This window comes from Salminus brasiliensis, chromosome 1, assembly GCF_030463535.1.
Source record: "Salminus brasiliensis chromosome 1, fSalBra1.hap2, whole genome shotgun sequence".
Lineage (NCBI taxonomy): Eukaryota > Metazoa > Chordata > Actinopteri > Characiformes > Bryconidae > Salminus > Salminus brasiliensis.
The window spans coordinates 1,299,297-1,442,907 of NC_132878.1; the positions used below are offsets into that span (position 1 = coordinate 1,299,297).

The following is a 143,611-nucleotide window of genomic DNA, read 5'->3' on the forward strand; positions in this document are numbered from 1 at the left end:
TCATTAGGGTGAATATTAATAACATGTCTCTCTATCTCTCTCTCTCTCTCTCTCTCTCTCTCTGGTGAAGCGGTACTGAGCTGTAAGTCTGGATGGATGATGTTTGGTTTCAGATGTTACTTGTTTTCCAACGACAAACTAAGCTGGCACCAGGCTCGGGATTACTGCAGGTCCCACAATTCCTTTCTGCTCACACTGGAATCTGATGCTGAATGGGTGAGGACCACACTGTTGGGCCCTTGTTTAAGGGGTGCTGTAGGATATTGGGATACCGGAAGTATTGGGACACAGTATTAAAAGAGTCGATCCTGCTTTAGTTGGAGTAACTTTCTCTGCTGTCCAGAGAAGAAGACTTTCTACTAGATTCTGAAGAAGCATTGCTGTGAGGATTTGTAAGATCAGTTTGTTGGATGATCACCACCCCACCCCACCTCCTCCACAACTCCACAACTTTTCCAAAAGTATTGGATAAAGCACCATCCACAGCTCAATGCTGGGGGGCTTTATTCCCCTCTAGCCCATGTCTGGCATTATTAGGCAGCATGGTGCCAATAGGGTCATGATGCTGATGTTGAGTCCTATTCTATAGGCCGTACTTTCTTCTCTATAGAGACTGGACTAGCTGTGTGTCAGCAATGGGTGCAATAGGAGGGGTGTCCACAAACTTTGGACATATATTGCATTTGAATTGTCTTCCGCTCTTTCTCTGCAGGCGTTTGTCACTTCTAAGACCACAAAGTTTCACTTCTGGGTGGGTCTCACAGATGAACTCACAGGACAGTGGAGATGGGATGATGGAACCCCTTACGTCATGAATAAAGAGTAAGATTTAAAGAAACCTCTGCCCAGTTTTACAGTTTTACAGCTCAGAGACCTGACCCACTCTTCTACACCCAGCGTTTTTTGACCGTTCGTATTGGGGGTTGAACCAAGCAGGTGAAGAGAGAGCGAGAAAGTGCTGAGAATTTTAAAACTACATGCAATTAAGATGCTAATTTCCCAAGATTTTGGTGAGAGATGTAGGTGGGCAGTGGTGGCTAAGTGGTCAAAACACTGGAATATTGATCAAAGCCTTGTGGGTTCAATGCCCAGGTTAGCTAACCTGACACTATTGGGCCACTGGACAAGGTTCTTAACCATCCCTGGCCAGAGGCCACTGTAGCATGGCTGGCCCAGCTTTATAAGCTTAGATAGGCCAACAGAGGAATGTGAGGCTAGTAGTTAGAGAACTAGCCTCAAACTCTGCAGTCGCTTTGACTCTGAACAGAGCTATCCACCCTTGTTTTCTCTCCCTGGTCTGTGTCTGTGTTCCTTGGCTCCGCCCTAACCCCGCCCAGTCATTAGTGTTCCCACATGTGTCTCCTTTGTGGCCCCTGTAGTCTTGTACCCCCCTCATACTGCTGTGTTTGCCCTGGTTCTGGTCTACATTGTTGATGGATGTTGACTATGACCTCAGTATGGGATGATATTAAAAGGATTACTAAATACTAAGTAACTCAAGCTTGAGGCCTCAACCCCCCCCCTCCCGCCCCCGCCCTTTCGTTACAGCATGTAGCTCTTTGCTGTGGTGCGAATACAGTGTTACTCCACAACAGTGGTGAACTGTTCGGGCCATAAATGTCAGAGAACGCTGGATTTTTGAATCCAGTAGTGAGTTAGCCCTAAGATAACACTGGATATTCTCCATAAAACAGTGACTTTACTCAAACGGCTAATATTGAAGCATATCTGCTTACAGTACGGCCTGCAATAGACATATATCTAAAACCTCCAGAAGACCTAAAGACCAATCTGCCACTATGATTATCACCACCACTACCCATCATTATGCTAAATATTATTAATATCACTGCTTATACAGGTTAGTTATACTGTATTATGATGATATCAGCACACCTGAGCAGTACAACAGTCTTGGCGGTTCAGTGACTTTTATCAATCATTTATAAATAGTTCTGATCAGAAGAGGATAGATAGGTCCCGCCCTGTGACCCTTGGGTGCTCCCAAAATTTGACATGTCCACTGTGGGCGTTGTAAGCCCTGTTTGCTCACTGGGGGCCTTGATGTCTATATTTTATGACCTGTTGACCTCCTGACTGATTTATATCTGTGTTGGTGGATAATCTGATGGTCTTCAGTTCTACCAGTGAGGTCCTGGCCAATGGGAGAGCTGGTTTAGCTAAATCTGCCCAGATACCACTGAGAGAACCCTCCTGATTGGATAGGTTTCTATTTAGTGTACAGATTTAACCCTTTAGTTTCCAGCAGAACTGAATAGTGTACTTAGACTATAGACTAGTACTGAACTGCTGCAGAGTCTAAACCTTACCTGTTAATTATTCTCACCTGAATTGCATTTCCCCCAGCAGTGACTGAATCCTGAATTCTAAAGTTAAACTATTTAGTGTCGTTTTGTTTAAATATTATTTTAACCTAATTATTATTATTATTATTATTATTATTATTATTATTATTTTTTTTTATCTGAAAAGAAAGAAAGAATATTTTTAGTTATTTGGAGCAGTCATCAGTTCTGCAAATAAATGCTGTAAATAGTTGAAACTCTCACAAACTTCCTTAACTTTCAACAGTGTAAGGTGAGGTATTTTGTGTGTGTGTGTGTGTGTGTGTGTGTATCATACGTAATCAATAAGTGTTCAGTAATCTGAGTGTTGTGTCCCTGTTGCAGTCAGTGGGAACCCGGACAGCCGGATGACTGGAGGAACCACGGTCTGGGAGAGGAAGGAGAGGACTGTGCACATCTAAAAAAGGAAGGGAAGCTGAACGATGCTCACTGCTCCTACAAGATAAACTACATCTGCAGGACAAACGCTCGCATGACTGACCATGACTGAGCCAAACGCATCTGTTCAGCACATCTGGGACCAGATCTCTGTAAACAGACCCTGACCACTTGTATTAAACTACTTTTAAAGCAGAAAGTATTTATTTATTTTTTTTATTGCCTTTCTGACTCTGCTGAACAAAATATAGGGATAATTTAAACTACATTTAAACTACATTTCAAATACATTTCACACGCTAAATGTATTTTAGAATATTTTCCTTATATACCAAAAAAAATGACAATACATGTATTTTGAAATCTGTGGTAAAATATTAAACACAGATGTGTAGCATCTCATTATTAAAATACATGTAACATAAATAAACATAAAAAAAAAACAGTTTCACAGCTAAAGATACAGTAAAGATGCAGTCAGATCATTTAATAAATATCCAAACAAGAACTAAAACAAAATAAATAACATATAGTTATTGGCCATCTTCATATCAGCCAAATATATGTTTAAATATGTTTGAAAATAAAACATATAAAAAATAAAACTTTTAAATATATATAACAGATAAACTTTATTTTTAATACTATATTTTATTATTTATTTAATAAATACATCATGACTAGAGAGACTAGAAATAAGTTAGGATAAGACTACATTTGTACTGAATAAAAAACAATTCCATATGCAAAGTTGTGGCACATCTTCCATAGTTTTCTATTTTACTCTAATCCATGAAGTTAGGGAAATAAACAAACAAAGTATCTAAAATGTACAGACATGTGTTTATATTTAAGGATTTAAAAATAGCAGCTATAAGGATACAAGCAGATTTTTTCTTGTTATAATGCTGAGCTATGGTAGGCTAGACTAGGCTAACCTATGCTATGTGGCTGTTTTTTCATCAGTCCGCCATAAAAGAAAAGTCTCCCTCTGTGTTTCCTTCTGAGGTAAAACAGAATAACAGGGTGGTAAACAGGCTTGTTAAACCAAATCTGAGCATTTTTCACCCCAACCAACCTCACACAGCTACCACTTATACATGAAACAACAGCTTAAACACTGGTATAGGGTGCGTCCCAATAGAGCACTAACTAATTAGTAATACTAACTAGTTGAGTATTTAGTATGTCATAGATAAAATACAAACAAAAATCCATGTATGATTTTGACGGACACTATTATCCCATAATGCAATGCTACACTGTAAAAGGAGGAGCTATTCATGTCTGGAAAAAATTAGAAAAAAATAGGTAACGAAGCAAGAACAGCAACAACGGCATTAAGATTAGTATATAGTAGCTATATACCTTTATATTTACCGTTTTAGTGTGTAGTACTAGTGTAGTATGTGATTGGGACGCAGCCCTTCTGAACTAATCTACCAAATCCGCACTATTACGGTTAGTGTATAGTCTATAGCTTATAGTATTAGTGTGTAGGATGCATTTGGGATGCAGCCCTGACCCTCATGTCCATGGTGAGTGTATAGAAACCCACCACAACTGTACTGTTAGTGCTCTCAGTATACTCTAAGTACACTGTCAATGGAATTAAGGGCCTCTTTTTAATACGGGACGTTGATGGAAAGCTCAGCTTCTCCCTGAGTTCCAGTTTGCTGATGACAGAGCAGGGTGCTTACTGAAATCACTACAGCCGAGGAGGTTCTGCTGACCAAGGGGGTCACTAGTCTCACTTCCTCTGGTCAACATCGAGCAAGGGGTTCAAATCCCTTGATCAGAACAAACTGTGACATAAACAAAGAGCAGCTATTTGCATAAATGCATAAACATGAGAAGAGTCAAAAAACACACATAAGGTCAGTCGGCCTCTCGTCACCCGGTGAGAGAACGAGTGCACACTAGATACATCCAGAGAGCTCAAGGCCATGGACGAGGCCGGCCGCTGACGTTATCACAGAACCACAAAGGGTTCTCAGAGAGAGTCTGCCCTCCCTCAGAGAGAGAGACACACAGTAACCGACCGTCTGACCCGGCTCACACAAACCAGAGGAGGAGAGGTCCAGTAACCTGCAGCAGATCCTCAGAAGACCTCAGGAAGAGTGCTCTACTGGGTTCTACAGGTGGAACCCATTTACACCAGCAGTACCTGATCACTAACCATCAGATCAATCAATAAGACGTGAAGGTCTAACTTTTACCACCTCACTCCTCAGTCTTACCTAACACTGCACTCCCAACCTCAACCAGGTTAGGGGCGCCCCCTGGTGACTGCTCGGGCGCCTAGCACTGAAAAAGAGCCTCAATAAAGGAACGTCACAGAATCATATTTTTAAAAGTGACTCAGTTGAGATTCTCTGTTTGAAGCTGCAGGAATTCGACACTCTTCAAAAGAAATCAACGGTTCTGTGAGAGACGCCGTAGAAGAACCGACTTTGGATCCATAAAGAACCATATCTGTAATAGAGAAGTGTGAAGAACCTCTTAGAGGTCTAAAGAACCAGGACTTGATGTCCTGAATTGAAAGATTCGTCACCCTCAACCATCTCTAATACACGGTTCCTTATGGATCCGAAAGAGGTTCTTCCACTGGGTCGTTTAAAGAACCCTCTGAAGCACCGTTATCTTTAAGACTGTAGCAGGTGGGAGATTAGGGGGCATAAACTGATGGACTGGAGGGTGAAGCTAATTCTATATTTAATAAACGTAAACCTGGAGGAACTGAAGCACATTACAGTTTTTACAGGCTGGTGTTGTTCAGGTCATTGAGGTCAGTTTATTCAGATTTCTATCAGTTTCCAGACGGATTTAATGTAGATTATTAACGGTCAGTATTTCAGCTGGAGTGGAGCTCATTAATGGTCATTAGGCTGAATGTGATGTGTGGTGGATTTATAAAGTACTCCATCTTTAATAACTGCACTGAATTTAAAGCTGATCCAGAAGAAGCTTCAGTCGGGATGAAAGTGTGGAGAAAGGGTCAACATCAAAAGTCTGGATTTTTCAGATTCAGGGCTCAGATTTCACAGTTCTTCTTTCACAAGGGTTGCCATGGTTTCCAAGGTCGAAAACTGTACCTGCTGACGGCATCACGGAGGGCGGTCTGCTGGTGGGGTGACTGCTTGGCCCCGCCCCTGTGTGCACCTGGGGGTGCTGACGTAGTCAACGCAGTGTTCTGCTATATAAGAACGTCCCGCGAGAACAACCGGCACTTCTGAACTTCCAATCACTCCTTATCTACAGCAGCTACAGTGTACAGCAGCCATGGCAACCACCGTACTGGGAATGCTGGGAGTTCTCCTGTATGCTGTGGCCGTGAGCGGCACGGCTAGCTCCGACTTCGACGTTCAGCTGGTAAGAAAGAACAATATTTATTCATAACTTCTTTAATGGGGTCCCTGAGGACCGGTTTGAGAACCACTGCCCTGAAGAACCTTTCAGTGGCTGGTTCCCCGCCTCAATTTAAAGTTACTTTCACAAAGGAATCAGGTCTGAAGTTTATGAGCGTGAGAAACATTTTACAGGTGTAGAGAACCTTCATTCTCTTGTACACAGGTCTACTCAGATCTTCTCAAAACCGTGTCTCAGGCATCAGCTCCATTCACCTCCACTGTGAACAGATTGTACTCACTGTAGATCCTTCAGATCAGCTGAGACGAGGTTTGGAGATGAACGGACTGAAGCTGATGGAGGTGTGTGTGTGTGTGTGTGTGTGTGTGTGTGTGTGTGTGTGTGTTTGCAGATCACTGGAAAGTGGTACGCGGTCCACGCTGCATCAAACGCCCCCTGGTTCGTCGCCCGTTTGAATGAGCTGCCAATGGAGTCGATCACCCTGACTCCACAAGCCAACGGAGACCTTCTGATGGAGAGCTCCTTCCAGGGGTAGAGTGAGAGAGAGAGAGAGAGAGAGAGAGAGAGAGAGAGAGACATTTGTTTGATGTGAAAGTGTTTGATGATTGTAAATGTGACTCAGTGCTCTCTCTCTCTCTCTCTCTCTCTCTCTCTCTAACAGTCCTGATGGTACCTGTAAGCAACTGAAAGATGTCGCTAAAAAGACTACAATTCCCGGACGGTTCACCTTCTACTTTGAGAGTGAGTCTGTAAACACTGTTCTCCTACAGTCAGAGTGAGTCTGTAAACACTGTTCCTCTACAGTCAGAGTGAGTCTGTAAACACTGTTCTCTTACAGTTAGAGTGAATCTGTAAACACTGTTCCTCTACAGTCAGAGTGAGTCTGTAAACACTGTTCCTCTACAGTCAGAGTGAGTCTGTAAACACTGTTCTCCTACAGTCAGAGTGAGTCTGTAAACACTGTCCTCCTACAGTCAGAGTGAGTCTGTAAACACTGTTCCTCTACAGTCAGAGTGAGTCTGTAACGCTGTTCTTTGACAGTCAGAGTGAGTCTGTAAACACTGTTCATCTACAGTCAGAGTGAGTCTGTAAACACTGTTTCTCTACAGTCAGAGTGAGTCTGTAAACACTGTTCTCCTACAGTCAGAGTGAGTCTGTAAACACTGTTCATCTGCAGTCAGAGTGAGTCTGTAAACACTGTTCTCCTACAGTCAGAGTGAGTCTGTAAACACTGTTCATCTACAGTCAGAGTGAGTCTGTAAACACTGTTTCTCTACAGTCAGAGTGAGTCTGTAAACACTGTTCCTCTACAGTCAAAGTGAGTCTGTAAACACTGTTTCTCTACAGTCAGAGTGAGTCTGTAAACACTGTTCATCTACAGTCAGAGTGAGTCTGTAAACACTGTTTCTCTACCGTCAGAGTGAGTCTGTAAACACTGTTCTCCTACAGTCAGAGTGAGTCTGTAAACACTGTCCTCCTACAGTCAGAGTGAGTCTGTAAACACTGTTCCTCTACAGTCAGAGTGAGTCTGTAAACACTGTCCTCCTACAGTCAGAGTGAGTCTGTAAACACTGTTCCTCTACAGTCAGAGTGAGTCTGTAAACACTGTTCCTCTACAGTCAGAGTAAGTCTGTAAACACTGTTCTCCTACAGTCAGAGTGAGTCTGTAAACACTGTTTCTCTACAGTCAGAGTGAGTCTGTAAACACTGTTCTCCTACAGTCAGAGTGAGTCTGTAAACACTGTTCATCTACAGTCAGAGTGAGTCTGTAAACACTGTTCATCTACAGTCAGAGTGAGTCTGTAAACACTGTCCTCCTACAGTCAGAGTGAGTCTGTAAACACTGTTCCTCTACAGTCAGAGTGAGTCTGTAAACACTGTCCTCCTATAGTCAGAGTGAGTCTGTAAACACTGTTCCTCTACAGTCAGAGTGAGTCTGTAAACACTGTTCTCCTACAGTCAGAGTGAGTCTGTAAACACTGTTCTCCTACAGTCAGAGTGAGTCTGTAAACACTGTTTCTCTACAGTCAGAGTGAGTCTGTAAACACTGTTCCTCTACAGTCAGAGTGAGTCTGTAAACACTGTTCTCCTACAGTCAGAGTGAGTCTGTAAACACTGTTCATCTACAGTCAGAGTGAGTCTGTAAACACTGTTCTCCTACAGTCAGAGTGAGTCTGTAAACACTGTTCATCTACAGTCAGAGTAAGTCTGTAAACACTGTTCATCTACAGTCAGAGTGAGTCTGTAAACATCCTCTCTCTCTCTCTCTCTCTCTCTCTCTCTCTCTCTCTCTCTCTCAGAATTCGACGCTCACAATGTGTTCCAGGTACTCGATGTGAAGTATGATGAATACATCATCGCCTACTTCATCATATCCGACGAAAATGAGAGGAACTACACCCTCAACAGGCTGCTGAGTAAGTGGTCCGATGTTTGAAACTTGCCATGCCTCTAATATAAGCCACACCCACCGCCTCATATTTGTATCTGCTTAAAGCCACGCCCTTTTATGATCTCACATATTCATGTTTTATGTCACACCTACTTCTCGCACTTCACTCACTTTAGCATTAAGCCACACCTACTCTCAACACCTTATTATTGTTTCTGCTTCAAGCCACACCCACTTTCAGTTAAAATAGGAATAAGTGTAAGGTGCTGGAAGTGGGTGTGTCTTAAAACAGAAATGAGTGTGTGTGTGTGTGTGTTTGTGCTGTTTCACAGGTCGTAAGAAAGAAGTGAGTGAGGAAGCGCAGAAGAAGTTCACCAGGGTCTCACTGGAACAGGGCATTAAACTCGGGAACTTCGCCACCCTGGTCAAAAGCGGTACGCCTGCAATGTACATTAATCTGTGTGAGATATGCTCATTATGCCCATCCTGAAATATCGTAATAATAATAATATTATTATAATATAATAGTAAATATAATAACAATCTTATTATTTTCTTAAAACATTCACTGAACAGGTAAAGTGAGCCTCCAATCTCTGAGCGATGCTGAGTCAGCGTTAACGGGGTCAGAGGTGGACCGATGAGCTCGGTCAGAGTCGGGTTTGGGGTGAAACTCTGCTTCACTCAGAGAAACGTACCTTTTATTTACCGTCCAAACCCAGCAGTGAACCTCCACGTATCTCCTGAGCTTCATATGGATCGATGTCCTTCATATCAGTTTACTCTACAGTCTTCTCAGTGTTAGCAAGGCCGCTAGCGGAGCTAACGCTCGCTAATCTAGCTGAACTGAGCAGGGTCTCTATCAGCCTTCAACCCAGTGTTCCCAAACCTGTGACTGTGACTGTTTTAAAGACCCACCTCGTACCCTCAGCTCAGCCAACGGCCATTAAACAGGTCCTCCGGCTAGCATCGCTAATATCCACAGCCAGAAGCAGGCATTTTCCCACAGTGATGTAGCGAACGCTAAAATAGCTCAAATCGAGTCCAGAAATCATCTTATCTGGTTATCAATCACTCAAAGATCAAAGCTTACTCATCTAAATCTGTTTTTAAACCTGAGAGTTTCTGAGAGACGTTTTAAAGAGGCTGTCGCTAATGTTAGCAGCTAACGACCTTCACTGATAATTCACTGCTGAACAGAGCTAGAGTTTCAGTCCTGAAGTAATTATTCAGTAATTAAGGTAGAAAAAGGCGACTGTGACGTCTACCACAGCTTTAGCATTAATGCTTTAGCTTCAGAAAGGGTTCGAATTCTTTAAAGCAGTGGCTACGTTAGCACAGCTAGCTAAAACAACCTAAGCACGTTACAGCTTGTGTAGATGTTTGGCTCTGTATTTAATAAACGTCTACTGTGATCACATGTTCTACTGTTATAGAATTCATACCTTCATTATATTATATACATTATAGACTGATATTATTACTGTTAATACTGTTGAGAAGTAATAGAGAACTCAACCGCTGCTAAAACTCTCACATATATATATACACATCTCTTAAATATGCTTTATTAATGCCTTAATATTAATATCCCTTCTATTACCAGAGAATAGCCCCACCCACCCCTGTGTACAGAAGCCCTGTACTGAGCACTACACCTCAGTGTGTGGGAAGCCTGGTCTAGGGGTGAAGGCGGTATTTCCACTCCTGCCCTTTTCCTTGTTGTCTAATCTGGGATTGTTCAGGGGCAATTCTACCGATCTCTACTGTAGCACTGCAGCTTCCTTCAGGATCAATAAAGTTCTTCTACTTTTCTAATCGACTTTCTTTCTCCTCTTCTCTAGAGACGTGCCTCTGAGCCGCCCGCCCTCACCTCCAGCTCCTGACACCACTGGACCTTCACTGGACCTTCGACTGGACCTTCGACTGGACAGACCCAGATCAGCTCCCACTAATCTAATGGCTAACCCGTTCTATCCTAAATCAGGAACCCAGCTCAGCTGATGTGTTTTAGTCTCCACACCTGAAGCCTTTACCAATAAATCATGATTTCTACCAGCAAAAGATGTGAAGTGGGATTTCTTTTAAATATAACTGTATGCAAAAGTTCGGACACCCATTTTAAATGAAGAAGTAATAAACGCTTCTGTAGCTCATCAAACACTAAACAGGATTTTCAGCAAATTCTAAACCACGAGTTCAGAGAAAATTAGAATGAAGTAAAATCTGCTGATCTGCTCAGTAAAACTCTGATATTAGAATAAACAGAAGGTGGAGGTGGTTCTCCATCATTGTGTTCATCATTAGAACATCTCCAAAGTTCTCCTTAATGGAGTCTAGTGTTATTTAGAGTTCTCCTCAGATCAACACCTGGTTTGGTGGTAAATCAGGGCTTAATGATGGTAAATCAGGTGAGCTGCTGCTGCTGCTGCTGCTGCTGCTGATGGAGTTGAACACATCCTCCACGCTGTGCTGGCTGGACTGGGGGGCGTCCAGGAGAAACCTGGAGGAACCGAGCTCTGTTCTTCAGACTAGCTCACCGACGAGCTCTCACTACTTTCTTCAGAATAAGAAGCTCTTGTTTCTCCTTTTTACTGGATTCATGTTCAGCTGCTTTATCTGATCTGATGAGATCTGGAGCTTCTACTGTAGAACACTCTCACTGCTGAGAGACACAGTTTAGTTGAGGTCTAATCCTAATCCGAGTCCAGCAGACTGACCCGAGCTGATGAGAACAGGCCGAGACTCAGCCAGACTGAGGGTCCTCCGAGAAAAGAGACGCCAGTGCAGGAAAATACTTTGCCTTTTATTTCCTTTTTAGCTCTTTTTTTAAACAAATGTAAAGTTACACCCATGACAACACAAAGTTCTGATCCGCTTTTAAGAAGTGTTTACATCTTCGCTCTCTCTTTACAGATGTGTGTACAAAACAATAAGTTACAGTCCCATAGAATCCAAGTTACACTGAACTATACAACAAAGTTTAAACGCTGACCAAATAAATAATCTTACTAGAAAAGGACCACAGGGGCGGGGTTTGGGGGCGGGTTTAAGCAGGGGGTGGGGAGGAATGGCGTTGATCAATTCGAGACGGACACCTTGGCTTCTACCATTTTTTTATTGAGAAATACGTCCAGTTTTAAGACGTTATATTTACAGTGTTGACCCCTTTACTTTTAAGACTTCTGCATTTTGCCTTGGTACGCCGGATATCAGCTGATCAGTGCTTGGAGTTGATCCCAGGTTCTGTGTTTTTGTTTGTCCACCCTGTTTATTGAGGATGGGGTGGGTGGTGGGGGGGGGGGGGGTGGGGGTGAGATCTGGGGAGTTTCCTGACCATGGACCCAAAATTTCCATTTTGTTTGATCACGTTTGCCTTATGACACGATGCTCCTTCATGCTGGAGAAAGGATGGTTCATCACCACATTGCTCCAGGATCACTGGGAGAAGTTGGAGCCTACTCCCTTGGATGAGAAGCAACCCCACACATGAACATAAGTCTCAGGATGCTTTACTGTTGGCATGACATGTCAGAGAAAATAAACTCCACAGTCCGATCCCTATACCTCCTTCAGAAGGCCAGTCTGATCTTCATGCTTTTCTTTGCTGCCCTTCTTGACACCAAGCCATCCTCCAAAAGCCTTCACCTCACTGTGCGGTCAGATGCACTCCCACCAGTCTTCTGCCATCCCTGAGCAAGCTCTGCACTGGAGGTGACCCGATCACATAGCTGCATCCTCTGTAGGAGATGGTCCTGGTGCTTGCTTGACTTTCTTGAGCACCCTGAAGCCGTCTTGACTGCGCTTGAACCTCTCTCCGTAAAGAGGTTCTGCTCTTCTACTCAGCGTGACAGAGCAGTCATCCTGGTCAACACGTTCTCCTGAGCTAACGAGAAGGAGACGAAGGCTGTGGGTGGTGGTGGTGGTGGAAGTAGTGGTGGAAGGCTGTGGGTGGTGGTGGTGGTTGGTGGCTGTAGGTGGTGGTGGTGATAATGATGGAATAATATAATAATCATAATATAGTATAACTAATATAATATCACAGTAGAGATGGTGAGAGTAATGTGAGTAATGGTGGTTTATGGTGGTATAATAATAATAATAATAATAATAATAATAATAGTAGCTAATAGTTTAAGTCTTGTAAACTTCAACACAGTCACTAGGCAGGTAGCAGTAGGGTGAGCAGCTGGTCTGACGCGGGTAACAGGGTCAGGAAAGGTCATTTACTGGGAGAAGGTAAAGAGACAGAGTTAGTTCTGAGAGGATTTTATAGAGATCAGAGAATGTTGGGCAGTATCAGAGTTTGTCTGACGACTCCGGCAGGTCTGACTATAACAGCCTCATTAAAAGGAGAAAGCCAGAAGGCAACACAGACATGGGAGCTCCCTGAAACACTAGTGAACCGTGAACCCCTGGATCTGCAACTGTTCTCTAAAGGGAAACATTATAGTAAATAGTAGTAATGAGAAATACTACCTAATGTAAACAATGCTAATGATCAGACTGGTTCCAGTGACTGGATCCCCATTTAGGTGCAGAAAGTTCCTGCTGGGAGAAACTGACTGCAACTGCAGGAAATTGCTGGAATTCTGGAACTGAATACAGAATGTTATTGGGCTGATTCAATAAACACTCTGTAATCAGTTACCTTTTAATTAGACTTTATTCCAACTGATATATGTATTATATTTGATCTCTCCAACTTAATTAAGATTTACTGTAATTTAATTTGATCATGTTGTGTTTTTTACTTTATTTGATTTACTCATTTTTATTGATTGTATAATTTATGCAATTGAATTTGATTTTTGTTTTGCAATTAATTATAATTATGCATAAATAATTTCCACAGTTTAATCACATTCAGGCAAAGATTGCTTTGGTTTTACAGCATTATGTTTAGAGTAATTAGCACACTGGAGCACATACTGCTGTACATACTGGGTAGTTACTATGTACTTATAAATTACAAAAATTAGACGGTTGTTTTAATTACAACTTGAAAAATTGCTGATAGAACTTTTGAAACTCTAGATAGCATCTATTCTTCCTTAGGAAGTTCAGAATTGTGTAACACGACTACCACATCCTGAAGAACTGCTCTTCTGCATAAAATTATCTAAACCAACAAATCACATCTTCAGAAGGTCCTCAGTACATATTAAACCACTGACCCTTATCTGAAAACTGTACTGTCTGTAGAAGGATAGAAGACGACTGAACTCAGAGTGACAGCTGTGAGTGGTAGGTGATCACAGTTATACACCCATCTCTTGCTCGACTGAAGTACATACACCTTTTATGCAAAGTATTTAATGCTGAAACATCAGATAAATAAGATGAATGAAATTAGACAGTGTTTGTTCTTTGTCATGTTTTTACTGTAATCATAAATAAATATATTAAATCATTTAAAAAACCTTAGGTTGTCTTAATTAAAAAAATGAACTGAAGACACTTTTAGAGGATAATGGTAAACTGAGACCTCCATACGGTCAAAATTGGATCCTCAACTTTTCAGTTAAACAAACAGATTGAGGGAGAAGCAATAATTACCTACTGTAAATAATTTCTCCTTCTTCAAACACTTCACAGATTCAAACACTAAAATATACAATAAGATCCAGTTTTATTTATCATGACACGTTTAACCTCAAATCAAATCAAACTTGAAAAGTCATTTCATTAAAAATGGCAAACATTTATAAGCAAATCAATTACAAATCAAAATGTATTGATCACATATATAGTCAATCAGGGTACAACTAGTAGTGAAATGCTTGCTTTTGGTAAAGTTTTTACCTGATTTACTGAACTTTTACTTTTTGTCAGAATTTATAGCATAATAGCATTAAATGAATGAATTGCATTGTGTTGAAGTAACTGTTTTCTGTAAGATGAACAAAAACTTTGAATTAAATAAATGAAATCTATTGGTTTAGATCTACAGAAGATTCCACTCTACTGAAAACTAACTCACCTGCTCTGAGATGTTTCAGTGATGTTCCTTCAACCAGTGAATGTTGTGTTGAGTCTGTTTATGCTGCTCTCTGTTCCTTCAGACTGGATGAAGCTCGGCTACCCTTCAGTTCATGTGTCAGAAAGTATCTCCTCTACCTGTTAAATACGAGGTTCTGTAAAGTAAAGGTGTGGTGGATCTGACACATGGAGCTCACTCTGCTGATTGAATCTGATTGGAGAGTCCTGTGTGTGAAGCTCTGAAAAGTGGGGGTCAGGAGTGAGTTCAGAGCTCCTGCTGTTTTTCTCTTTTAGAAGAAAGCTGAAGAAACTTCTCTAGTGTGAGGAAGATCTACAGGAGCAGGATGGAGAAGACAGAGGACGTGTACCAGACTCTCCACCAGCCTCCAGCCGTGAAGAACACACACCCACCACACGGTGAGACCCGGCCTTACCCAGCACCACCATGACCGCTTCATTAAAGTGATCAGAATTCTTCATTTAGACCTTAATTACACAAATTAATTTCTGCGTTCTGTCTCTTCCACCTCCGATCATCTCTTATACAGAGTCAGCGAGGGGCAGCAAGTGGATGATGATGCTGTTGGTCTTCAACTCTTTGTCACTGATCGCAATATTGATCCTGATCGGACTCTTTAGTAAGTCTTTTACAGATTAAACACTTGAACAGTGCAGCTGTGTGTGTGTGTGTGTGTGTTATCAGTTTGAGTTTCTGATCATTTTCCAAGTCACACTCTAACTAATGTATTAGTAATCAATGCAGAAATACATACCAATTCCGAAGGGTTCCCTTCGTTTTTCTTGCAGCTGTGATTAGAATGAGGCCCAAAATAAGATTTTACCTGGGATGCTCCTCTCAGATGAACCAACTCATCTTAGTATTTGCGCACCCGCATCATTTGTAGACACTGTGTAGGCCAAATATAAAGGCAGATCAAGTCAGGTGTATTTACACACATGGACAAAATTGTTGGTACCCCTCGGCTAAAAAAAGAAAAACCCACAAAGGTCACAGAAATAACTTGAATCTGACAAAAGTAATGATAAATAAAAATTCTAGGAAGATTAATCAATGAAAATATGACATTGATTTTGAACCATTGCTTCAACAGAATTATTTTAAAAAGTAAACTCATTAAACTGGCCTGGACAGAAATGATGGCACCCCTGAAAATAATGTGACCAAAGGGACATGTTAAATCAAGGTGTGTTCACTAATTAGCATCACAGGTGTCTACAATCTTGTAATCAGTCAGTGGGTCTATATATAGGGACACAGGTAGTCACTGTGCTGTTTGGTGACATGGTGTGGTCCGACGGTCCGGCATTGGTCTGGCGGATACGAGCTGTGCAGAGCTAGCATAGTACCACTAGCTGAGGTAACCTGGCCGTAACATTTGTTTGTTTACCAAAAGACCGTCTGCCTTTCTTTGTGTCAGTTTCATATGATGTCACATGTGGCTTTCTGTGTCTCTATATGGCTTTAAAGGTAAAGGTGCACGTATTTGTCACTGTACACTGTACAGCGAAATGTGTCCTCCGCATTTAACCCATCTGGTAGTGAACACACACTCACACACACACACACACACACACACACATGTGTTAGGGGCAGTGAGTACACACACACACCCAGAGCGGTGGGCAGCCAACTCCAGCGCCCGGGGAGCAGAGAGGGTAAAGGGCCTTGCTCAAGGGCCCAACAGTGGCAGCTTGCCGAGCCCGGGAATCGAACCCACAACCCTGTTATCGATAACCCGGCGCTCTAACCGCTAAGCCACCACTGCGTTTCACGCAACTTTATCTTTCCAACCATCAAACCGATCTAACTCAACTCGCAAATTAAAATGAGAGCAGAAGGGTTCTCTACTAAGTATGTGGTGAAGGGGTTGATCTGTGCTGAATCTGGAGAAAGTCCTTGTTGTATTATCTGTGTTGAGATATTTAAATTGATCTTGTTTGATTGGTTTATTTACAAACAGCTGAAAGTTTGTACATTTATTGAATAATTTTGATGCCATGATGCATTTCCATTGGTAAAGAACACTGACAGTGACGTAATCTTTAAAGATTTATACTCACATTTCCTTTCCAGAAAAGATTTAAGATTTAAGTAAACTAAACTTTAAGTTAACTGAAAGTGGTTATTTAATGGCATCATTTAAAGATCCGTTTGTAGCACCTTTATTTTTAGGATTGTGTATTAGACCGAAGACTATTTGGTGTGAAGATTAGCTTGATGTGTATGTTTATAAGTGTTTCATGGGAATTTGCTTATACATCTTTAAAAAAGGCAAGTAATCCAAAACTGATGGAATATAATCAGAAATCCTTTGGATTACATTACTGTTAAATCTAAGACTGTTAGACACAAGAACAGTTTTTACACTCAGGCCATCACCTTCATCAACAGCTGATCACCATCATCAGCTACAGGCCACAGATATTACTGATAAACTCTTATCACTCTTATCCTGCAGTTACTTTACCATTACTGCACCGTTACTCATCTCATGTTTACACTGCTGTGTTTACACAATATTCAATCTGTATAGAGCTGCATACTGCTGTAAAGCACACTGTATAGAAATGTGCTGGTATAGTCTGTGTATACTGTGTACTCTATGTACTGTCTGTAAATGATATGTAGAGTAGCTGTATATTGTTAACACTAGAGAGACGCTAACAGCCGGAAACTAATTCCTTGTGTGTGTGAACATACTTGGCCAATAAATCTGATTCTGAATTACATTTTTTAATGTACGATTAACTTTTACGATTGTAAAGTAACCCTCCCAACGCTGCCAACTGCAGAAGTGCTGTCAATCAAATATTTTTACATGGCACAGATAAAATACCAGCTGTAGTCCATCATGATCACTAGCAGGAAGTTAGGAGGTCTAGGTCTTGGCAGGTTCTGCAGCACTGAATTAACCATTACTGTGGATATGTTTTGACCTTGTGTTGATGTTCCTCCTACAGCTGGTGTCAGACTGTTCCTCAATCTTCTCCATCTGTACCTCATTTGTTGTTCAGTTCTGATGAGGGTTGATCACTGGGTTTGCTGTGTTTGTTGTTTTTCAGGGCCAGGATTGGAGGAGGATAAAGGGGTGTGGCTTCTTCATGATAATTCTTTCTACTTCATCTGGGAGGCAGAAGGGAACTGTTCTAAAGCAGGGAACTACTGTAGCGCTAAAGCAGACAACATCAGACTGGCTGTTTTAACACCGAAACTGAGGGTAATTTACCATCTGTGTAACGATGATAGTAACTATATTCAGGGACCCTACAAACCACCCTACCCTACCCTACCAACCACACAGAAACACCCTAAAACACTTTAAATATGACTTGAAAGGTCCAGTAACTTTCAGGAATACTCTCAAAACACCTAACAGATACATATATGGGCCTCATGGTCGGGACCTACATAATTGGCGTAGTTGGCAGGGTGCATAAAGGTGAATTGGGATCTTGAAAGCTTTGAGGGTTTTTTTGTAAAGCCCAAGTATTTTGTGAGTTTGCACTATTTTAAGGCGAAGGAAAGAACAGTTTCTTTGTGGTTTTGTAATTGTATTTGTTTATTTAGCTAAATATGTCTACTATAGAAGGCAATACGGCAGGTAAGACAGTCAACTGTCAATGATCAAAAGCCAATCTGCACCAAGAGCCCTTCCAGCTTCAAGTACGGCTCGGCTCGACTCGCCATCCCTCAAAGACGAGTGTCCAGGCTTTTTTCTGTCCTGCATCGAAGTGGTGGAACGAGCTTCCCCTGGGTATCCGAACAGCCCAACGCTCACTGTCTCCAAACCCAGACTGAGGACCCTCCTCTTCTGAGAGTACTTGGGTGAAGAGTAGAGTATTAAACTTATTTAAACTAGCTGAGGTTCTTCTTCAGTAAATAGTGGAGCACTTTTGTAAGTCACTCTGGAGAAGAGATAAATGCCATAAATGTAAATGTTACCTGAGAAAATTCAATAGCACAGGCTGAAAATTATAGACTTGGACAATGCAATACATACTTGGACAATAAATATGATTCTGATTCTCATTCTGATATAGGCGCCTCCACCCTTCCCATTATGAGCTGGTAAAAGGTCACATTTCAGAGCTTTAAGACCATAGACTTACAAATCAAGTCCCTATGGCTGAAAGTGATAAAGTTAAGACTGCTTTCTGAACACCATTTGGACTTTTTGAATTTAATCGTATAATTTTTGGATTTTGTAATGCTCCAAGCATGTTCCAGCAACTAATGCATATTCTGCATATTAATTTACATTTATATTTATGGCATTTAGCGGACGCTCTTATCCAAAGCGACTTACAAGGTCACTCGTATTACAGAGGAGGGCCAATGCAGTGTTAGGAGTCTTGCCCAAGGACTCTTATTGGTGTAGCACAGCATGATCACCCAGACCGGGAATCGAAGCCCAGTCTCCCACATGGTCAGCGATGAACGGTTAAGCAATGAACAGTTCTAATCTTTGCTTCTGTATTTGGATGACATCGTAATTTTTTCTTCCACTTTTGACTTACAGTCAAAACAGTGCAGTGCCTGGAATTGGGCTCAAGTGGTTACAGCAATATAACCTAAAGCTTAAGTTGACCAATTGCCATTTTTTCGAATATTAGGACAAATATTTGGGGCCTTTGGTATCATCAGGTGGTGTGGCAACTGATCCAGAGAAATGAAGGCAGTGCCTGAGTGGAAGCGTCCCCAGACAGTAACAGAACTTAGATCTTTCCTTAACCCTAACCCTAACACTTTCATGTCCTACTATCGTAGGATTGAGGAAGGCTTTGCCAAACATGCCACATCACTTGTTGCCACGTGTCTACACTGCAAGGGGGGAAAAAAAGGGCCAAGACAAAGTCTGTAGATGGACAGTGGAGTGACTTTTGCGAAGAAGCTTTCAAAGCACTGAAATCAAAGCTCGTGAGTGCATCTGTGCTGGGTTATGTTGATTGCTCAAAATGTTGTACTGGAGATCTACACTAGCCATGTGGGACTTGGGGCTGTCTTATCTCAATATCAAGAAGGTGGTCGCAGGCCAATAGCTTATGCCAGTCGTAGACTGCTGGTGAGTAAGAGAAACCTGTCCAATTACAGTTCCATGAAGTTAGAATAGCTTGACCTGAAGTGGGCTGTCACTGATAAGTTAAGAATACTTCTTATTACAATACAAAGTTCACAGTCTTCACACATAATAACCCCCTAAGCTACCTGCAAACAGCCAAATTTGGGGCAGTGGAACAGCATTGGGCATCCCAATTAGCTTTGTTTAACTTTGATATTAAGTATCGGCCTGGATTGTCTAATCAGAATGTCCACATGTACAGCACCACAGTCCCTTCAAGAAACTGCTTCTGGCTTTTCTATTCCCGTGCAGGCGTGGGCTGTCAAAGTTACAGTATCCACTATAGATGCTGCTCCTCTTCGACCCAAGGTGGACTTACAAAGGTTATGACCCTGCGATTGGGCCATTCTTGCAATATTGGTATAGACATGAACCTCCAAATGCTGTGGAACTGCATGCTCTTGGAAGAGGTTGTCATGGCATGTTAGGGCAGACCAAGATGGATGAACACTCGCAGAGATGGATACAAAGAAAGACAAAACAAAACTAGCTTAAACACAAGGGGCGCAAAACTGTGAACACAACCAGAACATGACAACAAAAAAGGCAAACAACAAACCTGGGACTGGGAGAAGCCGGGAGCTGAGCAGACGTTAATGGACTACACAGGTGAAAACCAAAGAGGGAACCTGAACCTAAACCAACAGGCAGAGCCTGGGCATGGGGACACTAAAGCTAAACAAGGGGTGAGCCATGCTCTAAAAACTAGAGAGGGGTAGCCGGGTAACCAACCGTAAACCAAACGGCAAGGCCGACCTAACCTAAAAATGCAGTGTGCTGCTGCAAGCGTGCAGGGAGACCTACTCCTGAACATGGGTAAAGCACCGGAGCTGACCTGAACACACCAGAACGTGCGAGGAACCTCGAGGCGTACTAGATGTTCCAGACGATTCAATTCTCGGCAGAGAACTACGGTATTGAGGCTCCTTAAGTACCCCCAGTCCCAGGTGTTACACATGAACCAAACTCACATGAACACAAATGAACATGAATCGACTCAAATGAACATGAATCTAAAGAAACAAACAGGAAGTCCTTATTTGGGTCTGTGGGCGGCGGATCAAAATCGCCCCAGGGGAGGGCGCGATACAGAGTGCCTGACAGAGATGTTTCTGGTCTTACATGTGGAAGATGATTGAGCAATGGTGCAGTTCACTTTAGAAGTTCAGATGGTGTAAAGCCAACTAGTATGTGGAAAATAGTAGCTTCCTTTTTATTATAGCAATTTAAATCAAAGTGAGGAACAAGCTTTGAGGGTTTTTTTGGAGTGTACTGTTCATGTGTATTTGTATAATTTATTTGATCATTTTGTAGTGTTCACTTATTTTATTAATTTATTTTTGATATATTTTTGTTTGTGTTGTATTTTTGTTGTATTGTTTGTGTGTGACATGGTTTCTTTCCTTTATATTGGCCAATCTTTTACTAGTGAAATGTTATTATTTTATTATTTATTTATTATTAACGCTATATATGAAATAATATTGTGTAAAATAATAATTATCATACCAAACCTGAGTGGGAACTAATGGGATTGCTTGACCTCCTATAGCCACAAGGTGGTGTTGTGTATATAACTATTTTAGGATCAGCTAAAGGGAGGTGTAGTAGTAGCACCTTAGCAGTACCCTAAAAACAGCCAAATACAAATACATAGCAACACCATAGCAACCACCTAACAATACCATAGAAACCACCTAACAATTGCCTAACAACATCATAGCAACCACCTAGTAATGTCCTATGCTTACATTTGTGCCATTTTGCAGACGCTCTTATGCAGGGTCTGCCGTTCGGACAGAGCTGAAAATCTACTGTTTCTGCCTCTGGTGTAAATGCACTGTGTGTGTTTGTGTGTGTGTGTGTGTGTGTGTGTGTGTGTGTGTGCAGGACTGGCTGATTACTCAGGCTAAAGGAAGAAGGCTGCTGGTTGCAGAGGTGAGCTTCAACCCCAGTGTAGGGTACGACTGATGACATCACTGATGAGCTCAGTGGTGTAAAACACACTAATGGTGTTGAACAGTAAAGGTGTGTGTGTGTGTGTGTGTGTGTGTGTGTGAGTGTGTGTGTGTGTGTGTGTGTAGTGGAGAGCTCTGGGTGTGATGATGAACTGACTGCAGCTGTAACTCTACAGGATGAGAGTCTGAGTGGGTGTAAACTGGTGGGTGATCCGGTACACTTGGAGACGCCTTTCACCCCTGGAGAAGAGCAAGGCTGGGTGTGTGAGCACCAGCACGAGGTAAAGGGGCATGGCTTACAGCAGAGGTCACTAATAGGCAGAATCAGACGCCGTCCTCTCTGGGCCAGGACCTAAAACCGAAAAACTGTAAAACCAGGCCACTTACAGACCAATCACATGCGGTGTATATGTATCACACTTGATGCTACTCAGCCAATCAGATCTGTGTGTTATGATGATGGATGAGGTTCCTTCTCATGGCGGCTCCAAAAGGAGAGCAGTAGAGGGAAAACCGAGGCTCTTCTGAACCCGTAGGGCTCATGTGCTCAGAGACCGTGGCCATCATTAAAAGCAGTGGTGTGGGGCGGGACTACGAGATTGGTTGGTGGTTGATGTGGCGCAACAGATAACACCACTACCTGCTGGTGAGCTACCTCACCACGTGGGAGACTGGGGTTCAATTCCTGGGCTGGGTGACTGTGCTGCGCTACACCAATTAGAGTCCCTGGGCAAGACTCCTAACACTACACTGACCCTCCTCTGTAATACGAGTTACCTTGTAAGTCGCTCTGGATAAGAGCGTCAGCTAAATGCCATAAATGCCATAAAATGCGACGAGTTATTAAAGATGGACAGAAGTGAGGAGCTCCACAGTTGGGGGAAATGCTTGTAGACCTGAAGTCTAGGGTTTGTAGCCTCCGTCAGAATGAGTGAGCTTCAGCATGGGTCTGCTCTTCATTAGCCTAGGAGATGGATTATTAGAATATTAATGGCCTCTGTTGGTGGATAAGGTATATATATATAATAACTCACACCACTGAGTGTGAGTGTCAGAGTTGACGTACTAGTAGAAGCATGAGAGATAATAATGTGGTTGGTGTGGTGCCACAGATAACACCACCATCTACCATTGCGTTACAACAACACCATGTGGGAGACCAGGGTTCGATTCCTGGTCTGGGTGACTATGCTGCGCTACACCAATAAGAGTCCTTGGGCAAGACTCCTAACACTGCACTGGCTCTCCTCTGTAATACGAGTAACCTTGTAAGTCGCTCTGGATAAGAGCGTCTGCTAAATTCCATAAATGTAAATGTAATAAAGTGGCCAGTGACTGAAAGCACAGGATAGGGGTTTCTAATATAGTGGCCAATTGGTCAGGTTTAGAGTGAGAAACTGACCATAAATACTGCAGAAATAAACAGAATTGTAATTGAACTGTATTTGTATTTGATTGGATATTTAGCTGTTGACTTCATTAAAAGTTCATTAACAGGAAATGAACAGGCCCTGAATCATAACACAGTTTAGATATATTGATGTTCTGAACATCGGCTTGAGGAACTTTTCTCTAGCTTATTCAATTTTTGATGAAATACCCCAGTTCATCCTGTTTTACAGATATTATTTGGACCACCTGGACCACCTGGACCACCTGGACCAGCAGGACCCACAGGACCAGTAGGACCACGTGGATTTTCTGGAACACCTGGACCTTCTGGACCTCCTGGACCACCTGGACCTCCTGGACCAAAGTAATGTTGCAAGTTCCATTTGAAAACACCTTCATTCCCAAAGCAGTAGACTGTAATCTGAGTAGACTTCGGTACATCTCACAGTCTGCTTTTACACCCTTAATAACCAAGCCTCTGCTTTTTCTAATGATCCAGTGATGATCATGACCATGATCTCAGTTTCTTTTCAGGTTTATAAAATAAGGAGAAAGCAGCGTGGTGTGTGAAGGGTGTGTGGACGATTAGACTCCCCTGTTGTTGATTTAGGAAATTCAGTGACTGTAAATGTACTGTAAACTACAGTGACCCCTGATTACCATCAGAGGGCAGCATAGACTTTCAGGTTACAGCTCCTCCAAAACCTGAAGCTGGAGTAAGCCAAAACTAAATGATCAGACTAAATGATCAGACTAAATGATCAGACTAAGTGATCAGAGTAAATGATCAGACTAAGTGATTAGAGTAAATGATCAGACTAAATGATCAGACTAAATGATCAGACTAAGTGATCAAAGTTAATGATCAGACTAAATTATCAGACTAAGTGATCAAAGTAAATGATCAGACTAAGCGATCAGACTAAGTAATAGCCAAGCAAGGAGGTTTAAAGTTGGGGGAGATATTTGTAGACCAGCATGGGTCTGCTCTTAGCTCCTTCTTAATTAGCCATAGTAGATGAATTATTAGAATATTAATTGGACCCTCTGGTGGTGGATAAGGGTCACTGCAGTTTTCACACCACTGATCAGAGTTGATATATAAGTAGAAGAACGAGGTGTTTCTAATAAAGTGGCCAGTGTTAGCTACAGACCTCCAGACCTCGTATGTGCTTCATTAGTGATGAGATAATGAGGGAACAGGCCACACCTGACCATTAAACTGCTTATCAGGTAATAGTCTGATTCTGAGTCTGTGTGAATGGAGGAACTGTGTAAAAATGGCTGGAATTCTGAAAATACTCGAATTAAAGCTGAAAGTCTGAACTTCAGTCACATCTTAAGTTCTTCATTTCAAATCCACTGGGATTGTCTACAGAGATAAAGATACAACAGTACAGAACAGTTGTGTCACTGTCCAAATACTTACGGACCTGACTGTGTGTATGCTATGTATTGTCGCTGTGTCACTTTTCACTTTTCTCCATAATGTGAATCTGCAGTTGTTCTTTATACTGTCTCCGAATTTCATGATGAACGGACCAATAGAAACGCTCCAACATGACTCTAAGTAATAATGTCTACCTTGACTTCCATTGAGAGCTAATAAGGATTTTTCCTTCTTATGTAAAGCTTATATTTTGGAGATTCAAGGCTTTTGAATGACTGCAACTATTGTCTATATATTGATAAATACATGTATTTGATGTACGGTCATGTGGGAAAAAGAGGACACCCCTAAGAAGCTGTGTCTTTTTGAACAGATTTTAACATCTGGACATTTGATCAATAAGACAAGACCTCCATATTCACCATTAGTATCAATTACTGTGTTGGACACAGATGGATTTTGGCCTCCACCTTTAACCCAGCCATGCAGTAAACACACACACTAGCAATAGGCACCAGGGGATTAGGGCCTAGCTCAAGGGCCCAACAGTGGCAACTTTCCAAACCCAGATATCTCACCCCAACCCTGCCATCAATACCTCCTGCTCAAACCACTGAGCCACCACTGACCCACAATCCTGAGGGATGGAGGTAACCTACCAATTTATAGCAGGACTGAACGCTGTCTGTATTTTAACGTCTGCAATCTTTCCTACGTCGTCATCATCGGCCTAAACCGACTCCACCGTCCTCCTGAAGATGGGGTGAGTGCTTGAGGTAAACAGTGCTGACCTTAGTCAGTTGTTTTTATTAGATGGATGGATACTTTATTGATCCCAAAGGAACTTTAGCAGCCAGTAGCAGTTACACAATACAGCACAGTAATACAGTACAATAATTACAATAATAACAGTAAAAAACAGGTCCTCCCCTGCCACCACCCCCCATGTCAGAGCAGCTGCACACCCTCCTACCACTGCTACCTGTCTAATGATCATGTTAAACCTAAATGGACTCTTAACTATCTGCCACTATTATTATCACCACTATTACCCATCATTCCTCTCATTACTCTGACCATCACCGCCATGACTACAGTATATTAAGTTATTCTACACCATGATTATTATATTATGATTATGAATATGCTGCACACCTTTATTCAGATGACAATACTGAATAAATATGTGCATGTATTGTTATTAAAGTAAAGTAAAGTGTCAATTATTGTCTGTTTAAGTGTATGAACAGGTATTTTGTCAGTTTTAGTCATGCAAAAACCTCCATATCTCCAGAACATCAGCTTCACAGAAGGAGGAACAAACCTTCTGAACTGTTAATGTAGAAAGACTGTATTTCAGGTCATTTTGGAGCATTTCTATTGCTTCAATCATCCAGAAATTCAGTACAAAGAACACCTGCCGGATTCACATTGTGGAGAAAAGGTGAGAATCAGCAGATAATGGGGATACAATGAGGTGTAGGTCAGATCAGGAAGACTCTAGAGAAGGAGACTAGAGATTCAGACTGATCGAGATTCAAAAAGAGGACAGAACTTCTGCTTTTGAACCACAGCATAGCATCATTTCGTCATGGGAAGTTCTGGATTTTGCAACACATCTGTCATATCCTTTAGAACCACTCTCCTGAACTCATCCTGTCATGCTTTAGCAAACGCAACCAACGTACCACATCTGTAAGAAAGATTTACAGGAGGACATTTTTACCTGTAGCTGAAAGGTTTACTGTTTTTAGAAGGCCTGAAGACGACTCCGCTCAGAGCGCCGGCAGTGAACGGTAGGTGAACACAGTGATACACTCACATTCGGTTAGATTAGAGGTAGCAGCCACTTCGAAAAAATGGGGTCGGCAGGATGAAGTCGGTAACGTCCCATACAACTGGTCAGGGCATTTGCGTTCACACATACAGCTCCTCCGGGTAATGTCCAGAAAGGTTACAGTGCACATCTAAAAAGGGTTAAGCTTAGTAAAATGGGACAGTTTGGGATTTTTTACTTCTTAGTATAATAATACATATATAACAATAATAATTTTAAAACAGTTAACTGAGAATATACCCCCAAAACCTTTTTGTGAGGATATTAAAATAAGAATAAATACAAATCTATAGATTTATAATCTTTCAAACATGAAATACTTTTACTATTTCTCACTATTAGAAGTAAAAAAAATAAAATAAAGCAAACAGGAAACCGAAGTATCAGGAACAAACACTGAGGGAACAACAAACCTAACAAACAGCCACACTAACACCATGAATCACCACAAAACACGGCAACAACTGCAGTTTCCTTTCTAGGATCAATAAAGTATTTCTGATTCTGATCTAAAAACATCTAATGACCAATAGAAAAGAATTAAAAACGAAGTCAAATCAAATAAAGAGACCTTTAACCCAGCAAAGAATCATTTAATTAATTAGAGTCATTTAACCAAGCAAAGAACCTTTTACCCAAGCAAAGAATCTTTTAACCAAACAAAGAATCTTTTAACCAAGCAAAGAATCTTTTAACCAAACAAAGAATCTTTTACCCAAGCAAAGAATCTTTTAACCAAGCAAATAATCTTTTTCCCAAGCAAAAAATCTTTTAACCAAACAAAGAATCTTTTACCCAAGCAAAGAATCTTTTAACCAAACAAAGAATCTTTTACCCAAACAAAGAATCTTTTACCCAAGCAAAGAATCTTTTAACCAAGCAAAGAATCTTTTAACCAAGCAAAAAATCTTTTTCCCAAGCAAAGAATCTTTTAACCAAGCGAAGAATCTTTTACCCAAGCAAATAATCTTTTTTTACCAAGTAAGGAATCATTTAAGAAGTTGATTATCTGGGTTGTCAGTGCTCGTGCAGTGTGCTGACTCACTACCCTTAAACCTCGTTAAACCTTAAACCAAGTTCTTCTACACGCGATGCAAATCAGAAAAAAAAAGATCTTACTTCCAAACTTTTTTGGGGGGTTTATATCTTTAGTATGACCTTAAAATCATACAAAACAAAAGAGGAATTACTGACTTCTACATTGAGCAACACGGTGGTGAAAAGACTGTGATGCTCCTAGGCTTCGAGGTTTCCAACCCTGCCATCAATACCTCGTGCTCTAACCACTGAGACACCACTGACCCACAATCCTGAGGGATGGGGTAATCTAACTAAACTCACACCTAGAGAAACACCTTTAATCATGTCATTTTAGAGCAGAACTGAACACTGTCTGTATTTTAACGTCTGCAATCTTTCCTATGTCGTCATCATCAGCCTAAAACGACTCGATTGCTCCTGTGATGCTCCTAGACTTCCATGTCTTCCATGCTTTAACCAAGCAAAGAACCATTTAACCAAGCAAAGAACCATTTAATCAAGCAAAGAATATTTTAACCAAGCGAAGAACCATTTAACCAAGCAAAGAACCATTTAATCAAGCAAAGAATATTTTAACCAAGCGAAGAACCATTTAATCAAGCAGAGAACCTTTTAACCAAGCAAAGAATCTTTTAACCAAGCAAAGAACCATTTAACCAAGCAAAGAACATTTTAACCAAGCGAAGAACCATTTAATCAAGCAGAGAACCTTTTAACCAAGCAAAGAATCTTTTAACCAAGCAAAGAATCTTTTAACCAAGCGAAGATTCTTTTAACCAAGCAAAGATTCTTTTAACCAAGCAAAGAATCTTTTAATCAAGCAGAGAACCTTTTAACCAAGCAAAGAATCTTTTAACCAAGCAAAGAACCATTTAACCAAGCAAAGAATCTTTTAACCAAGCAAAGAATCTTTTAACCAAGGAAAGAATCTTTTAATCAAGCAGAGAACCTTTTAACCAAGCAAAGAATCTTTTAACCAAGCGAAGAATCTTTTAACCAAGCAAAGAATCTTTTAACCAAGCGAAGATTCTTTTAACCAAGCAAAGATTCTTTTAACCAAGCAAAGAATCTTTTAATCAAGCAGAGAACCTTTTAACCAAGCAAAGAATCTTTTAACCAAGCAAAGAACCATTTAACCAAGCGAAGAACCATTTAATCAAGCAGAGAACCTTTTAACCAAGCAAAGAATCTTTTAACCAAGCGAAGAATCTTTTAACCAAGCGAAGAATCTTTTAACCAAGCAAAGATTCTTTTAACCAAGCAAAGAATCTTTTAACCAAGGAAAGAATCTTTTAACCAAGCGAAGAACCTTTTAATTAACTAGAGTCATTTAACCAAGCAAATAATTTTTTAACCAAGTAAAGGTTTCCCCTCCACTGAAAACTAACTCACCTGCTCTGAGATGTTTCAGTGATGTTCCTTCAACCAGTGAATGTTGTGTTGAGTCTGTTTATGCTGCTCTCTGTTCCTTCAGACTGGATGAAGCTCGGCTACCCTTCAGTTCATGTGTCAGAAAGTATCTCCTCTACCTGTTAAATACGAGGTTCTGTAAAGTAAAGGTGTGGTGGATCTGACACATGGAGCTCACTCTGCTGATTGGATCTGATTGGAGATTCCTGTGTGTGAAGCTCTGAAAGGTGGAGGTCAGGAGTGAGTTTAGAGCTCCTGCTGTTTTTCTCTTTTAGAAGAAAGCTGAAGAAACTTCTCTAGTGTGAGGAAGATCTACAGGAGCAGGATGGAGATGTCAGCGAGGACTGAGGACGTGTACCAGACTCTCTACCATCCTCCAGTAGTGAAGAACACACACCCACCAAACGGTGAGACGCAGCCTTACCCAGCACCATGTAGAAACTGTTGCATTCTGTCCACTCACTGTCCACTCTTTTTATTAGACACTCCTACCTAGCTGGCCCATCTTGTAGATGAAGATAAAGGCAGAGACAGAAGCTCTGTATTTGCTGCTGCACAGTGTGTGTTGGTCATCCTCTAGTCCTTCATCAGTGCCCACAGGACGCTGCCCACAGGACACTGTAGGCTGGATATTTCTGGTTGGTGGACTATTTTCTGTCCAGCAGTGACACTGATGGGTTTAAACACTCCAGCAGCACTGCTGCGTCTGATCCACTTGTACCACCAGCAGTGCAACACACACTACTAACACACTCACCACCACCAGGTCAGTCAGTGTCTCTGCACTGCTGAGAATGACCATCCACCCAAATACTACAGTCTGCTCTGTAGTGGTCAGTCCTGTGAGGTCCTGACCACTGAAGAATAAACAGGCTGAAGGGGGGCTGATAATAGAGTCTGCAGAGAGACAGATGGAGACACACTGCTGCTGTACGGTCAGTGGAGCTGGTAGGATGGACAGTGAGTGTAGAAACAATAACATATTGATATAGTTAGAGATGGTTGGTGCACAGGACTCTTATCTGCTCAGAGGTCCGAGACCTCTATCATGGTAGTCAGGAAGCTACTAATTAAGCAGTGGAAATCATCCAAAGCCTCCATCTTCTGTCAATGGCATCAGTAACTACATCTAGTGGCCTCTTATGAGAGACTGTCTTCTAGTTTCTTAAGAAGTGGCAGAAACTCCTGGATCACACTGGGAGAAAATGAACGTGGCTGGCTCAGAACCACTGACCCCTTCTTGTAGTATTGTCAAACAGTTATCCAAATGAACACATACACAATCATGTGATCTGTCAAAGCAGTAGCAGTATTTTCACCTTTTCTTTTTAATGATAATTACTGGTCAAATTAACGTTAATTGTTTATTTCAATTAATTAAAATAATGCAAGAAAAAAATTACGCTAATGAATTGCTTCCTTGGTGACCTGGTGCATCATCAGCTGTTTTGATCACTACAACACAATGGAGGCAAACAGAACCGCTCTACCTGACCCCCTTAATGGCGCACTTACCTTTAAAAAATACCCAGACAGAGCTTTATATAGAAGCACTGTGCTCTGCAGTTTCTGCAGCAAGGAATTTTCGTACAACCGGAGAACTTCCAGCCTGAAATATCACCTCAGCCTAAAGCACTTATCCATGAAACCGGAGGTCCAATCCAGCACAGTGCATGATGCTACAGCTAGCAGCCAACCTCGTCAAGCCACACTGGACCAGGCCTTCACACGCAGACTAAGTAAGACTACCAGAGACCAACTAACAAACTCTATTGCAAAATGGATTGCGAATATGGATTGTAGACCAGTTTTGAGGGTAGAGGACCGAGGGCTAGTCCAGGTCCAAGGATCCAATTCATCAAAATTAGGCGTAGCAGCGGGAACCCAATCCCAACAAGCCTATACTTTCATAACTAAAAGTGATGAATGTGATTAATTTAGATTAGTTAATCAAAAAGCTTGTAGTTAATTAGATTATTTTTTTTAATGGCTTGACAGCACTGATAATTGTGGCTAATTTTGATGCCTACTGACTTCCACCTCTATCCATCTCTCCAACAGAGTCAGCAAGGGGCACCAAGTTGATGGTGATGCTGTTGGTCTTCAACTCTCTGTTCCTGATCGTTATATTGATCCTGATTGGACATTTCAGTAAGTCTTTTAGTCTTTTAGATAATATTGTACCTTGGAGGCTCCTCTCAGATGAACCAGCTCGTCTAAGTATTTGCATAACTTCCTAGTTTGAAGCTTCTGTGCAGGCCTGTCATAAAGTCAGGTCAGTTCAGGTCAGAGTCAGACTGATCCTCAACCTTCTCCATCTGTACCTCGTTTGTTGTTCAGTTCTGATGAGGGTTGATCACTGGGTTTGCTATGTGTGTGTTGTTTTTCAGGGCTGGGATTGGAGGAGAATAAAGGGGTGTGGCTTCTTCATGATAATTCTTTCTACTTCATCTGGGAGGCAGAAGGGAACTGTTCTAAAGCAGGGAACTACTGTAGCGCCAAAGCAGACAACATCAGACTGGCTGTTTTAACACCGAAACTGAGGGTAATTTACCATCTGTGTAACGATGATAGTAACTATATTTAGTCACCAGATTCATATTATGAGAGCACGTATGTGAGTCACTAACAAATACCTAGCAACACCCCTCAAACCACCAGCGATACCCTAGAAACCACTTAACAAATACGTAGTGACACCCTTCCAACCACATAGGAATACCCTGCACTAAATACAGTACTGTCCATATACTACTATACTACAGTAATGATGACTAGTTGAGCCTCATTCGTACATTAAATTTGCTTCACAAACCAAACTTACTGTTCATCCTCTTATTATTCTTTAATATAAACTAGCAACCACCAATACCATAGAAACCCAATAACAAAAAGCTGGCAACACCATACCCCAGAAACCTAGCAACACCTAAAAACCACCTAGAAATACCATAGAAACCACCTAACAAATACCTAGCAGCACCATGTCAACCACCTGGCAATAGCTAGAAACTACCTAACAAACACATAGCAAACATCTAGTAATGCCACCTAACACATACCTGTGAACACCCTAGAAAGCACATTTCTTATACCTAGCAACACCCAAATGACCACCTAGCAATACCCTAGAAACGTCCTATAAACATTACCTAGCAACTTCATTTTTACATGATTAAACTGGCTTCATAAAGCCAACTGACAGTTCATCTTATTATTATTATTGCTCATAGTATTCCATAAATATAAACTAGCAACGCCCTAGCAACCACACAGCAATACCCTAGAAATGACCTAACACATACATATCAACACCATAGCAACCACCCTGTAATGCCTACTTTAAATGCACTGTGTGTGTGTGTGTGTGTGTGTGTGTGTGTGCAGGACTGGCTGATTACTCAGGCTAAAGGAAGAAGGCTGCTGGTTGCAGAGGTGAGCTTCAACCCCAGTGTAGGGTACGACTGATGACATCACTGATGAGCTCAGTGGTGTAAAACACAATAATGGTGTTGAACAGTAAAGGTGTGTGTGTGAGTGTGTTTGTGTGAGTGTGTGTGTGTGTGTGTGTGTGTGTGTGTGTGTAGCAGAGAGCTCTGGGTGAGATGATGAACTGACTGCAGCTGTAACTCTACAGGATGAGAGTCTGAGTGGGTGTAAACTGGTGGGTGATCCGGTACGCTTGGAGACGCCTTTCACCCCTGGAGAAGAGCAAGGCTGGGTGTGTGAGCACCAGCACGAGGTAAAGGGGCGTGGCTTACAGCAGAGGTCACTAATAGGCAGAATCAGACGCTGTCCTCTCTGGACCAGGACCTAAAATCGACTAACTGTAAAACCAGGCCACTTACACTTACCAATCACATGCGGTGTATATGTATCACACTTGATGCTACTCAGCCAATCAGATCTGTGTGTTATGATGATGGATGAGGTTCCTTCTCATGGCGGCTCCAAAAGGAGAGCAGTAGAGGGAAAACCGAGGCTCTTCTGAACCCGTAGGGCTCATGTGCTCAGAGACCGTGGCCATCATTAAAAGCAGTGATGTGGGGCGGGACTACGAGATTGGTTGGTGGTTGGTGGTTGGTGTGGCGCAACAGATAACACCACTACCTGCTGGTGAGCTACCTCACCACGTGGGAGACTGGGGTTCAATTCCCGGGCTGGGTGACTGTGCTGCGCTACACCAATAAGAGTCCTTGGGCAAGACTCCTAACACTGCATTGGCTCTCCTCTGTAATACGAGTAACCTTGTAAGTCGCTCTGGATAAGAACGTCAGCTAAATGCCATAAATGCCATAAAATGCGACGAGTTATTAAAGATGGACAGAAGTGAGGAGCTCCACAGGTGGGGGAAATGCTTGTAGACCTGAAGTCTAGGGTTTGTAGCCTCCGTCAGAATGAGTGAGCTTCAGCATGGGTCTGCTCTTCATTAGCCTAGGAGATGGATTATTAGAATATTAATGGCCTTTGTTGGTGGACCAGGGTTCGATTCCCGGTCTGGGTGACTATGCTGCGCTACACCAATAAGAGTCCTTGGGCAAGACTCCTAACACTACATTAGCCCACCTCTGTAATACGAGTTACCTTGTAAGTCGCTCTGGATAAGATTTAGCGTCTGCTAAATGTAATAAATGTAAATGTAAAAAAGTGGCCAGTGACTGAAAGCACAGGGTAGGGGTTTCTAATATAGTGGCCAATTGGTCAGGTTTAGAGTGAGATACTGACCATAAATACTGCAGAAATAAACAGAATTGTAATTGAACTGTATTTGTATTTGATTGGATATTCAGCTGTTGACTTCATTAACAGGAAATGAACAGGCCCTGAATCATAACACAGTTTAGATATATTAATGTTCTGAACATCGGCTTGAGGAACTTTTCTCTAGCTTATTCAATTTTTGATGAAATACCCCAGTTCATCCTGTTTTACAGATATTATTTGGACCACCTGGACCACCTGGACCACCTGGACCAGCAGGACCCACAGGACCAGCAGGACCACGTGGATTTTCTGGACCACCTGGACTACCTGGACCTCCTGGACCTCCTGGACCAAAGTAATGTTGCAAGTTCCATGTGAAAACACCTTCATTCCCTGAGCAGTAGACTGTAATCTGAGTAGACTACGGTACATCTCACAGTCTGCTTTTACACCCTTAATAACCAAGCCTCTGCTTTTTCTAATGATCCAGTGATGATCATGACCATGATCTCAGTTTCTTTTCAGGTTTATAAAATAAGGAGAAAGCAGCGTGGTGTGTGAAGGGTGTGTGGACGATTAGACTCCCCTGTTGTTGATTTAGGAAATTCAGTGACTGTAAATGTACTGTAAACTACAGTGACCCCTGATTACCACCAGAGGGCAGCATAGACTTTCAGGCTACAGCTTCAGTTATTATCTCCTCCAAAACCTGAAGCTGGAGTAAGCCAAGACTAAATGATCAGACTAAGTGATCAAAGTAAATGATCAGACTAAATTATCAGACTAAGTGATCAAAGTAAATGATCAGACTAAGCGATCAGACTAAGTAATAGCCAAGCAAGGAGGTTTAAAGTTGGGGGAGATATTTGTAGACCAGCATGGGTCTGCTCTTAGCTCCTTCTTAATTAGCCATAGTAGATGAATTATTAGAATATTAATTGGACCCTCTGGTGGTGGATAAGGGTCACTGCAGTTTTCACACCACTGATCAGAGTTGATATATAAGTAGAAGAACGAGGTGTTTCTAATAAAGTGGCCAGTGTTAGCTACAGACCTCCAGACCTCGTATGTGCTTCATTAGTGATGAGATAATGAGGGAACAGGCCACACCTGACCATTAAACTGCTTATCAGGTAATAGTCTGATTCTGAGTCTGTGTGAATGGAGGAACTGTGTAAAAATGGCTGGAATTCTGAAAATACTCGAATTAAAGCTGAAAGTCTGAACTTCAGTCACATCTTAAGTTCTTCATTTCAAATCCACTGGGATTGTCTACAGAGATAAAGATACAACAGTACAGAACAGTTGTGTCACTGTCCAAATACTTACGGACCTGACTGTGTGTATGCTATGTATTGTCGCTGTGTCACTTTTCACTTTTCTCCATAATGTGAATCTGCAGTTGTTCTTTATACTGTCTCCGAATTTCATGATGAACGGACCAATAGAAACGCTCCAACATGACTCTAAGTAATAATGTCTACCTTGACTTCCATTGAGAGCTAATAAGGATTTTTCCTTCTTATGTAAAGCTTATATTTTGGAGATTCAAGGCTTTTGAATGACTGCAACTATTGTCTATATATTGATAAATACATGTATTTGATGTACGGTCATGTGGGAAAAAGAGGACACCCCTAAGAAGCTGTGTCTTTTTGAACAGATTTTAACATCTGGACATTTGATCAATAAGACAAGACCTCCATATTCACCATTAGTATCAATTACTGTGTTGGACACAGATGGATTTTGGCCTCCACCTTTAACCCAGCCATGCAGTAAACACACACACTAGCAATAGGCACCAGGGGATTAGGGCCTAGCTCAAGGGCCCAACAGTGGCAACTTTCCAAACCCAGATATCTCACCCCAACCCTGCCATCAATACCTCCTGCTCAAACCACTGAGCCACCACTGACCCACAATCCTGAGGGATGGAGGTAACCTACCAATTTATAGCAGGACTGAACGCTGTCTGTATTTTAACGTCTGCAATCTTTCCTACGTCGTCATCATCGGCCTAAACCGACTCCACCGTCCTCCTGAAGATGGGGTGAGTGCTTGAGGTAAACAGTGCTGACCTTAGTCAGTTGTTTTTATTAGATGGATGGATACTTTATTGATCCCAAAGGAACTTTAGCAGCCAGTAGCAGTTACACAATACAGCACAGTAATACAGTACAATAATTACAATAATAACAGTAAAAAACAGGTCCTCCCCTGCCACCACCCCCCATGTCAGAGCAGCTGCACACCCTCCTACCACTGCTACCTGTCTAATGATCATGTTAAACCTAAATGGACTCTTAACTATCTGCCACTATTATTATCACCACTATTACCCATCATTCCTCTCATTACTCTGACCATCACCGCCATGACTACAGTATATTAAGTTATTCTACACCATGATTATTATATTATGATTATGAATATGCTGCACACCTTTATTCAGATGACAATACTGAATAAATATGTGCATGTATTGTTATTAAAGTAAAGTAAAGTGTCAATTATTGTCTGTTTAAGTGTATGAACAGGTATTTTGTCAGTTTTAGTCATGCAAAAACCTCCATATCTCCAGAACATCAGCTTCACAGAAGGAGGAACAAACCTTCTGAACTGTTAATGTAGAAAGACTGTATTTCAGGTCATTTTGGAGCATTTCTATTGCTTCAATCATCCAGAAATTCAGTACAAAGAACACCTGCCGGATTCACATTGTGGAGAAAAGGTGAGAATCAGCAGATAATGGGGATACAATGAGGTGTAGGTCAGATCAGGAAGACTCTAGAGAAGGAGACTAGAGATTCAGACTGATCGAGATTCAAAAAGAGGACAGAACTTCTGCTTTTGAACCACAGCATAGCATCATTTCGTCATGGGAAGTTCTGGATTTTGCAACACATCTGTCATATCCTTTAGAACCACTCTCCTGAACTCATCCTGTCATGCTTTAGCAAACGCAACCAACGTACCACATCTGTAAGAAAGATTTACAGGAGGACATTTTTACCTGTAGCTGAAAGGTTTACTGTTTTTAGAAGGCCTGAAGACGACTCCGCTCAGAGCGCCGGCAGTGAACGGTAGGTGAACACAGTGATACACTCACATTCGGTTAGATTAGAGGTAGCAGCCACTTCGAAAAAATGGGGTCGGCAAGATGAAGTCGGTAACGTCCCATACAACTGGTCAGGGCATTTGCGTTCACACATACAGCTCCTCCGGGTAATGTCCAGAAAGGTTACAGTGCACATCTAAAAAGGGTTAAGCTTAGTAAAATGGGACAGTTTGGGATTTTTTACTTCTTAGTATAATAATACATATATAACAATAATAATTTTAAAACAGTTAACTGAGAATATACCCCCAAAACCTTTTTGTGAGGATATTAAAATAAGAATAAATACAAATCTATAGATTTATAATCTTTCAAACATGAAATACTTTTACTATTTCTCACTATTAGAAGTAAAAAAAATAAAATAAAGCAAACAGGAAACCGAAGTATCAGGAACAAACACTGAGGGAACAACAAACCTAACAAACAGCCACACTAACACCATGAATCACCACAAAACACGGCAACAACTGCAGTTTCCTTTCTAGGATCAATAAAGTATTTCTGATTCTGATCTAAAAACATCTAATGACCAATAGAAAAGAATTAAAAACGAAGTCAAATCAAATAAAGAGACCTTTAACCCAGCAAAGAATCATTTAATTAATTAGAGTCATTTAACCAAGCAAAGAACCTTTTACCCAAGCAAAGAATCTTTTAACCAAACAAAGAATCTTTTAACCAAGCAAAGAATCTTTTAACCAAACAAAGAATCTTTTACCCAAGCAAAGAATCTTTTAACCAAGCAAATAATCTTTTTCCCAAGCAAAAAATCTTTTAACCAAACAAAGAATCTTTTACCCAAGCAAAGAATCTTTTAACCAAACAAAGAATCTTTTACCCAAACAAAGAATCTTTTACCCAAGCAAAGAATCTTTTAACCAAGCAAAGAATCTTTTAACCAAGCAAAAAATCTTTTTCCCAAGCAAAGAATCTTTTAACCAAGCGAAGAATCTTTTACCCAAGCAAATAATCTTTTTTTACCAAGTAAGGAATCATTTAAGAAGTTGATTATCTGGGTTGTCAGTGCTCGTGCAGTGTGCTGACTCACTACCCTTAAACCTCGTTAAACCTTAAACCAAGTTCTTCTACACGCGATGCAAATCAGAAAAAAAAAGATCTTACTTCCAAACTTTTTTGGGGGGTTTATATCTTTAGTATGACCTTAAAATCATACAAAACAAAAGAGGAATTACTGACTTCTACATTGAGCAACACGGTGGTGAAAAGACTGTGATGCTCCTAGGCTTCGAGGTTTCCAACCCTGCCATCAATACCTCGTGCTCTAACCACTGAGACACCACTGACCCACAATCCTGAGGGATGGGGTAATCTAACTAAACTCACACCTAGAGAAACACCTTTAATCATGTCATTTTAGAGCAGAACTGAACACTGTCTGTATTTTAACGTCTGCAATCTTTCCTATGTCGTCATCATCAGCCTAAAACGACTCGATTGCTCCTGTGATGCTCCTAGACTTCCATGTCTTCCATGCTTTAACCAAGCAAAGAACCATTTAACCAAGCAAAGAACCATTTAATCAAGCAAAGAATATTTTAACCAAGCGAAGAACCATTTAACCAAGCAAAGAACCATTTAATCAAGCAAAGAATATTTTAACCAAGCGAAGAACCATTTAATCAAGCAGAGAACCTTTTAACCAAGCAAAGAATCTTTTAACCAAGCAAAGAACCATTTAACCAAGCAAAGAACATTTTAACCAAGCGAAGAACCATTTAATCAAGCAGAGAACCTTTTAACCAAGCAAAGAATCTTTTAACCAAGCAAAGAATCTTTTAACCAAGCGAAGATTCTTTTAACCAAGCAAAGATTCTTTTAACCAAGCAAAGAATCTTTTAATCAAGCAGAGAACCTTTTAACCAAGCAAAGAATCTTTTAACCAAGCAAAGAACCATTTAACCAAGCAAAGAATCTTTTAACCAAGCAAAGAATCTTTTAACCAAGGAAAGAATCTTTTAATCAAGCAGAGAACCTTTTAACCAAGCAAAGAATCTTTTAACCAAGCGAAGAATCTTTTAACCAAGCAAAGAATCTTTTAACCAAGCGAAGATTCTTTTAACCAAGCAAAGATTCTTTTAACCAAGCAAAGAATCTTTTAATCAAGCAGAGAACCTTTTAACCAAGCAAAGAATCTTTTAACCAAGCAAAGAACCATTTAACCAAGCGAAGAACCATTTAATCAAGCAGAGAACCTTTTAACCAAGCAAAGAATCTTTTAACCAAGCGAAGAATCTTTTAACCAAGCGAAGAATCTTTTAACCAAGCAAAGATTCTTTTAACCAAGCAAAGAATCTTTTAACCAAGGAAAGAATCTTTTAACCAAGCGAAGAACCTTTTAATTAACTAGAGTCATTTAACCAAGCAAATAATTTTTTAACCAAGTAAAGGTTTCCCCTCCACTGAAAACTAACTCACCTGCTCTGAGATGTTTCAGTGATGTTCCTTCAACCAGTGAATGTTGTGTTGAGTCTGTTTATGCTGCTCTCTGTTCCTTCAGACTGGATGAAGCTCGGCTACCCTTCAGTTCATGTGTCAGAAAGTATCTCCTCTACCTGTTAAATACGAGGTTCTGTAAAGTAAAGGTGTGGTGGATCTGACACATGGAGCTCACTCTGCTGATTGGATCTGATTGGAGATTCCTGTGTGTGAAGCTCTGAAAGGTGGAGGTCAGGAGTGAGTTTAGAGCTCCTGCTGTTTTTCTCTTTTAGAAGAAAGCTGAAGAAACTTCTCTAGTGTGAGGAAGATCTACAGGAGCAGGATGGAGATGTCAGCGAGGACTGAGGACGTGTACCAGACTCTCTACCATCCTCCAGTAGTGAAGAACACACACCCACCAAACGGTGAGACGCAGCCTTACCCAGCACCATGTAGAAACTGTTGCATTCTGTCCACTCACTGTCCACTCTTTATTATTAGACACTCCTACCTAGCTGGCCCATCTTGTAGATGAAGATAAAGGCAGAGACAGAAGCTCTGTATTTGCTGCTGCACAGTGTGTGTTGGTCATCCTCTAGTCCTTCATCAGTGCCCACAGGACGCTGCCCACAGGACACTGTAGGCTGGATATTTCTGGTTGGTGGACTATTCTCTGTCCAGCAGTGACACTGATGGGTTTAAACACTCCAGCAGCACTGCTGCGTCTGATCCACTTGTACCACCAGCAGTGCAACACACACTACTAACACACTCACCACCACCAGGTCAGTCAGTGTCTCTGCACTGCTGAGAATGACCATCCACCCAAATACTACAGTCTGCTCTGTAGTGGTCAGTCCTGTGAGGTCCTGACCACTGAAGAATAAACAGGCTGAAGGGGGGCTGATAATAGAGTCTGCAGAGAGACAGATGGAGACACACTGCTGCTGTACGGTCAGTGGAGCTGGTAGGATGGACAGTGAGTGTAGAAACAATAACATATTGATATAGTTAGAGATGGTTGGTGCACAGGACTCTTATCTGCTCAGAGGTCCGAGACCTCTATCATGGTAGTCAGGAAGCTACTAATTAAGCAGTGGAAATCATCCAAAGCCTCCATCTTCTGTCAATGGCATCAGTAACTACATCTAGTGGCCTCTTATGAGAGACTGTCTTCTAGTTTCTTAAGAAGTGGCAGAAACTCCTGGATCACACAGGGAGAAAATGAACGTGGCTGGCTCAGAACCACTGACCCCTTCTTGTAGTATTGTCAAACAGTTATCCAAATGAACACATACACAATCATGTGATCTGTCAAAGCAGTAGCAGTATTTTCACCTTTTCTTTTTAATGATAATTACTGGTCAAATTAACGTTAATTGTTTATTTCAATTAATTAAAATAATGCAAGAAAAAAATTACGCTAATGAATTGCTTCCTTGGTGACCTGGTGCATCATCAGCTGTTTTGATCACTACAACACAATGGAGGCAAACAGAACCGCTCTACCTGACCCCCTTAATGGCGCACTTACCTTTAAAAAATACCCAGACAGAGCTTTATATAGAAGCACTGTGCTCTGCAGTTTCTGCAGCAAGGAATTTTCGTACAACCGGAGAACTTCCAGCCTGAAATATCACCTCAGCCTAAAGCACTTATCCATGAAACCGGAGGTCCAATCCAGCACAGTGCATGATGCTACAGCTAGCAGCCAACCTCGTCAAGCCACACTGGACCAGGCCTTCACACGCAGACAAGTAAGACTACCAGAGACCAACTAACAAACTCTATTGCAAAATGGATTGCGAATATGGATTGTAGACCAGTTTTGAGGGTAGAGGACCGAGGGCTAGTCCAGGTCCAAGGATCCAATTCATCAAAATTAGGCGTAGCAGCGGGAACCCAATCCCAACAAGCCTATACTTTCATAACTAAAAGTGATGAATGTGATTAATTTAGATTAGTTAATCAAAAAGCTTGTAGTTAATTAGATTATTTTTTTAATGGCTTGACAGCACTGATAATTGTGGCTAATTTTGATGCCTACTGACTTCCACCTCTATCCATCTCTCCAACAGAGTCAGCAAGGGGCACCAAGTTGATGGTGATGCTGTTGGTCTTCAACTCTCTGTTCCTGATCGTTATATTGATCCTGATTGGACTTTTCAGTAAGTCTTTTAGTCTTTTAGATAATATTGTACCTTGGAGGCTCCTCTCAGATGAACCAGCTCGTCTAAGTATTTGCATAACTTCCTAGTTTGAAGCTTCTGTGCAGGCCTGTCATAAAGTCAGGTCAGTTCAGGTCAGAGTCAGACTGATCCTCAACCTTCTCCATCTGTACCTCGTTTGTTGTTCAGTTCTGATGAGGGTTGATCACTGGGTTTGCTATGTGTGTGTTGTTTTTCAGGGCTGGGATTGGAGGAGAATAAAGGGGTGTGGCTTCTTCATGATAATTCTTTCTACTTCATCTGGGAGGCAGAAGGGAACTGTTCTAAAGCAGGGAACTACTGTAGCGCCAAAGCAGACAACATCAGACTGGCTGTTTTAACACCGAAACTGAGGGTAATTTACCATCTGTGTAACGATGATAGTAACTATATTTAGTCACCAGATTCATATTATGAGAGCACGTATGTGAGTCACTAACAAATACCTAGCAACACCCCTCAAACCACCAGCGATACCCTAGAAACCACTTAACAAATACGTAGTGACACCCTTCCAACCACATAGGAATACCCTGCACTAAATACAGTACTGTCCATATACTACTATACTACAGTAATGATGACTAGTTGAGCCTCATTCGTACATTAAATTTGCTTCACAAACCAAACTTACTGTTCATCCTCTTATTATTCTTTAATATAAACTAGCAACCACCAATACCATAGAAACCCAATAACAAAAAGCTGGCAACACCATACCCCAGAAACCTAGCAACACCTAAAAACCACCTAGAAATACCATAGAAACCACCTAACAAATACCTAGCAGCACCATGTCAACCACCTGGCAATAGCTAGAAACTACCTAACAAACACATAGCAAACATCTAGTAATGCCACCTAACACATACCTGTGAACACCCTAGAAAGCACATTTCTTATACCTAGCAACACCCAAATGACCACCTAGCAATACCCTAGAAACGTCCTATAAACATTACCTAGCAACTTCATTTTTACATGATTAAACTGGCTTCATAAAGCCAACTGACAGTTCATCTTATTATTATTATTGCTCATAGTATTCCATAAATATAAACTAGCAACGCCCTAGCAACCACACAGCAATACCCTAGAAATGACCTAACACATACATATCAACACCATAGCAACCACCCTGTAATGCCTACTTTAAATGCACTGTGTGTGTGTGTGTGTGTGTGTGTGTGTGCAGGACTGGCTGATTACTCAGGCTAAAGGAAGAAGGCTGCTGGTTGCAGAGGTGAGCTTCAACCCCAGTGTAGGGTACGACTGATGACATCACTGATGAGCTCAGTGGTGTAAAACACAATAATGGTGTTGAACAGTAAAGGTGTGTGTGTGAGTGTGTTTGTGTGAGTGTGTGTGTGTGTGTGTGTGTGTGTGTGTGTGTGTGTAGCAGAGAGCTCTGGGTGAGATGATGAACTGACTGCAGCTGTAACTCTACAGGATGAGAGTCTGAGTGGGTGTAAACTGGTGGGTGATCCGGTACGCTTGGAGACGCCTTTCACCCCTGGAGAAGAGCAAGGCTGGGTGTGTGAGCACCAGCACGAGGTAAAGGGGCGTGGCTTACAGCAGAGGTCACTAATAGGCAGAATCAGACGCTGTCCTCTCTGGACCAGGACCTAAAACCGACTAACTGTAAAACCAGGCCACTTACAGACCAATCACATGCGGTGTATATGTATCACACTTGATGCTACTCAGCCAATCAGATCTGTGTGTTATGATGATGGATGAGGTTCCTTCTCATGGCGGCTCCAAAAGGAGAGCAGTAGAGGGAAAACCGAGGCTCTTCTGAACCCGTAGGGCTCATGTGCTCAGAGACCGTGGCCATCATTAAAAGCAGTGATGTGGGGCGGGACTACGAGATTGGTTGGTGGTTGGTGGTTGGTGTGGCGCAACAGATAACACCACTACCTGCTGGTGAGCTACCTCACCACGTGGGAGACTGGGGTTCAATTCCCGGGCTGGGTGACTGTGCTGCGCTACACCAATAAGAGTCCTTGGGCAAGACTCCTAACACTGCATTGGCTCTCCTCTGTAATACGAGTAACCTTGTAAGTCGCTCTGGATAAGAACGTCAGCTAAATGCCATAAATGCCATAAAATGCGACGAGTTATTAAAGATGGACAGAAGTGAGGAGCTCCACAGGTGGGGGAAATGCTTGTAGATCTGAAGTCTAGGGTTTGTAGCCTCCGTCAGAATGAGTGAGCTTCAGCATGGGTCTGCTCTTCATTAGCCTAGGAGATGGATTATTAGAATATTAATGGCCTTTGTTGGTGGACCAGGGTTCGATTCCCGGTCTGGGTGACTATGCTGCGCTACACCAATAAGAGTCCTTGGGCAAGACTCCTAACACTACATTAGCCCACCTCTGTAATACGAGTTACCTTGTAAGTCGCTCTGGATAAGATTTAGCGTCTGCTAAATGTAATAAATGTAAATGTAAAAAAGTGGCCAGTGACTGAAAGCACAGGGTAGGGGTTTCTAATATAGTGGCCAATTGGTCAGGTTTAGAGTGAGATACTGACCATAAATACTGCAGAAATAAACAGAATTGTAATTGAACTGTATTTGTATTTGATTGGATATTCAGCTGTTGACTTCATTAAAAGTTCATTAACAGGAAATGAACAGGCCCTGAATCATAACACAGTTTAGATATATTAATGTTCTGAACATCGGCTTGAGGAACTTTTCTCTAGCTTATTCAATTTTTGATGAAATACCCCAGTTCATCCTGTTTTACAGATATTATTTGGACCACCTGGACCACCTGGACCACCTGGACCACCTGGACCAGCAGGACCCACAGGACCAGCAGGACCACGTGGATTTTCTGGACCACCTGGACTACCTGGACCACCTGGACCTCCTGGACCTCCTGGACCAAAGTAATGTTGCAAGTTCCATGTGAAAACACCTTCATTCCCTGAGCAGTAGACTGTAATCTGAGTAGACTACGGTACATCTCACAGTCTGCTTTTACACCCTTAATAACCAAGCCTCTGCTTTTTCTAATGATCCAGTGATGATCATGACCATGATCTCAGTTTCTTTTCAGGTTTATAAAATAAGGAGAAAGCAGCGTGGTGTGTGAAGGGTGTGTGGACGATTAGACTCCCCTGTTGTTGATTTAGGAAATTCAGTGACTGTAAATGTACTGTAAACTACAGTGACCCCTGATTACCACCAGAGGGCAGCATAGACTTTCAGGTTACAGCTTCAGTTATTATCTCCTCCAAAACCTGAAGCTGGAGTAAGCCAAGACTAAATGATCAGACTAAATGATCAGACTAAGTGATCAAAGTAAATGATCAGACTAAATTATCAGACTAAGTGATCAAAGTAAATGATCAGACTAAGCGATCAGACTAAGTAATAGCCAAGCAAGGAGGTTTAAAGTTGGGGGAGATATTTGTAGACCAGCATGGGTCTGCTCTTAGCTCCTTCTTAATTAGCCATAGTAGATGAATTATTAGAATATTAATTGGACCCTCTGGTGGTGGATAAGGGTCACTGCAGTTTTCACACCACTGATCAGAGTTGATATATAAGTAGAAGAACGAGGTGTTTCTAATAAAGTGGCCAGTGTTAGCTACAGACCTCCAGACCTCGTATGTGCTTCATTAGTGATGAGATAATGAGAGAACAGGCCACACCTGACCATTAAACTGCTTATCAGGTAATAGTCTGATTCTGAGTCTGTGTGAATGGAGGAACTGTGTAAAAATGGCTGGAATTCTGAAAATACTCGAATTAAAGCTGAAAGTCTGAACTTCAGTCACATCTTAAGTTCTTCATTTCAAATCCACTGGGATTGTCTACAGAGATAAAGATACAACAGTACAGAACAGTTGTGTCACTGTCCAAATACTTACGGACCTGACTGTGTGTATGCTATGTATTGTCGCTGTGTCACTTTTCACTTTTCTCCATAATGTGAATCTGCAGTTGTTCTTTATACTGTCTCCGAATTTCATGATGAACGGACCAATAGAAACGCTCCAACATGACTCTAAGTAATAATGTCTACCTTGACTTCCATTGAGAGCTAATAAGGATTTTTCCTTCTTATGTAAAGCTTATATTTTGGAGATTCAAGGCTTTTGAATGACTGCAACTATTGTCTATATATTGATAAATACATGTATTTGATGTACGGTCATGTGGGAAAAAGAGGACACCCCTAAGAAGCTGTGTCTTTTTGAACAGATTTTAACATCTGGACATTTGATCAATAAGACAAGACCTCCATATTCACCATTAGTATCAATTACTGTGTTGGACACAGATGGATTTTGGCCTCCACCTTTAACCCAGCCATGCAGTAAACACACACACTAGCAATAGGCACCAGGGGATTAGGGCCTAGCTCAAGGGCCCAACAGTGGCAACTTTCCAAACCCAGATATCTCACCCCAACCCTGCCATCAATACCTCCTGCTCAAACCACTGAGCCACCACTGACCCACAATCCTGAGGGATGGAGGTAACCTACCAATTTATAGCAGGACTGAACGCTGTCTGTATTTTAACGTCTGCAATCTTTCCTACGTCGTCATCATCGGCCTAAACCGACTCCACCGTCCTCCTGAAGATGGGGTGAGTGCTTGAGGTAAACAGTGCTGACCTTAGTCAGTTGTTTTTATTAGATGGATGGATACTTTATTGATCCCAAAGGAACTTTAGCAGCCAGTAGCAGTTACACAATACAGCACAGTAATACAGTACAATAATTACAATAATAACAGTAAAAAACAGGTCCTCCCCTGCCACCACCCCCCATGTCAGAGCAGCTGCACACCCTCCTACCACTGCTACCTGTCTAATGATCATGTTAAACCTAAATGGACTCTTAACTATCTGCCACTATTATTATCACCACTATTACCCATCATTCCTCTCATTACTCTGACCATCACCGCCATGACTACAGTATATTAAGTTATTCTACACCATGATTATTATATTATGATTATGAATATGCTGCACACCTTTATTCAGATGACAATACTGAATAAATATGTGCATGTATTGTTATTAAAGTAAAGTAAAGTGTCAATTATTGTCTGTTTAAGTGTATGAACAGGTATTTTGTCAGTTTTAGTCATGCAAAAACCTCCATATCTCCAGAACATCAGCTTCACAGAAGGAGGAACAAACCTTCTGAACTGTTAATGTAGAAAGACTGTATTTCAGGTCATTTTGGAGCATTTCTATTGCTTCAATCATCCAGAAATTCAGTACAAAGAACACCTGCCGGATTCACATTGTGGAGAAAAGGTGAGAATCAGCAGATAATGGGGATACAATGAGGTGTAGGTCAGATCAGGAAGACTCTAGAGAAGGAGACTAGAGATTCAGACTGATCGAGATTCAAAAAGAGGACAGAACTTCTGCTTTTGAACCACAGCATAGCATCATTTCGTCATTAGGAAGTTCTGGATTTTGCAACACATCTGTCATATCCTTTAGAACCACTCTCCTGAACTCATCCTGTCATGCTTTAGCAAACGCAACCAACGTACCACATCTGTAAGAAAGATTTACAGGAGGACATTTTTACCTGTAGCTGGGTTTACTGTTTTTAGAAGGCCTGAAGACGACTCCGCTCAGAGCGCCGGCAGTGAACGGTAGGTGAACACAGTGATACACTCACATTCGGTTAGATTAGAGGTAGCAGCCACTTCGAAAAAATGGGGTCGGCAGGATGAAGTCGGTAACGTCCCATACAACTGGTCAGGGCATTTGCGTTCACACATACAGCTCCTCCGGGTAATGTCCAGAAAGGTTACAGTGCACATCTAAAAAGGGTTAAGCTTAGTAAAATGGGACAGTTTGGGATTTTTTACTTCTTAGTATAATAATACATATATAACAATAATAATTTTAAAACAGTTAACTGAGAATATACCCCCAAAACCTTTTTGTGAGGATATTAAAATAAGAATAAATACAAATCTATAGATTTATAATCTTTCAAACATGAAATACTTTTACTATTTCTCACTATTAGAAGTAAAAAAAATAAAATAAAGCAAACAGGAAACCGAAGTATCAGGAACAAATACTGAGGGAACAACAAACCTAACAAACAGCCACACTAACACCATGAATCACCACAAAACACGGCAACAACTGCAGTTTCCTTTCTAGGATCAATAAAGTATTTCTGATTCTGATCTAAAAACATCTAATGACCAATAGAAAAGAATTAAAAACGAAGTCAAATCAAATAAAGAGACCTTTAACCCAGCAAAGAATCATTTAATTAATTAGAGTCATTTAACCAAGCAAAGAACCTTTTACCCAAGCAAAGAATCTTTTAACCAAACAAAGAATCTTTTACCCAAGCAAAGAATCTTTTAACCAAGCAAATAATATTTTTCCCAAGCAAAAAATCTTTTAACCAAACAAAGAATCTTTTACCCAAGCAAAGAATCTTTTAACCAAACAAAGAATCTTTTACCCAAACAAAGAATCTTTTACCCAAGCAAAGAATCTTTTAACCAAGCAAAGAATCTTTTAACCAAGCAAAAAATCTTTTTCCCAAGCAAAGAATCTTTTAACCAAGCGAAGAATCTTTTACCCAAGCAAATAATCTTTTTTTACCAAGTAAGGAATCATTTAAGAAGTTGATTATCTGGGTTGTCAGTGCTCGTGCAGTGTGCTGACTCACTACCCTTAAACCTCGTTAAACCTTAAACCAAGTTCTTCTACACGCGATGCAAATCAGAAAAAAAAAGATCTTACTTCCAAACTTTTTTGGGGGGTTTATATCTTTAGTATGACCTTAAAATCATACAAAACAAAAGAGGAATTACTGACTTCTACATTGAGCAACACGGTGGTGAAAAGACTGTGATGCTCCTAGGCTTCGAGGTTTCCAACCCTGCCATCAATACCTCGTGCTCTAACCCCTGAGACACCACTGACCCACAATCCTGAGGGATGGGGTAATCTAACTAAACTCACACCTAGAGAAACACCTTTAATCATGTCATTTTAGAGCAGAACTGAACACTGTCTGTATTTTAACGTCTGCAATCTTTCCTATGTCGTCATCATCAGCCTAAAACGACTCGATTGCTCCTGTGATGCTCCTAGACTTCCATGTCTTCCATGCTTTAACCAAGCAAAGAACCATTTAACCAAGCAAAGAACCATTTAATCAAGCAAAGAATATTTTAACCAAGCGAAGAACCATTTAATCAAGCAAAGAACATTTTAACCAAGCGAAGAACCATTTAATCAAGCAGAGAACCTTTTAACCAAGCAAAGAATCTTTTAACCAAGCAAAGAATCTTTTAACCAAACGAAGATTCTTTTAACCAAGCAAAGATTCTTTTAACCAAGCAAAGAATCTTTTAATCAAGCAGAGAACCTTTTAACCAAGCAAAGAATCTTTTAACCAAGCAAAGAACCATTTAACCAAGCAAAGAATCTTTTAACCAAGCGAAGAACCATTTAATCAAGCAGAGAACCTTTTAACCAAGCAAAGAATCTTTTAACCAAGCGAAGAATCTTTTAACCAAGCGAAGAATCTTTTAACCAAGCAAAGATTCTTTTAACCAAGCAAAGAATCTTTTAACCAAGGAAAGAATCTTTTAACCAAGCGAAGAACCTTTTAATTAACTAGAGTCATTTAACCAAGCAAATAATTTTTTAACCAAGTAAAGGTTTCCCCTCCACTGAAAACTAACTCACCTGCTCTGAGATGTTTCAGTGATGTTCCTTCAACCAGTGAATGTTGTGTTGAGTCTGTTTATGCTGCTCTCTGTTCCTTCAGACTGGATGAAGCTCGGCTACCCTTCAGTTCATGTGTCAGAAAGTATCTCCTCTACCTGTTAAATACGAGGTTCTGTAAAGTAAAGGTGTGGTGGATCTGACACATGGAGCTCACTCTGCTGATTGGATCTGATTGGAGATTCCTGTGTGTGAAGCTCTGAAAGGTGGAGGTCAGGAGTGAGTTTAGAGCTCCTGCTGTTTTTCTCTTTTAGAAGAAAGCTGAAGAAACTTCTCTAGTGTGAGGAAGATCTACAGGAGCAGGATGGAGATGTCAGCGAGGACTGAGGACGTGTACCAGACTCTCTACCATCCTCCAGTAGTGAAGAACACACACCCACCAAACGGTGAGACGCAGCCTTACCCAGCACCATGTAGAAACTGTTGCATTCTGTCCACTCACTGTCCACTCTTTATTATTAGACACTCCTACCTAGCTGGCCCATCTTGTAGATGAAGATAAAGGCAGAGACAGAAGCTCTGTATTTGCTGCTGCACAGTGTGTGTTGGTCATCCTCTAGTCCTTCATCAGTGCCCACAGGACGCTGCCCACAGGACACTGTAGGCTGGATATTTCTGGTTGGTGGACTATTCTCTGTCCAGCAGTGACACTGATGGGTTTAAACACTCCAGCAGCACTGCTGCGTCTGATCCACTTGTACCACCAGCAGTGCAACACACACTACTAACACACTCACCACCACCAGGTCAGTCAGTGTCTCTGCACTGCTGAGAATGACCATCCACCCAAATACTACAGTCTGCTCTGTAGTGGTCAGTCCTGTGAGGTCCTGACCACTGAAGAATAAACAGGCTGAAGGGGGGCTGATAATAGAGTCTGCAGAGAGACAGATGGAGACACACTGCTGCTGTACGGTCAGTGGAGCTGGTAGGATGGACAGTGAGTGTAGAAACAATAACATATTGATATAGTTAGAGATGGTTGGTGCACAGGACTCTTATCTGCTCAGAGGTCCGAGACCTCTATCATGGTAGTCAGGAAGCTACTAATTAAGCAGTGGAAATCATCCAAAGCCTCCATCTTCTGTCAATGGCATCAGTAACTACATCTAGTGGCCTCTTATGAGAGACTGTCTTCTAGTTTCTTAAGAAGTGGCAGAAACTCCTGGATCACACTGGGAGAAAATGAACGTGGCTGGCTCAGAACCACTGACCCCTTCTTGTAGTATTGTCAAACAGTTATCCAAATGAACACATACACAATCATGTGATCTGTCAAAGCAGTAGCAGTATTTTCACCTTTTCTTTTTAATGATAATTACTGGTCAAATTAACGTTAATTGTTTATTTCAATTAATTAAAATAATGCAAGAAAAAAATTACGCTAATGAATTGCTTCCTTGGTGACCTGGTGCATCATCAGCTGTTTTGATCACTACAACACAATGGAGGCAAACAGAACCGCTCTACCTGACCCCCTTAATGGCGCACTTACCTTTAAAAAATACCCAGACAGAGCTTTATATAGAAGCACTGTGCTCTGCAGTTTCTGCAGCAAGGAATTTTCGTACAACCGGAGAACTTCCAGCCTGAAATATCACCTCAGCCTAAAGCACTTATCCATGAAACCGGAGGTCCAATCCAGCACAGTGCATGATGCTACAGCTAGCAGCCAACCTCGTCAAGCCACACTGGACCAGGCCTTCACACGCAGACTAAGTAAGACTACCAGAGACCAACTAACAAACTCTATTGCAAAATGGATTGCGAATATGGATTGTAGACCAGTTTTGAGGGTAGAGGACCGAGGGCTAGTCCAGGTCCAAGGATCCAATTCATCAAAATTAGGCGTAGCAGCGGGAACCCAATCCCAACAAGCCTATACTTTCATAACTAAAAGTGATGAATGTGATTAATTTAGATTAGTTAATCAAAAAGCTTGTAGTTAATTAGATTATTTTTTTTAATGGCTTGACAGCACTGATAATTGTGGCTAATTTTGATGCCTACTGACTTCCACCTCTATCCATCTCTCCAACAGAGTCAGCAAGGGGCACCAAGTTGATGGTGATGCTGTTGGTCTTCAACTCTCTGTTCCTGATCGTTATATTGATCCTGATTGGACTTTTCAGTAAGTCTTTTAGTCTTTTAGATAATATTGTACCTTGGAGGCTCCTCTCAGATGAACCAGCTCGTCTAAGTATTTGCATAACTTCCTAGTTTGAAGCTTCTGTGCAGGCCTGTCATAAAGTCAGGTCAGTTCAGGTCAGAGTCAGACTGATCCTCAACCTTCTCCATCTGTACCTCGTTTTTTGTTCAGTTCTGATGAGGGTTGATCACTGGGTTTGCTATGTGTGTGTTGTTTTTCAGGGCTGGGATTGGAGGAGAATAAAGGGGTGTGGCTTCTTCATGATAATTCTTTCTACTTCATCTGGGAGGCAGAAGGGAACTGTTCTAAAGCAGGGAACTACTGTAGCGCCAAAGCAGACAACATCAGACTGGCTGTTTTAACACCGAAACTGAGGGTAATTTACCTGTGTAATTTATCTGTGTAACGATGATAGTAACTATATTTAGTCACCAGATTCATATTATGAGAGCACGTATGTGAGTCACTAACAAATACCTAGCAACACCCCTCAAACCACCAGCGATACCCTAGAAACCACTTAACAAATACGTAGTGACACCCTTCCAACCACATAGGAATACCCTGCACTAAATACAGTACTGTCCATATACTACTATACTACAGTAATGATGACTAGTTGAGCCTCATTCGTACATTAAATTTGCTTCACAAACCAAACTTACTGTTCATCCTCTTATTATTCTTTAATATAAACTAGCAACCACCAATACCATAGAAACCCAATAACAAAAAGCTGGCAACACCATACCCCAGAAACCTAGCAACACCTAAAAACCACCTAGAAATACCATAGAAACCACCTAACAAATACCTAGCAGCACCATGTCAACCACCTGGCAATAGCTAGAAACTACCTAACAAACACATAGCAAACATCTAGTAATGCCACCTAACACATACCTGTGAACACCCTAGAAAGCACATTTCTTATACCTAGCAACACCCAAATGACCACCTAGCAATACCCTAGAAACGTCCTATAAACATTACCTAGCAACTTCATTTTTACATGATTAAACTGGCTTCATAAAGCCAACTGACAGTTCATCTTATTATTATTATTGCTCATAGTATTCCATAAATATAAACTAGCAACGCCCTAGCAACCACACAGCAATACCCTAGAAATGACCTAACACATACATATCAACACCATAGCAACCACCCTGTAATGCCTACTTTAAATGCACTGTGTGTGTGTGTGTGTGTGTGTGTGTGTGTGTGTGCAGGACTGGCTGATTACTCAGGCTAAAGGAAGAAGGCTGCTGGTTGCAGAGGTGAGCTTCAACCCCAGTGTAGGGTACGACTGATGACATCACTGATGAGCTCAGTGGTGTAAAACACAATAATGATGTTGAACAGTGAAGGTGTGTGTGTGTGTGAGTGTGTGTGTGTGTGTGTGTGTGTGTGTGTAGCAGAGAGCTCTGGGTGTGATGATGAACTGACTGCAGCTGTAACTCTACAGGATGAGAGTCTGAGTGGGTGTAAACTGGTGGGTGATCCGGTACACTTGGAGACGCCTTTCACCCCTGGAGAAGAGCAAGGCTGGGTGTGTGAGCTCCATCAAACAGTGGGGCGTGGTTTAGTGGGATTGCCTGGACCACGTGGACCAGCTGGACCAGCTGGACCAACTGGACCACGTGGCCCAGCTGGACCAGCTGGATCTCCTGGACTAGCCGGATTTCCTGGAGCAAATGGATTTCCTGGACAACCTGGACCAATTGGACCACCCGGACCACCCGGACCACCCGGACCATCTGAACCATTCGGATTACCTAGACCAGCTGGATAACATGTATATAACATGCCTTTTCTGATGAGCAATGTGGAGTTATAGAGAATGGAGAAATAACTAAATTATAGGAATATTCCTGAAGCCCCTCCTCCATATCTAACATCCAATAAATAACATCTCTACCTTGTTCACATGTCTATGAATTATTATGCATTTAATTATGTTTTTTATGTTTAATTTAAATAAAGATTTTAGCACAGACCCTTAAAATGGGATGGAATTTCTGCTCATCCTTTGAGAATACAATCAATACTTATTTGAAATGATTCTGAGTAGATATATTTGTAAAGGTGCTACTGACATGAATGGTCTGTGTAATAATGAGAAATGGCACAGGGAAAAGGATTGAACACAGGAAAAAAGAGAGGCAAACTCACACCTGAGCAATGCACGAGACTAGTTTCTCCAGACAGGAGTCGGCTTGAAGCGCCATCACCAACAAAGGCTTTTGTAGGAAGTATTAAATAAATGTCATTAAGCATGATAAATATCTTTCCCTGTGTCATTTCTCATTATTACACAGAACTTCATATCTATGGTTTGATTTTGCATGTGTGGTTTGAATGGGTTGTTACCGTCATCCGGTGAGAATTTCATGTCAATCACCTTTAAAAAAAAAAAAAAAAAAAAATGAGGTGTTTGGAATGAGAAGGGATGAGGATGCTCCTCTATCCCTGCTGGATAGGTGGGTAACACCATTTTTGCTGTTTTGTTTGTGAATGTTTGTGATAGACAATCACAACTGGTTAGCTTAGCAGCAGCCATTGAAACAACAGTTTCCTAACCTCCACCCTAGCTAAAATAAGCGAATTACCAGCCACAACGCTGTTCTCGCCAACATTATATTGTGGTATTTGATCTTACAGTATATGCATAGGGTTTTATGGCCACAAAGATCTAAAAAATATGCTAGTAAAGCTAAGCTAACTAGCAAATTACTTGGATTCGTGCATAATCTGAAAGTGTTATGCTAGGTAACACACCTATCATTACCTTCCTCGCTTGCTCAGCTGATACAAACCTACGGTGAAACCTACGGTCCTCTCGTCAGTCACTGTCGTTTTGTAAAAACGATGTAAACAGATAAGTCTTGCTAGTTTTACTCTGTTGGGTTTTGGATGCTGTGTGTTGCTGTGTGTCTTTTTGGTCCACAAGCCCAGTGCCGTTACTGTGGCAATGGAAGTGGGTGAATTTGTGGGGCGGGGCTTCTGACAGAGCACTGAAGGCCCAAACCGTACTTGATGGCGATGGTCAAAAGCCGATCTGCACCAAGAGCCCTTCCAGCTTCAAGTACGGCTCGGCTCGACCCGCCATCCTTTAAGATCCACGGAAGACGAGCGTCCAGACTTTTTACTGTCCTGCACCGAAGTGGTGGAACGAGCTTCCCCTGGGTGTCTGAACAGCAGAGTCCAACACTCGCTGTCCTCAAACCCAGACTGAAGACCCTCCTCTTCTGAGAGGACTTGGGTGAAGAGTAGAGAATTATGGTCTCCTTATTGACTTGTGTTTAGTAGAGTCTAAGATTAGAGGATAGTCTGTTTAAACTAGCTGAGGTTCTTCTTCAGTGAACAGTGAAGCTCTTTTGTAAGTCGCTCTTGAGAAGAGTGTCTGCTAAATGCAGTAAATGTAAATGTAAACCGAGGTGCAAAACAAACCCAGACTTCTACTATCTCTATAGTTTTACTGTAGGAGCTCCAGATCTAATCAGAACAGATAAATCAGCTGAACATAAATCCAGTAAAAAGGAGAAACAAGAGCTTCTCATTCTGAAGAAAGAAAGTAGTGAGATCTTGTCGGTGAGCTAGTCTAAAGAACCGAGCTCGGTTCCTCCAGGGTTCTCCTGGACGCCCCCCAGTCCAGCCAGCACAGCGTGGAGGATGTGTTCACCTCCATCATCATCATCATCAGCAGCAGCAGCAGCAGCTCACCTGATTTACCATCATTAAGCCCTGATTTACCACCAAACCAGGTGTTGATTTGAGGAGAACTCTAAATAACACTAGACTCCATGAGGAGAACTTTGGAGATGTTCTAATGAAGAACACAGTGGACACTTATAAGGTTCTTTGCCTGGTTCAGGAGTGGCTTGCATTGTTGGAAAACCTTTTGTAGCTGGATCTTGAAAGAAGTTTTAATAATGGTTCTAAATAGCACATAAAAGAGTTCCGCTATTGCTGTGAGTCTAAGATAGTTAAAGTTCAAGAGATTTTACTTTTGATTTTAACGGCATACAAAAACACAGTTGTGAATCAAAGGGAGGATCGTCAAATAACTCAGGTTCCACACCAGCAGTTCCATATAAAAAGGTCCCTTTATTTCACAATCAACTTAAACAAACCGAAAGCAAACTTGGCAGAATGCTTTTAGCTTCACAATGAGACTTGCTGTTACTCACCAAAACAAGAAAGAAGAGCCCGTCGATCCTGGTAAGAGACAGCCGTCTCGGTAAACCTGCTGGACCTACAGTTCCACCCAGCCGACTCTCACCAGAGAAAGGAGAAACCCGTCCTTTATATCTTTAACAGAACGAAGAACTGTGCGTGGACCAGGGCGGGGGCCAACCGCTCCCACCAGGCACAGTCTTCCACTATCACTCATTCATTCCAGTGGTTTCGCAACAGCATCCTCATAAAAAACAAGTTACATAATCGATTATACAGACATGAGTATATAACATAACCCATGACTTAAAACAGTTATAATAGACCTATTTCAACATATTGCCAATACATTATGACAAGCATACCTTTACTATAAGGTGAACATTAATGCATTATATCCATATATTCAGATATGTAGACCAAATTAGCGTGGCTCCGCATTGCACCTGCACTACTTCATAATGCCTTTCATAGTACAAACACCCTTGCAGCCTGTCCAGAGGAGTAGGCCTCTTCCTAGTGGTTACATCCCATAACCGAACAGTGAGTTGCTCATGTGATACAGTGTGTACTAATTGAACGGAGTGTTCCCGGAGCCTGGGCTTCCACAGGGCAGAATTCATTCTTATTGCAACAGTGAAGTGAAATAATGGTCCTCCAGAACCATGTTGTATCCTAGTGTAACACAACAGTATTTGAGACTACATAGAGAGTAAATGTGCAAGAAAGCAAAACAGTAATATGATTAGCAGTTAAATTAGCAGCATAAATATGTAGCACCATGAAATAGAGGTAATTCTACAATAAGCTTATAGAAGACGGACACTGAACGTAGCAGCAAACACCACCTGTGCACAGGGAGGTCCAGTGAGAAGTCTTTATGCAGACTGTCGGCCAATTCTGATCCAGTCCAGTTTCTTTATAAGACAGTTAGTTCAGGCTATGCCAGCTGTATCATCTTTTGTAATCATACAGTCCAGTCTGACTGACCTACCTGACCATTCAGCTCCCAGTTCTGCAGTCCCATCACTTAATGCGTTCATTAGCATTAGCATTAACCTTCTCCTCGGTTCTGAATGCACCATTCAGAGCTGGTTTAGAACCAAAGAAAGAAGCGTGGTTCTCTCGCTGGTAGAACAAAGCATTTCTACCGTAGCTAAACTTTCCGTTCCACCTTAAATAATGCAGCAGTTCCGCTCTGCGGTTGGAATGAAGACGCTGTAACTGCGGCACTGGTTACATCACCGACATTACTGGCAACTCCTCACTGAAATAATGTCACAGATGAACTCTGTCTAGGGTAGCTTTACAAAAACTGAGCGGTTCATCTGCAGCAGCTAAGGACCAGGTCTGCTAATGGCACTTAGAGGACACCAGATTGCACATTGCTACAGCAAACCTAAGGATCAGGAGTGGATCAGAACCTTAAAAGCCATTACTCGAACCATTTTGTTAGCTTTGTACCTGTGCAAATAAAGTTGAATCTAATCTAATCTAATCTCGATCAGCCCTCCTCACCATCTTCAGTCACTGGCTCAGATAGGGGCATTCCTAGTCTTCAGGATTGGCTGCAGGGTCTTGCAGTCAGAGAGAAGTTAGGAGAAGGACGGAGGAGACAACGTAGGCTCTCTTGGTGAAGCTGGTGTTGGAGGACCATGTGAAGTTCTCTGCAATTAGAGATGCACCGATATGATATAAGGATCAGATATCGGTCCTGACTTTAACAGAATTAGCTGTATTGGGTATCGGATAATTAGGCCGATCCATGGAACCGATCCTTTCACTTGGTTTCAATTGTTTGGTATAAAACGGAACTAAATATTTACATGTTGGCAATGTTCAATTACTGCTTGTATGTTTAACAAAGTTACTTATTTATTCTCAGGTTTAGCTGCTAGATTTTATTTTAAATTACTGTTTACGCTAAATATTGAAAAATAAGATTAATTACTTTTTGTGAGTTTGAGAAAGTAAAGCTACTTATTTTTGGATGATACATTTTATATATTTTAATATATTTTAAGTTGTGTGAGCAATGTTGTGTCGAGGTCCTGCACAACTTTTATTTTAGTTTATTTTAGTGACAAATAAATAGCAATTTAGTACATATATATATATATATATATATATATATATATATATATATATATATATATATATATATATATATATATGTTAATTTGTAATATTTTGTTTTACAAAGTTATTAAATTAATGTCTAAGTTAATCCTGATGCCTTAAGTCTCCCTCAAATGCTGAGTTATACGGTTTATTAATTCACCAATGTATCGGATCGGTATCGGGCATCAACAGGTATGCAGGGTTTACGTATATGTATCGGTATCGGAACTGAAAAAGCCAGATCGGTGCATCCCTATCTGCAATATGAACATCAAGGTCTCCACCTCAGAGCTGTTGACGTTCTGTAGAGAAAGAAGCCAGTTTTAGTACTATAGAGAACCAGTTCAGCACTTTAAGAGTAACAACATTAACCACTGAAGTATTTACAGTCTTTAAAAATCATCTGCAGAGAAATTGTGGAGTTCCACTGCTTTTCCTCAGCGAATAAGTAGATCGTCTCAAACAGGTCTGGAAACAGTGAGGTGAAGCTTACAGAGAGAGCGTCTTCACGTCTGTAGACAGAAAAGTTTGGAAATCTGAGAGTTACTGAATATTTTAATGCAGATATAATTGATATCAATAAACATCCTATTGTGTAAGAACGGTGCTAATTATTGAAGCTCACCTGTGTTGATACAGGTTGCGAATGAAGCGCAGAAGCCCGAGTGTGTTGTCTGGGTAGGGCTTTCTGTGGTCTTCCATCTCCTTCAGAAGGTCAGATAAATTATTTTCAACCTGAAATGATACACAAACAATTATTAGCTCTGCCTCTCTGTGACCGTCTACCTGACGGAACGAGCAATGTGGAGTTCTAGAAAATGACTGTTACCAAAGCTGTGAAAAGTATTCTCATTCATTCCTCAGGTAGAAGTGAGTGGAGATACTAGGTTTTAAAAGACTTCTATAGAAGCTGAAGTATCAACTGAAGCTTTTTACTCCAGTAAAAGTGTAAAAGTACTGGTTTCAGAACCACTTCAAGTAGAAAAGTAAAAGTAATGGAAGGAAAACAAAGACTGAAAGCTTAGGCCGCGCCACAGGGGTCTATAGTGCACTACCCCCCCCCTCCCCAAAACCCCATTTCTCTAAGTGTGAGTCTGATCGTGATTGGATGAGAAGTATAAACAGACACCATTCTGACTCCCTATTGGTTTATAAGAGATCCATCACACCTGCACCCGTCCCGTCACTCTCCAGCGAGCTCACAGCAGACGTCTGTAGTCTAGTATGAAGACTGTGTCCGTGGCAGAGACTCAAGAGAGCTGCAGTGAAACGTCCCGACTGAGCCCCACATTTACATTCCAATAAAGCTTATTGATCACACGCCTCTGAAGTCTGACTTTCTGCAGCTTTACAGAACTTCTAGACAACGACTCCTCATATTTTCCTCCATGAAGCTCATGTTAATGCTCAGTAGAGCACAGAGACGCTCCTTTAATAGAGCTGATATTACTGAAATGCTTCATTTTCAATGGGCAGATCTGCAGCTGAAACAGGAGCCTAGTGCAGCCCAACATTTTTAACATCAACATTTTAATAGATCATTCTCCTCATTATGACTTTTAGAGAAATGGGTTTTTGGGGAGGGGGGGGGGGGGGGTAGTGCACTATAGACCCCTGTGGCGCGGCCTAAGCTTTCGGCCTTTGTTTTCCTTCCATTACTAAAAAGCTTCAGTTGATACTTCAGCTTCACTCACATCTACCTGAGGAATGAATGTCAATACTTTTCACACCTTTGCCTATATAAGAGATGAGAGACGTTCTAAATGAGGAGACGAGCCACAGGTTGAAATATGAATAGAGGTTCTTGTAACGCTCTGGCGTCTGTTTATGGATAACCCCACCCTTCAGCAAAAAGAGTATAATCAGCTTGCTGGCTATATGCTGCGAGGGAGTTGGTTAATGTTCTAGGGAAGGAACCACCCATTGATTTGGAGATCTGAACAAAGGCAGTAGCCAGAAACACTGAAAAACCAGGGTTTTTAACATTTTTGAGCCGAATGCTTCAAACGTCTTTATCAGATTTATCAGTGATTTAAAATCTGATACTGAACCGATAAGCTGATCTTTACAGTTTACAGTCCTTTGGTTTCTCTCCAAGTCATGTCAAGATTCATAGAGATAGGAGCCTGGTCTTGAGTGACCAGCAGCGTGGCAAAGATGGCTACTGAGTGAAAAGACCTGACTATAAGGACTACGAGTTTAGACCCACCGTGCTTCTCCACCTCTGGAAGGATTTGCCCTTTGTGATTTTATTCACTTCACGTAGAACTCTTCCACTGAACTGAACAACCTCTGGGAGGTTCCCCACATCTTGCAGGTATCTCAGCTTTCTGTGGAGAACATATTCAGAAGAGAGAAATGCTAAATGCTTCACCCAGATTTAACGTTCATTGCCAAACTCTGGAAGCCCCTCGAGGAGGATCTGTCCTGTTTCTGTTTCTGGCAGCTGAATGTTGGAGGTTTGACATTTTCGTACTGTTTTAGGTAGTGGTGACTAAGTATGTTTAGTACTAAGCATTTCAGGTCTGCTTGTTCCGTGTGTTCTGCTTGTTTGGTCAAGTGTGAAAGCTGTTTTCGAGCTCTGGTCCTCCTGAAATTGGTGTTCTGGGGTTTGCTTCTAGGTTGTGTGCTTGGTTCATTTTGTCATGTGACTGATTCGACTTATCGCCCGCGTGGCTAAAAACCCTCTCCTGAGTGTTTGTAACCGAGGAAAATAAGGAAAAGTGATAAACGGATGAACCTGGGTTCTACTATTTAGCAAAAATGTGAATAGAAAAGCAGTCGGTTTGTATGAAATTCTTCTGCATTAAAGCAAACCAGCAATAATGAGGCCCTTCCCCAAACGAGCCCAGGTCCTGTGTGCGGACTTATGTATATAAGTGTGAAACGCACCCAAAACCCTGTTATTCAAGATCTCCTTCACCAGTGCATTAGTATACCTCAACCCATGTTCTCAAACCCAACCAGAGTCTTTCACACCTGCTATCAGTCCAGAAGATCGGGTGGGAGAGGGTGTCCAGCAAACTTCTCCTTTTGGTTGGGTCTTGATGGGTCATCCATTCTGTGAAGTCCAGTATAATGTCCTTGGAAACCCAGCTCTCCGGTCCCTCAGGATAAGACTGACCACCAGATAGAATATAATATGCCAACTTCCCAACTTCCTGAAACGGAGAATCATATTTCAGCACTAGTCTGGCGTAAATATGAGCTTCTAGAAGATTGAAAGTCATCATAGAATCGTAGAACAAAGATGATTGCTGGAGTTATAAGTTATAACCCCCAGTTATAATCACCTTCACACTAAGATGTTTTGGGAAACTGGGCCATAATTATTTACCTGTATTTCATCTAAAATGGCTCCATCTGCATCCTCCACTGTTTTACTCTTTTTGAAGTCTGTCAGTTTGGCACGTCCATCTTCATCTGTTTAAAAAAAAGAATCATCTCATGAAACATCCTTAAAAAGCAGTTTTTAATGTAAAAATGGCATGAAAATAATAATCAGTCTTAGGGGTCATCACTGAATATCAAGTAGTGTCCAGTTTTAGACTCATTAGACCTTTATCACACTACTAGTAAGACTAGTAAGACAAAACTGGGGAATGAACTGATGTTCATTGAAGTCCAACCTCACTACTAACAGGACTTAAAGGATCTGCTGCTAATGTGTGAAGGTGTTCATACACCACAAGATACCTTTAGAAGACATAGATGGGTCAGAGCCATTGGGCTAACGCATTATTGGGCAGGTGGTGTTAATATAATGGCTGTTTGCTGTAAAAATGTAATTAATGCATTCTATGGCAGCTTTAAGACCATAAACAGAGACTTTTTGTAATGCTCAGCATGCTGTTTACCAATCAAGATATCATGATGAAAATATACATATTTTAATATTTTAACATTTAATTTAAAATTAAATGTAAAATATTAAAATATGTATATTTTTATCGTGATATCTTGATGTCATGATGATATCATGATAAAAATATACAAAAAAATTAAAACATTTAACATAAAACTAAATGGTATTACACAGGTAAAAGCAAAATATATATATATATATATAATTTATTAATATTAAAAAATAGTAAATTTATTTTCATAATTTTCACCCCAATAGTGGGTTAATCCATTCTTGCTGTTGGCTGCTGCCACTGTTGGGAAAATGCAGATACACTGTTTATACATCTGTGCAAAACAACAGAAATGAAACTGGTTCATTTGTTTACTGTAAACGCAGCATCTTTTCTGCTGATGTTACTTTAAATAGTTAAATTAATACGCCACACTCCTACCCCACTCTGTATTTAAAAGTGAAAATGAATTTGAATATTTTGGTGAGTTTGCGACACCCCTGTCATGTTAAAAACTATAGCCAGATTGTCGCCGGTGTGATGTAAGTTAATTACAAATAATGCTAATGATAGTGTGTACGTCACACACACTGCATAGCTTATGGAATGATAAAGCATCTGGTGCTGAGATAATACCAATCTATCACTTCTTATTAATGATAATGACTGTATAATAAACTACAAATTAAATATTCGTCCCCTTATTCATTTTATCATTTAATTTACATTTACATTTAGGGCATTTAGCAGACACTCTTATCCAGAGCCACTTACAAAAGTGCTAAAATTCAAAGATCCCTTTAGACACTACTAAAGTCAATATGAAGACCAGTAAAGAGTACTACTATTCACCCAAGTCCTCTCAGAAGAGGAGGGTCTTCAGTCTGGGTTTGAGGACAGCGAGCGTTGGACTCTGCTGTTCGGACACCCAGGGGAAGTTCGTTCCACCACTTCGGTGCAGGACAGTAAAAAGTCTGGACGCTCGTCTTCCGTGGATCTTAAAGGATGGCGGGTCGAGTCGAGCTGTACTTGAAGCTGGAAGGGCTTTTGGTGCAGATCGGCTTTTGACCGATCTGATCTGATCTGGTCTCGGCCTTGACTACTAAAACATCTCGGCCTTCACTACAGCATTAGTAAGAAGCTCTGAGTTTGGGGGGTTACCTCTCCTGAACATGGTCTATTACATCATATATATCTTACCAACTACAACGTGCTGCTGTCTGACATCACCATGAACAATCTTCTTGCAGCGGTGAAGGAACTCCAAACCACAGACAATGTCCTTTACCAGCTGTAGGCGCTGCTGTGGTGCTGGTTGGACGTTCCTGATGTGTTCTTTAAGCGAACCTTTGCAGAGTTCAGTGATGAGATAGATGGAGTCTTGCTTTTCAAAAGAGAACCTGTACTGTATGATATTGGAGTGGTTTAGTCTACGAAGTGATGCCACCTCGTTCATGGAGTCTTCGGTCTTTGGACTCTTCTTGACTGCCACCTTATCACCACCTATGCAGCCCAGCATGATGACTGAACCACTGCTCCCATGATGCACTGCTTTACTGGAGTCATCACTGTATTGAAGAGACAGATGGAAGATTTTCTGCAGATTCCATGGCTGAATTGTCGAGTGGCTCGTCTCCTGGACTGAAAGAGACACGTCTGCTGGATCCATGGTTTTGTGGTGGGGCAGTTCTCGCTCTGTAGAAATAACAGAAGGAATAATGAACACATAGAAAGACCATCCACTACAAAACATCCACTAATGTAATAAAGAGCTTCTTCCTTCCATTCCTATATCAAATGAGAATATAATATAAACACAATCTAAACCCACAAATCAGTTCTAGATAAAAATCCTGTGATTTTGAGTTCCTAGTAGCTCAGTGATGCCACCACTGCGGGGCCGGATGAACAGCTACGTCCTAAAATGTAGGCCTACCTGAAGCCTCCAGACCACAGCATCCTAACTACGATGGACTTCCGTGTTTCCCCGATTCTTTTTATTATCAAAATATGGTCCAATAATACATTCCAATAATAATAAATACAGGCACTATTTGCGGTGTAATCAGTGCACCAGTCAAAAGTGCTACCCATGTACTATCTACCCATGTGTTCATGTTCAAAAATAGACAGTTTGCAGCGCTTAGCCAAACAAGCTAAGCCAAAGTAAATGGTCTTTTATCATTTTTATTACAATTTATAAAGTGAATACAGCAGTGGAACAAGTGTTACAGGTGCCCTAACTGTGCAGAGAGATCTCGCCATTGAAAACAGAAGCTACCTTTAAATTCAGAAGCTTAATCGTTACTTAGCTAATGCTTCTTGCAAATGCTAGCCTAATAGCTAGCTAATGCTAAAGTTGAGCCAGTCCAGACTAACAGAGTTAAAGTGAACTACAGTGTTCAGCACTACTGTAACTGTTTCTTAACGCAATCATTTGCAATGATCTGACTACCAGAGGTCAGCCCGATAACCCTGAAATTAATTAAGGGTAAACCTTCAAGCCCAGAACTAGAAAAGGCCTCCATCTACACTTCAAACCTGCCTGTGCAGACGCTTAACACCAACCAGACATCGCTGAGTCTCTGATAAGCATCGCCATGTTCATATAAACAATGTCTACTTACATTTGTTTATAAAACTGCCGTCTTATACCGTCGCTTTTCTGCTGGGGTGCGTGTGTGTGTGTGTGTGTGTGTGTGTGTGTGTGCACCAAAGAAAAGGAAGTGAGGCGTATATATTTCCTTCCTTCTTTTTCTCCAATACAGATGCATCACACCATCACACCATAACAACACCTGCATTTAGTCTAATGAGAGACTGTAGCTCCGCCTCCTCAGTGTATATCACAATACATACATTTAGAGCGTTATTAATATTCACCCTCTGGTGAGGTTCTGGTGAGGTGTACTTAGCCTTTAGGGGCGATACAGGGCTCAAAAACACTTCGGTTCTTTAATAATCCTATTATGATCTTCTTATGTAGTCTGAGCTACATCTGAGCTACATCTGAGCTATGTCAGAAATTACTCTCCCAGTTCAGTATTTTGAATATTTCTTAATGTCTACAGCTTATTACTATTCCAAGGTCAAAAGGTCAATCTCTGTAAAAGTCTTTTTGAAGGCCTCTGATCAATAATCATCACATATGGAGACTTTCTGATCAACTCGGACTCCCTATTGATCTGTGCCTTTTAAAAGTTCTCAAACTGGACCAGCAGATACATTTATTCCCTCCCTCCAACTCTCTTACCAAACAACTCTGCTGATTGGATGACTCTAACAGGTGTTCCACCAGATGTTCCAGATCAATTAGAGACAGATGTTGTCATAGGACTGTTTTATCTTTTCTAATTACCCAGGATTAATGACCTGCTGGAACTTATATTAGAAGTGTTGTTAGGATTAAGCTCAAATCTTAATCAAGACTAAATGAACTGTTCCAGTTCCAGCAGGACGACACAGGAGTAAGAGATCCTCACAACCTCCTCAACCTCTAACTCTCAAGGTTAAGCTGGCCAGATCCGAGAAGTACCCCAGCCCGGTGGCCATTAAAATAATGGACCGCAGGATGATGGATTATGAGACTATTGTTAAATATCTGCCTCGGGAACTCGCCATTCTCGAAAGAGTGAAGCACCCTCACATTGTCCAGGTGCATGAAATCATGAAGTGCTCTGGACGGGCGATCATCGTGATGGAGGCTGCAGAAACGGATCTCTGAGAAATGGTCAAACAGCTCCACCACATCCCCATCAGCCAGGCCAAGCAGTGGTTCTCTCAGCTGCTCAGTGCCGTTAGCTATCTGCACCAGCAGGACATTGTCCATCGGGACCTGAAGTGTGAGAATGTTCTGCTGACTGCTGACGGCCAGGTGAAATTGGCCGACTTTGGATTTGGACGATTCTCCAGAGGCTTTCCTGACCTGTGTGAGACATTCTGTGGCACTCTCCACTACGCTGCTCTTGAGGTGCTCAACAATAAGCCCTATGACTTAAAGAAGAGTGATTTCTGGAGCTTGGGCATCATTCTGTACATCATGGTGACCGGGATCTTGCCCTCCAACCCTGATAACTGGAACAACATCTCACGTAGAGAACCCAAACCCGTGATGTATCCAAAGGGAATCACAGTGTTGCGCCATTGTTGGGCCATCATCTCCTACATGCTGGACTTCAATCCTCACACTCAGCCTTCAGTGACAGAGGTTGCACAGCACCCTTGGCTGCAGTAGAGGCGAGAGTGTTAAGTGAACCATTGTGCTTGAAAGTATGTAGAACATCAAGAATAAGAACACTTTGATTGGATTTGAGTTTAATTTCATTACATTTTTATTTTAGGTTGCTGCACAGTCCTGGTGATGCAAGTTCAACCCGCGCTCCAGTCTGTGAGGAGTTTGGTGTATCGTTCCTGTTTCCATGCAGGTCTTCTCCAGGTGCATTAAAAAAAGAAGAACGTATGTCTTTGATCACATCTCAAAACACACCCACTTCTTCAAGCATTAGTGAAGAATCCAATCAGTTAAACAGTTCAGATGTGATAGAGTCGTTCAGAGTGGGGTTCGTTGTGAAATGCTCCTTTCTAGAGAACCACAATCACTGTAAAGGAATCAGAGGCTGTAATTGGCTGGGTATAAGCTCCCATTGCTATTTTCCATCATTAGCCAGGTTTCCTTTCTGTACAGCAATTTCCATCAGAAGGAGTTAAAGCAAGCCTGTTCAGGTTTAATCAGTAAAGGTGAGTGTGTATGTTCTCTAAAGACCCTCTCCTCCACATGTTAGGGTCAGGAAGAGGCCGGTCCATCTTTGCCTGAGGCCGATAGCTCTTCCCAGGAGGATGTGTCTGGAACACCAGAGAGACACTGTGAGGAGAGCTGTGTGGAGCTGTGTGCAGCAGCAACAGCTTCATCATTCCTCCCAAACCAATGCTAAACAGAACAACATGAAGCCTGTGGAGAAAATCCGGTATGTTTATTTATTTGTTTATTTCTGAATTTATTTAGTAAGGGCTTTATTTGTGTGTGTCTCGTATTTCAACTCCCTCCATTAAAACAGTCAGTCTGGTAACACTGGAACTGTGGATACCCAGAGTGAGGGGCACCAGTCAGGCCTGGGGGCTGGCAGCTGCACAGTTGAAGCGTATCCAGGTAGATGAGAAGGGCGCCTCTAGAGAGGAAAACTCTGAGGGTTGTGGGCACATATGCACCCGACTTAAGTTTAAAGTTTTCGGCCTTCTTTGAGAAAGGGGATGGGATTCTGAAGAGGGTTCCAATGCACTGACTCCACTGATCTGGATCTTTAACACTCACGTGGGCAATGACTGGGAAACCTGGAGAGCTGTGATGGAGAGTAACAGCCTGCCTGATCTGAACCCGAGTGGTGAGATGTTATTGGACTGCTATGCTAGTCACAAGGTGGCCATAACAAACACTATTTCCGAACACAAGGTTGCTCTGGTATACTTATAGTGTACCTTGGGCCAAAGGTCAATAATTGACATTGTGGTTGTGTCATCTGACCTGACGTCATATGTTTCGGACACTCGAGTAAAGTGAAGTGCTGAGCTGTCAACTTATCACCATCTGGTGGTGAGTTGAATCATGTGGCAAGGAATACTGCCAGACAGACCTGGTAGGCCTAAACCAGCAGCGAGGACTGCTGGGAAAGTCTGGCAGAGAACTCAGTCTGAAATTATATTAACTCCCATCTCCAAGAGAGAGCTTCTCACATGTTCCAGAGGAGGATGAGGACATAGAGTCTGAATGGACCCTGTTCCAGACCTTTACCATATAAGTGGGTGGCCAAAAGCTAGTTGAGTACTGTGGTGTTAAGGTGACTCTATACCATTTATTAGTCATTAATAAGTGGTTCTGACCAGAGGAGGATGGGTCCCCCTTGTGAGTCTTGGTTCCTCCCAAGGTTTCTTACTCCAGCATTGAGGGTGTTTTTTCTTGGCACTGTGACCTTTGGCTTGCTCACTTGGGGTTATGGGGTCGTTGTGAGAAACAGCACCTCAACGTCATGGAAGTGAATGGAGGTCATGGAAGTGTCCCACTCACTTTTTGTGATAGAACGAGAAGCTCTGTTGTCTAGGAAAGGTTCAAAGTAGAGCTACTGCTCCTTTGAATTAGGTGAGACCAGCTATGGTAGTTTGAGCATGTGATGAGGATGCCTGCTATCCCCACCCATTGGAGGTGTACTGGTCACAACTAACAGGCTGGTGACCCTGAAGAAGACTCAGGACCTGCTGGAAGGATTATATCTCCCAGTTGGCCTGGGAAAACATGGAGATCCCCTAAGAGTGAACCTGGAGCAGAAGAGGAAAGACTGAGCCAGGAAGAGTAGTCTGGCAGAGAGAGCCTGAAAAACGGATATAACGCACAATGGTCACAGAAATAACTTGAATGTGACAGAAGTAATATTAAATAAAAAATTCTATGAAAATGAACAAATGAAAATCTGACATTGACTTTGAACCTGCTTCAACAGAATTATTTTAAAAAGTAAACTCATTAAACAGACCTGAAAAAAAATGATGGTACCCCTAAAAAAAAAAGTGACCAAAGGGACATGTTAAATCAAGGTGTGTCCACTAATTAGCATCACAGGTGTCTACAATCTTGTAATCAGTCAGTGGGCCTATATATAGGACTTCATGGAAGACGACAAGGAGGACACCATTGTTGAAAACAAATCATAAAAAAGTCAGACTGGAATTTGCCAAACTACATGTTGACAAGCCCCAAAGCTTCTGGGAGAATGTCCTATGCACAGATGAGACAAAAATGGAACTTTTTGCCAAGGCACATCAGCTCTATGTTCACAGACGGAAAAAAGAAGCATATCAAGAAAAGAATACTGTCCCTACTGTGAAACATGGAGGAGGCTCTGTGATGTTCTGGGACTGCTTTGCTGCATCTGGCACAGGGTGTCTTGAATCTGTGCAGGGCACAATGAAATCTCATGACTATCAAGGGATTCTAGAGATAAATGTGCTGCCAAATGTCAGAATGGTGTCAGTCAAAGGTCATGGGTTTTGCAACAGGATAATGACCCAAAACACAGCTAAAAACACCCAAGAATGGCCTGAAACCAGACAGCCCTGAAACCAGAAAGATCTGGAGAAGATCTGCATGGAGGAGTGGGCCAAAATACACAACAACTACTGGAAACGTCTGAACTCTGTAATTGCAAACAAATGTTTCAGTACCAAATATTAAGTTCTGTTTTTCGATCAAATATTTATTTCATGCAATAATTCATTCAAAGTTACGGTTCTGCGTAGCCCTGACTCTGAAGAGCCTTTGGTGGTGCAGACAGCCCATCAAGTCAAGTCAAGTCAAGTCAAGTGGGTTTATTGTCATTTCAACTACATACAGAGTACACAGTGAAACAAAACAACGTTCCTCCAGGACCATGGTGCAACATAGACAGTGCATACAAGACACAAGTGCAACACAAACAAACAAGTGCGGACAGACAACACAACACAACACAGTACAGACAGAGGATAATAAATATTGACGGTAGTGTGCAAGTTGTGCAATGTGCAATAAATAGAGTCCAGTGAGGTAGTAACGTTATTAGTGCAAATGCTTGTGCAAAAAATGCTTCCCATGTTATCTGGGGTAAATGGTTGGAAAGAGAGAGAGAGTGTACATGTACCAGGAAGATATCAGTTCAGAAGTTAAGTTGTGTTGAGGAGTCTGATGGCTTGGGGGAAGAAGCTGTTGCAGAGTCTGGTCGTGTTGGACCGGATGCTGCGGTACCTTCTTCCTGATGGCAGGAGGGAGAACAGTCTGTGTGAAGGGTGGGTGGAGTCATCCACAATGCTGGTTGCTTTGGGGATGCAGCGGGTGGTGTAAATGTCCATGACGGAGGGGAGAGAGACTCCGATGATCTTCTCAGCTGTCCTCACAATGCGTTGGAGGGACTTGCGGTCAGAGGCTGTGCAGGTCCCAAACCAGGCAGTGATGCAGTACACACAGTGTCCATCAGGTACTGGACCAGGAGCTGGGCAGGATCAAGAGCCTTCATTTTGTTCAGCTGCCACATGGAATGATGGGACAATTCTGGTCCAGTTTACATGTGGAGCTCTTTAGCCAAACTGCAGAATTCCACCACCATTCTCAGAACCTGCACAGAAACAGTTGGTAGGTTAGCTTTTTTGTTGTTTCTTTTGGGCAGTAGAAATGAATAGAACATCTGGGAAGTGATACATCAAGTATAGTCTCTTCAGAAAGTGGAGATCCCAATGCTCTTGAAGTTGTTTTAAGGAATTAATAATATTCAAGAATTTCTTTGCTGAATTCCAGAAATGATAATGTCTATTTTGTCGATTAGCTGCAGGGTTTTAAAAAAAGGTTGGACACTAGCAATATATTCCAGACCACAACTGCTCACTCAACTTCTACCTTCACTCCTGCAATCTCCTCCACCGCATGTCCACACCAGTTCTGCTAGTCATTAACTGGTCTGTGAGGAGCTCTTAGCTCACAGTTCATTCTGCAGGCAGCTCAACCCCATGTTCCCCAAGTTCCTGAAAGCACCGTGTCTCAGTATAGTTGGTTTACAGCCTCAGGGAGGGGAAAGTGGGTGTTTTCTTTAAACAGATGCTCAAACTGTATGACCCTTGTAATCTAGGCAGCTGGACCAGGATGGATCTACCTGACCCTGAAGCTACTGACACTTTACCTCTAGGCTCTCAGCATCTTCAGAAAGTCTGCAATCCTGGTCAATGGACGTTTGCAAGAACCTACACCTAGTCAAGTCAAGACAAGACAACCATATTCAGCATTTGTGACATTTCTTGTAACACAGATGGAATTTGGCTTCTGCTTTTATCCCATCTGTGCAGTGAACACACACATATATACACAACAGTGAAACACACACAGCAGACAGTGAGCACACATGCCCGGAGTGGTGGGCATCCAGGGTAACCCAATACCTTCTTTACTTTCTCTAAAACTGCTGACTGCTGACACCCACTCTCGGACACAAGGTGTTGGGCATCCAGGAATCCATGTGTGAGAGTGACAAAGACTATCCCGGCACTGGTCACATGGGAATTGGGTCAGAATCCTTTCCTGAAATACAGAAGGCTATCCTGGAGGACAGCCCACCTATTTTCAGTGTCTCCCAGTTCTCTCAGTTGTCCTGTTGTCGGTTCAGTGTACACACCTGCAGCTATGTACTGCCCTGAATGGAGATGATTTCTGAGAGCTTCTAGCTTTTAAATGTATAACGTTATTTGTTCAATTTGAAGTTTGTGATTTTCCATGGATAAAGGATCAGTGCAGAGGAAAGGAATTATGAGAAAGTGAAGAAAATAGAGGAGGAGGAAAGACAACATACATGAAGGGCCGACAAGGAGGAGGACAAGGAGGAAGGTGTGAAAGCAACCTAAAATGAAAGAGAGTGTAGAGGAGAGCATGGTCCTGGACATTTGGGCTAGGTTCCGCCCCTGTGTCTAGCCCCGCCCCCTGACACACCCACAAAATTGGCCAAAACATGAGATTCAAGATTTAAGAGTTTATTGTCATGTGCACAGCAAAAACAAGCAGTTACACTGTGCAAAGAAATGCTTACTTTGCAGTTCCTGCATTTACTGACAAAATCTTATAAATGTCAATATAAAAAGAGAGAAACAGAATATTATGTATATTAAAAAAATGCTTATATTAATGGGTGCATTTCACAGTTAATTAGATTTAATGAGAAAAATAAAATGAACACTAATAAATTCAACACCTTATTTTGAATAAGTAATCAGACACATTTTGAATAAATTATCCTCTTATGAAACACTAGTCACAGGCAGCAAGTGTCTGCACAGTTCCCCCCGCCTCCACACATTGTGTCAGCTCAATGTCAGGCACTTGATGAGCTTCATCAGGTCAACCTCAGCAGGCCAAACTTTCAAATCCCATCAGTCTGTGACTGGGCTGAAGTACAGTGGTGCTAAGCTTCTATGAAGTTTCTGTATTTCTGCATAAATGAGTTTTGACTTACTCCAGCTTCAGGTTTTGGAGGAGATAATAACAGAAGCTTGAAACTGGAATTATCTGCTGCCCTCTGGTGGTCACTGCATTCCTCACATTTACAGTCACTGCATTCACTAAATCAACAATCTTGACCGGACCCAGTCCGAGTTCGGTTTGGGCATCGGGTCAGGTTTCTAGTGTGGATGATTAGACTCTAGTGTGACCCCTGATTACTGGCCCGGACTGCAGACTGACATCTGGTGGTAATCCGGGGTCACTGCAGTCCTCACATTTACAGTCAATGCATTCACTGAATCAACAACAGGGGAGTCTATTAGTCCACACTGGAAACCTGACCCGATGCCCAAACCAAATCAATAGCGTTATTCATTTGCAGCAACCGGAGCATTTGCACCAGCCTAAAGTCTTTTTAATTGATTTTGATTAGACTACAGTTTGTTTAATAGGCTAGTATCTCCTTATTATTATATTATTGGAAATTTAAGACTATTGAATTTCAGGAGCTTGGACAGATTTATACTTATATCATTTTATAAACTGAAGCTGAGGATCATTAGAAAAAGCAGAAGCTTGGTTATTAAGGGTGTAAAAGCTGCGTCTTTAGGGAGCAGCTGTGAGCATCAGCAGACTGTAGGATGTACCGTAGTCTACTCAGATTACAGTCTACTGCTCAGGGTATGATAATGCAGATAATGCAGGGAGGGCTTTTTTACATTGGTCCAGGTGGTCCACGTGGTCCAGGACATCCAGGTGGTGCAAGTTGGTCATTGAAAACCACGCCACGGTACCTTGTGCTGGAGCTCACACACCCAGCCTTGCTCTTCTCCAGGGGTGAAAGGTGTCTCCAAGCGTACCGGATCACCCACCAGTTTACACCCACTCATCCTGTAGAGTTACAGCTGCAGTCAGTTCATCATCTCACCCAGAGCTCTCCGCTACACACACATACACACACACACACACACACACACACACACACTCACACACACACACACACACACACACACCTTTACTGTTCAACACCATTAGTGTGTTTTACACCACTGAGCTTATCAGTGATGTCATCAGTCGTACCCTACACTGGGGTTGAAGCTCACCTCTGCAACCAGCAGCCTTCTTCCTTTAGCCTGAGTAATCAGCCAGTCCTGCAGACACACACACGCACACACACACACACACACACACACACACACACACAAACACACACAGTGCATTTACACAAAAGTCAGAAACATCAGATTGTTGAATGTTTTAGGGAATTACTAGGTGGTATCTATGGTGTTGTTAGGTATTTGGTGGTTTCCAGGGTATTGCTGGGTGGGTTCTATGGTGCACACACCTTCACAATCTAGTAGGAACACCCTACCACCCTACCACCCTACACCAATTAGACACCCTACCACAACTTACCACAACTAGCAGGTGTGTATATGATGGTTTCTAGGGTACTGCTAGTTGTGGTAAGTTGTTGTAGGGTGTTCCCAGAAATTTGGTTTCCAAGGTTTCCAAAGTGGTTTTAATGGTGTTGATTGGTATCAATTAGTTGTTTTTCAGGTAAGGCCCGGTGAGGGCTAGAGTGATGCTATATTTATGTGGTTTCTAGGAATTGGTAGGTGGTTGCTAGGGTGTTTCTAGTTTATATAATAATAATAATAATAATAATACAAACATTAAGTTAAGTTAAGAAGCATGTTTATGTATAAATGAATTGTGTTGCTTGACTAATCAACTCGTCACCATTACCACAGTTTAACACACAAAAAGCTAAATGTCACTACAGGATGTCACTCTACTTATTCCAGGGCATTGCTGGGTGGGACCCATCATCTCTCTAGTGATTTGGGTGCGCAAATACTAAGACGAGTGGGTTCATCTGGGAGGAGCGTCCCAGGTAAAATCTTACCTCTGGACCCACCCTAATCACAGCTGCAGGAAAAGGTAAGGGAACCTGTAAGTGTTTCTGATCATTATCTGAGTCACAATTATGGACAAACACAGTCCTAAATAAACTGATAACACACACACACACACACAGCTGCACTGTTCAAGTGTTTAATCTGTAAAAGACTTACTGAAGAGTCCGATCAGGATCAATATTGCGATCAGTGACAAAGAGTTGAAGACCAACAGCATCATCATCCACTTGCTGCCCCTCGCTGACTCTGTTGGAGAGATGATCGGAGGTGGAAGAGACAGAACGCAGAAATTAATTTGTGTAATTAATGTGTAATTAAGGTCTAAATGAAGAATTCTGATCACTTTAATGAAGCGGTCATGGTGGGTGCTGGGTAAGGCCGGGTCTCACCATGTGAGATTCTATACCTGAATCTAATTCAAATATGAAAAGGATTTCCAGATGATTAATGGCACTATTGTTGATATAACATATTTTAAACAATTAAACAAGTTAAAAAAAATAATAAAAAAATAAAAAAAATACTGAGACACAAAACAGCCTGCAAACATCGTCTTCCTCTAAACAATTAAAACAATCGCAGGCAGAGACAAAATGACCCATCATACATCAATATCACCTGCAGATGAGGAAATGATCAGGGAACACATGTAATCCCAACCATCCAAAAGGACTCCTGAACAAAGACTGGTTCGATATCCAACTTCATTTTGGGTGGAGAGGTACAGGGGGCAGCAGAGCACTCACAAACGAGTCATTTGTTATGAAAACAGATGAAAATGAAAATTCAATGAAAAAACTAAAAAATCACAAAGACGTTATGGAGGCAGTGAAAACTAGAGACAGCCTTAGAAAACAAGCCTTTTATTTACATCCCAAAAGTCAGCTTGTGCAGCTACTGTGTTCACACAGGGGAGGGAATTTTACTGTTGCATAGCAGCAGCTCGTTCATTGTGGTACTACACAATGTAGTGGAAGGTATCGTCAATATTATAGCATATTCAATATGAAATTCAGGGATTCTTTCTTTATTTTGTAAAAACTGTTGTGTAAAAGTAATTTAACACCTCGGCTCGTGCCTGCGACCCTGTTGCCTTCTACTACTTCCGTATTAAATAAGAGAAGAAAATCCTTCCAGCCATTAAAGCTGCTCTCAGGACTCAGGAAGACGTGGTTTGTTGGTCTGTTGGTTTGTTTGTGGCTTTTATTTGGAATTTGAGATGAGTTTATACAGAGTTCTCAAGGAAGCGGCAGACGTGTTGCACAATTTAGAACTTCCTAATACAGAAATGATGCTGTCTTTCATTTTAAATCCACAAGCTCTAACATTTATTTTATTTCATAAGTAATTAAACCAATAAACGTTTATTAAATACTGAAATATAAAAACACAAAACACAAATAAAATACATAAAAAGTGTAATAACGCTGAATAAAATGTAGCAAACTTAGATTAGATATGTTTTAATAGGTGATCAAAGCATTTCCTTACTAGTTGTTCCCTGGACGACTGTTTATGTTAATTATCTTTGATCTGATTTGATAATGTTTTGAATTAATTGAAAGAGACAACAAAAGTTTGAGATTTAGAGTTTAGTTGAGTAGTTCTCAAGGATGTGCCAGATGTGTTGCAAAATTTAGAACTTCCTAATAAAGAAATTATGATGTCTTGTGTTTTAAAACCACAAGTTCCATCAACATAAAAAAAATCATTTTAAAACCATTGTAAAAGTTCTATCGTGATAAACACAACCTCAGAAGCTATTGTTTTGTACTTTTTGTACTTTGCAAGTACAAAATAACTACTTATATGAAACTCCTTGGTACAGCAGTGTTAGTGCTACAGCATGCTACTTACTCTAAATTATATATAGTTAAACCAAAGCAATGTTTGCCTGAACTTCATTAAACTTGGGAAAGGATTACCATATAGGCAAGGTTGTTGATCTTAATCAGTCATACTTTATTTAAACTCAGAAGTACATTGAGGGCTTTCCTCATTTTTAGTGTAGGCAAGGGTTACTATAAAGAACAGGGACTGAAACGCAATAAAGATGAAACTTAAATACATATTAAATTACTAATCTGCAAAATAGAAAATTCAAAATAAAACAAGTTTCAATTCAATCTGAACAATTAAATACAAAACAAGAACAATTACATTTTAAGATCAATGAAAGTGAAACCGCCCGCTGCATTTGGTTCAACGCGACAAGACTCTGCAACAGCTTCTTCTCACATGCCATCAGACTTTTCAACTCCAGAGACTGAATGGATGGACTCCTCCACATACACACACACACACACACACACATACACTCATTCCTAAGATGTGAATTCCAGACAAGGTGAAAGCATTTTGCACTAAATACTACCTCACTGCGTCACTGTACATAGTTGCACACTGCATTTTTGCACAATTACTTATTTATTGAAAGTAGCTGCTAGAGCACCGCACCTACACACAGAACCCTCTGCATCTGGTCTGCACCCTGCGTCTGGTCTGCACCCTGCGTCTGGTCTGCACCCTGTGTCTCGTCTGCACCCTGCGTCTGGTCTGCACCCTGCATCTGGTCTGCACCCTGTGTCTCGTCTGCACCCTGCGTCTGGTCTGCACCCTGTGTCTCGTCTGCACCCTGCGTCTCGTCTGCACCCTGCGTCTCGTCTGCACCCTGCGTCTAGCTGAAATGACAATAAAGCCTCTTGACTTGATTTGGATTGGGCTAATGTTAGCCCTGTCAGCAGGAGTGCATTAACATCCTGGCTGAACAGTTCATCAACAGTTAAATATCAAAGGAGAACATTTTTCATAAAAATAAAAATAAATATTTTTATATTTATTTTTATATTTTTTTTAAATAATTTTTACTTTTTAACCCACATGAACCAAGTGAACGAGTTTAACCTGGGAGAAACTGACCACCCAACTTTCAGTTAAAGCAGAGAGAGAGAGAGAGAGAGAGAGAGAGAGAGAGAGTACCAGCTTACAGTAACAATGTGTATACACAGTACTGTGGTGTACTGTTAGCAGTCTCTCCACTAGAGGGCGGTGTAGGCTGGGTGCTGGATCAGGTCAGGTGACTGAAATGAAAGTGAAAGGAATTCTGAGCTGCTTCTTTGGAGAAGGAGAGGAGAGAGCAGATATCAGAGCTCTGGATTCACACTGTAAGTTCATTACCTGTTTAAACCGGATCATGTAGAAGATCACTGAGCTTTGATCCAGGTGTTTCTGGAGGAGTCTATTCTTTAAGTTAACTTTTCAACCGAGTTACACAAGATTGCTGAAACGGGAACTACACATGAGCAGAGAGTTCAACCCTGTCAAAGCCTTCACATGAAAATCTGCAGGAAATACTGTAAAGGGGTTTAGAGGGGTTCTGTAAGGCCGGGTTTAGTCCTGTTGGGGCCGGGTTAGCTTCTCAGGCTGAAAGGACCAGTTTTTACTCAGAACTGGTTCCAGATGGTCTGAGCTGGTCTTTGTTGGTCAAGTTGGTTGAAAAGCTGGTCATCCAGGTGAAAACAGACCATATACTGGTAAGCTAACTGGTTAACCAGCTCCTGACCTGCTTACTGTATGTTGCATTTGATGTTGGTCATGCTGGCTGACCACCTTAGTTTTGCTGGTCACGCTGGCCAATCAGCTTGGTCTTACTGGTCAACCATCATAGTCAAGCTTAGACATACTGGTGATCTAGCTTGGTCAGGTTGATTGTGCTTGTAAACCAGTTAAACTATCAAACAAAACCATACCCTGTGCTGCTCAAGAGTTAAGCTGGTTATTCAGCTTGACCAGCTTGAGCTGACCAGGCTGTTTTAATCAGCAGGGTCCTCGGTGGTAAATCAGAATTTTGAGCAAGTTTAGTGTGCTTGGGTGTTACGTTCGAATTAGTGATGTTAGCTAGTTTTTGAGTATGTAGTTTATGATATAGATAAAAGTATTAAAGTGAAGTTTTACTCAGATTTCCACAATCCATACTCAGAACTGGTCCATTTTTAAGCAGGGTTAGGATGGACACTATTATCCCAAAATGCAATGTGAAACAGAAAAGGAGGAGCTACTCGCAGTGATGTATGTTGGCATAGCAATACTTCATCATTTCCTGTTAGTACTAAACAGATATGTTCATTTTTAGTGTACTAACCTGCTAAACCTGCACGATTAAGATTAGTGTATAGTCTATAGTTTATAGTAGGGCTGGGCTGGCTTTTAGCCCCCCTCTAAGATCTTCATTGGGGTTCAGCACAGCCAACAGTAGGACAGTTAGCATGTCTGGAAGTCTTTCCAACACAGGCGAAAGGCTAGTGGTTCTTGGCTGAAGCGCTTTGGAAAATACTGGTGCATACTGGTAAACGAGCAACTTACTGGGTCAGACCCCTAAGCGGCAGGTCAGGCCCCTCAGCGCCAGGTAAGACCCCTCACTGACGGATCAGGCCCCTCAGTGCCGGGTCAGACCCCTCACCGACAGGTCGGACCCCTCAGCACCAGGTCAGGCCCCTCAGCACCAGGTCAGACCCGGCACTGAGGGCTCTGTCTTTTAAGGGTTTTAATCAAACCTTGCTGAAACAGTCTGATTGGATGCTAAATGACTTAATTAGCATTTTTAAATCTGTTAGACTTTGATTGACTGTCACATGATCACATTCGAACAGCTGGGATCAAATGGTCAAGGAGTCTCCGGTGTCCAGCAGTGTCGTTAGATGAGCTCCATGATGGAGCCTCTTTCCTCCAGCAGTGGAGGAAGTGCCCCAGAGTGAGTATCCTCATATCAGCACTTCATCTGAAGAACCAGGAGAAGGAGAGAGTGTTTATGTCCCTCATGTTGAAGCTGAAGGAGTTTTAGTAAAGGAAGTCATTACTCCACACTTTACTCTCATCATGGATCATCATGAATCAACTGTTTTCAGGGTGAAGAGAGCAGCATCTCCAGCCCCCAGCGCTGTGTCTATGAAGAGTGACCGGTCCATGGAGCAGCCTCCAGTCTTCATCAGTGGAGGAGGAAGCTCTGAGTCTCGGTACATCACTGCACTCAGTTCAGAGAGTGAAGCTCTTCAGATGTGCTTCTGAGCATTTTTTATAAAGATGTGGTGTGTGTTGAAGTTCAGTGTGTAAATGCTGGAGTTTTCACTGTGTTTAATGTTAACAGGACTGAAACACAGAGAGCAGTTTCTCCAGAGCCCAGCTGTGTGTCTATGAAGAGTGACCAGTCCATGGATCCTCCTCTAACCCTCAGCAGTGAAGGTGTGACCTCTGACCCAAAGTGAGTGAAACATTAACCCCATCCCCATCACACACACAAGTAGTTCTTTGTAGGAGCTGGGTGAGATGGGGAGATTTGGTGTGAGTTGGACAGATGGTGTTGGGCAATGCGGAGACAGTGTGGGAGCAGAGTTAGGGACATCGGGGATGGTTGGGATGGAGACAGAATTGCAGAATGCAGCTCTTTACTCCACACATGCACTTAGACACTCCAGCTTTGTACGCTCTGTACTCACCGCTCTGCAGAGGGTGGTGTGTACAGTCCGGCACATCATCAGGGTTCAGCTTCCTAACCCTGGATTTATACACCAGCCGCTGTCTGAGGAAGTCCAGGGGGATTATTAAGGACCCACCCACCCAAACCACTGCCTGTTCTCACAGCTGCTCAGCGGCAGGAGGTACAGAAGCATGAAGACCAGAACCAGCCGGTTCCTAAATAGCTTCTGTCCACAAGCCATCAGGCTGCTGAACAGCCAGCAGCACAGTGTACTGGCCCACAGTCCATCACCAACTCCTCTCAGCTGTCTCATTTTACCACATATCACACCTTCACCCCACACTACACACCCTGCACCTGCTCTTCACTCACTTACTGGACCTGGAACCAGCCTCTCACTCCCACTGCACCCACCAAAGACCTTTCTCCCCACTCGGCTCCTCACACTGTATCTGTACCTCATATCTTATCTAAAGCCTGGATGTAAACAGTAATGTAAACATCTGCACCTTTCATAGTTTATATATTAACACCATGTACATTTGAATCATTTGAATATATATTGTGTGTATATAGGGTCATTTTCCCTCACCTCTACACCTGTGTTAATGTGATGTGACAATAAACTTGATTTGATATGAATGTTGAAACGTATCTGTTTAATTCAGCTTTTAACTAAAGTTTAGGCTTTTATTTTATCTACAGTTGTCTGCTATTCTGTAGCTTATTCTATAATTTTATTTATATATTTATTTATATATATATTTTTTATAAATTATTGTTTTTATATAATATATATAGTTCATTTGTAACTCTAAACCTGATTTCTACTGATCTCAAATCTGCAGTCATTAATAAAAATGGCTTAGAAAAGTGAGGCTTATTATTATCATTAATATTATGTGTGGATTATCTGTTTGTTTGCAGCATCCAGGAGAAAAAAACAAGCATTTCCAGGGAAAAACTGGACCATATATTCAAGGTTAGTTTTAAACCAGTCACATGATCTCACAGGACCTCTGGTTTACTTTCTTTTATTTCTCAGTTTAAAATCACTTATACTTATACGTATCAAGTCAAGTCGAGTGGGTTTTACTGTCATTTCAGCTACATACAGAGTACACAGTGAAACGAAACAACGTTCCTCCAGGACCATGGTGCAACATAGACAGTGCATACAGAACACAAGTGCAACACAATACAAGTGCAGACAGACAACACAACACAGTACAGACAGAGGATAATAAATAATTGGGGGTAGTGTGCAAATTATGCAGTGTGTAATAAATATTGAGTCCAGTGAGGTAGTAACGTTATTAGTGCAAATGCTTTGTGCAAAAAATGCCTGTGTGTGTGCATGTAACAGAAAAGACATCAGTTCAGAAGTTGAGTTGAGTTGAGAAGTCTGATGGCTTGGGGGAAGAAGCTATTGCAGAGTCTGGTCGTGTTGGACCGGATGCTGCGGTACCTTCTTCCTGATGGCAGGAGGGAGAACAGTCTGTGTGAAGGGTGGGTGGAGTCATCCACAATGCTGGTTGCTTTGCGGATGCAGCGGGTGGTGTAAATGTCCATGACGGAGGGGAGAGAGACTCCGATGATCCTCTCAGCTGTCCTCACAATGCGTTGGAGGGTCTTGCAGTCAGGGGCTGTGCAGGTCCCAAACCAGGCAGTGATGCAGCTGCTTAGGATGCTCTCTAAGGTCCCTCTATAGAAGAGGGTGAGGATGGGTGGAGGGAGACGGGCCTTTCTTAGCTTCCGGAGGAAGTAGAGACGCTGCTGGGCTTTCTTGGCTGTAGAAAGCTGTAACGGTGAATATTAATCATTTAAGACGCTAATCAGTCGGGGTTCGAGTGGTTCAAGGGTCTAATGCACTACCATTATGTCCCACTGGTCACAAGTTTGAATCCCGAGCCTTACCACATTGCCATCAGCAGCTGGAGGCCAGGAGAGCACAGGTCTCCGGGAGGGGTGTTGGCCGGCAGAGGCGTCTGATAGCTGGTGCAGTGGAGCTGGGGACTCGGCCCTTTCCTCCTAGTGTGGGCTGCCCAGCGATGAAGCATCAGCAGCAGTTAGAAAAGAGGCGGTGTCCAAGTGTCGGGAGCGTTGCTAGTGCTAGAGGGAGCTGCGATCAGGTGGGTTAATTGGCAGAAGCAAACTTAGAGAAAAAGGGAAAAATTTGATAAACAAATTTTATATAAATATATTAACTTATATTTATAAACTATGCTGTTCAGTAACATGAAGTCCTTTTATACTCCAGACCTCCTCCACTCCTCAGATCAGTGTCTCTCTTCTGCTTATCAGACTGCTCTGTGTTCAGCTGTGCAGCTTTAGTGATTCTCTGATGTTTGTTCTTAATCAGGAGCTGCAGCAGAAATTTCTCTCCCTAGTGAAGAACGAGCTGAACACATTCAAGAAGCTCCTCAGTGCAGACTACCCAGCATGCTCTGAGAGGGAGCTGGAGGATGATCAGAGACAGGGGGTGCTGAAGACCACACTGCAGATCCTGAGGAACATGAAGCAGACAGACCTCGCCAACACACTAGAGAGCAGTAAGAGTTCTGGGTCATGACCGTGGTTTCCACCCTGAGTGCTGTTTGTAGCTTCCCCTAGCACTAGCACTAGCACTAGCAATGCCTCCGACGCTAGTAGGGTAAGGACTTCCCCATGTCTCCTCTGATACATTGTGAGGTCAGCCACCCCGTCTTTTCCAACTGTGGTGTTGCTGGGCAGCTCGGAGGAAAGCGTCGAGTCCCTAGCTCCATTACACCAGCTAACAGATGCCTGTACCAGCCAACATTGCTTAAGCATGATGAGGGGAGCGAGACCTGTGGTCTCCCGGGCTCCGGACGCTGATGGCAAATAGGCATGGCTCGGGATTTGAACTCACAACCCCCCGGGCCATAATGGCAGCATGTTAGACTGCTGAGCCACTTGACGCCACACCCAAGTGTTATATATCAACATCTTCAGAACAATCTCAGCTCTCTCTGTAATCAGACCCTATGTGGCCTCGAACACAGTGTGAAGAGATACTCTGACCCTAAACCTGAAACACTGAAGTCAGCTTTTAGAAATTCTTCGTATCTCTCGCTAAAACATACCTTTACTCATGTGGAGGAATTGTTTTGGATTGTGAAATGGGTTTACCAGAGTCTTAGCTTCACAAAAGCAGTGGAAGGTCTGAATAAAATACACATCCAATGGTCGGTTTCACAAAAACTAGATGCAACAATCCACCAGTTAGACACAGCGAGAGGCAGAGACGAGTATCTCACCCTTTGAACGTGAGTCACGTATGATCTCGCAAGGAGATGCAATGAAAGGGCAGATTATAGAGATGTGAGAAATATTTGAACCGTATTTCTGAGCTGTATTATCTCAAAGATATTAACAGAAATATTGAATTTGACAGAAAACATGTTTTTATTGTCTTCCTCTGGTATCAGAATTGGCCCCAGCTTGTCATCGGAAGCTCAAATCCAAACTGAGGGATAAATGTCAGAGAATTAATGAAGGAATCTCAGGCCATGGAAACTCAGCACTTCTGAATGAGATCTACACAGAGCTCTACATCACAGAGGGAGGGGGTGGAGAGGTCAATCAGGAACATGAGGTGAAGCAGATTGAAGCTGCATCCAGGAAAAGGGCAACACAGGAGACACCAATCAAACGCAGGGACATCTTTAAACCATTACCAGAACAGAACCAGCCCATCAGAACCATACTGACTAAAGGAGTTGCTGGAATTGGAAAAACAGTCTCTGTGCAGAAGTTCATTCTGGACTGGGCTGAAGGAGAAGTAAATCAGGACGTTCTCTTCATATTTCCACTTCCTTTTAGAGAACTGAATCTGATGAAGGAGAAGAAGCTCAGTCTGGTAAATCTTCTTCAGAGTTTCTTCCCAGAAACACAAGATTTAAAACCCAGACATTATAAGAGCTACAAGATCATGTTCATCTTTGATGGTCTGGATGAGTGTCGACTGCCTCTAGATTTCCAGAACAATGAGAACTTGGTGGATATAGAAGAAAAGACCTCAGTGGATGTTCTGCTGACGAACCTCATCAAGGGGAATCTGCTTCCCTCTGCTCTCCTCTGGATCACCTCTCGACCAGCAGCGGTCAGTCAGATCCCTCCTGAGTGTGTTGACCAGGTAACAGAAGTGCGGGGTTTCAGTGACCCTCAGAAACAGGAGTACTTCAGGAAGAGGATCAGTGATCAGGACCTGGTCAACAAAGTCGTCACACACATCAGGTCTTCAAGAAGCCTCTACATCATGTGCCACATACCGGTCTTCTGCTGGATTGCAGCCACTGTTCTAGAGAGAATGCTGAGTGAAGCTGAGAGTGGAGAAACCCCCAAAACCCTGACGCAGATGTTCACACACTTCCTGATCTTCCAGATCAAACACAAGAGCCAGAAGTACAGTGGAGGAAGTGACCTTGATCCTCAGCAGACTAGAGAAAGTATTCTGTCTCTGGGGAAACTGGCCTTCCAGCAGCTCGAGAAAGGAAACCTGATCTTCTATGAGGAAGACTTAAGAGAGAGTGGCATTGATATTAGAGAAGTGTCAGTGTACTCAGGAGTGTGCACCCAGATCTTCAGAGAGGAGCATGAGCTGCATCTGGGGAAGGTCTTCAGCTTTGTACATCTGAGCGTTCAGGAGTTCCTTGCTGCTTTATATGCGTTTCTCTGCTTCATTAACAGAAAAGTTCTGAATCAGCAAATCACTGAACAACAAATGACTGAACAACAAACCACTGAACAGCAAACGACTGAACAACAAACCACTGAACAGCAAACCACTAAACAGCAAACCTCTGAACAAAAAAACACTGAACAGCAAACGACTGAACAACAAACCACTAAACAACAAACCATTGAACAGCAATCCACTGAACAGCAAACCTCTGAACAGCAATCCACTGAACAGCAAACCTCTGAACAGCAAACCTCTGAACAGCAATCCTCTGAACAGCAAATCACTGAACAGCAAACCTCTGAACAACAAACCTCTGAACAGCAAACCTCTGAACAGCAATCCACTGAACAGCAATCCACTGAACAGCAAACCTCTGAACAGCAATCCACTGAACAGCAAACCTCTGAACAGCAAACCTCTGAACAGCAATCCTCTGAACAGCAAACCTCTGAACAAAAAAACACTGAACAGCAATCCAGTAAACTCTCCAAGCTTTTCAGCAGGACAACAATAACTAAGTTCTTCAACAGTGCAGTGGACGAAGCCTTACAGAGTGGGACTGGACACCTGGACCTGTTCCTTCGTTTCCTGCTGGGTCTCTCACTGGAGTCTAATCAGACTCTCTTACGAGGCGTACTGACACCTACAGATAGGAGCTCTCACAGCAATGAGAAAACAGTAGAATACATCAAGAAGAAGATTGGGGAGAACATCTCTCCAGAGAAATCCATCAATCTGTTCCACTGTTTGAATGAACTGAATGATCACTCTTTAGTGCGGGAAGTGCAGAAATACCTGAACAGAGGTAGTGACTCCAGTCTCCGTCAGGCCTGGCTCTCTCCTGCTGAGTGGTCAGCTCTGGTGTTCATGTTGCTGAACTCAGAAGAAGAGCTGGAGGAGTTTGACCTCAGTAAATATGAGCCATCAGAGGAGTGTCTTCTGAGGCTGCTGCCAGTAGTCAAAGCATCCAGAAGAGCTGTGTGAGTATTTTCCTTCAGGCGTTTCTCCGTTTTTAACGAACTGCTGATGTTTAGAATAATGGATCAGAACAGAACTTCTCTGTAGAGAGCTCTTATCAGTTTTCAGTCAATCACTGATAGATTCATATCCACATTGCTAACACTAGTGTGTATATATATATATATATATATATATATATATATATATATATACAGTGTATCACAAAAGTCAGTACACCCCTCACATTTCTGCAGATATGTAAGTATATCTTTCCACGGGACAACACTGACAAAATGACACTTTGACACAATGAACAGTCGTCTGTGTGCAGCTTATATAACAGTGTACATTTATTCTTCCCTCAAAATAACTCAATATACAGCCATTAATGTCTAAACCACCGGCAACGAAAGTGAGTACACCCCTTACTGAAAGTTCCTGAAGTGTCAATATTTTGTGTGGCCACCATTATTTTCCAGAACTGCCTTAACTCTCTTGGGCATGGAGTTTACCAGAGCTTCACAGGTTGCCACTGGAATGCTTTTCCACTCCTCCATGACAACATCACAGAGCTGGTGGATATTCGAGACTTTGCGCTCCTCCACCTTCCGCTTGAGGATGCCCCATAAATGTTCTACTGGATTTAGGTCTGGAGACATGCTTGGCCAGTCCATCACCTTTACCCTCAGCCTCTTCAATAAAGCAGTGGTCGTCTTAGAGGTGTGTTTGGGGTCATTATCATGCTGGAACACTGACCTGTGACCCAGTTTCCGGAGGGAGGGGATCATGCTCTGCTTCAGTATTTCACAGAACATATTGGAGTTCATGTGTCCCTCAATGAAATGTAACTCCCCAACACCTGCAGCACTCATGCAGCAAGATATCTGCAGAAATGTGAGGGTGTTCTCACTTTTGTGATACACTGTATATATATATATATATATATATATATATATATATATATATCAATGTTCCCTATATATATTAATGTTTAATATATATATATATATATATATATATATATATATATATATATATCAATGTTCATTCCATATACATCAACATTCATTCTATATACAGTGGGGAAAAAAGTATTTAGTCAGTCACCAATTGTGCAAGTTCTCCCACTTAAAAAAATGAGAGGTCTGTAACTGACATCATAGGTAGACTCAACTATGAGAGACAAAATGAGTTCACATTGTCTGATTTTTAAAGAATTTATTTGCAAATAATGGTGGAAAATAAGTATTTGGTCGCCTACAAACAAGCAGGATTTCTGTCTGTCACAGACCTGTAACAACTTCTTTAAGAGGCTTCTCTGTCCTTCACTCATTACCTGTATTAATGGCACCTGTTTGAACTGGTTAACAGTATAAAAGACACCTGCCCAAAACCTCAAACAGTCCCACTCCAAACTCCACTATGGTGAGCTTGCAGCTTGGTGTGAAGAAATCTACTGTGGGAGCAATAATCAGAAAATGGGAGACCTACAAGACCACTGCTAATCTCCCTCCATCAGGGGCTTCACGCAAGATCTCAGCCGTGGGGTCAAAATGATCACAAGAACGATGAGCAAAAATCCCAGAACCACACGGGGGGGCCGAGTGAATGACCTGCAGAAAGCTGGACCAACGTTACAAAGGCTACCGTCAGTAACACACTACGCCGCCAGGGACTCAGATCTTGCAGTGCCAGACGTGTTCCCCTGCTTAAGCCAGTACATATCCGGCCGCGTCTGAAGTTTGCTAGAGAGCATTTGGATGTTCTGGAAGAGTTTTGGGAGAATGTCTTATGGTCAGATGAAACCAAAGTAGAACTGTTTGGTACAAACACAACTCGCTGTGATTGGAGGAGAGTGAATGCTGAGTTGCATCCAAAGAACACCATACCAACTGTGAAGCATGGGGGCGGCAACATCATGCTTTGGGGCTGTTTCTCTGCAAAGGGACTAGGACGACTGGTCCGTGTACATGAAATAATGAATGGGGTCATGTATTGTGAGATTTTGAGTTCAAACCTCTTTCCATCAGCAAGGGCATTGAAGATGAAATGTGGCTGGGTCTTTCAGCATGACAATGATCCCAAGCACACTGCCAGGGCAACAAAGGAGTGGCTTCTTTATATATATATATATATATTTATTCTATATATATTAAATTTCATTATTATTTATAATTATTATATATTTCCTGTTTCCTGTTTTATATATATACATAAATGAGAAATGTTTGAAATGATTTAATTTCAGTGATGGTCACATTTACTCTTCCTCACTGTTGAGGTGTGCAGTAGGCCTTATTTAGTAGTAGTTTAGTGATATGTGTGATTATTCACTTTGACTTCACAGTGAAATTAAACCTTCCGAATATTTTATAGTATTTACTTAACCCAGTCTGACCTAACAGGTCATCGAGATGCTTGTCTAACCCTGGTCACAGAAAAATGTGTCAGTCTGTGGAACCGGAGCTCACTGTAGGATACAGCCTGCTTTCTTTCACTAAATAAAGATAATAAAACATCAGTGCCGACTCTGGTTAGACCAGCACTGTATTTCACACTTCAATTCTGCTCCTGTTGTGGTTTCTATTGTTCTTTGAGTTTATTGTAAAATCTGTGTTTCTGCTTCAATTTCTAGACTGGCTTCATGTAATCTTGGAATAAACGTTACTGAAACTCTAGGATCAGTGTTAAAGCTGGAGAACTCCTCCTTGAAAGAGCTGGACCTCAGTAACAATGACCTGCAGGACTCAGGAGTGGAGCTGCTCTCTGCTGGACTGAAGAGTTCCCACTGCAAACTGCAGATTCTCAGGTCAGGGTTTCTGTCTGTTTATTCTCAGGCAGAGTTCAGTTTCTTCACTGCTAGAGCAGAAAGTGTCCTAAAATCAAGTTCCATTAATGCACCTGAAAAATGATACTGAAAAACATTCATTAACTTTTATAGATTTTATATTTATTTGAAGTGATATATTGTTATATATTGCTCTGTCTGATCAGTAAATTATTCCAACTCTAAATTTAATATTCTAATAATTTGAGATTCTGGATTTCTGCTATAACAGCTATAACACAGACTGATATATGTCACTTTACATGTAATGATTCTAAAACTTTTTTAATGAAATTATGATAATTTATGAACTACTTCACAATATTTGTGACACAGGCTCGGTGAACCAAACGGTTCGATAGAGGTTGATCCACAATAACAGGTTGAGATACGGTCCAGGTCAAAACCAGCTGGCCAGTCCGATACATGGAATAAACAAAAGCAGAGTCAAGAAGTCCAGCAAGGGTGTAAACCACAGGCCAGTTAGACCGAACAAACAAAGCAAAAGGGCCAAAACGAGAAATCGAGAGATGGAAAATAGACAAAACGATGGCAATACTTCACAAAGTTAGAAGTAACCGAGATTCTTTTAATAAAAACAGAGAGGCGTAAACGGGTAAGGTAAACTTTCCTGACTGGTCGGCAGAGGACTTGTGGCTGTGAAGCATCATGGGAATTGTAGTCTGGTGTGACAATATTCTTTTTCTGTCTTTTCTGTCCTAAAATGTTTTTTTTTTCTTTTGCAGATTAGCTTTTTGTAATATTGGCGTAAATACGTGTGAAACTCTAGGATCAGTCTTAAAGCTGGAGAACTCCTCCCTGAAAGAGCTGGACCTCAGTAACAATGACCTGCAGGACTCAGGAGTGGAGCTGCTCTCTGCTGGACTGGAGAGTTCACACTGTAGACTGCAGATTCTCAGGTCAGGGTTTCTGTCTGTTCATTCTGGATTTATTTAGATTAGATTGTGATATTCAGACATTTACTGTCATTTTGTATATTAAAACACCAGAGGTGACCAGAGTACAAATACTTTATTGCTTTACTTAAGTAGAAATGTTGGTTATCTAAACTTTACTGGAGTAATTATTTTACTTCCCCTCCTTACATTTTAAAAACAGCCTCCTTGCTCCTATTACATTTCCCTTTGTTTTCATTCCGGCTCGTCACCAGTACTTTTACACTTTTACTGGAGTAAAAAGCTTCAGTTGATACTTCAGCTTCTATAGAAGTCTTTTAAACCCTCATATCTCCACTCACATCTACCTGTGGAATGAATAAGAATATTTTTCACAGCTTTGGAGTTCACCAACCAAACACAGATGAATGTGACACACACACACTTTCGCTGTCTCTCTGCAGATTGTCTGGCTGTATGGTCACAGAGAAAGGCTGTTCTTCTCTGGCTGCAGCTCTGAGTTCAAACCCCTCCCACCTGAAAGAACTGGATCTGACCTACAACCACCCAGGAGAGTCAGGAGAGAAGCTGCTCTCTGTTAGACAGGAGGATCCACACTGTAAACTGGAGATACTCAGGTAGGGCACTCACAAACCTCGAAATACAGCTCAGTGAACAGTGTTTAGGTGGGTAACAGTGTGAGACCAGCCTAATTAAAACTAAATTAATTCTGTACTATGTACTATGTACTATGTAGAGCGAAATGTGTCCTCCTCATTGGACCCATCTGAGGTAGTGAACACACACACACACACACACACTAGTGAACTAGGGGCAGTGAGCACACACACACCCACAGCAGTGAGCAGCCAACTCCAGCGCCCGGGAGCAGAAAGGGTGAAGGGCCTTGCTCCCCGGCAGTTTTGGCAGCTTGGTGAGCCTGGGTATCGAACCCACAACCCTGTCATCAATAGCCTGGAGCTCTAACTGCTAATTAATTGATACATACTAAACTGACAAATACTGGACTGTTAAATATTGAACTGATAAATACTCAACTGATAAATACTGAACTGATAAATACTGAATTGATAAATACTCAACTGATAAATACTGAACTGATAAATACTCAGCTGATAAATACTCAACTGATAAATACTGAATTGATAAATACTGAACTGATAAATACTCAACTGATAAATACTGAATTGATAAATACTCTACTGATAAATACTGAACTGATAAATACTGAATTGATAAATACTGAACTGATAAATACTCAACTGATAAATACTCTACTGATAAATACTGAACCGTTAAATGCTGAACTGATAAATACTCAACTGATAAATACTGAATTGATAAATACTCTACTGATAAATACTGAACTGTTAAATGCTGAACTGATAAATACTCAACTGATAAATACTAAACTGATAAATACTGAATTGATAAATACTCAACTGATAAATACTGAACTGTTAAATGCTGAACTGTTAAATACTAAACTGATAAATACTGAACTGTTAAATGCTGAACTGTTAAATACTAAACTGATAAATACTCAACTGATAAATACTGAACTGATAAATACTAAACTGATAAATACTCAACTGATAAATACTCAACTGTTAAATGCTGAACTGATAAATACTCAACTGATAAATACTGAACTGTTAAATGCTGAACTGATAAATACTAAACTGATAAATACTAAACTGTTAAATATTGAACTGATAAATACTCAACTGATAAATACTGAACTGTTAAATGCTGAATTGATAAATACTAAACTGATAAATACTAAACTGTTAAATATTGAACTGATAAATACTCAACTGACAAATACTGTCTTTTTCTGATGAATAGTTTCTTTCTCAGAGTGAAAATGTCCACACCATGAGCTGCTGTTTGTGTTCAACTGGATATTTTTTGTGTCTTTTGGTTTAAGATGATATATATTGATATTTATATAAACTTCTACCAAATTTAAAGTTGTAAAGCTGCTGAACCGAAGAAAAAAAATCTTTGAGACCAGAAACATTTCACAACTGAAAACTGAAAACTGTTCTGAAATCAGTTAAATCATTTATTTGATTGGTGTGTGTATGTGTGTGTGTGTGTGTATGTGTGTGTGTGTATGTGTGTTTTAGATTGAAACATGGAGGGAAGATCAGAATCAAATCAGGACTGAAGAAATGTATGTTCACACATACTCCCACATACACACACACACACACACACACACTCTCAAACACACACATACACACACTCTCAAACACACACACACACACACACACACACACTCAAACACACACTCTTACTGAAGTGTCTCTCCTCTGTGTTCAGACGCCTGTGATCTCACACTGGACCCGACCACAGCACACACTCGTGTCTCTCTGAGCGAGGGGAACAGAAGAGTGGTGTGTGGAGAGGTGCTGTGGGATCCTGATCATCCCGAGTGGTTTGACGGGTGTGAGCAGGTGATGAGTACAGAGCGTCTGACCGGGCGCTGTTACTGTTATAAATCCACCTGCAGGAAAAGAGAAGGTTCCGACCATCGCTTTGGAGATAACGAAGATTCCTGGAGTCTGTACTGCTCTGATGATGGTTACTTCGTTCATCACGATAGTGACTACACCAATCTCCATCCTCCTCCCTCCGACTGCAGGAGAGTTGGAGTGTATGTGGACTGTCCAGCTGGCACTTTGTCCTTCTACAGTGTCTCCACTGACACACACACACTCACACACTTACACACTTTCAACACCATGTTCACTCAACCCCTCTATGCAGGGATTAGACTTGATTTTGGATCCTCAGTGTGTCTGTGTGAGATAAAATAGCCCATCGTGTGTGTGTGTGTGTGTGTGTGTGTGTGTGTGTATGTGATCATACACTTCTCACTCATTTGTTACTCATTTTAGGAACACTGTTCATTTACTGTAGAATAAATACTGTAAAATAAAATTATTTTATTATTTTATAAAAACAATATTAACATTTTCACATGATTTATATATGATTATATATAATATATATAATAATATATATATATATGATTTTTTATATGAATTTTATATGAATCCTTCCAAAGCCACCCCACACACCCAAACACAGCTAGCTAGCTAATAGCTGTAGTTCAGACCCTGTCTACATGTATCTAGATATTTTGATAATAAATGATACTGGGTGAGGCTGGCAGCTGGCGTGAAAGTGATGCCAACACCATGGCAGCAATGCTGTGCAAGACCAGCATTAACTGAAACCAGGAATACCAGGAAAACCTGAAATTAGCCAGGCTTAAAGCTGCACTGAGGTTGAGTACTACTAATAAGGATACACAACCTTGATCAGAGGCAAGAAGACGACCAACTCGAAATCACAAGATCATAAAGCTGTCCTATTGCTCTCATTAGCTCTGAGTTCAGATTTGAAGTTTTCTATATGTGTGGTTTTTATGTAGGCAAAGTTATTAATCCATAGTTTTGCCACCAGGATGAAGATTTGATTTATTGATCAAAGGTTGAATAACTGCTAAGTTTAAACGTTTTAGGTACATCCTGAAGGGCTAAGGGATGAATTTGCTATTGCTGAAGAGGTTTGTTTATTATTGGGAGCACTCCTTTTGGTAGTTTTTAAGAAATTACGTCAATGCTGGATGTACAATTTGATGAGATAATGTTTCTCTCCATCTTTATCTTTTAAAGTGGGTAAAAAGCTCCCAGCTGCAACTACATTACTACTAATAATACTACTAAAAAGCTGTTAACAGTTTACTACAAAAAAATACACCATCTTTGAATTCTATAGTTTTACATATCAGGACATATTAAAAAAACATCTTAAATTAAATACAAGCTCAGATGAACACACACCAGATTCAAATTCATTATTTATTTAATGAAAACTAGGCTAAAAATCTTGGAGGTATCTTTGAATTATTAGTCTGTTTAAACTAGCTGAGGTTTTTCTTGGGTAAATAGCAAAGCCCTTTGTAAGTCGTTCTAGAGAAGAGCATCTGCTAAATGCTGTATATGTAAATGTAAATGTAAATCAGCTCACCCCTGAATCAATAACTTGTAGAGCCACCTTTAGCAGCAATAACTCGTAGTTATGGTTTTCTGTGTGACTTTATCAGTCTCTCACATCTTTCTAGAGAAACTTTGGCTTACTCTTCTTTACAGTGTTGCTTCAGTGCATTAAGGTCTGTGAGCAGTTGTTTATGCACAGCTCTCTTAAGATCCCACCACAGTATTTCCGTTGGCTTGAGGGCTGGACTTTGACTGAGCCATTGCAACACTGGTTCTTTTTTTTAGCCGTTCTGCTGTAGATGTGCTGGTGTGCTTGGGATCATTGTCCTGTTGCATGACCCGAATACAACCAAGCTTTAGCTGTGGAAAGATGGCCTCATATTTGGTTCAATAATATTTTGGTATACGGAGGAGTTAGTGGTCAACTCAGTGGCTGCAAGGTGCCCAGATCTTTAGACTGCAAAACAAGCTCGAATCATCATCCCTCCGCCACTGTGCTTTACAGTTGGCATGAGGTGTTTGTTTGCTGAGACTCTTCTGCAGTTTTCTGCAGTTTCTGAGCATTACCTGGTCTGACTGGGGTGAATTTGCTGGGACGTTCACTCTTGGGACGATTTTAAACTGTGTTGAATGTTCTCCACTTCTGAATAATCTTTCTTACTGAAGAATGGTGGACCTCAGATTGTTTAGATTGGCCTTATAACCATGTAAGTGATGAGCAGTTGCTCATTTAAGGTAATTTCCTATGTCTTCCTTCCTTGGCATTGCGTTAACTACATTCACATCTTCTGTGCTGTTTTCTGTTTGATAGCCACCATTTCATCTCACTTCTAAACATTGTTAGCCACTCTATCATTAAGTTGTTACTTTACCAACAGACCATTTTCCCCTTATGTTGCTTTCACCTGGGCAATCAGAATAATTCAATGACTCATCAATGTGAGTGAAATAATGCTGAGATGAGCTCCTAGTGCTACCTTTACTGTCTTCTGCCTCTCGACCATGGTCATGATGCTCAGGGGAGAAATTTCCATCATAAGCTCCATGGCCAGAACACTCATTTACACTGTCATGGAGTAATTAAACCAGGATGGCAGTGAAGTATTTATTGCAGTCAGTTTAAATCTTTAAATGCAAATTAAAAACCAATAAATTCAGTCTGTCTTTTACATAGTGAAACATACATACTTTTACATACTTTTTTGGTCTTAGATTTATTATTTTTTGTTTACTTTGTATATTTTGTATGATCTCTTTTTAAATTGTTTTCTGATCTATTTTATTTGTTACATTTAATATTTTTATTTTGTATTGTGTCATTTATTACTATGTTTATTATTTTACTGTCCATCTTTGTGTTTTTAGTTGACATGGTTAGTTTTTAAATCTATTTTGAAAAATTGTAGCTCAAATGTTATTGATCTTATAGTTAAATTGTCAGTCTCTTTGTGCACTCAGTGTACTTTTCAGTTTAAATTAAGTGTGATTAATTGTTAAAGATGATATTGGATCGACAAAATTGCCTTTAATTGTGCAGAATTTCTTTCTACAGTTTAATCAAGTTAATCCAGTAAGTAGCACACTGTAACACTAACACATACTGGGTAATTACTAAGTACTTATAAATAAGTACAAAAAGTACAGAAAATTACTAACAGTGTTGCTTTACTTGCAACTTGAAAATTTGCTGATAGAACTTTTGAAACTCTAGATAGCATCTATTCTTCCTTAGGAAGTTCAGAATTGTGCAACACGACTACCACATCCTTAAGAACTGCTCTTCTGCATAAAATTATCTAAACCAACAAATCACATCTTCAGAAGGTCCTCAGCACTGACCTTTATCTGAAAACTGTACTGTCTGTAGAAGGATAGAAGACGACTGAGAGGGACAGCTATGGGCGGTAGGTGAACACAGTTATTCACTCATATTCCGCTCGACTAAAGTACATACACCTTTTTATGCAACAAGTATTTAATGCTAAAAACGGATAAATATGAAATTGGACAGTTTATTGTCTTTTGGTCATGTTTAATTATAATCATGAAGGAATCAATCACATTATAACATTTTTAAAAATTATGTAATGTTTTGCACAATTAAAAAAAGTAAACAAAATTCATTTAAATTGATTTTTACACCTTTTTAGAGGTAAAGTGGGACCCTCATACTGCCGAAGTTGGACCCTTAATCTTTAATTTAAACAAACAGATTGAGGGAGGAGCTAAAATGACCTAATCTGATTATTTATTTTATCAAAATATTTATAACCTCAAATCAAATCAAATTTGAAATGTCATCTTATTAAAAATTATATATGTTTACATTACATTTACATTTAAGGCATTTAGCAGATGCTATCCAGAGCGATGCCCTTTGTTGTTTACTTAGAACATATATTGGTTTACCAATACAAATCCAATTAATTTGTAAAAAAAAAAGTTTATTTTTCACATATACAGTCGTACAAAGTACAACTAGTAGTGAAATGTTTGGTTGACCTTTGGTTGAGCATATCTCATCTTGCTACATTTTAGTTTCTGTTTTGTTATTTATTTGATCATTTAAATTTTTATTTTATAAAAAATAATTTAACTTTCTTTGATTTTATAATTGCAATTATTTCCAATTAAGTCTTTTTTATTTACACAGTTTTTATGCAAATTAAACTTTCTGAATTTTCTATTTTGATTATCTAGTTTGTTCTTTTATTGTTTTTCAGTTTTGTTTTAGTTTTTGTTTTTACTCTTGGCTTCACTGAAAATGCAGACCACCTGAGTTTAAATGAAGTATTATTGATTGTTTGAGATAATGTATAATTTAGAGTAAGTAGCATACTGTAGCACTAAAAAACTGCTGAACTGAAGTAGTTTCAAGTTACTTTGTACTACTACAGAGTGGGCCATTTATATGGATACACCTAAATAAAATGGGAATGGTTGGTGATAATAACTTCTTATTTGTGGCACATTAGTATATGGGATCCCTGTACTACTGGGATTGTATTTATTTGCAAAGTTTTGTTGATAGAACTTTTGTTTTTAAATACAAGACAGCATCTTTTCTTTATTAGGAATTTCTAAAATGTGCAACACGTCTTTTTGAGAACTACTCCTCTGTATAGACTAATTGCAAACTTTTGTTGACAAGTTAAACAAACAAGTTGAGGGAGGAGCCAAACATACCTAATGTAATTAATTTCTTCTTATTATAGATTTAAACACTGAAACATAAAAGAAAATTCAGTGTCTCTTTATCATAACATATGTATAACCCCAATACCAAGAATAAATGAATGCAGATTTGAAATATCATCTCATTAGCCATAATCAATGCTTTAAATGACAACAAATTCATTTAAAAACATTATTAAATAAAATCATTGGTAACATTATTTGTCACATAAACAGTAACACAGTACAAAAATGCTTTGATCACCTTTCAAAACATATCTAATCTAATTTTGCTACATTTTAGCCACAGTTTTACACTTTTCATTTATTTGACTGTTTTACTGTAATCATAAAAAAGATAAATCACACAATATAATAAAACATTTTGGTTTAAAACCTAAATATTTTAGAGAATATTGGTAAAGTGGGAGCTTCAATTTCTGACTTTAAACAAACAGATTGAGGGAGGAGCTAAAATGATCTAATGTAAATCATTTCTTCATTTTATAGATTTAAACACTGAAACATACAGCAGCATACAGCATGTCATTGTTATCATAAAAAAATGTGAAATGTCTCATTACAAGTGTCAAATATGTATAACCAATACACATTTATTATCAAATCAAATCATAGTCTATTGGTGACATATACAGTAATTTTGTGCTTAATTGCAATTTTAATTAATTTTTTTTGTTGCAATATTTGTTTTATTTCGATTTTATTACCTGTTCAGTCCCTATTCTTTGTATTAATCTTTGGCTACACTGAAAATGATGACCGCCCTCAGTGTACTTCTGAGTCTAAAACTAGTTTGATTGATTGTTTAAAATATGTTAGATCAACAAAATTGCCTTTAATCCTTTTTACATTTATTAAATGTAGAGTATGTTTTGTATTGTATATATTATATTTATATTGTTTTATTATATAAAAACGTATTATATTAAATAGATGAATGAAATCTATTGGTTTAGATCTACAGAAGATTTCAATCTACTGAAAACTCACCTGCTCTGAGATGTTTCAGTGATGTTCCTTCAACCAGTGAATGTTGTGTTGAGTCTGTTTATGCTGCTCTCTGTTCCTTCAGACTGGATGAAGCTCGGCTACCCTTCAGTTCATGTGTCAGAACGTATCTCCTCTACCTGTTAAATACGAGGTTCTGTAAAGTAAAGGTGTGGTGGATCTGACACATGGAGCTCACTCTGCTGATTGGATGTGATTGGAGAGTCCTGTGTGTGAAGCTCTGGAAGGTGGAGGTCAGGAGTGAGTTTAGAGCTCCTGCTGTTTTTCTCTTTTAGAAGAAAGCTGAAGAAACTTCTCTAGTGTGAGGAAGATCTGCAGGAGCAGGATGGAGAAGACAGAGGACGTGTACCAGACTCTCCACCAGCCTCCAGCCGTGAAGAACACACACCCACCACACGGTGAGACCCGGCCTTACCCAGCACCACCATGACCGCTTCATTAAAGTGATCAGAATTCTTCATTTAGACATTAATTACACAAATTAATTTCTGCGTTCTGTCTCTTCCACCTCCGATCATCTCTCCAACAGAGTCAGCGAGGGGCAGCAAGTGGATGATGATGCTGTTGGTCTTCAACTCTTTGTCACTGATCGCAATATTGATCCTGATCGGACTCTTTAGTAAGTCTTTTACAGATTAAACACTTGAACAGTGCAGCTGTGTGTGTGTGTGTGTGTGTGTGTGTGTTATCAGTTTATTTAGGACTGTGTTTGTCCATAATTGTGACTCAGATAATGATCAGAAACAGTTACAGGTTCCCTTACCTTTTCCTGCAGCTGTGATTAGGGTGGGTCCAGAGGTAAGATTTTACCTGGGACGCTCCTCCCAGATGAACCCACTCATCTTAGTATTTGCGCACCCAAATCAAATCAAATCAAATCAAATTTTATTTGTCACATACATAGTAATACACAGTATAATTTGCAGTGAAATGCTTTTTTGACAGTCTGCCCACATCAAAGCTATACAATAAAGATCTAAATTTAAACTTAACTAAACCTTAACTTAATGAAGTAAAGTGCAAAAGTGCAAAATAAAAATAAAAAAAAAAATAAAAATAGAATAAGTTACATTTAAGTTAAATTTAAGTTAAAAAATAAAATATAAAAATATGAAAATATAGAAATATAGAAATATAAGCAAAAAATATATATATATATACACAGATGAAAGTGCGTGTCTGTGTGTGTGTGTGTGTATATATATATATATATATATATATATATATATACAGTGGGGAGAACAAGTATTTGATACACTGCTGATTTTTCAGGTTTTCCCACTTGCAAAGCATGTAATTTTTATCATAGGTACTCTTCAACTGTGAGTGATGGAATCTAAAACAAAAATCCAGAAAAATACATTGTATGATTTTTAAATAATTAATTTCCATTTTATTGTGGGAAATAAGTATTTGATCATCTATCAACCAGTAAGAATTTTGGCTCTCACAGACATGTTACTTCTTTAAGAAGCCCTCCTGTTCTCCACTCATTACCTGTATTAACTGCACCTGTTTGAACTCGTTACCTGTATAAAAGACACCTGTCCACACACTCAATCAGTCAGACTCCAGCATCTCCACAATGCCCAAGACCAGAGAGCTTTGTAAGGACATCAGGGATAAAATTGTAGACCTGCACAAGGCTGGGATGGGCTACAGGACAATAGGCAAGCAGCTTGGTGAGAAGGCAACAACTGTTGGTGCAATTATTAGAAAATGGAAGAAATGCAAAATAACGGATAATCTCCCTCGGTCTGGGGCGCCATGCAAGATCTCACCTCGTGGAGCATCAATGATCTTGAGGAAGGTGAGGAATGAGCCCAGAATTACACGGCAGGACCTGGTCAATGACCTGAATAGAGCTGGGACCACAGTCTCAAAGAAAACAATCAGTAACACTCTACGCCGTCAAGGATTAAAATCCTGCAGTGCACGCAAGGTGCCCTTCCACAAGCCAACGCATGTCAAAGCCCGTCTGAAGTTTGCAAATGACCATCTGAATGATCCAGAGGAGGAATGGGAGAAGGTCATGTGGTCTGATGAGACAAAAATAGAACATTTTGGTTTAAACTCCACTCGTCATGTTTGGAGGAAGAAGAATGATGAGTACAACCCCAAGAACACCATCCCAACCGTGAAGCATGGCGGTGGAAACATCATTCTTTGGGGATGCTTTTCTGCAAAGGGGACAGGACGACTGCACCGTATTGTGGGAAGGATGGATGGGGCCATGTATCGTGAGATTTTGGCCAACAACCTTCTTCCCTCAGTAAGAGCACTGAAGATGGGTCGTGGCTGGGTCTTCCAGCATGATAACGACCCAAAACACACAGCCAGGGCAACTAAAGAGTGGCTCCGTAGGAAACATCTTAAGGTCCTGGAGTGGCCTAGCCAGTCTCCAGACCTGAATCCAATAGAAAATCTTTGGAGGGAGCTTAAAGTCCGTGTGGCCCAGCGACAGCCACGAAACCTGAAGGCTCTGGAGGAGATCTGTATGGAGGAGTGGGCCAAAATCCCTGCTGCAGTGTGTGCAAACCTTGTCAAGAACTACAGGAAACGTCTCATCTCTGTAATTGCAAACAAAGGTTTCTGTACCAAATATTAAGTTTCTTTTTCTGGTGTATCAAATACTTATTTCCCACAATAAAATGGAAATTAATTATTTAAAAATCATACAATGTATTTTTCTGGATTTTTGTTTTAGATTCCATCACTCACAGTTGAAGAGTACCTATGATAAAAATTACAGTCTTCTACATGCTTTGCAAGTGGGAAAACCTGAAAAATCAGCAGTGTATCAAATACTTGTTCTCCCCACTGTATATATATGTATACATATGTACATATTTATCTGTATGTGAGTGTATGTGTGAGTTAAAAAGAAATATTTTCATAATTGTCCGTAGTGTGTTTTCCGTGAGCCATGGTTGTGTATTGTAGTGAGTGAGGGTCCAGTTTGTGTATGTAGATATTTTAATTTAGTGTCCTAGTCCCTGTCCCCATTCAGGGCACGGATGGCTTGTGGAAAGAAGCTCCTCCTCATTCTCTCTGTGTTAGCCTTCAGGGTTCTTAAGCGTTTCCCCGAGGGCAACAGAGAGAACAGTCCATTGTTGGGATGACTGGGGTCCTTCACAATCTTCTTGGCCTTGGTCCAACACAGCTTCTTGTAGATGGACTGCAGGTCAGGAAACTTCATCCTAGTGATTCGCTCTGCTGAACGTCTCACTCATCGTAGCGCTTGCCTGTCCTGCTTGGTGCTGTTCCCAAACCAGACTGTGATGTTCCCCGTGAGGATGCTCTCGATGGTGCAGGAGTAGAAGGATCGTAGTACCTTGGAGGGCAGTCTGAAGTCCCTCAGTCGTCTCAGGTGGTATAGGCGCTGACGAGCCTTCTTCGTTATGGTGTTGATGTGGCAACTCCATGACAAGTCCTGAGAGATGGTCACTCCAAGGTATTTGAAGCTTTCTACCCTATCCACCGCCGTTCCACTGATGTGGACAGGTTGATAGCTCCTCTGCTGTTTCCTGCTAAAGTCCACAATCAGCTCCTTCGTTTTGCTGGCATTTAGCTGGAGATTATTATCCTGGCACCAGTTCTCCAGGGTTCTAATCTCTTCCAGGTAGGCCTTCTCGTTATTTCCTGAGATCAGGCCCACCACAACTGTGTCGTCAGCAAACTTAATGATGTTGGTGGAGCTGGAAGTGGCTTTGCAGTCTGAGAGATGATGATGATGATGATGATGCAATCACTAGAGAGATGATGGGTCTATCACTAGATGACAGGAAGGTAAACCTGAACCCCTGTTTGATTGACGGATACCTTCAGGACGATTCTGGAGATCAGGCTCTGGAGGGGTGAAGCACTGTTCTACTGTGCAGCAACACCTGCACTGATAAGACCTACCTGGAAACGTCACCAGAAGAAGACCTTTTCCCCACCACACAATCCAGCATCAGACGTTTTTATGACTGACAGACAGACAGACAGACAGACAGACAGAGTCAAACTCCACAACAGAACCAGACACAATCTATTCAGCTGAGGGTGGGATATTTTGTAAGCACGCCCACCAGGGTCAGTGATGGGGACCCTCCCAATGCTGACAAGGAGTGCTGTCAATCTGGCTGTAGTCCATCATGATCACTAGCAGGAAGTTAGCAGGTCCAGGTCTTGGCAGGTTAAAAGACATTCAGACATTCAACTTTCAGCAGCACTGAATGAATCCTCTGAGTGGGTGTGTGGATATTTTAGACCTTGTGTTGATTAAAGTCTGTGACCTGTTGCTCCTACAGCTGGTGTCAGACTGTTCCTCAACCTTCTCCATCTGTAACTCGTTTGTTCTTCAGTTCTGATGAGGGTTGATCACTGGGTTTGCTGTGTTTGTTGTTTTTCAGGGCTGGGATTGGAGGAGAATAAAGGGGTGTGGCTTCTTCATGATAATTCTTTCTACTTCATCTGGGAGGCAGAAGGGAACTGTTCTAAAGCAGGGAACTACTGTAGCGCCAAAGCAGACAACATCAGACTGGCTGTTTTAACACCGAAACTGAGGGTAATTTACCATCTGTGTAACGATGATAGTAACTATATTCAGTCACCAGATTCATATTATGAAAGTGTGTATGTGAATTACTAACAAATACCTATAAACACCTCTTAAACCACCAGCAATACCCTAGAAACCACCTAGTATCTAGAAAAGCCCTACACACCACCTAGAAATACCCTAAAAACACCTTACATATGCCTAGAAAGGTCCAAGCAACCTTCAGGAATACCCTAGAAGCTGCCTAACAAATACTTAGCAGCACCATAGCAACCACTTAGTAGTACCTTAAAAACCACCTAACAATTGCCTAGTAATGCCCTAGAAACAAACATGTAACAACACCATAGCAACCGACTAGCAATACCCTAGAAACGTTAAACCCCAGAAATATTAAACAACACTGTAGCATCCACCTGCCAATACCTTGAGAACCACTAACAATTACCTAACAACACCATAGCAACCGCCTAGTAATGACCTACGCATTGCCCTAAGGTCTTCCACCCTGAATGTCAAGTCAAGTCAAGTCAAGTGGGTTTATTGTCATTTCAACTACATACAGAGTACACAGTGAAACGAAACAACGTTCCTCCAGGACCATGGTGCAACATAGACAGTGCATACAAGACACAAGTGCAACACAAACAACACAAGTGCGGACAGACAACACAACACAGTACAGACAGAGGATAATAAATAATGACGGTAGTGTGCAAGTTGTGCAATGTGCAATAAATAGAGTCCAGTGAGGTAGTCAAGTTATTAGTGCAAATGCTTGTGCAAAAAATGCTTCCCATGTTATCTGGGGTAAATGGTTGGAAAGAGAGAGAGAGGGAGAGTGTACATGTACCAGAAAAAATGTCTGTCGTTCAGACAGAGAAAAGTCAAACAGTGTGTATATGTGTGTTTGTGTGTGTGTGTGTATGTTTGTGTGTGTGTGTTTGTGTGTGTGTGTGTGTGTGTGTGTTTGTGTGTGTGTGTGTGTGTTTGTGTGTGTGTGTGTGTCTGCAGGACTGGCTGATTACTCAGGCTAAAGGAAGAAGGCTGCTGGTTGCAGAGGTGAGCTTTAACCCCAATGTAGGGTACGACTGATGACATCACTGATGAGCTCAGTGGTGTAAAACACAATAATGATGTTGAACAGTGAAGGTGTGTGTGAGTGTGTGTGTGTGTGTGTGTGTGTGTGTGTGTGTGTGTGTAGCGGAGAGCTCTGGGTGAGATGATGAACTGACTGCAGCTGTAACTCTACAGGATGAGAGTCTGAGTGGGTGTAAACTGGTGGGTGATCCGGTACACTTGGAGACGCCTTTCAGCCCTGGAGAAGAGCAAGGCTGGGTGTGTGAGCACCAGCACGAGGTAAAGGGGCATGGCTTACAGCAGAGGTCACTAATAGGCAGAATCAGACGCTGTCCTCTCTGGACCAGGACCTAAAACCGACTAACTGTAAAATCAGATCTGTGTGTTATGATGATCGATGAAGTTCCTTCTCATGGCGGCTTCAAAAGGAGAGCAGTAGAGGGAAAACCGAGGCTCTTCTGAACCCGTAGGGCTCATGTGCTCCAAGACCATCATTAAAAGCAGTGGTGTGGGGCGGGACTACGAGACAAGTCATTAAAGATGCACAGAAGCGAGGAGCTCCAAAGTTGGGGGAGATGCTTGTAGACTTGAAGCCTAGGGTTTGTAGCCTCTGTCAGAATGAGTGAGCTTCAGCATGGGTCTGCTCTTAGCTCCTTCTTCATTAGCCTAGGAGATGAAAAATGATAAATCTGAGTCGAATATGACGCCAAGATTTTTAACCAGTAACGTTTTATCTGGAATCTGGGGTTAGAATCTGCCTGGCTTTTAGTGAGTTTAGAGATCTCAGTAAAAAGAACTCTGGGATTGTTTTAGTTTTTCTGGATCATTGAGGTCAAATCCGCTGAGCGAGCTTTAATGAGTGCCTTTCTATATTGACTAAGGCCGTCCTTCCACGCAGAGTGGAACTCCTCTAGTTTGGTGGTCCGCCGTTTGCGCTCTAGTTTCTGCACTGTTTGTTTTAAGGTAGGGTAGAGTTTGATCACTGGACCACTGTCGGCTATAAGAATCATTGGGATGGGGTCAGAGCAAATTACGGCATCAGACATCGTCAGGGTCAGTTTAACCCCCTCTTTCATGTAATCCTTAGTAACTTCTGACTGCCAGTGGCTGAAAGCACAGCAGTGAAGTGGAGCGAGGCTATGAGATGAGTTATTTAAGATATTTAAAGCATTCTGTTTTACTGAATTAAGAAAGGAACATTTCTTTAGAATATTAGATGTATAATATGTATAATATTAGATGTATAATATGTATAATATTAGATGTATAATATATAACTGAATTGTAATTGAACTGTAATTTGATTGGTCATTCATCTGTTGACTCCATTAATAGTAGTCTTCTTCAGAAACAGGAAATGGCACTGAATCATAACACAGACTTATACCCCAGTTTTTCCGGGTTTAGAGATTATTTGGACCAGTAGGACCACCTGGACAACCTGGATTACCGGGACCACCTGGACTACATGGATTTCCGGGACCACCTGGACTACCTGGAATTCCGGGACCACCTGGAGAACCTGGATTCCCTGGACCACCTGGACCAAAGTAAAAAACCTTCCCTGCATTATCCCTGCTCATTCCCTGAGCAGTAGACTGTAATCTGAGTAGACTACAGTACATCTCACAGTCTGCTGATGCTCACAGCTGCTCCCTAAAGACGCGGCTTTTACAACTTTAATAAAAATTAGAGACAAATAACCAAGCTTCTGCTTTTTCTAATGATCCTCAGTTTATAAAATGATAGAATTATGGGGTTTTGGGTGTACAGGGAGACATTTCGGTTGTATTGGAGAGTTTTGGTTGTAGTAGGAGGGGTTTTGGGTGTAGTGGGAGGGGCTTTGGTTGTACTGGGAGACGTTTCGGTTGTATTGGAGAGTTTTGGTTGGACTGTGAGGTGTTTCGGTTGGACTGGGAGTTTAGGTTGGACATGGAGGGATTTGTGTTGTAGTGGAAGTTTGATCATACTGGGAGGAGTTTTGGTTCTTCAGGGTGAGGTTTTGGTTGTAATGGGAGGCGTTTCGGTTGTATTGGAAAATATTGGTTGTCAAGGGAGGAGTTTCGCCCATGAACTGTGTGAGTTTTACAATACTGAGTGAGAAGCTGTTGATGTAAACACAGCTGGCAGTACAGCAGTAAGAAAAAAAACTACATGTGGGTCTTCTCACTTATTATCTCCCCTTTCAGGGATACAACAGATTGAGTGACACTCAGACAATGCACAAATCTGGTAATAGCACAGATCCATAGAGGGCGATACTTTTTTTTTTTGTTCAGAGGAAGCTGCATGTGTGAACAATGAACCGACAGGAGACACAGGGACACACAGCAGGCTTTGAGCTGTCCTCCAACTACAAAGCTGTGTACTGAGACACAGTGCTTGGGGGAACTTGAGGAACGTGGGGTTGAGCTGCCTGCAGAACGGACTGTGAGCTAAGAGCTCCTCACCGTCATTTCTGCACCCCTAAATCTCCAGATCACTTTCCTCTACTTTTATTTATTGATATAACCAAAGTCATTCGAGCAAGACAGGAATTACTGAAAGAAGATGTGGATGAGTAGCAGAGGAATTGCAGGAATTGTGGTAGCAGTTGAGTGAGCACTGTAGCATAGGCTATAGCTAGGAGTATGTGTGCTACATCACAGCGTCATCCACATAATTAAAGATAATTCTCTGAGACCAATGACAAGGAGGGATGAAGGCAGAGATGAGGAAGGAGGCAAGGACAAGGCTAATGTGCACATGGCAGGGCTGATCAAAGACAGAGACCAAAAAGGGAAAAACACAGGGGCAAGATGAAAACACCTGTTACTACCTAGTAGTGCAAGGCACGTTCCCCTTCAGCGATGTTGAGCAGTTGAGGTTCAAGCATCTTGTGCAGGATCTTCATCCAGATGTCAGAAGTGGGAAATACCAGACCAGCCATGAAGAAGAATGTGAACGCGACCTTGTGTGGGATTGACTGGACTGGACTGGACCGGATAAATCCAGAGAGATGCTCTGCTGCCAACAGAGCACGCAAACAGGCCAAGGCATCCCATAATTGTGCTGCACTGAATGATGGACAGTCAGAGTACGACATTCGTGAGAAGGCTGTACGTATGCACGGCTGCTGATAACGTACGCACTGCTCCAGCTTTTCAGTCTTGCAGCAGTCTCTTGCTCTTTGCTCGTGGTAAGATATCACAAACACTGGGATGGAGCTCAGGTTGCTTCCACTCATCCTGCTGAAACAGCAGAACGTCTAGAGGACTTGAAGCTGTACATACAGAGCCATGTGTTAAAGCAGAAGCTAAAATGCCAGGGAGTGATCGGACCGGACCCCCATGATAAATCCACTGAAAACTCTTTATCGTGCTGCAGGTCTACAGGACATCCGCCGTGAATTTACAGTGACAGATTCATATATATGTACATAGTGTTTATTATAGAGTGTTTATTTATAGTGTTTATTATAAAGTGTTTATTTAATAGAGTTTTATTTATAGTGTTTATTTTATAGTGTTTATTAAAGAGTGTTTAATTTATAGTGTTTATTTTAGAGTGTTTATTATAGAGTGTTTATTATAAAGTGTTTATTTACAGTGTTTATTTTATAGAGTTTTATTTTATAGTGTTTAATTTATAGAGTGTTTATTTTATAGAGTGTTTATTAAAGAGTGTTTATTATAAAGTGTTTATTTAATAGAGTTTTATTTTATAGAGTGTTTATTTTATAGAGTGTTTATTTGCAGATAGGTTTAGATAATAAAGGATTACTGGACCCAGCCCATTTTACTTTGTTTATCTTTTTTAGTATAATTCATTGTAGTAAATAAACAAAGATGTGAAGTACCCGCCAGCATCTGCATTGCTTGCCCCCCTCTCGCTCTGGGACGTAATGGAGCCAGTGTTTGAGGTCATCAGTAAAATCTGCATGAGTTCTGATTGGAAACCAGTCATGAACTGCATCTGAAATGTGGGGATTTACATATTAAGATTTTAGCACTGAGTAAAAACCCCACCCCTTCTGGAGGATGGTCTACAGTTTTGCTCTTCCTGTTGCACACTTCCTGTTATTTAGGGAATCAATGTTGAAATTTAGGATGGAGTCAAAAATAAGAACTGCATCCCTAAAGGCTAGGTTGGAGAAACACTGCACATATGCAGTAGTCTGGGTCCATCCTCTACAGAGAAACACTTCGTATGTTACACACTGTATCATTAGCCTGGAGTCAGACCAGGCTTTAATAGTCCAAGACCGGGGAAACACATCGTAAACAGCGCAGAAGGGCAAAACAGGGGCCAAAAATGAGAATCAGGTCAAACCTGGAAGTCTACAAACAGTAGCTCGCCGGTCTGTCGCTGGAAACCAGTGGCATAACTTCACAAAGCACAGTCCAACCAAATCAAATCAACTGATGTTTATTGTCATGTCACATTACACAGGTGTAAAGGTGAATGAAAAACATAGGTGCATCGCCCCTCACAGTACGCAAAAAAAGAACACATATTTACAAAACAGAAATACTGAACATTTACACATTAGCTTACACTACACAGGTCTGGAAAAAAGAGACCACTTAATTTATTTTCTTTAATCTGCATCTCTACGTGTACAGCAGCCGCTTTATTCCAGACATTTCATCAAACAGAGCTAAATGAGCTGAATTTACAGATTATGAACGACATAAAGTCCCAACAGCAGTGTGAAAGACTCGTGGAGAGCTGGCCGAGACGTGAGAGCTGTGATTGGCTGTGGTTAGCACTGTGTTTAAATCTGAATAATAACTTCTTTACATTGTAATTATTATCATCATTTATCTGCATTATTTGAGCAGTTGTCAGTTCTGCTAATAAAGAAATGTTCTAAATAATATTTTTTGGAATTTAGGGGAAATGTTGTCCATGGTTTATGAAATACAACACAAATGTTAATTTCCCTTAAACAAACTGACTATAAACAGTAAAACCATAGAAACTGATTATGTAGGGTGTTCTATTATTTATTATTTTTTTCCAGAGCTGTATAAATATATATATATATATATATATATATATATATATATATATATATATATAAACAGACTATGCACGCTCTCTATTTACAGTATTACACTGGTAAAACAGTTTAAATGTACAGGTTTGATATAATCGGTTACATTATTTACATAAAGGCACTGAATGGGTGTGGCACTCCGGTGTAGTGTAGGTGGGGTGCAGGGTGCAGAACCAATCAGGTTCATAAAGGCAGTAGTAACACATATGACACAGGTAAGACTCATTACAATCCCAGGGATGACGAACAAAAACGTTCTGTGATTGGTAGAGTCTGGGTTCATGTAATGATGCATCCTAGGGAAGTAGCGCTGGGGAAGTGATTGTACATTGACTGATTGAGGGAAGCTCATCTTCTTATCCCCTTAATCCAGTTCAGAATCTCCTCATTCTACCATGAGTGAGTGGAGCACCACTATGGTCTCAGGCTTGAAGGTGCTGATTCTCATACCGACCCCATAACCCCAAGTGAGCAAGCAAAAGGCAACAGTGGCAAGGAGAAACTCCCTCAGAGCTGGAGGAAGAAACCTTGGGAACCAAGACTTAATACTTTCTCTGGTCTGAAGTATTTATAGTATTTAACTAATATAATCATAGTAGAGAAGGTCAGAGAGTAATATCAGAATCAGAATCAGAATCTCTTTATTTCACCAAGTATGTTACACATACAAGGAATTTGTCTTGGTGAGAGCAACACGTATGACAAGTAACAAAAACACAGAACACAAATTATTTACAGTATTAAACTAAAGGAAAATTACACTAAACAATAAATAGGATAGGGGATAAATTTTAAAAAGTAAAAAGCACTAAAGGTAACAAAGAGCTGAAGAAGCTGAGAGATGTGAAACAGATTTAGTTGAAAAATATTATATATTATAAAACGTTACAGAAGACCTGAATATTTACAGAAAGAGAAGATCTGTACAGGTGTGCAAATAGGCATTTTATTGCCACCATAACAGTTAATGATGGCAATAAAATAATATGAGCAGATAAGAGGTAAGAGTCCATGTAAACTTTAAAGTGGCCGGTAGGCAGATAGCAGTGGCAGGAGGGTGGTCAGCTGGTCTGACATGGGTGGCAGGGGAACCTGGCAGGCAGTCCTGTGGGTGTGCAGCTAGTCCCTCACAGGTGCAGGGGAGTCCAGTGGTCAGTCTTTCATCAGGTCAGGCCAGATAATTGGACAGTCCTTAAATTAGAGATGGTAAAGAGACAGAGTTAGTTCTGAAAGGATTTTATAGAGATCAGAGAATGTTGGGCAGTATCAGAGTGTGTCTGATGACTCTGGCAGGTCTGACTATAACAGCCTAATTAAAAGGGGAGAGCCAGAAGGTAACACAGACACAGGAGCTCCCTGAAACACTAGCGTCCATCTGCTCCACTGTCCACCTGCTCCACCGTCCACAAACCTGAGTGATCGCGTGTAAGCAGCGAGATGACTCCAGCATCTCAGTGTACTACAATTCCCTGTGTCCGTAAACCCCTGGACCTGCAGCCCTTGTCTAAGAAACATTAATTACCAAAAGCTGAACTAAACATATAAGTTTTCAGCTTAGATTTACAGACTGAGACTGTGTCTGAGTCCCCAACATTATCTGGAAGGTTATTTCAGAGTTGGGGGCTTTATAAGAAAAGGCTCTTCCCCCTGCTGAGGTTTTCTGAATTTTGGGAACGAGTAAGAGGCCAGCACCCTGAGATCTAAGTAGTCTTGATGGTTCATAATCAGTAATAAGATCCCGCAGGTACTCAGGGGCCATGTAGGGCTTTATATGTTAATAGAAGAATTTTATAATCAGTGCTGAACTGAACTGGGAGCAGTGCAGTGCTGATTGAACTGGACTGATATGGTCAGATGTTCTAAGTTTAGTAAGAACCCTGACTGCAGTGTTCTGAACCAGCGGAAGTTTATTGAGGTTCCTGCTGGAACAACCTGACAGTAGTGCATTACAGTAATCTAGTCTTGAGGTAATAAAAGTGTGTACTAGCTTTTCTGCATCCTGTAGGAGGGAGGAAAGAGACCCTGATGATCTGCCCTTTTTAGTAGTTTAGTAGTATACAGAACCCGTTTTGCTGCAGAATGTTCAACACTTTAAGAGTAATGACTTTAACTAATAAAATATTTACAGTCTTTAAATCATCTGCAGAGAAAGTCTGGAGTTCCACTGCTTTTCCTCAGCAAAATAGTAGACAGTCTCGAACAGGTCTGGAAACAGTGAGGTGAAGTTTACAGCTACACAGTCTTGAACTCTGTAGACAGAAAAATACAGAACCCTGAGATTCACTGAATGCTTTAATGCAGATATATGCCAGCACAATAGACGGCCAATTGTCAAACAATATCTGTTGGAAAGGCTGCTGGGCTTGTGGCCTCTTGTGGTAGATGTGTGCAGCAGCACTATTGAGCACATGGACAGTTGTAGCAAGAGGCCCACTCTTAGAGCAGAGCAGTAAGTGAATATCCTGGCATTGAAGTGCTAACCATGCAGCTTGCTTAAGCTAATGCTAGTTCCTCTGCTTCTGCTCCAAGTTTGGGTTTATACAGTATGGAAGGCTGTTTGCACTGTAACTTGAACTGGAACTGAACTGTAGTTCAGTGTGTTCTGACTGATGCTCTAAGGAGAACATTAATATCCTTAACCAGTACCTTCACAGTCCTAAGAGATCATCTATATTAGGATGTGGATGATTAATAAAACTCACCTGTGTTGATACATGTTCCGAATGAAACGCAGAAGTCCGAGAGTGATGTTCGGGTAGGGCTTTCCACTATCACATTGATCCGAGTAGGGTCTGTAGTCTTCCATTTCCCTCAGAAGTTTAGGACATTTCTGCTCCATCTGAAATGATCCAAAAACAGTGATTCATTTATTAAAATGTCAATTTTACACAATTTCACAAATCTGTTCACTCAGCTGAGACAAGTTCAGTGCTTTCTTCGTTTTACTTCGGTGCTATGAGGCTAATGTAGCTAACAAGTAATGAAAACGTATGTACGCCACTTAGCATGATGGTAACCCTTACATGAGTTGAAAGTTACAGAGTTCAACCCACCGTAGTTCTCCAGCTCTGGAAGGATTTGCCCCTCGTGATTTTATTCACTTCACGTTTGAGACTGCTGAACTCAGCAACATCTGCTAGGTTCCCCACAGCCTGCAGGTATCTCAGCTTTCTGAGGAGAACACATTCAGAAGAGAAATGTGAAATACCCAGAATTAAAGTTCACTGCCCAACTATGGAAGTCCTTTTCCACCCGGTGGAGGTGGAAACGTCCTTCTGCTCTTTCTGGCCACTGTGTGTCAACATTGACATAATGTCTAATGCCCTCACTACATCTGCTCCTTTGTCTGTGACTCTGTTCAGTGTATGATATTGTCAGGCCCTTGTTATCATGCTCTCCCCTGGGGTGATCTCAGGACTCCACCCACAGGCCCAAATAAGGACTTCCCCCTTGTTTTCGTGATTCATGACACCTGGGACTGTGGCTTCTTAAGTCCAGTCCACAGACTAGTAGATGTCCATAGTAGAGGTCCATGGTCTGTTCAAGGAGAAAGTATTCTGGTCCTGGCATTTCCTGTTTGGGCTTGTGTCTGGTAACCTTGTTCCCTTGTTTGCCTTACTAACCTGGTTCTGTTTTGTTTCTCTTGCCCCATCCTTAGCCACCCCCCCCAATTTGCAGAAGTCCTGCTTCGAGTATTTTGTTCACTGCCATGTCCAAGCACCATCTAGTGTTTTGTTTTCTTGTATGTTTCGTGTTTTCACCTGTATCCTGTTCAGCTTCCTCCCAGTCCCAGGTGTGTTATTTTGCCCTGTTTGGTTTGTCACGTTACGTTTTGCTTTCTAGTTCTGTCCCGTAGTTTGCTCCTAGTTATATTCTGTTTGTTTGTGTCTGTAACATCTCCCCGTTTATCAATAAAGTCTTGCATCATCTATCACTGCCACGTCTAATCCCGGCATAACAGAAATGATTTTATATATTGTACATTATGCTGTTTATTGATAACGTAGCTTCTTAAAATTATAATCTATGGCAAATAAAATGCTGCTTTCTGTGAATTTCTCAATATTCCAATCAAAACAGCTCGATCAGACAAGTGCATTTTTACATTAGTGTTGAGTCTCTCTCACCTGCTATCAGTCCAGAAGATAGGGTGGGAGAGAGCATCCAGCAAGCGTCTCCTTTTGGTTGGGTCTTGATGGGTGATCTTTTCTATGAAGTCGAGTATAATGTCCTTGGAAACCCAACTCTCGAGCCCCTCAGGATAAGACTGACCACCAGACAGAATATAATAGGCCAACTTCCCAACTTCCTAAAAGGAGAATCATATTTCAGCTCTGGCCGATGGAAATTAGAGCTTCTAGAAGACTAACAATCCTGATTATTTACCTGTATTTCATGTAAAATGGCTCCATCTCCATCCTCCACTGCTTTCCTCTTTCTGAAGTCAGTCAGTTTGGCACGTCCGTCTCCATCTGTGTTAAAGAGAAAATATCATCTCATACAACATCTGTAAAAAAGCAGTTCTTCATAGAAAATCCTCTTCTGGGAGCCTCTGTTTATCAGAGGATAGTAACTTAATAATAAGGCAATCAGAGTAATCACTGACTGAGTTTTGGTAAGATCAACTCGGAAATCCTCCTTAAGGCCAGCGGAGTGCAGGGCCTCCATTTATAATTTGACAGAATTTCTGTCATTTATAGATTTTTTTTACAATCTTATATTTGACTAAACCTGGAGACCAATCATTCAGTGGATGAACGCTGGAACGGCTTGTCTCCTGGACTGAAAGAGGCACGTCTGCTGGATCCATGGTTTTGTGGTGGAGGTGTTCTCGCTCTAAAGAAATAACAGAAGGAATAATGAACACATGTAAAGAACATCCACTAATATAATGAAGAGCTTCTTCCTTCCATTGAATCCCTCCTTTTTCCTTGAACCATGTGCTGTACTGCAGTAGTAAACTAGATGACAGTAACAGCCACCGCTGGACCATTGCTATCACCATGCTGATCCTTTATGAACATATACATCCTTTATGAACATATACAACCATGCTTCAACAGAATTATTTTTTAAAAGTAAACTCATGAAACAGGCCTGGATAGAAGTGATGGTACTCCAGTTGTCTCAGGGTTAAAGGGTGCCTTTTCCAGACGGCATGTTTTTAGATCCTTCCAAAGATGCTCAATAGGATTTAGGTCATGGCTCATAGAAGGCCACTTCAGAATAGTCCATTGTTTTCCTCTTAGCCATTCTTGGGTGTTTTTAGCTGCGTTTTGGGTCATTATCCTGTTGCAAGACCCCTGACCTGTAACTGAGACCAAGCTTTCTGACACTGGGCAGCACATTTCTCTCTAGAATCCCTTGATAGTCTTGAGATTTCATTGTACCCTGCACAGATTCAAGACATCTTGTTTCAGATGCAGTAAAGCATCCCCAGAACATCACAGAGCCTCCTCCATGTTTCACAGTAGGGACAGTGTTCTTTTCTTGATATGCCTCATTTTTCCATCTGTGAACATAGAGCTGATGTTCCTTGGCAAAAAGTAAATTTTTTGTCTCAACTGTCCATAGGACATTCTCCCAGAAGACCTTGGGGCTTGTCAACATGTGGTTTGGCAAATTCCAGTCTGGCTTTTTTATGATTCGTTTTCAACAATGGTGTCCTCCTTGGTCATCTCCCATAAAGTCCCCTTAGGCTTTTTCTGAATAATATGTGCAGCTGTAGTCACAGGAGCATCAAGATGCTTGGAGATGGTCTTATAACCTTTACCTTTAACATGCTTGTCTATAATTTTCTTTCTAATCTCCTGAGACAACTCTTTCCTTCGCTTCCTCTGGTCCATGTTGAGTGTGGTACACACCATGTCACCAAACAGCACAGTGACTACCTGTAGCCCTATATGTAGGCCCACTGACTGATTAAAAGATTGCAGACACCTGTGATGCTAATTAGTGAACACACCTTAATTAAACATGTCCCTTTTGTCACATTATTTTCAGGGGTACTATCATTTCTGTCGAGGCCTGTTTAATGAGTTTACTTGTTTAGAATAATTCTGTTGAAGCATGGTTCAAAATCAATGTCGGATTTTCATTGGTTAATTTTCATAGAATTTCTATTTATTATTACTTTTGTCAGATTCAAGTTATTTCTGTGACCATTGTGGGTTTTTCTTTCATTAACTAAGGGGTACCAACAATTTTGTCCACGTGTGTAGCAGTTAGCAATATCCAGTTCAGCTGCTGGAGATGACTGAGCTAAACACTAGTCACTATTACAGTTTACGTTCTTATGAGATTGTTGTTCAGAGATAGAACCTTTCTTAGTAGTATTGAGAATCTGTTGTGCTGCAAGAGTTTAATACTTTAAGAGTAATAATATTTAACAATGAAAATATTTACTTTCTGTAAAAATCATCTGCAGTGGAATTCTGGAGTTCCACTGCTTTTCCTCAGCAAATAAGTAGATCTCCTTAAACAGGTCTGGAAACAGTGACGTGAAGTTTACAGAGAGAGCGTCTTCACATCTGTAGACAGAAAAGTTCAGAAATCTGAGAGTTACTGAATACACACATGGACAACATTTTTGGTACCCCTTGGTTAATTAAAGAAAAACCCACAATGGTCACAGAAATAACTTGAATCTGACAAAAGTAATAATAAATAAAACATTTATGAAAACATTCAACATTGATTTTCAACCATGCTTCAACAGAATTATTTTAAAAATAAACTCATGAAACAGGCCTGGACAGAAATGATGGTACCCCTAACTTAATATTTTGTTGCACAATCTTTTGAGGAAATCACTGCAATCAAATGATTCCTGTAACTGTCAATGAGACTTCTGCACCTCTCAGCAGGTATTTTGGCCCACTCCTCGTGAACAAACTGCTCCAGTTGTCTTAGGGTTGAAGGGTGCCTTTTCCAGACAGCATGTTTCAGCTCCTTCCAAAGATGCTCAATAGGATTTAGGTCAGGGCTCATAGAAGGCCACTTCAAAATAATCCAGTGTTTTCCTCTTAGCCATTCTTGGGTGTTTTAAGCTGTGTTTTGGGTCATTATCCTGTTGCAAGACCCATGACCTGCGACTGAGACCAAGCCTTCTGACACTGGGCAGCACATTTCTCTCTAGAATCCCTTGATGGTCTTGAGATTTCATTGTGCCCTGCACAGATTCAAGACACCCTGTGCCAGATGCAGCAAAGCAGCCCCAGAACATAACAGAGCCTCCTCCATGTTTCACAGTAGGGACAGTGTTCTTTTCTTGATATGCTTCATTTTTCCATCTGTGAACATGGGGCTGATGTGCCTTGGCAAAAAGTTACATCTGTCCATAGGACATTCTCCCAGAAGCTTTGGGGCTTGTCAACATGTAGTTTGGCAAATTCCAATCTGGCTTTTTTATGATTTGTTTTCAACAGTGGTGTCTTCCTTGGTTGTCTTCCATGAAGTCCACTTTGGCTCAAACAACAAGGGATGGTGTGATCTGACACTGATGTTCCTTGATCTTGAAGTTCATCTTTAATCTCTTTAGAAGTTTTCTGGGTTCTTTTGTTAGCATTCGTATTTTCTGTCTCTTTGATTTGTCATCAATTTTCTTCCTGCAGCCACGTCCAGGGAGGTTGGCTACAGTCCCATGGATCATAAATGTCTGAATAATATGTGCAGCTGTAGTCACAGGAACATCAAGCTGCTTGGAGATGGTCTTATAACCTTTACCTTTAACATGCTTGTCTATAATTTTCTTTCTAATCTCCTGAGACTCTTTCCTTCGCTTCCTCTGGTCCATGTTGAGTGTGGTACACACCATGTCACCAAACAGCACAGTAACTACCTGTAGCCCTATATATAGGCCCACTGACTGATTACAAGATTGTAGACACCTGTGATGCTAATTAGTGAACACACCTTGATTTAACATGTCCCTTAGGTCACATTATTTTCAGGGGTGCCATCATTTCTGTCCAGGCCTGTTTAATGAGTAATGAGTACTTTTTAAAATAATTCTGTTGAAGCATGGTTCAAAATCAATGTCAGATTTTCATTGGTTAATTTTCATCGAATTTTAATTTATTATTACTTTTGTAATAATTTAGTCCATGTGTGTATTTTAATGCAAATATAATTGATATCAATAAACATCCAATTATCTAAAAAAGTCGTTGATTAATAAAACTCACCTGTGTTGATACATGTTCCGAATGAAGCACAGAAGTCCGAGAGTGTTGTTCGGGTAGGGCTTTCCACTATCACATTGATCCGAGTAGGGTCTGTAGTCTTCCATTTCCCTCAGAAGTTTAGGACATTTCTGCTCCATCTGAAATGATCCAAAAACAGTGATTCATTTATTAAAATGTAAATTTTACACAATTTCACAAATCTGTTCACTCAGCTGAGACAAGTTCAGTGCTTTCTTAGTTTTATACCAGTGCTATGAGGCTAATGTAGCTAACAAGTAATGAAAATGTATGTATGCCACTTAGCATGATGGTAACCCTTACATAAGTTGAAAGTTACAGATTTCAACCCACTGTAGTTCTCCAGCTCTGGAAGGATTTGCCCCTCGTGATTTTATTCACTTCACGTTTGAGACTACCTGCTAGGTTCCCCACAGCCTGCAGGTATCTCAGCTTTCTGAGGAGAACACATTCAGAAGAGAAATGTGAAATACCCAGAATTAAAGTTCACTGCCCAACTATGGAAGTCCTTTTCCACCCGGTGGAGGTGGAAACGTCCTTCTGCTCTGCTCTGGCCACTGTGTGTCTGAAATTGCTTATTTTCTCAAATCTCAGATATCTGACTTTGTTCTCACCACTTTTTAAAGTATGTTTTGTCCTTGCCACATCTGTTCCTGTCTATGACTATGTCCAGTTTTCAGTGTATGATATTATTTTATAATTTTTATAGTGCATATATATAAAGTATATTAGTGCTGTTTATTGATAACATAGCTTCTCAGAATGATAATCTATGACAAATGAAATGCTGCTTTCTGTGAATTTCTCAATATTCCAATCAAAACAGCTCGATCAGACAAGTGCATTTTTACATTAGTCTTGAGTCTCTCTCACTTGCTATCAGTCCAGAAGATAGGGTGGGAGAGAGCATCCAGCAAACATCTCCTTTTGGTTGGGTCTTGATGGGTGATCTTTTCTATGAAGTCCTTGAAAATCCAACTCTGGAGCCCCTCAGGATAAGACTGACCACCAGACAGAATATAATAGGCCAACTTCCCAACTTCCTAAAAGGAGAATCATATTTCAGCTCTGGCCGATGGAAATTAGAGCTTCTAGAAGACTAACAATCCTGATTATTTACCTGTATTTCATGTAAAATGGCTCCATCTCCATCCTCCACTGCTTTCCTCTTTCTGAAGTCAGTTAGTTTGGCACGTCCGTCTCCATCTGTGTTAAAGAGAAAATATCATCTCATACAACATCTGTAAAAAAGCAGTTCTTCATAGAAAATCCTCTTCTGGGAGCCTCTGTTTATCAGAGGATAGTAACTTAATAATAAGGCAGTCAGAGTAATCACTGAATAACAGGTAGTGTGGCAGTACTGGAGTGCAGTCTCTGTAGAATTAAGAGCTTTGGTCTTGGTCTTAGTTTTGGTAAGATCAACTCGGAAATCCTTCTTAAGGCCAGCGGAGTGCAGGGCCTCCATCTGAGGCTTTCTGTCATTTACTGATTTTTTTTTACAATCTTAGATTTGACTAAACTTTTTCGTATAATGATAATCTGTCATGTCTTATTAATGATGCGTTCATTAATGTATAATAAACTACACCCCTTTATTTGTTCTATTTATTTGTTTTATATCGTTCATTATAGTCTCGAATGGTCTGGACTTAAGGGGATAACTCTCTTAAACGTGATCTGTCACATCATATGTCTTACCAACTACAACGTGCTGGTGATGGACATTGCCGTGAACAGTGTTCCTGCGGTGAAGGTAGTCTACATCACAGAGAACGTCCTGCACAAGCTGTAGCCGATCCTCTTGTGGTGGTCGGGCATGCCTGATGTATTCTTCCAGTGGTCTTTCACCATTATCATCATTCAGTGGACGAACGCTGGAGCGGCTTGTCTCCTGGACTGAAAAAGGCACGTCTGCTGGATCCATGGTTTTATGGTGGAGGTGTTCTCGCTCTGTTGAAATAACAGAAGGAATAATGAACACATGTAAAGAACATCCACTAATATAATGAAGAGCTTCTTCCTTCCATTGAATCCCTCATTTTTCCTCGAACCATGTGCTGAACTGCAGTAGTAAACTTGGTGACACTAACAGCCACTGTTGGGCCATTGCTATCACCATGTTGATCCTTCATGAATCTAGCAGTTAGCAATATCCAGCTCAGCTGCTGGACATGACTGAGCTGAACACTAGTCGCTATCGCCTTATGCTGGCTCCAATCCCAGACCTAATAAGCCTCTCTACTTCAAGTAACTCCATCTCTGCATCCACTTCGTCTGCATTTCCCACTATTTTCCTCACAGCCCATCTTAGAGGTACAATTCCACCTGTCGCTCGCACTTGAACAAATTGTTCATCTACGTGATTAACCCACAGTGCCTGTGGTCAGTGTGTACCTTTGTTTCTGTAGTTAATGTACAGTAGAAGTAGAACAACTGGAGAGACTACAGTAACGCCTGAACGTGTCGACAGTTTCACTCAAGAATTAGAGGAATGTAAACTGCTGTCCTTTCTCCGTCATCTCAGAAATGAAGGAAATAAAGCGAGAAAGAGAAAAACACAGGATTTTAAAGGTGTGTGAGGGTTGTTTTTCAATGCAGTTTCTCTCCTTCTGGCTGTGGTGCGCTTTTAAAGTGGCGGGGCAGGACTGAACATGCCACGTCGACACTGGCCAAAGAACCTTCTGGAAGCCAGTCAGAGACTCCCAGAGGGCATCAGCCACCACGTGTTCTCAACCCTCCAATCAGCTCTTCAGTCTGCGTCAGGTTTGATTCTGGTTACCTGTGATCACCTGATGAACTGTCGGTCTCCCTCTGTTTGGAACACTGCTGGAGTTTCTTAGAGCAAACAGAGGAGGCTCTCTTTTCTCAGTCTCTCTCTTTACGACTCTTTTCTGTCTCTGAATTGTCCCTCACTTGTCTGCTCACTGCTCTGTCTGCCTTTTCCCATTGTCCCGTGTATCGTAGTAGGAGCCTCTTTTTAAAGCACTGCACTGATCTCCAAAAAAAATGTTGACCCTTAAGGAGGCATCAGGCTTTCAGAGATTTACTATTGCTCTAGACCTGAACTTTCCTTGGACCTGGTAAGGTCTTTAGGATGCTGGGTATGCTTTTCCATGGACCTTCAACCAGGCCTAGACTGGAGAACAGAGGGATGACGCTTCAAAGCAGGGTTCAAAGTCAAATGCTGAGGATGCTGCTGGTGAAGACTTTTGAGACAACCTCTGAACCTGAAGTACACTGCAAAGTCTTAGCTCTCTCTCAAAGCTTAGAGACAGTGAAGGAAACAACAGAAATAAAATCCTTGGAAAGTATGAGAACTGTGGCATCAGAAGATCATAATTTGCCTTATATAGAAGTGAACAGTGCTTCAAGACCAAGCTCCAGGTCTAATCCTGTAATTCAGCTTTTAAACTAATCAGTTTAGAGGCTGCCCTTCTGATCAGTCTGAGTCCGTCGTAAGATGAAGAAAATATTTAGGAACATATTTTTTATGAAAACTGAAAACCTTTAATCTCCTTTAAAAGACACACATCAGTATATTTAAACTTTTAAACACATCAGCATTTTCTCCTTTCTTTTCTCTCCCATACATGTTGAGCTGCCCCCTGCTGTCGCGTCCTCCTCAGGTCCACAACGGATCTCTGTAAAGCTGCTCTGTGAAAACATTCATTGTGAAAATCCTGAATAAATAAAACTGTATTGAATTGATTGAAGTTAAAAAGAAAGAATTCTTCAGAAGATTTTTGAAGAATAATGATTTATCTCCACTTTTCTTTTAATTAAGAAGTTTGTTAATAAAAAGCCTGTCTGAGAATTTCTTTCTTCAATCACGTTTGTGAATCTGGCTCCTGGGCTTGGAGAAACACCTGCTCTGCACAGTTCAATGCTTTCTTGCTCCCATCACACCTGATTCTGCTCGTTCCTGTGATTAAAAATACAAACCGATGTTGCTGATAGAGGTCATTTAATAATAAATAAAGATTACAATAAATGCAGAATCATGTTGATTAATCTGGCTGAGCTGAAACATCCTGAGTTCTAATAACTCTGGAAACACTTTGCATAAGCAGTGATGCTGCCTGAGTAAATGCTCAACTTCAGAAGCTTTCCATCCAAGTACAGTGGGGAAAAAAGTATTTAGTCAGTCACCAATTGTGCAAGTTCTCCCACTTAAAAAAATGAGAGAGGCCTGTAACTGACATCATAGGTAGACTCAACTATGAGAGACAAAATGAGAAAAACAATTCTGAGAGGTCACCTACAAACAAGCAAGATTTCTGTCTGTCACAGACCTGTAACTTCTTCTTTAAGAGGCTTCTCTGTCCTCCACTCATTACCTGTATTAATGGCACCTGTTTGAACTGGTTAACAGTATAAAAGACACCTGCCCACAACCTCAAACAGTCCCACTCCAAACTCCACTATGGTGAAGACCAAAGAGCTGTGGAAGGACACCAGAAACAGAACTGTAGACCTGCACCAGGCTGGAAGACTGAATCTGCAATAGGCAGCAGCTTGGTGTGAAGAAATCTACTGTGGAGCAATAATCAGAAAATGGGAGACCTACAAGACCACTGCTAATCTCCCTCCATCAGGGGCTCCACACAAGATCTCAGCCCGTGGGGTCAAAATGATCACAAGAACGATGAGCAAAAATCCCAGAACCACACGGGGGGGCCGAGTGAATGACCTGCAGAAAGCTGGACCAACGTTACAAAGGCTACCGTCAGTAACACACTATGCCGCCAGGGACTCAGATCTTGCAGTGCCAGACGTGTTCCCCTGCTTAAGCCAGTACATATCCGGCCCGTCTGAAGTTTGCTAGAGAGCATTTGGATGTTCTGGAAGAGTTTTGGGAGAATGTCTTATGGTCAGATGAAACCAAAGTAGAACTGTTTGGTACAAACACAACTCGCTGTGTTTGAAGGAGAGTGAATGCTGAGTTGCATCTAAAGAACACCATACCAACTGTGAAGCATGGGGGTGGCAACATCATGCTTTGGGGCTATTTCTCTGCAAAGGGACAAGGACGACTGGTCCGTGTACATGAAATAATGAATGGGGTCATGTATTGTGAGATTTTGAGTGCAAACCTCTTTCCATCAGCAAGGGCATTGAAGATGAAATGTGGCTGGGTCTTTCAGCATGACAATGATCCCAAGCACACTGCCAGGGCAACAAAGGAGTGGCTTCGTAAGAAGCATTTCAAGGTCCTGGAGTGGCCTAGCCAGTCTCCAGATCTCAACCCTATAGAAAACCTTTGGAGGGAGTTGAAAGTCTGTGTTGCCGCCGACAGCCCCAAAACATCACTGCTCTAGAGGAGATCTGCATGGAGGAAAGGGCCAACATACCAGCAACGGTGTGAGCCAACCTTGTGAAGACTTACGGAAAATGTTTGACCTCTGTCATCGCCAACAAAGGATATATAACAAAGTATTGAGATGAACTTTGGTTATTGACCAAATACTTATTTTCCACCATTATTCATAAATAAATTCTTTAAAAATCAGACAATGTGATTTTCTGATTGTTTTTCTCATTTTGTCTCTCATAGTTGAGTCTACCTATGATGTCAATTACAGCCTCTCTCATCTTTTTAAGTGGGAGAACTTGCACAATTGGTGACTGACTAAATACTTTTTTCCCCACTGTACATCACACACACATGGTTATACAACACACTATGTATGGAACCAGTTCAACAATTTCATCCATGCTGTTCATTTCTTATTATAATAGTTTGTATTTATTTATTTTTTTAAAAGTTACAGAATTAGATATTTTTATAAAAGTATCATTTTGTTCTTTAGGTTTTTTATATATTTATATATAAGATAAACTGCCACAGCAACCAGACAAACAGCAACTACAGCAGCACAGCCTCCTCCTGCTCCTGCAATCAGTTCATCTGTGGGATAAAACACAACGATCAAACTTAATCAACACTGAATTAAAACACTGAGACAATTCTGTCACTCTAACAGGTCCTTCCACACAGAACCGCTCAGTTCTAAATGTGGACGGCTGCAGCACTCCTGGGGTTTGGACTCCTTCTAGTCTTGTAATACTTTCAGCAAAACAAAGCTTGCAGGGTTCGAACAGAGCTGAAACCACTATTCCGAGCTTACAGACTCTCGTACTGTCAACGGTTTCGTCTCGGCTGTAGTTTATCCACTACTGCAGGTGGCGCTATGACATTTAATGGTTTAACATTCAAACATGTTGCAACTCACTGACGTTACCCGAGAAGTGGTAGAGGGGAGAACTTCTTCAGGGTTTGTCAGACACTAGAGGGCGCTTCTGAGCGAGTCCAAAATAAAACATTTGCAAGTAGAAAGAAATTTCTTTAAATTGTTTTGTTGAAACTGGCTGTAACACACAGGTAGGTCTGTACATACCTGGTTGGTGTGGCACAACAGATAAAACCACTAGCTGCCAGTAAGCTCTTCCACTATTTCACCATGTCGGAGACGAGGGTTCGATTCCCAGTCTGGGTGCGCTACACCAATAAGAGTCCTTGAGCAAGACTCCTAACACTACATTGGCCCTCCTCTGTAATAAGAGCATCAGCTAAATGCTATAAATGTACATACAGGTATGGAAGGAAATCGTTCTGCTGTCCACAATTAAAGAGGACACAGGTGCTGTGGTTTGACTCCATTCATTGAGGACTCCCTCTGGTGCCGTGCAGTCATGTTTTCATACTATGGGGAAAACAAGACGTGGCCTGGCTCTCCATAAACCGGCTCTGCCCACACAGGGATAAGGAATCCATGAGGTGGAAGTGAGAGAGCTGCGGGACCCTTCATGTAGAGCTTGAACTACGTTGCTTCAGCTGTGAGCTGCTGGTTTTGTGGAACATTTACTTTAATGTTAGACTTTATTCTAAAATACAAAAGCTAAGGCACTCAGTCTGGAGCTGGTAGCTGATTGGTTTGCAGTTTGTTGATCCACGATCCACCCTGAGGGCCTTCTCAATGTGATGCTACATTGCTTGCTGGTAAGGCACTGTGTGTAAGACAGCACTCTCCAACATCATCACACCACCAACTGAGGAAAACCCCTTGGAGGAACGGTGGTCCAGGTCTGTTCCAGAGGCTGGAGAATCAGTGCTGGTAGTTTATGATGCCCAGCGCTTTAATAACACACTGTTCTACTGGTTGTGCTTTAATTTGCCAGCCATTAAATTCCATGATATACCTGATTACTGTTACACCTCCAAACCCTGAACTCAACCACTGAATTAGGTGAAAATCACCCAGCCTACATGCAGATAATGCTCACCCAGGACAGAGAGGTTCACAGCTGCTAATGTGCTCTCTCCGTTCTCTGCAGAGACTAGTTTATAGATCCCGTTGTCAGCAGGTGTGACGTTACGCAGGACGATCGAGAAGTTCCCCTTTGGAAGCTCCTCCACATCTACTGTTATACGCTCCTGGTATAACCTCCCCGGACAGACGCAATTTCTGTCTCTGCTTAGATCACAAATCATCTCTCGTCCATGGCGCCACCTGACGGCCTCTTTATCAGTTATTATGGGAGACGGGAGCAGCACATCTTCACCAGGTGGAGCTGTAAGGTTTACTGCATCAGCAATGCCATCTGCAAAACAGTCCAGCGGAGTTATAAAGATAAATACAAACACTTCAACTGTCGATCAGATTTAGTGTGTATTCAGTCTTTTAAAGTCAGGAATACTCACAGACACAGTTAACAGTAAATAAGAGAGAGAGGGGGACCCCCCGTCTTAAAAACCTGAGAAAAAGAAGAGAGTCAACGATCAAACAGCATCAGATTTATGGATGAAGGAAGAAGAGGACATGCAGGAGAATCCCCACCACTCCACTACACTACACAAGCTTATGTACACCAATCAGCATGGTGCTAACTGCAGGCCTGACTCATCACCCACTCTCCTAAAACCAGTGACCAGTGTTCAGTGACCTCTAATAGACTTAATTATAGACGTCGGACTCCGTAGGTCACTGCACTATTTTCTCAAACCCCAGAAAAAGCTAAATCTCGATTCAAGCGAGGGTTAAGTGAAGGATTGGCATCTGGCTGCCATTTCTGACTGGCCACGGGGCCACTTCCTGATGCTAAATGCTGATGAGGAACTGAAGCCCCTCTCAATTAAAGCGATTAGAGACCCCGGGTCACTAAGTCAGGGTCACTGACTCTGAAATTTAGTCCACGATTAGGCTTAATCCAGGTCTGCTTCTTTCACAAAGAAAATCTCAGCTGACTCAGTTCTAGCAGAGTTCTAGCTAACACACACACACACACACACACACACACACCAGAACATGAATAGATGGTGTAAAGTAATAAGAGTAATAAAACTGTACTCACTTTTTAAATATCATTTTAGTTATAAAGCTCTTCTCTATAGGAATCTTTTCTTCTCTTCGGCTTCTGGAGGACAGACCAACTTTAGATGCAGTTCTGCTCCCTACTGAGCTGGAGTGAGGTGTGAGGTTTCATGATCGACCTTCAACATTGAATTGTGTCTGAAATCATTTCAGCTGTTGCTTCAGTGGTGAAAAAAAACATTGAAACAATGTTTATTAGTTAAACAGTTGTGAAAAAATTTTTACGTTCCAGCTTTGAATCAACATAAATATCCTGCTGTATAAAATATACCATTCTTATTATATTATTATTATTATATTATAATCAATCAACGCTTCAAAAATTAATATTGAAAACAACAATAATAGCTAGAAACTAAAGTTTGTGAACACAAATGGTGAAAATCTGAATCTGAATTTACTTTATATTAACTGACAATATAACAATCCTTATGAAGTTCAGACCAGGCAGATTTGTACATGTATCACATTTACTAAATATGCATTTACAAATTAAGAGTTAGCAAAATAAATAAACACACAATTTACAACTTTATTCTACATTACATTACATTATATTATATTCAATTACATTGAGTCAGTATCTGAAATATGTAATGTCATGTTCATATAGAAAAGTGACTAAAACAAGGCTAATATACTTTAAATGCTAACATTGGTATTAGCTAGGTAGCTTGCTAGCTCAACGACACACTCCTCAGTAGATGGACATTCTCAAGTTTAATGACCTACAAGTTTCCCTCAACCAATCACAGGCCTGAAATGTTCCACCCCCACTCTCTGACTGCTTGTATTGCCCTGTCGAGCACCAGGCCAGTGGGACAGCTGGAGAAGAAGCTACGTCCACAGTGGCGGTGTTCCAGGTGGTGAAGTTTGAGAAAGCAGAGAAATGGGGGGTAAGAGTCTCTGCTGCTTATCTGCTGAGGTCATCTTACTGACCAGGTTTTGTTTTGCTCCTTTTCAGCAAGTATATCTGAAGAATGGGGGGTGTTGATGATGTGGAGATGGTTAAAAAGGCTGTGTGAGCATGAACTACATGTACAAGTCCAGAACATCCAGAATTATTAAACCACTGCTGCAGATGAGCTTTATCAGCTAAATGAATAAACCTTCAGCCGCCTGCAAGAAATCACACAAGATGTAGAACATATAAGAACATGTGATTGAATAAACGGTGAAATGCCTGCAGCTGGGAACGAACTGCAGCTGTTAGCGAGCTAGCAATGTGTGTGTGTGTGTGTGTGTGTGTGTGTGTATGTGTGTGTGTGTTCGACGGGGGTCTTTTAGTCGATGTTGACTTTGAAGGGGATGTTTCTCCTCTCCGCTGTGTTCTTCTCTACTCTCCCGGAGTCAGGCCTGCACATTCATGTGGTTTGGGGAGTGGCTTCAGAAGGAGTGCTGAAGGTAGAAGGTTCTAGAAAATCATCTACTCCACCTTTAGCTGATTTACAGACCAGTAATAATACCTTACAGACTGTTCTGTAACATACTGTATTCCAGTAAGGATTTCAGAAGGGGGGTGAAGTGCTCCTGTGTAGTTAGGAGACCATTGCAGTACTGAAGTGCAAAACCACCAGTGTAGGATGTGGGACTTTTATTGAGACAGGACCAGAACCAGAACCAGAGACACATTTCCAGCTATTTAAATTCACACTGAAGAAGAAGGAACCCGAGCAGGTTGCTGAGTCAGTAGTCCTGTGTGAACTGTTCAGAGTTCAGAGGCTCGGCTGTACTCTATAATCAGATCTATCATCTATAAAATGTATAATCTATAAAACAGTAATTATAATAATAATAACATCTTAAGGATTCATTATTAACTACTAAACCATCAAATTATTCATTTATTGACTGATTAACTATTATCTGATCAGTTATTACTCTGATAAAAACGTCCAGGACCTGGATGATGGTTTAAATCAACAGATCAGTTTAGACCGGTCCAAATGAATCCTGACTCATCTTACCACACAATTTTACTTATTAAAGTGTAGTAGTTCAAGTTTACTCCCCAGAAGGACGGTCCACTCGTGTCCTGATCGGAATATGTACATAACCACACAAGAGAGGATGATTTATAATTAATAGGATATTTATTTAATCAATGCATAATAAATATATAATAATGAAATTCACAGCATCTGATATTCGGTATAACAAACCATTCTGAAACATGCTATACTCCATCCAGCCACCAGAGGTCCTCTTCCCCAGAATGCTGTGAGTCTCATCACTCACAGCTGACTGCATTACCCTCATTAGCGCCTCTACTAATACTCTCCCTCATTCAGCCACTCCTTACCAAGCATTGCCACTTTCCTCCACTGCAGTTCTGAGCCGTCCCCAGATCTTGCTGGGTTTGGTCTCTGTGACTGTGGAGTTCTGGACTTTCTGCCCTGGTCTTATTACTGCTCCTTTGGCCTCTGACCCCTTTTTGCCCTGCCCTCTACTACGATTTATTGGACCGTGTTTTTGTGCCCTATTGCCTTCGGTCGTGACTGAAAGCTTTTGAAGGTGAGGTGTCAGAATGGAAAATCACAGTCACGTTACGATGCACCGCTGTTGGCAGTGAAACCTGATGTCCTTACTTTGTTGATGAGAAATCTGGAGCTTTGCAGCGGTGGAACATCCCCGTAGGCTGATTTCGGCCTGTAGCCGGTGAAGAGGTGGGTCAGAGAAATGCTGCCACGCCCTGTCTTCACCTTAGGTGGAGACTTCCCACGATTTTGCAAAGCAGGGCTCTGTTGCCCGGAGGTCTGTCGTCCGGAGGTCTGTCGCCCAGTGGAGTGAACACAAAACAAAAAAAAAGAAAGATTTTGACTTAAAACTTATATAAATAATCATTTCTTTGGCTGAGCTTGGGTTTTCCGAACTCCTGCAGGAGCTTCACTTCAGGTTCTGATCAGTTCAGGAGTTTTGTGCCAGCCAACATCACTTTAAGAGCGATGAGTGGAGAGAGCGCCATCTACCCTCCCGGAGAAGTGTGCTCTCCTGGACTCCGGCTGCTGATGGCAAGGTGGTAAGGCTCGTGATATGTGGTAAAATGAGACAGCTGAGAGGAGTTGGTGATGGACTGTGGGCCAGTACACTGTGCTGCTGGCTGTTCAGCAGCCTGATGGCTTGTGGACAGAAGCTGTTTAGGAACCGGCTGGTTCTGGTCTTCATGCTTCTGTACCTCCTGCCGCTGAGCAGCTGTGAGAACAGGCAGTGGTTTGGGTGGGTCGGTTCTTAATATTTTTAATCACCTCTATCCAGTTGTGTGGTAAGTGAATATGTTCAGAACCCTGTACGCCCTCCTGACCAACACATATTTATGCTGGGTTCTGTTGCTGATCGGCTTCTGAACAACGCTGATGTTTGGTTTAAGATAAGATGAGATAAGATCATCCTTTATTAGTCCCACAGTGTGGACATTCTCAGTGTCACAGCAGAAAGGGAAAGCAAGACAGTCAGTTACAAAAAATGTAGATAAATAATTTGCACTATAAACACAATGTAAATAAGAATTAAAAAAGCAATAACAATATTATTTACAGGTTATTGCAAATTACTCTTAATTGCACATGTGGGGGGGAGGTGGTATTGCACATAGTATTGTTACATTGGGGGACCTCTGTTCCCTGAACATGTGTGTGTAGTGTAAGTGTGTGTGTAGTGTAAGTGTGTGTGTATGTGGTCCGCTGGGAGCAGTGCTGGTTGTGCAGTCTGACGGCAGCAGGAAGGAAGGACCTGTGATACCCCTCCTTCACACACTTAGGGTGAAGCAGCCGGTCACTAAAGGAGCTGCCCAGTGCTGCCAGAGTCTCATGCATGGGGTGGGAGCTGTTCTCCAGCTTGGCTGTCATCCTCCTGTCTCCCACCACCTGCACTGGGTCTAAGAAGCACCCCAGGACAGATCCGGCCCTCTTTATGAGTTTACAAGGGAAAGGTGAAAAGCTCTTTTTCACGCAGTTGAAAACGCTTCCCTCTACGTCAAGTTGTTGAGCGACTTGAGTTCAGCATAATTACAACCATGAATTCATGACTTTATATCATATTATATTTTTATAATTACTTAAAAACACAAAAAGAACCAATAAAGCATCCGTTTAGTTTTAGTAAGATCATTTATGCATTTCAAAAACACAAAACCTAACAATAAACAGTCTAATCCAGATGTTCTGCCACATCATTCCTGGCCTTGCTGTGCACTTTCTGACAGCACCTGCAGGGACAGTTTAATCCTGTCAACTGTGTAGCTGAACTTCGTCAGTGCAGGGCCTTCATCCGCTCTGTGCAGGCAGGGCTAACATTAGCTCGCAGCCAGTCCATCACTTAGTAAGTCAATAAACTCAAACACTGAAAAGATTAGTTAACAGCCAACGGCAGACTAGAAACAACCTGCAGAGACTGAGGACAATGTCGCTGCTTCACACAGTGGTGCTCTTTCTTTTCCATTTAGAGCTAAAGCCACAGCTGGAAATCACATCATGTTTTACATTTAGCTCAGCAGCTGCTTCATCTTTTTACTATACTATGCTGTTTTGTACTTGAAAGGATGTTGAATCAAGTTAATATTGTAAAATCTGTTTTAATACTTTAGTTTTATTTGTATTAATGAAAAAAAACAAATGAAACCAAAAAATGGACAAATATGAACCACAAACCAAAAAGAAATCTAGTAGCTTTGAAACAGAACATTTTATTTTTCAACACAATTAGAAGGAAAAAACACCAAAGTAGCCAAAAAGTCTCAGTGAATCCAGTTCATTTATAAACTGAACATTTCTTATGCTGATGGGTCAAAACCCCAAGAAACAAGAAAATAATAACGCTTAAAAAACAACGATTAAAATATTATTATAAAATAATATAAAATAATTGTAAAATAAAGTAATCATTAAATAAATTAAACAAAATGTAACCAAAAAGTAACAATAAATGTAAGCTGATGTAAATGTACATTTCTTGTATTTACAGAGAAAAATATGAGAACAGTGGCAATACTTCACAAAGCACAAACCAACCAATCAGGTTCATAAAGGCAGGAGTAACACAGGGGACACAGGTGTCATGCCTGCCTTTGTTTTGTTTCTGTCTCTGCGGCCCAGCCCGCCTCTGTTTCTGTCCAGGCAGTGGCGTCTGCGCCTACGATAAGGCAAGCAGTGTCAGCTGCCCCTGTTTCCAGTTCAGGCAGTTTCAGCTGCTTCTGTTCCTGTGAAGCTGTTGCCGCTACCAGTTCCTGTGCTGCCGGCAGCTGTTGCCGCTGTCAGTTCCTGTGCTGCCGGCAGCTGTTGCCGCTGCCAGTTCCTGTGCTGCCAGCAGCTGTTGCCGCTACCAGTTCTGTGGCAGCGGCAACAGAAATGTTCAACTTAAAATGTGTTCCCAAATCTGTCAAACCAAATGTACCGCAGGAGTGTGTGATAGAGGAACACAGAGGAAGAAGAGGATGAACACAGCTCTGATTACTGCTGAGATGAAGAACACCATGACTCAGAACACCGCTGTGTACATTCTCATCAACAGGGACCCAGATTCCACACACACTGACGCAAACAGGCGTATCAGGAAGTGGTTCACCACCATCATGACTGTCCTACATGGTCTTCGGTGTGTCTACGAAATCTTCACCTACGTTCTACAAATGCTTCACTAAGATCAAGATTCCACAGACGTGGGAGCTGACCATCACAACTCCAGTTCTACCAGCTCTCAAAACCTCATGACCTCTCACAGCTTCTGTCATGATAAGCAGTGTTTTCTCAACGGCTTCAGCAGAAGTCCTGATGGTCAGACACTGAAAAGAGGTTACAGCTCAATGGAACCTTTATCTGGCTGAGGATCTGCAAACTTCTGCTGTCGTCTAGGACAGCAACAGTGATCCAGTCTGATCCGACCTGTTGATTCATCAAATCAGAGTCAAATCAGAGATGATTCATGTACAGTTCAACCAGTGCATGAATCCAACTGATGACGGCAAACAAATTTCATTTGGAAACCAATGCTTGTGTCTTCTTTCCGGCGTCCAGCTGTACCTTCTGTGCCACGCGCTGCACCTGTAAGACCTTCAGCATTGTGAAGGACCCCACTCGTCCCTCACATGGCCTTTTTTCCCTGCTGGCGTCTGGCAGAAGGTCATAGCCTGTTCATCTGTCTGCGTCTTATTTCTATATCCTCTACTTTTCTGCTCTATTGTTCTGTTCTGGTTTTGTTCATGTTGCACGCTTGTTCTGGGAAAAACACAATTCACTCCACTATGTACTCGTACTGAGCTGAACTGATAATAAAAGCCTCTTGTCTTGACTGGACTTGATGAACCACATTCCTGAACATCTCACCTCACACTTGTACCTGTGAATGGAGCAACTGCAGACTTTCCACCAAGCAGAAATTTTCAACTTAAAATACTGTTCCCAGACCTGACTGTCCTACATGGTCTTCAGTGTGTCTAGGAGGTCTTCACCTACATGTATCCACGTAAGAAAACGTGAGATGTGCGTGTCCAAGTGCGACCACATGAGATTTGTGAGTCCGAGTGCGACCACATGAGACGTGTGTATCCGAGTGCAACCACATTAGAAGTGTGTGTCCGAGTGCGACCACATGAAACGTGTGTGTCCACATGCGTCCACATGAGATGTGTGTGTCCGAGTGCGACCACATGAGACGCGTGTCCACGTGTGACCACATGACATTTGTGTGTCCACGTGCGTCCACATAAAACGTGAGTCTGCGTGCGACCACATGAGACATGCGTGTCCAAGTGCGACCACATGAGACATGCGTGTCCAAGTGCGACCACATGACATTTGTGTGTCCACGTGCGACCACATGAGAGGTGTGTTTCCAAGTGCGACCAAATGAGACGTGTGTTTCCACGTGCGACCACATGAGACATGTGTATCAGCGTGCGACCAGATGAGACGTGCGTGTCCACATAAGACCACATGAAACATGCATGTCCAAGTTCGACCACATTAGACGTGTGTGTCCACGTGCGACCACATGAGATGTATGTGTCCGAGTACGACCACTTGAGATATGTGTGTCCGAGTGCGACCACATGAGACGGCGTTTCCGCGTGCGTCCACCTGAGATATGAGTGTCTGCGTGCGACCACATGAGACGTGTGAGTCCGAGTGCGACCAAATGAGACGTGCGTGTCCAAGTGCGACCACATGAGACGTGCTTTTCCAAGTGCATCCACATGAGACTTGTGAGTCCGAGTGCGACCACATGAGACGTGTGAGTCCGAGTGCGACCACATGAGACGTGTGAGTCCGAGTGCGACCACATTAGATATGCGTGTCCGAGTGCGACCACATGAGACGTGCATGTCCAAGTGCGACCACATGAGATGTGTGTGTCCGAGTGCGACCACATGAGATGTGTGTGTCCGAGTGCGACCACATGAGATGTGTGTGTCCGAGTGCGACCACATGAGATGAGTGTGTCCGAGTGCGACCACATGAGATGTGTGTCCGTGTGCGACCACATGAGATGTGCGTGTCCGCGTGCGATGACATGAGATGTGCGTGTCCAAGTGCGACGACATGAGATGAGTGTGTCCGAGTGTGACCACATGAGATGTGTGTGTCCGCATGCGACCACAAGACGTGCGTGTCCAAGTGCGACCACATGAGATGTGTGTGTCCGAGTGCGACCACAAGAGACGTACGTGTCCAAGTGCGACGACATGAGACGTGCGTGTCCAAGTGCGACCACATGAGACGTGTGAGTCCGAGCGCGACCACATGAGACGTGCGTGTCCAATTGCAACCACATGAGACGTACGTGTCCAAGTACGACCACATGAGATGTGTGTGTCCGAGTGCGACCACATGAGATGTGTGTGTCCGAGTGCGACCACATGAGATGAGTGTGTCCGAGTGCGACCACATGAGATGTGTGTCCGTGTGCGACCACATGAGATGTGCGTGTCCGCGTGCGATGACATGAGATGTGCGTGTCCAAGTGCGACGACATGAGATGAGTGTGTCCGAGTGTGACCACATGAGATGTGTGTGTCCGCATGCGACCACAAGACGTGCGTGTCCAAGTGCGACCACATGAGATGTGTGTGTCCGAGTGCGACCACAAGAGACGTACGTGTCCAAGTGCGACGACATGAGACGTGCGTGTCCAAGTGCGACCACATGAGACGTGTGAGTCCGAGCGCGACCACATGAGACGTGCGTGTCCAATTGCAACCACATGAGACGTACGTGTCCAAGTACGACCACATGAGATGTGTGTGTCCGAGTGCGACCACATGAGATGTGTGTGTCCGAGTGCGACCACATGAGATGAGTGTGTCCGAGTGCGACCACATGAGATGTGTGTCCGTGTGCGACCACATGAGATGTGCGTGTCCGCGTGCGATGACATGAGTTGTGCGTGTCCAAGTGCGACGACATGAGATGAGTGTGTCCGAGTGTGACCACATGAGATGTGTGTGTCCGCATGCGACCACAAGACGTGCGTGTCCAAGTGCGACCACATGAGATGTGTGTGTCCGAGTGCGACCACAAGAGACGTACGTGTCCAAGTGCGACGACATGAGACGTGCGTGTCCAAGTGCGACCACATGAGACGTGTGAGTCCGAGCGCGACCACATGAGACGTGCGTGTCCAATTGCAACCACATGAGACGTACGTGTCCAAGTACGACCACATGAGATGTGTGTGTCCGAGTGCGACCACATGAGATGTGTGTGTCCGAGTGCGACCACATGAGATGAGTGTGTCCGAGTGCGACCACATGAGATGTGTGTCCGTGTGCGACCACATGAGATGTGCGTGTCCGCGTGCGATGACATGAGATGTGCGTGTCCAAGTGCGACGACATGAGATGAGTGTGTCCGAGTGTGACCACATGAGATGTGTGTGTCCGCATGCGACCACAAGACGTGCGTGTCCAAGTGCGACCACATGAGATGTGTGTGTCCGAGTGCGACCACAAGAGACGTACGTGTCCAAGTGCGACGACATGAGACGTGCGTGTCCAAGTGCGACCACATGAGACGTGTGAGTCCGAGCGCGACCACATGAGACGTGCGTGTCCAATTGCAACCACATGAGACGTACGTGTCCAAGTACGACCACATGAGATGTGTGTGTCCGAGTGCGACCACATGAGATGTGTGTGTCCGAGTGCGACCACATGAGATGAGTGTGTCCGAGTGCGACCACATGAGATGTGTGTCCGTGTGCGACCACATGAGATGTGCGTGTCCGCGTGCGACGACATGAGATGTGCGTGTCCAAGTGCGACGACATGAGATGAGTGTGTCCGAGTGTGACCACATGAGATGTGTGTGTCCGCATGCGACCACAAGACGTGCGTGTCCAAGTGCGACCACATGAGATGTGTGTGTCCGAGTGCGACCACAAGAGACGTACGTGTCCAAGTGCGACGACATGAGACGTGCGTGTCCAAGTGCGACCACATGAGACGTGTGAGTCCGAGCGCGACCACATGAGACGTGCATGTCCAATTGCAACCACATGAGACGTACGTGTCCAAGTACGACCACATGAGTCGTGCGTGTCCAAGTGCGACCACATGAGTTGTGTGTGTCCGAGTGCGACCATATGAGACGTGCGTGTCCAAGTGCGACCACATGAGATGTGCGTGTCCGCGTCCGACCACATGAGACGTGCGTGTCCGAGTGCGACCACATGAGACGTGCGTGTCCAAGTGCGACCACTTGAGACGTGTGAGTCCGAGTGCGACCACATGAGACGTGCGTCTCCGAGTGCGACCACATGAGACGTGTGTCCCCGTCCAACAACAGTGGGTTAATGCCTTATGAATGTACCTTGTTCATGTACCACATTCCTGAACTTTACACCACAAATTTGTACCTCTGTGGACGGCACAACTGCAGACGTGGCAACACACAGAAATGTTCACCTTAAAAATTTGTTGTCAAATCTGTAAATGTACCGCAGGAGTGTGTGATAGAGGAACACAGAGGAAAAAGAGGATGAACGCAGCTCTGATTACTGCTGAGATGAAGAACACCATGACTCAGAACACCGCTGTGTACATTCTCATCAACAGGGACCCAGATTCCACACACACTGACGCAAACAGGCGTATCAGGAAGTGGTTCACCACCATCATGACTGTCCTCCATGGTCTTCAGCGTGTCTACGAAATCTTCACCTACGTTCTACAAATACTTCACTAAGATCAAGATTCCACAGACGTGGGAGCTGACCATCAGAACTCCACTTCTACCAGCTCTCAAGACTTCATGACCTCTCACAGCTACTGTCATGATAAGCAGTGTTTTCTCAACGGCTTCAGCAGAAGTCCTGATGGTCAGACACTGAAAAGAGGTTACAGCTCAATGGAACCTTTATCTGGCTGAGGATCTGCAAACTTCTGCTGTCGTCTAGGACAGCAACAGTGATCCAGTCTGATCCGACCTGTTGATTCATCAAATCAGAGTCAAATCAGAGATGATTCATGTACAGTTCAACCAGTGCATGAATCCAACTGATGACGGCAAACAAATTTCATTTGGAAACCAATGCTTGTGTCTTCTTTCCGGCGTCCAGCTGTACCTTCTGTGCCACGCGCTGCACCTGTAAGACCTTCAGCATTGTGAAGGACCCCACTCGTCCCTCACATGGCCTTTTTTCCCTGCTGGCGTCTGGCAGAAGGTCATAGCCTGTTCATCTGTCTGCGTCTTATTTCTATATCCTCTACTTTTCTGCTCTATTGTTCTGTTCTGGTTTTGTTCATGTTGCACGCTTGTTCTGGGAAAAACACAATTCACTCCACTATGTACTCGTACTAAGCTGAACTGATAATAAAAGCCTCTTGTCTTGACTGGACTTGATGAACCACATTCCTGAACATCTCACCTCACACTTGTACCTGTGAATGGAGCAACTGCAGACTTTCCACCAAGCAGAAATTCTCAACTTAAAATACTGTTCCCAGACCTGACTGTCCTACATGGTCTTCAGTGTGTCTAGGAGGTCTTCACCTACATGTATCCACGTAAGAAAACGTGAGATGTGCGTGTCCAAGTGCGACCACATTAGATGTGCGTGTCCAAGTGCGACCACATGAGATTTGTGAGTCCGAGTGCGACCACATGAGACGTGTGTATCCGAGTGCAACCACATTAGAAGTGTGTGTCCGAGTGCGACCACATGAAACGTGTGTGTCCACATGCGTCCACATGAGATATGTGTGTCCGAGTGCGACCACATGAGACGCGTGTCCACGTGCGACCACATGACATTTGTGTGTCCGCGTGCGTCCACATAAAACGTGTGAGTCTGCGTGCGACCACATGAGACATGCGTGTCCAAGTGCGACCACATGAGACATGCGTGTCCAAGTGCGACCACATGACATTTGTGTGTCCACGTGCGACCACATGAGAGGTGTGTTTCCAAGTGCGACCAAATGAGACGTGTGTTTCCACGTGCGACCACATGAGACATGTGTATCAGCGTGCGACCAGATGAGACGTGCGTGTCCACATAAGACCACATGAAACATGCATGTCCAAGTTCGACCACATTAGACGTGTGTGTCCACGTGCGACCACATGAGATGTATGTGTCCGAGTACGACCACTTGAGATATGTGTGTCCGAGTGCGACCACATGAGACGGCGTTTCCGCGTGCGTCCACCTGAGATATGTGTGTCTGCGTGCGACCACATGAGACGTGTGAGTCCGAGTGCGACCAAATGAGACGTGCGTGTCCAAGTGCATCCACATGAGACTTGTGAGTCCGAGTGCGACCACATGAGACGTGTGAGTCCGAGTGCGACCACATGAGACGTGTGAGTCCGAGTGCGACCACATTAGATATGCGTGTCCGAGTGCGACCACATGAGACGTGCTTTTCCAAGTGCGACCACATGAGACATGCGTGTCCGAGTGCGACCACATGAGATGTGTGTGTCCGAGTGCGACCACATGAGATGAGTGTGTCCGAGTGCGACCACATGAGATGTGTGTCCGTGTGCGACCACATGAGATGTGCGTGTCCGCGTGCGACGACATGAGATGTGCGTGTCCAAGTGCGACGACATGAGATGAGTGTGTCCGAGTGTGACCACATGAGATGTGTGTGTCCGCATGCGACCACAAGACGTGCGTGTCCAAGTGCGACCACATGAGATGTGTGTGTCCAAGTGCGACCACAAGAGACGTACGTGTCCAAGTGCGACGACATGAGACGTGCGTGTCCAAGTGCGACCACATGAGACGTGTGAGTCCGAGCGCGACCACATGAGACGTGCGTGTCCAATTGCAACCACATGAGACGTACGTGTCCAAGTACGACCACATGAGTCGTGCGTGTCCAAGTGCGACCACATGAGTTGTGTGTGTCCGAGTGCGACCATATGAGACGTGCGTGTCCAAGTGCGACCACATGAGATGTGCGTGTCCGCGTCCGACCACATGAGACGTGCGTGTCCGAGTGCGACCACATGAGACGTGCGTGTCCAAGTGCGACCACTTGAGACGTGTGAGTCCGAGTGCGACCACATGAGACATGCGTGTCCGAGTGCGACCACATGAGACGTGTGTCCCCGTCCAACAACAGTGGGTTAATGCCTTATGAATGTACCTTGTTCATGTACCACATTCCTGAACTTTACACCACAAATTTGTACCTCTGTGGACGGCACAACTGCAGACGTGGCAACACACAGAAATGTTCACCTTAAAAATTTGTTGTCAAATCTGTAAATGTACCGCAGGAGTGTGTGATAGAGGAACACAGAGGAAGAAGAGGATGAACACAGCTCTGATTACTGCTGAGATGAAGAACACCATGACTCAGAACACCGCTGTGTACATTCTCATCAACAGGGACCCAGATTCCACACACACTGACGCAAACAGGCGTATCAGGAAGTGGTTAACCACCATCATGACTGTCCTCCATGGTCTTCAGCGTGTCTACGAAATCTTCACCTACGTTCTACAAATACTTCATTAAGATCAAGATTCCACAGACGTGGGAGCTGACCATCAGAACTCCACTTCTACCAGCTCTCAAGACTTCATGACCTCTCACAGCTACTGTCATGATAAGCAGTGTTTTCTCAACGGCTTCAGCAGAAGTCCTGATGGTCAGACACTGAAAAGAGGTTACAGCTCAATGGAACCTTTATCTGGCTGAGGATCTGCAAACTTCTGCTGTCGTCTAGGACAGCAACAGTGATCCAGTCTGATCCGACCTGTTGATTCATCAAATCAGAGTCAAGTCAGAGATGATTCATGTACAGTTCAACCAGTGCATGAATCCAACTGATGACGGCAAACAAATTTCATTTGGAAACCAATGCTTGTGTCTTCTTTCCGGCGTCCAGCTGTACCTTCTGTGCCACGCGCTGCACCTGTAAGACCTTCAGCATTGTGAAGGACCCCACTCGTCCCTCACATGGCCTTTTTTCCCTGCTGGCGTCTGGCAGAAGGTCATAGCCTGTTCATCTGTCTGCGTCTTATTTCTATATCCTCTACTTTTCTGCTCTATTGTTCTGTTCTGGTTTTGTTCATGTCGCACGCTTGTTCTGGGAAAAACACAATTCACTCCACTATGTACTCGTACTGAGCTGAACTGATAATAAAAGCCTCTTGTCTTGACTGGACTTGATGAACCACATTCCTGAACATCTCACCTCACACTTGTACCTGTGAATGGAGCAACTGCAGACTTTCCACCAAGCAGAAATTCTCAACTTAAAATACTGTTCCCAGACCTGACTGTCCTACATGGTCTTCAGTGTGTCTAGGAGGTCTTCACCTACATGTATCCACGTAAGAAAACGTAAGATGTGCGTGTCCAAGTGCGACAACATTAGATGTGCGTGTCCAAGTGCGACCACATGAGATTTGTGAGTCCGAGTGCGACCACATGAGACGTGTGTATCCGAGTGCAACCACATTAGAAGTGTGTGTCCGAGTGCGACCACATGAAACGTGTGTGTCCACATGCGTCCACATGAGATATGTGTGTCCGAGTGCGACCACATGAGACGTGTGTCCACGTGCGACCACATGACATTTGTGTGTCCACGTGCGTCCACATAAAACGTGTGAGTCTGCGTGCGACCACATGAGACATGCGTGTCCAAGTGCGACCACATGAGACATGCGTGTACAAGTGCGACCACATGACATTTGTGTGTCCACGTGCGACCACATGAGAGGTGTGTTTCCAAGTGCGACCAAATGAGACGTGTGTTTCCACGTGCGACCACATGAGACATGTGTATCAGCGTGCGACCAGATGAGACGTGCGTGTCCACATAAGACCACATGAAACATGCATGTCCAAGTTCGACCACATTAGACGTGTGTGTCCACGTGCGACCACATGAGATGTATGTGTCCGAGTACAACCACTTGAGATATGTGTGTCCGAGTGCGACCACATGAGACGGCGTTTCCGCGTGCGTCCACCTGAGATATGTGTGTCTGCGTGCGACCACATGAGACGTGTGAGTCCGAGTGCGACCAAATGAGACGTGCGTGTCCAAGTGCATCCACATGAGACTTGTGAGTCCGAGTGCGACCACATGAGACGTGTGAGTCCGAGTGCGACCACATGAGACGTGTGAGTCCGAGTGCGACCACATTAGATATGCGTGTCCGAGTGCGACCACATGAGACGTGCTTTTCCAAGTGCGACCACATGAGACGTGCGTGTCCAAGTGCGACCACATGAGATGTGTGTGTCCGAGTGCGACCACATGAGATGTGTGTGTCCGAGTGCGACCACATGAGATGTGTGTGTCCGAGTGCGACCACATGAGATGAGTGTGTCCGAGTGCGACCACATGAGATGTGTGTCCGTGTGCGACCACATGAGATGTGCGTGTCCAAGTGCGACGACATGAGACGTGCGTGTCCAAGTGCGACGACATGAGATGAGTGTGTCCGAGTGTGACCACATGAGATGTGTGTGTCCGCATGCGACCACAAGACGTGCGTGTCCAAGTGCGACCACATGAGATGTGTGTCCGAGTGCGACCACAAGAGACGTACGTGTCCAAGTGCGACGACATGAGACGTGCATGTCCAAGTGCGACCACATGAGACGTGTGAGTCCGAGCGCGACCACATGAGACGTGCGTGTCCAATTGCAACCACATGAGACGTACGTGTCCAAGTACGACCACATGAGTCGTGCGTGTCCAAGTGCGACCACATGAGTTGTGTGTGTCCGAGTGCGACCATATGAGACGTGCGTGTCCAAGTGCGACCACATGAGATGTGCGTGTCCGCGTCCGACCACATGAGACGTGCGTGTCCGAGTGCGACCACATGAGACGTGCGTGTCCAAGTGCGACCACTTGAGACGTGTGAGTCCGAGTGCGACCACATGAGACGTGCGTGTCCGAGTGCGACCACATGAGACGTGTGTCCCCGTCCAACAACAGTGGGTTAATGCCTTATGAATGTACCTTGTTCATGTACCACATTCCTGAACTTTACACCACAAATTTGTACCTCTGTGGACGGCACAACTGCAGACGTGGCAACACACAGAAATGTTCACCTTAAAAATTTGTTGTCAAATCTGTAAATGTACCGCAGGAGTGTGTGATAGAGGAACACAGAGGAAGAAGAGGATGAACACAGCTCTGATTACTGCTGAGATGAAGAACACCATGACTCAGAACACCGCTGTGTACATTCTCATCAACAGGGACCCAGATTCCACACACACTGACGCAAACAGGCGTATCAGGAAGTGGTTCACCACCATCATGACTGTCCTCCATGGTCTTCAGCGTGTCTACGAAATCTTCACCTACGTTCTACAAATACTTCACTAAGATCAAGATTCCACAGACGTGGGAGCTGACCATCAGAACTCCACTTCTACCAGCTCTCAAGACTTCATGACCTCTCACAGCTACTGTCATGATAAGCAGTGTTTTCTCAACGGCTTCAGCAGAAGTCCTGATGGTCAGACACTGAAAAGAGGTTACAGCTCAATGGAACCTTTATCTGGCTGAGGATCTGCAAACTTCTGCTGTCGTCTAGGACAGCAACAGTGATCCAGTCTGATCCGACCTGTTGATTCATCAAATCAGAGTCAAATCAGAGATGATTCATGTACAGTTCAACCAGTGCATGAATCCAACTGATGACGGCAAACAAATTTCATTTGGAAACCAATGCTTGTGTCTTCTTTCCGGCATCCAGCTGTACCTTCTGTGCCACGCGCTGCACCTGTAAGACCTTCAGCATTGTGAAGGACCCCACTCGTCCCTCACATGGCCTTTTTTCCCTGCTGGCGTCTGGCAGAAGGTCATAGCCTGTTCATCTGTCTGCGTCTTATTTCTATATCCTCTACTTTTCTGCTCTATTGTTCTGTTCTGGTTTTGTTCATGTTGCACGCTTGTTCTGGGAAAAACACAATTCACTCCACTATGTACTCGTACTGAGCTGAACTGATAATAAAAGCCTCTTGTCTTGACTGGACTTGATGAACCACATTCCTGAACATCTCACCTCACACTTGTACCTGTGAATGGAGCAACTGCAGACTTTCCACCAAGCAGAAATTCTCAACTTAAAATACTGTTCCCAGACCTGACTGTCCTACATGGTCTTCAGTGTGTCTAGGAGGTCTTCACCTACATGTATCCACGTAAGAAAACGTGAGATGTGCGTGTCCAAGTGCGACCACATTAGATGTGCGTGTCCAAGTGCGACCACATGAGATTTGTGAGTCCGAGTGCGACCACATGAGACGTGTGTATCCGAGTGCAACCACATTAGAAGTGTGTGTCCGAGTGCGACCACATGAAACGTGTGTGTCCACATGCGTCCACATGAGATATGTGTGTCCGAGTGCGACCACATGAGACGCGTGTCCACGTGCGACCACATGACATTTGTGTGTCCACGTGCGTCCACATAAAACGTGTGAGTCTGCGTGCGACCACATGAGACATGCGTGTCCAAGTGCGACCACATGAGACATGCGTGTCCAAGTGCGACCACATGACATTTGTGTGTCCACGTGTGACCACATGAGAGGTGTGTTTCCAAGTGCGACCAAATGAGACGTGTGTTTCCACGTGCGACCATGTGTATCAGCGTGCGACCAGATGAGACGTGCGTGTCCACATAAGACCACATGAAACATGCATGTCCAAGTTCGACCACATTAGACGTGTGTGTCCACGTGCGACCACATGAGATGTATGTGTCCGAGTACGACCACTTGAGATATGTGTGTCCGAGTGCGACCACATGAGACGGCGTTTCCGCATGCGTCCACCTGAGATATGTGTGTCTGCGTGCGACCACATGAGACGTGTGAGTCCGAGTGCGACCAAATGAGACGTGCGTGTCCAAGTGCATCCACATGAGACTTGTGAGTCCGAGTGCGACCACATGAGACGTGTGAGTCCGAGTGCGACCACATGAGACGTGTGAGTCCGAGTGCGACCACATTAGATATGCGTGTCCGAGTGCGACCACATGAGACGTGCGTGTCCGAGTGCGACCACATGAGACGTGCGTGTCCAAGTGCGACCACTTGAGACGTGTGAGTCCGAGTGCGACCACATGAGACGTGCGTGTCCGAGTGCGACCACATGAGACGTGTGTCCCCGTCCAACAACAGTGGGTTAATGCCTTATGAATGTACCTTGTTCATGTACCACATTCCTGAACTTTACACCACAAATTTGTACCTCTGTGGACGGCGCAACTGCAGACATGGCAACACACAGAAATGTTCACCTTAAAAATTTGTTGTCAAATCTGTAAATGTACCGCAGGAGTGTGTGATAGAGGAACACAGAGGAAAAAGAGGATGAACGCAGCTCTGATTACTGCTGAGATGAAGAACACCATGACTCAGAACACCGCTGTGTACATTCTCATCAACAGGGACCCAGATTCCACACACACTGACGCAAACAGGCGTATCAGGAAGTGGTTCACCACCATCATGACTGTCCTCCATGGTCTTCAGCGTGTCTACGAAATCTTCACCTACGTTCTACAAATACTTCACTAAGATCAAGATTCCACAGACGTGGGAGCTGACCATCAGAACTCCACTTCTACCAGCTCTCAAGACTTCATGACCTCTCACAGCTACTGTCATGATAAGCAGTGTTTTCTCAACGGCTTCAGCAGAAGTCCTGATGGTCAGACACTGAAAAGAGGTTACAGCTCAATGGAACCTTTATCTGGCTGAGGATCTGCAAACTTCTGCTGTCGTCTAGGACAGCAACAGTGATCCAGTCTGATCCGACCTGTTGATTCATCAAATCAGAGTCAAATCAGAGATGATTCATGTACAGTTCAACCAGTGCATGAATCCAACTGATGACGGCAAACAAATTTCATTTGGAAACCAATGCTTGTGTCTTCTTTCCGGCGTCCAGCTGTACCTTCTGTGCCACGCGCTGCACCTGTAAGACCTTCAGCATTGTGAAGGACCCCACTCGTCCCTCACATGGCCTTTTTTCCCTGCTGGCGTCTGGCAGAAGGTCATAGCCTGTTCATCTGTCTGCGTCTTATTTCTATATCCTCTACTTTTCTGCTCTATTGTTCTGTTCTGGTTTTGTTCATGTTGCACGCTTGTTCTGGGAAAAACACAATTCACTCCACTATGTACTCGTACTGAGCTGAACTGATAATAAAAGCCTCTTGTCTTGACTGGACTTGATGAACCACATTCCTGAACATCTCACCTCACACTTGTACCTGTGAATGGAGCAACTGCAGACTTTCCACCAAGCAGAAATTCTCAACTTAAAATACTGTTCCCAGACCTGACTGTCCTACATGGTCTTCAGTGTGTCTAGGAGGTCTTCACCTACATGTATCCACGTAAGAAAACGTGAGATGTGCGTGTCCAAGTGCGACCACATTAGATGTGCGTGTCCAAGTGCGACCACATGAGATTTGTGAGTCCGAGTGCGACCACATGAGACGTGTGTATCCGAGTGCGACCACATGAAACGTGTGTGTCCACATGCGTCCACATGAGATATGTGTGTCCGAGTGCGACCACATGAGACGCGTGTCCACGTGCGACCACATGACATTTGTGTGTCCACGTGCGTCCACATAAAACGTGTGAGTCTGCGTGCGACCACATGAGACATGCGTGTCCAAGTGCGACCACATGAGACATGCGTGTCCAAGTGCGACCACATGACATTTGTGTGTCCACGTGCGACCACATGAGAGGTGTGTTTCCAAGTGCGACCAAATGAGACGTGTGTCTCCACGTGCGACCACATGAGACATGTGTATCAGCGTGCGACCAGATGAGACGTGCGTGTCCACATAAGACCACATGAAACATGCATGTCCAAGTTCGACCACATTAGACGTGTGTGTCCACGTGCGACCACATGAGATGTATGTGTCCGAGTACGACCACTTGAGATATGTGTGTCCGAGTGCGACCACATGAGACGGCGTTTCCGCGTGCGTCCACCTGAGATATGTGTGTCTGCGTGCGACCACATGAGACGTGTGAGTCCGAGTGCGACCAAATGAGACGTGCGTGTCCAAGTGCATCCACATGAGACTTGTGAGTCCGAGTGCGACCACATGAGACGTGTGAGTCCGAGTGCGACCACATGAGACGTGTGAGTCCGAGTGCGACCACATTAGATATGCGTGTCCGAGTGCGACCACATGAGACGTGCTTTTCCAAGTGCGACCACATGAGACGTGCGTGTCCAAGTGCGACCACATGAGATGTGTGTGTCCGAGTGCGACCACATGAGATGAGTGTGTCCGAGTGCGACCACATGAGATGTGTGTCCGTGTGCGAACACATGAGATGTGCGTGTCCGCGTGCGACGACATGAGATGTGCGTGTCCAAGTGCGACGACATGAGATGAGTGTGTCCGAGTGTGACCACATGAGATGTGTGTGTCCGCATGCGACCACAAGACGTGCGTGTCCAAGTGCGACCACATGAGATGTGTGTGTCCGAGTGCGACCACAAGAGACGTACGTGTCCAAGTGCGACGACATGAGACGTGCGTGTCCAAGTGCGACCAAATGAGACGTGCGTGTCCAAGTGCATCCACATGAGACTTGTGAGTCCGAGTGCGACCACATGAGACGTGTGAGTCCGAGTGCGACCACATGAGACGTGTGAGTCCGAGTGCGACCACATTAGATATGCGTGTCCGAG

At 42.3% G+C, this 143,611-nt stretch overlaps 9 protein-coding genes across 14 annotated transcripts in view; 8 read left to right on the forward strand and 1 right to left on the reverse strand.

Moving 5' to 3' along the window:
- LOC140536920 (C-type lectin domain family 10 member A-like) overlaps nt 1–2,856 on the forward strand; it is a 30,788-nt gene extending 27,932 nt beyond the window's left edge. The window contains exons 11-13 of the mRNA XM_072659004.1: nt 71–216; nt 713–822; nt 2,691–2,856. Of these exons, the coding sequence (XP_072515105.1) occupies nt 71–216; nt 713–822; nt 2,691–2,856 (422 nt within the window). The remainder of the gene's footprint in view (nt 1–70; nt 217–712; nt 823–2,690) is intronic.
- Nucleotides 2,857–6,026: 3,170 nt separating this feature from the next.
- On the forward strand, nt 6,027–10,509 carry LOC140537035 (lipocalin-like). Its single transcript, XM_072659188.1, has 6 exons — nt 6,027–6,116; nt 6,505–6,644; nt 6,775–6,854; nt 8,414–8,530; nt 8,838–8,952; nt 10,350–10,509. The coding sequence occupies exons 1-6, from the start codon at nt 6,027–6,029 to the stop codon at nt 10,507–10,509; spliced, it is 702 nt and encodes a 233-aa protein (XP_072515289.1).
- A 3,187-nt stretch (nt 10,510–13,696) lies between these two features.
- On the forward strand, nt 13,697–23,354 carry LOC140566074 (uncharacterized). Its single transcript, XM_072692266.1, has 7 exons — nt 13,697–13,752; nt 14,782–14,904; nt 15,036–15,125; nt 17,572–17,726; nt 21,519–21,566; nt 21,763–21,867; nt 23,209–23,354. The coding sequence occupies exons 2-7, from the start codon at nt 14,832–14,834 to the stop codon at nt 23,344–23,346; spliced, it is 609 nt and encodes a 202-aa protein (XP_072548367.1). The 5' UTR covers nt 13,697–13,752; nt 14,782–14,831; the 3' UTR covers nt 23,347–23,354.
- A 5,521-nt stretch (nt 23,355–28,875) lies between these two features.
- On the forward strand, nt 28,876–33,738 carry LOC140537131 (uncharacterized). The gene is made up of 6 exons (XM_072659341.1): nt 28,876–29,063; nt 30,718–30,807; nt 31,047–31,201; nt 32,044–32,091; nt 32,294–32,398; nt 33,574–33,738. Exons 1-6 carry the CDS (start codon nt 28,982–28,984, stop codon nt 33,736–33,738), a joined length of 645 nt encoding a protein of 214 aa, XP_072515442.1. The 5' UTR covers nt 28,876–28,981.
- A 2,606-nt stretch (nt 33,739–36,344) lies between these two features.
- Nucleotides 36,345–44,914, forward strand: LOC140565907 (uncharacterized). Of its 2 annotated transcripts, XM_072692158.1 has the most exons (7): nt 36,345–36,446; nt 39,214–39,345; nt 40,999–41,088; nt 41,328–41,482; nt 42,323–42,370; nt 42,577–42,681; nt 43,883–44,914. In XM_072692158.1, the coding sequence occupies exons 2-7, from the start codon at nt 39,264–39,266 to the stop codon at nt 44,027–44,029; spliced, it is 627 nt and encodes a 208-aa protein (XP_072548259.1). In that variant the 5' UTR covers nt 36,345–36,446; nt 39,214–39,263; the 3' UTR covers nt 44,030–44,914. The 2 variants fall into 2 exon arrangements, with proteins under 2 accessions (XP_072548259.1, XP_072548349.1); XM_072692248.1 differs by lacking the exon at nt 36,345–36,446 and having other exon boundaries at nt 39,150–39,345.
- A 1,765-nt stretch (nt 44,915–46,679) lies between these two features.
- On the forward strand, nt 46,680–52,873 carry LOC140565485 (uncharacterized). Its single transcript, XM_072691449.1, has 6 exons — nt 46,680–46,767; nt 49,135–49,266; nt 50,922–51,011; nt 51,251–51,405; nt 52,262–52,309; nt 52,498–52,873. Exons 2-6 carry the CDS (start codon nt 49,185–49,187, stop codon nt 52,822–52,824), a joined length of 702 nt encoding a protein of 233 aa, XP_072547550.1. The 5' UTR covers nt 46,680–46,767; nt 49,135–49,184; the 3' UTR covers nt 52,825–52,873.
- Nucleotides 52,874–55,125: 2,252 nt separating this feature from the next.
- LOC140565343 (2-5A-dependent ribonuclease-like) lies at nt 55,126–63,888 on the reverse strand. 2 transcript variants are annotated; one of them, XM_072691332.1, is made up of 8 exons: nt 63,814–63,888; nt 62,387–62,881; nt 60,667–60,752; nt 60,309–60,490; nt 59,539–59,659; nt 57,955–58,064; nt 57,717–57,841; nt 55,126–57,631 (listed from the first exon to the last, which is right to left on the reverse strand). In XM_072691332.1, coding segments are annotated over exons 2-8 (1,095 nt in total). In that variant the 5' UTR covers nt 62,856–62,881; nt 63,814–63,888; the 3' UTR covers nt 55,126–57,629. The 2 variants fall into 2 exon arrangements, with proteins under 2 accessions (XP_072547433.1, XP_072547358.1); XM_072691257.1 differs by lacking the exon at nt 55,126–57,631 and having other exon boundaries at nt 57,652–57,841.
- A 12,344-nt stretch (nt 63,889–76,232) lies between these two features.
- LOC140565101 (uncharacterized) lies at nt 76,233–93,251 on the forward strand. Its single transcript, XM_072690943.1, has 12 exons — nt 76,233–76,272; nt 77,758–77,858; nt 78,013–78,120; nt 78,252–78,365; nt 79,509–79,563; nt 80,944–81,133; nt 82,031–84,266; nt 86,882–87,055; nt 87,820–87,993; nt 88,434–88,607; nt 90,123–90,169; nt 90,319–93,251. Exons 2-12 carry the CDS (start codon nt 77,806–77,808, stop codon nt 90,813–90,815), a joined length of 3,822 nt encoding a protein of 1,273 aa, XP_072547044.1. The 5' UTR covers nt 76,233–76,272; nt 77,758–77,805; the 3' UTR covers nt 90,816–93,251.
- A 186-nt stretch (nt 93,252–93,437) lies between these two features.
- LOC140565696 (uncharacterized) lies at nt 93,438–105,405 on the forward strand. 4 transcript variants are annotated; one of them, XM_072691776.1, is made up of 8 exons: nt 93,438–93,907; nt 96,482–96,604; nt 96,736–96,825; nt 100,604–100,758; nt 101,767–101,814; nt 102,007–102,111; nt 103,240–103,382; nt 104,112–105,405. In XM_072691776.1, the coding sequence occupies exons 2-8, from the start codon at nt 96,532–96,534 to the stop codon at nt 104,134–104,136; spliced, it is 639 nt and encodes a 212-aa protein (XP_072547877.1). In that variant the 5' UTR covers nt 93,438–93,907; nt 96,482–96,531; the 3' UTR covers nt 104,137–105,405. The 4 variants fall into 4 exon arrangements, with proteins under 4 accessions (XP_072547877.1, XP_072548046.1, XP_072548133.1 ...); XM_072691855.1 differs by lacking the exon at nt 93,438–93,907 and adding an exon at nt 96,137–96,355; XM_072691945.1 differs by lacking the exon at nt 104,112–105,405 and having other exon boundaries at nt 103,240–103,535.
- The last annotated feature ends 38,206 nt before the right edge of the window (nt 105,406–143,611 follow it).

Coding starts and splice junctions, on each gene's coding strand:
- LOC140537035 (XM_072659188.1), top strand. CDS start 6,027: ATGGCAACCACCGTACTGGGAATGCTGGGAGTTCTCCTGTATGCTGTG. Junction 6,117..6,504: donor CCGACTTCGACGTTCAGCTG/GTAAGAAAGAAC, acceptor GTGTGTTTGCAG/ATCACTGGAAAGTGGTACGC. Junction 6,645..6,774: donor ATGGAGAGCTCCTTCCAGGG/GTAGAGTGAGAG, acceptor TCTCTCTAACAG/TCCTGATGGTACCTGTAAGC.
- LOC140566074 (XM_072692266.1), top strand. CDS start 14,832: ATGGAGAAGACAGAGGACGTGTACCAGACTCTCCACCAGCCTCCAGCC. Junction 15,126..17,571: donor GATCCTGATCGGACTCTTTA/GTAAGTCTTTTA, acceptor GTTGTTTTTCAG/GGCCAGGATTGGAGGAGGAT. Junction 17,727..21,518: donor TTTTAACACCGAAACTGAGG/GTAATTTACCAT, acceptor GTGTGTGTGCAG/GACTGGCTGATTACTCAGGC.
- LOC140565696 (XM_072691776.1), top strand. CDS start 96,532: ATGGAGAAGACAGAGGACGTGTACCAGACTCTCCACCAGCCTCCAGCC. Junction 101,815..102,006: donor GAAGGCTGCTGGTTGCAGAG/GTGAGCTTTAAC, acceptor GTAACTCTACAG/GATGAGAGTCTGAGTGGGTG. Junction 102,112..103,239: donor TGTGTGAGCACCAGCACGAG/GTAAAGGGGCAT, acceptor TTCCGGGTTTAG/AGATTATTTGGACCAGTAGG.
- LOC140565907 (XM_072692158.1), top strand. CDS start 39,264: ATGGAGATGTCAGCGAGGACTGAGGACGTGTACCAGACTCTCTACCAT. Junction 39,346..40,998: donor GAACACACACCCACCAAACG/GTGAGACGCAGC, acceptor TCTCTCCAACAG/AGTCAGCAAGGGGCACCAAG. Junction 42,371..42,576: donor GAAGGCTGCTGGTTGCAGAG/GTGAGCTTCAAC, acceptor GTAACTCTACAG/GATGAGAGTCTGAGTGGGTG.
- LOC140565343 (XM_072691257.1), bottom strand. CDS start 62,855: ATGGATCCAGCAGACGTGTCTCTTTCAGTCCAGGAGACGAGCCACTCG. Junction 60,491..60,666: donor CCATTTTAGATGAAATACAG/GTAAATAATTAT, acceptor TCTCCGTTTCAG/GAAGTTGGGAAGTTGGCATA. Junction 57,842..57,954: donor CGCAACCTGTATCAACACAG/GTGAGCTTCAAT, acceptor TTCTGTCTACAG/ACGTGAAGACGCTCTCTCTG.
- LOC140565101 (XM_072690943.1), top strand. CDS start 77,806: ATGAGCTCCATGATGGAGCCTCTTTCCTCCAGCAGTGGAGGAAGTGCC. Junction 79,564..80,943: donor AACTGGACCATATATTCAAG/GTTAGTTTTAAA, acceptor GTTCTTAATCAG/GAGCTGCAGCAGAAATTTCT. Junction 90,170..90,318: donor CAAATCAGGACTGAAGAAAT/GTATGTTCACAC, acceptor CTCTGTGTTCAG/ACGCCTGTGATCTCACACTG.
- LOC140565485 (XM_072691449.1), top strand. CDS start 49,185: ATGGAGATGTCAGCGAGGACTGAGGACGTGTACCAGACTCTCTACCAT. Junction 49,267..50,921: donor GAACACACACCCACCAAACG/GTGAGACGCAGC, acceptor TCTCTCCAACAG/AGTCAGCAAGGGGCACCAAG. Junction 51,406..52,261: donor TTTTAACACCGAAACTGAGG/GTAATTTACCTG, acceptor GTGTGTGTGCAG/GACTGGCTGATTACTCAGGC.
- LOC140537131 (XM_072659341.1), top strand. CDS start 28,982: ATGGAGATGTCAGCGAGGACTGAGGACGTGTACCAGACTCTCTACCAT. Junction 29,064..30,717: donor GAACACACACCCACCAAACG/GTGAGACGCAGC, acceptor TCTCTCCAACAG/AGTCAGCAAGGGGCACCAAG. Junction 32,092..32,293: donor GAAGGCTGCTGGTTGCAGAG/GTGAGCTTCAAC, acceptor GTAACTCTACAG/GATGAGAGTCTGAGTGGGTG.